This window comes from Ovis aries, chromosome 6 (genome assembly GCF_016772045.2).
Source record: "Ovis aries strain OAR_USU_Benz2616 breed Rambouillet chromosome 6, ARS-UI_Ramb_v3.0, whole genome shotgun sequence".
Classification (NCBI taxonomy): Eukaryota; Metazoa; Chordata; class Mammalia; order Artiodactyla; family Bovidae; genus Ovis; species Ovis aries.
In genome coordinates, this window is record NC_056059.1 from 21,692,506 (window position 1) to 21,836,684 (window position 144,179).

At 38.8% G+C, this 144,179-nt stretch overlaps 2 protein-coding genes and 2 pseudogenes across 2 annotated transcripts; 2 read left to right on the forward strand and 2 right to left on the reverse strand.

Moving 5' to 3' along the window:
* The first annotated feature begins 19,898 nt into the window (after nt 1–19,898).
* TACR3 (tachykinin receptor 3) lies at nt 19,899–100,968 on the forward strand. The gene is made up of 5 exons (XM_015096389.4): nt 19,899–20,783; nt 52,765–52,953; nt 54,916–55,066; nt 94,895–95,091; nt 96,708–100,968. Exons 1-5 carry the CDS (start codon nt 20,239–20,241, stop codon nt 97,018–97,020), a joined length of 1,395 nt encoding a protein of 464 aa, XP_014951875.2. The 5' UTR covers nt 19,899–20,238; the 3' UTR covers nt 97,021–100,968.
* On the reverse strand, nt 40,963–47,839 carry LOC114115255 (14-3-3 protein epsilon-like; annotated as a pseudogene).
* Nucleotides 77,995–81,098, forward strand: LOC101109843 (TAF5-like RNA polymerase II p300/CBP-associated factor-associated factor 65 kDa subunit 5L). The gene has a single exon (XM_042251182.2). It carries the CDS (start codon nt 78,202–78,204, stop codon nt 79,969–79,971), a length of 1,770 nt encoding a protein of 589 aa, XP_042107116.1. The 5' UTR covers nt 77,995–78,201; the 3' UTR covers nt 79,972–81,098.
* A 12,399-nt stretch (nt 100,969–113,367) lies between the features above and the next one.
* LOC106990504 (ADP-ribosylation factor-like protein 2-binding protein) lies at nt 113,368–113,859 on the reverse strand (annotated as a pseudogene).
* Between the last annotated feature and the right edge of the window lie 30,320 nt (nt 113,860–144,179).

A 144,179-nucleotide genomic window follows, 5' to 3' on the forward strand; every position in this document is an offset into this window, starting at 1 on the left:
TCAGCATCAGTCCTTCCAATGAATATTCAAGACTGATTTCCTTTAGGATGGACTGGTTTGATCTCCTTGCAGTCCAACGAACTCTCAAGAGTCTTCTCCAGCACCACAGTTCAAAAGCATTAATTCTTCTGTGCTCAGCTTTTTCTCTTTTCCTTCTCAACTCTCACATCTGTACATGACTACTGGAAAAACCGTAGCTTTGACTAGACAGACCTTTGTTAGCAAAGTAATGTCTCTGCTTTTTAATAGGCTATCTAGGTTGGTCATAGTTTTTCTTCCAAGGAGTAAGCATCTTTTAATTTCATGGTTGCAGTCACCATCTGCAGTGATTTTGGAACCTAAGAAAATAAAATCTGTCACTGTTTCCATTGTATCCCCATCTATTTGCCATGAAGTGATGGGACTGGATGCCATCATCTTCATTTTTTGAATGTTGAGTTTTAAGCCAACTTTTTCACTCTCCTCTTTCACTTTCATCAAGAGGCTCTTTAGTTCCTCTTCACTTTCTGCCATAAGGGTGGTGTCATCTGCATATCTGAGGTTATTGATATTTCTCCCCTCAATCTTGATTCCAGCAATTGCTAACTAGGTCTAAGAGTACATTGAGCATCAGTGTCCAGCAATACTAGTATACATTCTGCACTACCACTAAGTCATTTTATCTATACATACGCAAATGACTTGTCAACTCCTGGTGACTCAACTGCTTCTTGTCTAAGAGATTTGGATTAAGTGATTACAACAGTCCCTCTAAAAAAGAGACTTCTGGATATTTTTGAGTTAATTTTTCTCTCCCTTAATTTTATTTCTTCAGCCATCCAAGGAAATTATTTATGGAGATAACCAGTCAGTTTCTTTTAAGCCCAGGGAGAACAATTGTCTGAAGAGTTATAAATACCTGTCTGAAGAGACACTTCTATAAATACCTGCATCTTTTTATAAGTTCACTCTCTAATGTTTCAAAGCCACAGCCTTATTTATAGCTCAGCGGATATTGTTTATTGTCAAATAACAAACTGCAGCAACCAAACAATAAAGTGGTAATAATAGCAAAGGCTAAGATCACAATTTTCCCATTTTAAGAATGGTTTACTCCCTTTTCCCTCTCACTACACTTGATCTGTCCTAACACATGCTCAGTCACTTCAGTCAGGTCTGACTCTTTGTGACCCCATGGACTATAGCTTGCCAGGCTCCTCTGCCTATGGTATTCTCAAGGCAAGAATACCGCAGTGGATCACTATGGCCTCCTCCATTGGCCCTTCCCAGCCCAGGGAGGGAAGCCATATTTCCTGTATTGCAAGCGGATTCTTTACCTACTGAGCCATTGGAAAAACCCCTATCTTAACGTAATAATAAACAAGGAAAACTCTCGATAAATCTATTAGTCTAATAGTCCCAGAAAAACAATTTAAACTATCCGGATAAAGGATTAACACTTGAATAGAATGGAAAACATCAGGGTTGGATTAAACTTCTGCCAGGCAGAATAGCAATTATGAGAATAATCTGCTAAAGTTTAAAAAAAATAAAAGCTATTATATAATCCAAATTTTCATAAATTGAAGACAGTAGGGAATCACTAGACCATTCAGATATGACTGAAATCAAATCACTTATGATTATACAGTGGAACTGAGAAATAGATTCAAGGGATTAGATCTGATAGACAGAGTGCCTGAAGAACTATGAACAGAGGTTCATGACATTGTACAAGAGGCAGGGATCAACCATTCCCAAGAAAAAGAAGTGTAAAAAGGCAAAACGGTTGTCTGAGGAGGCCTTGCAAATAGATGAGAAAAAAAAGAGAAGCTAAAAAGAGACAAAAGAGAAAAGGAAAGATATACTCATCTGAACACAGAATTCCAAAGAATAGCTGAGAGATAAGGAAGACTTCCTCAGTAATCAATACAAAGAAATAGAGGAAAACAATAGAATGGGAAAGACTAGAGATCTCGTCAAGAAAGTAAGAGATACCAAGGGAACATTTCATGCAAAGATGGGCACAATAAAGGACAGAAATAGTATGGACCTAACAAAAGCAGAAGATATTAAGAAGAGGTGACAAGAATACATAAAATTATTAAAAAAAAAAAATCTTCATGACCGAGAAAATCACGATGGTGTGATCACTCACCTAGAGCCAGACATCCTCGAGTGCGAAGTCAAGTGGGCCTTAGGAAGCATCACTACGAACAAAGCTAGTGGAGGTGAAGGAATTCCAGTGGAGCTATTTCAAGTCCTAAGAGATGGTGCTGTGAAAGTGCTACACTCAATATGCCAGCAAATCTGGAAAACTCAGCAGTGGCCACAGGACTGGAAAAGGTCAGTTTTCTTTCCAATCCCCCAGAAAGGCAATGCCAAAGAATGTTCAAACTACTGCACAATTGCACTCATCTCACATGCTAGTAAAGTAATGCTCAAAATTCTCCAAGCCAGGCTTCAACAGTATGTGAACCGAGAACTTCCAGATGTTCAAACTACATTTAGAAAAGGCAGAGGAACCAGAGATCAAATTGCCAACATCCGTTGGATCATGGAAAAAGCAAGAAAGTTCCAGAAAAACATCTACTTCTGCTTTATTGACTATGCCAAAGCCTTTGACTATGTGGATCACAACAAACTATGGAAAATTCTTAAAGAGATAGGAATACCAGACAACCTGACCTGCCTCTTGAGAAATCTGTATGCAGGTCAGGAAGCAACAGTTAGAACTGGACATGGAACAACAGACTGGTTCCAAATAGGGAAAGGAACACATCAAGGCTGTATATTGTCACTCTGCTTATTTAACTTATATGCAGAATACATCATGAGAAAAGCTGTGCTGGATGAAACATAAGCTGGAATGAAATATCAATAACCTCAGATATGCAGATGACACCACCCTTATGGCAGAAAGTGAAGAAGAACTAAAGAGCCTCTTGATGAAAGTGAAAGTGGAGAGTGAAAAAGTTGGCTTAAAACTCAATATTCAGAAAACTAAGATCATGGCATCTGGCCCCATCACTTCATGGCAAATAGATGGAGAAAGAGTTGAAACAGTGATAGATTTTATTTTCTTGGGTCCAAAATCACTGCAGATGGTGACTGTAACCATGAAATTAAAAGATGCTTGCTCCTTGGAAAAAAAGGTATGACCAACTTAGACAGCATATTAAAAAGCAGAGACATTACTTTGCCAATAAAGGTCCACCTACTCAAAGCTATGGTTTTTCTAGTAGTCATGTATGGATGTGAGGGTTGGACTATAAAGAAAGCTGAGCACTGAAGAACTGATACTTCTGAACTGTGGTGTTGGAGAAGACTCTTGAGAGTTTGTTGGACTGCAATGAGATCAAACCAGTCCATCCTAAAGGAAACCAGTCCTGAATATTCATTGGAAGGACTGATGCTGAAGCTGAAACTCCAATACTTTGGCCACCTGATGGGAAGAATGCACTCATTTGAAAAGACCCTGATGCTGGGAAAGATTGAAGGTGGAAGGAGAAGGGGACAACAAAGGATGAGACGGTTGGATGGCATCACCGACTCAATGGACATGAGTTTGAGTAAACTCCAGGAGTTGGTGATTGACAAGGAGTCCTGACCTGCTGCAGTCCACAGGGTCACAAAAAGTCGGACACAACTGAGAGACTGAACTGAATTTTCACACTACCACTGAGACTCAGGAAGATGGCACAAACAAGAGGGTAGATGTGGTCTTCTGTTACCGCAGCATCCTCACAGTGCTGCTACATTAAATGAATGGAGATATCTGTCAGGGGCAGAAAGCAAGGCACCTTCTCTCTGGCTGGAGAATGAGGTGTCAGTGGGAGAAATTGGATAGGGAAGGGAAGGACAGCATAAAGATCTTTTATAAGAGATCTCCACCACACACACAGTTGTCAATGTACAATTTATATCATTGTTCTACTTACTAATATGTAAATTTTAAAATGTACCAACAACATAAAACCTTTGAAGGACAAGATCAATTATAAAATAATAAAAGTTCAAATAGTTCTTCTCATTTCCTAATGAATCATCTCTAGCACTGCATGTAGTATATACGTACCTCCCTTGGAGACCAACAATAAATGAGAGAGATTCTAGAGTTAGAACCATTCATATTTATTTAGATGGAATAATGCCTCCCATTTCATCATTTTATGAATATTGCTATTCCTAGAGATTTTTAAATGTTAATTTTCTTAGCATTTTCAGATTTTCATACTGGCTTATTTCATATAAACTTAGCACATTTTTCAAACCCTATGAGAATTTTGAATCTAGAGATTCAACCATTCTGAGAATTTTGCTTTGCCTCAGAAAGCATAAAAATAATGAGACCATGAGAGTTGTTTCAAAATTAATGTAATTTTCCTATATTTAAGTATAAATTAAAATCAATTTACTTCACAGATTAGGAAGTGTGTTTTTCTTAAAATTGACTTATAAAATTAAGATTGGTATTCCTGTTAAGAAGAAAGAGAGAGAGAAAAAAATATTTTATGCCACTAACCACAGAACTTTATAATTCCTAGATTCTACCACCATTAGATATTTGGCCTGTTTCCTAGAAATCCCTGATCTTTTTCAGTTAAGTAACTTGATTATATCAAGAATTTGATTTTTCAGATTAATAATGAAACTATCAAATAAAATATCCTCATAGGTGTTTTGTTTTTGTGGGAAATTGATAAGAACTTATTTCCATTAAAAGCATCTAATCGGCATGTGCCTATTTCAGTCTCCCAGTCGTGTCTGACTCTCTGCGACCCCATGGACCTTAGCCTGCCAGGCTCCTCTGTCCATGGAATTTTCCGGGCAAGAATACTGGAGTAGGTTGCCATTTCCCACCCAGGGATCAAACCTCTAAACTGAAATGAAGAGGTGTCACTAGTATTTCCCCTTGCCATTGTTTTTTAAAATGTAACTTTGTTTTTTTAAATGTAATTTCGGTTTTTCATACGTAGCTTTTAAGAATGCCATAATTGTTATTAACATCTCTATGAGTGGGAAAAGTGAGAGAGGTAATTTGAGACTGAACTAGCAGGACCAGGATTGAATTCCAGATGTTTCAACAGGAAAATCTATAGTCTTAATCACCTACTCTCTGGCCTCAGTTTAATTGAGAAGTCACTGGAAGAGGCTAATCTAGTTTTACATCACACAAAGGGTGGAAAATAAGGTGAGACCAAAAATAAATAAATAAATATGCACCAATATTTCTTAAAAGCTAACAGAAAATGAAAAAGAAAATAAAGGGGAACATGTTTTTAAATTACTTACAATTAATTTGCATTTAATTTATATTCCCATACCAGTTAGGTGAGGCTTTCCAGGTGCTGCACAGGTAAAGAATCTGCCTGCCAACGCAGGAGACCCAGGCTCAACCCCTCGTCTGGGAAGATACCGTATGCAGAGCAGCTAAGCCTGTATGCCACAACTGTTGAGCCTGTGCTCTAGAGCCTGGGAACCAAAATCTCTGAACCCATGTACATCGCCTACTGAAGCCCAGGAGCCCTAGATCCTGTACTCCACAATAGAAGCCACTGCAACGAGGAGCCCACACACCACAGCTAGAAAGTAGCCCCCACTCTTCTGGAACTAGAGAAAGTCCACGTAGCAACGAAGACCTAGCACAGCCAAAAATAAATAGTTTTTTTTTTTTAAATATAATTTATACCTGAGAAAATGTTATATATGAATTTTTAATCTAAACCACGTTTAGATTAAACCATGTCAAATGTTGATTCGTTTATAGATTATGTTCTTAGAAATCTTCTTAGACCACTAAGAACATTTCAGAATAAATGTGTATCCAGAAAATTTCATGCACTACTATGAGTAAATTTGACCTATTTTCTCTTTAATATACTTCCATTTTGTGGAACTTATGCAGTGATCATATTTCAAATGAAAAATTATGCCAACCATATGTGAATAAAGATATCAGTACCTCCTGTACCTAATAATTTGTGATTCTCCCTTTAAATGATAGTAAATGAATGCATGGCACAGAAATTATATACCAATCACGAAATCCTATAATTGCACTGATTAACTCTGATTCAATTACCAGATAGGAGCTCTCCAAGGAGCTCTCATCTTGAGGATTAAAAAGAAGCTGAGTTATTCCACTGAAAGCGAAAGTCACTCAGTCATGTCTCACTCTTTGCGACCCTGTGGACTATACAGTCTATGGAATTCTCCAAGCCAGAATACTAGAGTGGGTAGCCTTTCCCTTCTCCAGGGGATCTTCCCAACCCAGGTCTCCCGCATTGCAAGTGGATTCTTTACCAGCTGAGCTCAAGGGAAACCCAAGAAAACCGGAGTGGGTAACCTATCCTTTCTCCAGGGGATCTTCCTGACCCAGGAATTGAACCAGGGTCTCCTGCATTGTGGGTGGATTCTTTACTAACTGAGCAATCAGGGAAGTTCAACTAACTACTCCCCCTCAAATTCAGCAGTTCTTAAATTTAGAAAAATATGTACTTTAACGGTTTTGAAAGATTAATTTTTTTCTTAATTATGTCACCTGTATCTCTTAACTCAATACGGGAAATCCCAGTATCTGCAGATAATCAACAGATGTCTAACTTATCACCTTATACTTACTTGATAGAACACTTTCTCTCCTTACACAAAAATAAACAAATTCTAATGTTACTACAATTATTTTGTAACTCACTTGTATGAAAATGTTCTTTATTTCTTTGGGAAATCGTCTCCAAATTACTTGAGAGTAAAAATGCAGGTGGCAAAATTATTATCACTATATAACTCTATGGAATTACATTGTATATGCATTTAATTTTCTAAGACTCCAATAGATACACTTGGAAAATAAAGAATATAAAAATGGGAATAAGAGATAGGGAGAAAAGAAAGGAAACAGAGAAATAATTTGCATTATTCATATAATACATTTCTCATTTCTTTCATTTAGCATAATCCCAGGGAGAAGAGGGCCGGGAGACATGAATCTTCTATTCAGTCATTCTCAACTCTCTGTATAAAGGTTTTGTACAAATAAGTGTGACTTTAGTGTTTAAATGTGTATTTTATACCATCTGGACACTAAATGTGGAGAAGGCAATGGCACCCCACTCCAGCACTCTTGCCTGGAAAATCCCATGGACGGAGGAGCCTGGTAGGCTGCAGTCCATGGGGTCGCGAAAAGTCGGACACAACTGAGCGACTTCACTTTGACTTTTCACTTTCATGCATTGGAAAAGGAAATGGAAACCCACTCCAGTATTCTTGCCTAGAGAATCCCAGGGATGGGGGAGCCTGGTGAGCTGCCATCTATGGGGTCGCACACAGTCGGACACAACTGAAGCGACTTAGCAGCAGCAGCAGCAGCAGCAGCAGCAGGATTCTAAACACAATCTAATACTTTATCATGTGCTAAACTGAAGAAGCAACAATATATTCCAGCCTGAAGTCCATCTATATTAACCCTTAAGAAATATGGTGTGTGTACATATTATACTATAAGTGATATAGAGGATTCTCAAGGGCGACTTCAATAATATGACTTTCTCTTCAAACTGTAAGAGCTAATCCTCATGTAATCTGTGATTATGTTGTGCATGTGGATGGTTAAAAACATTGCTAATGAGGATATCAATCACTTCTGAGTCATCACTATGGCTCATATCCATATGCTCCCCTCCATGGCCCCAGTCTTTAAACCATAGGTACTCCAAAGATGAGAGTTATGCTTCCAAAATATTTTCTTATGTTGCAAAGATCTCACTATTCTTTTTACCTAAGCTATATGGGTCATTGCTTTTTATATAAAAGCAGCAGAAAAAGAAGTAATTCAATGCATGATTCATTCATTATGTTCATATTATGTGGAAATTCACTCCACATAATATGAACATAGAACTGAATCATAATACAAAATGACAAAAATAAACAAAATAAGAAAGATTAAGGTTCTTTTTTATGAAAATAGTACATTTTCAAGGAAAGTTAATTATTAAAATTAACATAGTTCTCTGATTCATGTATCATAAACTATTACTATCTCTTTTCCACAAGTGATTCATTTCTAGATTCTGGGAAACCAACTGGACTTCCAAACTTAATTTCTTACATTCCCAACCAGTATAGTGGAACTATATACTTTTTCTTTACTGAGATTTTACAAAACTTTCTCAGTTGACTTAATATGCAAAGCCAAAGTTTTCTCAAATCTATTGCCTGAAATGTAAACTATACATGTCTGTATTGCGTTTCTTTGCCTGATATTTAACAGGGTAAATATACAAAACAATTGATGATGTTACCAATAACAGTGATAAATTAAATCAGTAATTTTGGTCACATATTATTTATTTTTATTAATACACTATTAGAGGATATTTCAGTATTTGATATATAATCAAATATTTCAATGTTTCTAATGAACTTAGATAGAAGAAAATTCTCATTTTCAATATATTTTATATGAAAAGGGGACAAAAACTAAAATTTTGTGAATATGATATTTTGTTACAAGGAATGAATGTGGTATTTGAATACCCTGTGTGTGTGCATATAAACTGAATGAATTCATAAAACTATGCTATTTGATTAAGCACACATGAATATATATCTTGAGACAATTATGAACTTATTATAAAAATAAAATCTAATATGATCTTCTATAAATATAGTAATAATGGCAGACAGTATTAACCTCAAGGTCTCTGGGATAAGGAGAAAAGGCCAGTGTATCATTTCTTATGTAAAATGTCACAGTGTATCTTCCTGAATAAAACAATTATTTCTTCCTAACATCATTTACTACACAAATTCACTTCTAAAATTACCATTTTCAATGCAAAATAAATTTCACCTATAATTAACAAACCCAATAAAATAAAACTTTATTTCTGAAAGGTCACATTTTTAGAAGTCAAATGTGCTCTTAAATAATTCAATGTCCAATTTAGGGTTGTTACTTTCGTATTATATATATAAAGAACTGGCCTGTTCAGCATTGTTATTCCATTAACATACACTTGTTATAGGTTCTAAGCTACCTGCTGAACAGAGTTCATGCCTGGCTCTTGAATGTTTCATAGTTTAGTTGGGAAGATATCCAGGTAAATCAGTAATTACAGGATCCTGTGAAAAAAGGCAAGCTAATGACATAAACAAGAGTAATGTGGTGGACTGCCTCCATCACAGGAAGCCTCTTCAAAATAATCTAAATGAAATCTAAAGAATGGGTGATAAAGTACAGAAAGGGAAGAAATATTTTGGGGGAGAGGCTGGGACTGGGAAAACATGATGTGTAAAAGAATAAGATATTATCGGGTTCCTGTTTGCTTCTTCAGCTTCACCTTTCACTTCTCCCTTGCACGGCTCTTCTCTTTAACTATCTAAAGAGAGAAAGAAAGAGAAGTCATTCAGTCACGGCAAAGAGTCGGACACGACTGAGCAACTTCTCTTTCTTTCTCTCTTTAGATAGTTGAAGATAGTTGAAGCTGAAGAAGCAAACAAGACCCCAATAATAAAGAGTCTTGTTGCTTTCCACTGAAAGACTTTTTAGCAGGGAAATGGTTGATCTAATTTATGTTTAGAAAGATCTATCTAAACCGTTGTAAAAAATAGTTGACAGGGAGAGTATTAACGAAAATCAGCAGTGATCCATTCACTAGAGTTATCCATTACGAGTCTGTCACAGAATCCACAGAAGAAATAATAAGATTGAAAATAGGAATCCACCAGTGGATACTTTCAGTCTTTCAATCTCTATTATTCCATGGATGTAAGAACTCCTAAGAATGCTGAATCTATTATACTGGAGTCAGTAAGTGATTGAATTTGTGGAATAAGGGGAGAAAGAGAAATGCAAAGAAATCTAGAATAATTTCCCGGTTTCTACTTTGAAAAATTAAATTCAGCCAGATTTATTTCCTCATCAACATGGGAAAAATGGAAAGAATGGGATTAAGACCTTAAAGATGAGTTCAATTTGGGTACTGAAGAGTCTGAAGTGATTGTAGACCATCTGAAGGGACATGTCCAGTAGGTAGCTGAGCATACAAGCATGGGAAATAGGTTTGGTAGACACCATGACTAATGGCAGCACAGACTTGTATTTGCATAAGGTACATATACCAGGGAGAGTAAACAGAGAAACACAAGCAAAGGATCAGGACAGTAATCCTTGAAAACACCAAAAATAAATGGTTAGTCAGAGGAAGTAAAGCCTTTACATATTGTTTGGATGTAGAGAAGAAGGAGAAAGCAGCAGATAGTTGTTCCACAGCCTCATAGAGGGAGAGGAAGTTAAGAATGAAGAACTTAATGATAATGCTTTAGGTTACATGGTGAGAAAGTGGGGTGCAGCTGTAAAAAATGTTTTAAAATGTGAAATTGGCTTTGAAATTGGGTGATAGATAGAGGCTGGAAGAATTTTGAGGGATGTGTGTGTATGTGTGTTTGTGTGTGTGTGTGTGTGTGTGTGTGTGTGTTAGTCATTCAGTCATGTCTGCGACTTTATGAATTATAGCCCACTGGGCTCCTCTGTCCATGGAATTCTCTAGGCAAGAATACTGGAGTGGGTTGCCATTCTCTTCTTCAGGAAATTTTGAGGTACACGGTAGTAAAAACCTAGATTGCTTTGAAGAGACTGTTAGAAATATGGTTGAAGAGACTTCCTTGATGGTCCAGTAGTTACCGCTTCACCTTCAAATATAGGGGGCATTTCAATCCCTGGTCTGGAAGCTAAGATCCCACATGCCTCTTGGCCAAAAAACATAAACACAAAAATAGAAGCAATATTGTGACAAATTCAGTAAAGACTTCAAAATGGTAAAAAAAAAAAAAAAAGAAAAAGAAAGAAAGAAAGAAAAGAAATATGATTGTACAAGGCGATTCTGATGAGATCTCAGAAGAAAATAAGGAATAAGTTACTGGAAACTGGAGGAAAGTTTCCAGTTTGTTATGTTTGTTATAAACTTGGCTGAATGGAAATTTGCTTTTGAGTGGAGCATAGAACTTGTAACCGACAAACTTGGATATTTATGTGAGGAGATTTCCAAGAAAAGCATGGAAGTTCAGGCTTGGTTTCTACTTGCTACTTGTAATAAAATGCAAGTGTTAACTTGGAGAAAGCCCTGCTAAGCAACAAGGAGCTAGAAAACTTGAGAATTTTATAAAATTCTCAGCCTGTCTATATGGTAAAAAATGAGAATACTGTGCTTTGGAGAAAACACCAAGAATGTGGCTGGACAAACTTCTGGGAAGATTAGGCATGTGATGGATCCAAACAGTCATCTTAGCAGAAACATGGCCATCTTGGACTGAAGCAGAGAGAGACAAGATGAAATGAAGAAGGGCATTTGGACTTTCGAAATTCTGTTGGTAGGAAACAAGAAATAAACTAGTAGAGATACAAGACTGTAAATGTGTGTTGTCTTTCCAGAAAAGGAAAGAAACATCACTCAACCATCCTGCTGGTTGAGTGGTCAGCAAAATGGCACCTCCTCACTTCTAGAGCATAGCGCTACCCTCTCCTTGAGCCCGCAGAATGAGAAAACCTCGAGCTAAAATGGCAGGACTACCACTAAGAGCCCAAGGCAGGAACAAATAGGGCCTTGTTTGACCCAGAAGCAAGGACAGATGGAATCTGCAGACCCAGAGGACAGAGCATCAAGCAACAGAAAGTAACTTTCATGCCTTATATCTAATGGATTTTGCTTGGTTGATTGTGAATTTTCTTTAAAACTGTGATTCCTTAATTCCTTCCATTATCTCCTTTTTCGGAGGGGAATGCCTATTTCATGCCTGCCCCACCATTGTGTTTTTTAAATAATTATGTATTTGGGGCTGTAATGGTCTTCACTGCTGCACAAGTCTTTTTTTAGTGTGGTAACCAGGGACTTTATTTTGGGGGGCTCAGAAATCACTGCAAATGGTGACTGTAGCCATGAAATTAAAAGACACTTACTCCTTGGAAGAAAAGTTATGACCAACCTAGACAGCATATTCAAAAGCAGAGACATTATTTTGCCAACAAATGTCCATCTGGTCAAGGCTATGGTTTTTCCTATGCTCATGTATGGATGTGAGAGTTGGATTGTGAAGAAAGCTGAGCACCGAAGAATTGATGCTTTGGAACTGTGGTGTTGGAGAAGACTCTTGAGAGTCCCTTGGACTGCAAGGAGATCCAACCAGTCCATTCTGAAGGAGATCAGCCCTGGGATTTCTTTGGAAGGAATGATGCTAAAGCTGAAACTCCAGTACTTTGGCCACCTCATGCAAAGAGTTGACTCATTGGAAAAGACTCTGATGCTGGGAGGGATTGGGGGCAGGAGGAGAAGGGGACGACCGAGGATGAGATGGCTGGATGGCATCACGGACTCGATGGACATGAGTCTGAGTGAACTCCAGGAGTTGGTGATGGACAGGGAGGCCTGGCGTGCTGCGATTCATGGGGTCGCAAAGAGTCGGACACGACTGAGCGACTGAACTGAACTGAACTGAACTGAGCTGAACCAGGGACCAGTCTGTAGTTGCGGTGCCCAGGCTTCTCTCACTGCAGTGGCTTCTCCCTGGTTGCAGAGCACAGGCTCTGGGCACACAGGCTTCAGCAGCTGTGGCGTGTGGGCTCAGCAGTTGCAATCTTGGGCTCTACAGCACAGACTCAGTACTTGTGGCACAGTGACAGCTGATTCGTAGCTTGTGGATTCTTCCCAGACCAGAGACCAAACCCATCTCACTGGCAGGCAGACTCTTTACCACTGAGCCACTATGGAAGCCCCCACCACTGTATCTTAAAAACAGATCACTTGCTTTCTAGTTTCAAAGATCCATAAATGGAGAGGAATTTTGCTGCATGACAGACTATACACAGAATCTTATGCATTTCTGATAATGATAAAATTTGGAGCTTTTTGAGTTAATATTTAATAAGATTTTGGACTTGACATTGGAATAGGTAAAACTTTGGGGCATGTTGGGTTAAAATGAATATTTTTATACAGGTGAAGACATTGTTTGGAAATAGGGTCTTTGCAGATGTAAGCAAGTTAAGATGAGGTATGATGGCTTGGGGTTGCCCTTAGGCCAATGACTAATGTCTTTCTAAGAAAAGGATGATTTGGACACAGAACAACATATAGGGATGTGATGTAAAGACATACAAGTTTATCATGTGATGACAGGTGGAGATTGGAGTAATACATCTACAAACCCAGAAACACTGAAGGTTGACAACAACCAACAGATACTAGGAGAGAGACGTGGAACATATTCTCCCTCAGAGCTTCCGGAAGAAAAAAACAACCTTGTTCATGTCCTGATTTCAGATTTCTAACCTCTCAAACTGTGAGAAAATAAGTGTTGTTGTAGGCCATTCTGGTTGTGGTGATGTGTTACGACAGCCCTAAGAAGCTAATGCAAATGTCAAACGCTAATGCTGCAGAGAGATCAAGAAGGTTAAGGATGGAAAGTGGAAGCTTGTTTAACATGCAGTTCACAAAGAGTTAGACACGACTGAGCAACTGATCTGAACTGAACTGGCACAACAGTATTAAGTATTTTCATACCTATAGATATGGTGAGTGATGAAGTGGAAATATTAAATTTAGATATTTGTTTAAAAATTTCATCTAGAAACAAAAGAATAGAGAGAACAGTGGTAACCAAAATGGAATGTAATCAGGAAAAGGGCTATTTAATATAGATTCTTAAATATGCCTCAATCTTCAAGAAAAGTAAGTGTTTAAGAGAGAGAGAGGATAGGAATTGTTGAAAGAACACAGAGCACAGATGAAAGAAGATAAATCACTTTCACAGAGACAATAAATTCCTAAAAGATGGATGGAATGCACAGAAATGTGAAATTCTTCTGTCAGATACTTTGGAAACAACATAATTTATTAAACACAAAGAGGAATATGGAGAAGAAAGAGAACTGAAGAATGGCTGGGAACCGATCAGAGACCCACATGGAAAGGTGTCTGGTAGACAGCAAATATTGCTGAGTAGCTGTCTGCACAATTAACTGGAGATGATCTACTATTGATTAATTGGTGGGTTGCCAGCAATACTGAGACGTCTGATTTTAGGAGCCCAAAACTCAGAGGGTGGAAATGACCCAGTGTAATTGCAAAGCAGGTGCAATGAAATAATAAAGGGAAACCAATAAAACGAGTGTCAAAGAGTAGGCTTATCAGGAAATGATACTGATGAAAAAGAATATCTCAACATAATGGGGAATAATGAACATATTGAAACTAAAAGTGCTGGAGAACTGTCAAAAAGATTATTGCCAGAGACAGAAATCTGGAAATTTGACAACCTTTCCTTTCTGAAAATAACTCCTTCACTAGCCAGCAACAGTACCTGAAATTCTATCCTGAAATGTTTATTTTGGGGAGGCCTGTTAAAAATAAAAATATAAGCATGAAATACGCCATATTGTTTCCTTGAGTTGTAAGAGAGGAAAAAATAATACATGGCCAGGATCCATTCTATTAATATAAATTGTTAGCAAATTAATGGGGTACATCACCAGTAAGTATTATAAATAAAAATATGGAGAGTAAATACAATTTGGAAAAATGTAATCTATTATACACAGTAAAATAGGCAAACATTTCTTGGTTATTAGGAACAAACTATAAGTAGTCACATAAATGATCATAACTTGTATTACATTTATTCAATCAAACCAAGATTTACACACTAAATCTAAAACCTATTAATGTCTCCTACAGTACCATGGTTGGCTTACTTCCCAGGATCCTCAGATATTTCCCTAGGCACATACTCAAACATACTTCCAGGTTCTAGGTGTGGGAGAATTGGATACCTCTCTAAGTCACCTTCTAGTGTGTTAGAAGGTGTATCTTGGCCTCTTTGCCACTTTCCTTGGTAGTTCAAGGCTAAGACTTTTGGAGTTCTTCAGGTAAGGGAAAGAGGATGAGGAAGCATTAGGAAATCAGCAGAGTGGGCTCAGATAAGGGCAGGATTCAGATTCTGGAGCTATGATAGCCAGATTATTCAACAAATTCTCTTAGTTGGAAAACCTCCTCCTTAACCATTATCCCCTAAGCCTTCCTCTTTTTCAAGGCATAAGCTTCTGCTAACTCTATCTTTATTTTAGCACTTCAATTTATCCTCACAAAGAAAAGTTTTAGGCAAAGTTAAAAGAATCCAGTGGGCACAACATCCACCTCCTTGGTAACATAGTTCCATTGGTCTCTGTGCCTTTCCATTCTATTACTCAGGATTCTCACCTCAAAGTCAAAAATACTATTAGACTGCAGGTTCTGTGAAGACAGGGTTCGTATCTAGTTGTTTCACTGCTATATCCCTAGTATTTGGTATAGCTTCTGGAAAGAAGCCAAGAGAACACACTGGTCATAGCAAACACCCTTTTCCAACAACACAAGAAAAGACTCTACGTATGGACATCACCAGATGATCAACATGGAAACCAGATTGATTATATTCTTTGCAGCCAAAAATGGAGAAGCTCTATACAGTCAGCAAAAACAAGACCACGAGCTGACTGTGGCTCAGATTATGAACTCCTTATTGTCAAATTCAGACTTAAATTAAAGAAAGTAGGGAAAATCACTAGACCATTCAGGTATGACCTAAATCAAATCCCTTATGATTATACAGTGGAAGTGAGAAATAGATTTAAGGGTCTAGATCTGATGCCTGATGAACTATGGATGGAGGTTCGTGACATTGTACAGGAGACAGGGATCAAGACCATCCCCATGGAAAAGAAATGCAAACAAGCAAAATGGCTGTCTGGGGAGGCCTTACAAATAGCTGTGAAAAGAAGAGAAGCGAAAAGCAAAGGAGAAAAGGAAAGATATAAGCATCTGAATGCAGAGTTCCAAAGATGGAAAGAAGAGATAAGAAAGTCTTCCTCAGCAATCAATGCAAAGAAATAGAGGAAAACCACAGAATGGGAAAGACTAGAGATCTCTTCAAGAAAATTAGAGACACCAAGGGAACATTTCATGCAAAGATGGGCTCAATAAAGGACAGAAATGGTATGGACCTAACAGAAGCAGAAGATATTAAGAAGAGGTGGCAAGAATACACAGAAGAACTGTACAAAAAATCTTCATGACCAAAATAATCATGATGGTATGATCACTCACCTAGAGCCAGACATCCTGGAATGTGAAGTCAAGTGGGCCTTGGAAAGCATCACTACAAACAAAGCTAGGGGAGGTGACGGAATTCCAGTAGAGCTATTTCAAATCCTGAAAGATGATGCTGTGAAAGTGCTGCACTCAATATGCCAGCAAATTTGGAAACCTCAGCAGTGGCCACAGGACTGGAAAAGGTCAGTTTTCATTCCAATCCCAAAGAAAAGCAATGCCAAAGAATTCTCAAACTACCATACAACTGCACTCATCTCACACGCTAATAAATTAATGCTCAAAATTCTCCAAGACAGGCTTCAGCAATACGTGAACCATGAACTTCCAGATGTTCAAGCTGGTTTTAGAAAAGGCAGAGGAACCAGAGATCAAATTGCCAACATCCTCTGGACCATGGAAAAACCAAGAGAGTTCCAGAAAAATATCTATTTCTGCTTTATTGACTATGCCAAAGCCTTTGACTATGTGGATCACAAGAAACTGTGGAAAATTCTGAAAGAGATGGGAATATCAGACCACCTGACCTGCCTCTTGAGAAACCTGTATTCAGGTGAGGAAGCAACAGTTAGAACTGGACATGGAGCAACAGACTGGTTCCAAATTGGGAAAGGAGTAAGAAAAGACTATATATTGTCCACCCTGCTTATTTAACTTATATGTAGAGTACATCATGAGAATCACTGGGCTGGAAGAAGCACCAGCCGGAATCAAGTTTGCCGGGAGAAATATCAATAACCTCAGATATGCAGACGACACCACCCTTATGGCAGAAAGTGAAAAGGAACTAAAAAGCCTCCTGATGAAAGTGAAAAGGAGAGTGAAACAGTTGGCTTAAAGCTCAACGTTCAGAAACCAAAGATCATGGCATCTGGTCCCATCACTTCATGGGAACAAATGGGGAAACAGTGGAAACAGTGTCAGACTTTATTTTGGGGAGCTCCAAAATCATTGCAGTTGGTGATTGCAGCCATGAAATTAAAAGACGCTTACTCCTTGGAAGAAAAGTTATGACTGACCTAGATAGCATATTGAAAAGCAGAGACATTACTTTGCCAACAAAGGTCTGTCTAGTCAAGGCTATGGTTTTTCCAGTGGTCATGTATGGATGTGAGAGTTGGACTGTGAAGAAAGCTGAGTGCCGAACAATTGATGCTTTTGAACTGTGGTGTTGGAGAAGACTCAAGGAGACCCAACCAGCCCATTCTAAAGGAGATCGGTCCTGGGTGTCCTTTGGAAGGACTGATGCTAAAGCTGAAACTCCAGTACTTTGGCCACCTCATGCGAAGAGATGACTCATTGCAAAAGACCCTGATGCTGGGAGGGATTGGGGGCAGGAGGAGAAGGGGACGACAGAGGATGAGATGGCTGGATGGCATCACTGACTCGATGAACGTGAGTTTGAGCGAATTCTGAGAGTTGGTAATGGACAGGGAAGCCTGGCATGTTGCAATTCATGGGGTCACAAAGAGTCGGACACAACTGAGTGACGGAACTGAACTGAAAAGAAGTACACTCAATACACGTTGAAGGAATGATTGAAGCAATGCATGAACAATAACTACTCTACTGGGACACAAGGAAAGTCTTTCCATATAAGGCAGATCTAAAAGGAAAGCTATGACCTGGATCCCTCTCTTCTTCTGAAAGAAAACAACTTTTTAAATGCCTTTTATTGTATCTTCTCCTAATTCCATTGCCAATCATTTTCTGTCATATCACTTCTACTATTGTGTAAGTACAATGAGGACAAAATTACCGACTTATGTATGATGATCTGCATGGATAAGTAACTGGAGAAGGAAATGGTAACCCAATCCAGTATTCTTGCCTGGGAAAGCCCATGGACAGAGAAGCCTGGCAGGCTACAGTCCATGGGGTTGCAAAGAGTTGGACACGACTAAAGCAACTAACACTTACAGATAAGTAAAACAGTAGTGTAAACTGAATACATTTTTACACAAATAAGTAACTTTTACGCATATTTTAACCAAATATTTAAAGTTATAATTACCAAACCACAACATGGTCCATTTCATAATCTTGATAAATGGTGTGTGTCATATGAAAGAACTTTAAAAAAAATTCTTCCTTAATTTCATTAGGGAAGGAAGACTTTCATTTTAACTTAAGTAATTTCAAGATGGTAAATTGACAGAGAGAAGTAATTTGCCTTTCAAAAGAAAACAATTTAATTTAGAATTAATTAGCAGGAAGTGTGGAATCTGTTAACTTATGATTTATCACGTTTCTCAGGTCTTTCTGGGAAGAAATAGAAAATAATAACCTTTAATAATTATCATTTTTAGCATGCATTTATTTTGAAGCAGTGTTGTGTCCATAGAATTATTATTAGGGTGCCTCAAATTTATTTCTATAGACTAAATTTTTGTCATAAAAACTATAAGAAAGAGAATATTATTCATCACCCTAAGTCCATATATGCAATAATTAGGGTTTTTAAGGAATAGATACTTACACTAAAGAATAGTGTTCACAAATCACAAGCTATGTTCTCTTGAAGCAAATCAAACTTGCTCTCCAATACATCTTATCTGAAAATGTTTGGCTGTAATGCATACTGTAACAAGAGAGAAGGGCACTAACATTTATTGAGGTCTCTCTCATACTTGGTGTTGTTGAAAGGCTGTTGTTATCCCCCTGTTTACCCTGAAATTTAGATTTTTAAAAAAAATCTTCACTTTCAAGTGAAGAAATCAAGGCACAAGGAGTTCAAGTTGGGGGGAAAAAAGCTCAAATAGGAGGAAAAAGATTTCAAGCGTTTTGGGAAGATTGCTAAAATACATGTAACCCTAAATCCCTTCCACAAGAGACTAAGATAAAAGAGAGTCTTGGCTCTGGAACATCCTGATAAATGGCTGGTGAGATCCACCTAAGCACAGACTCCAGCTCACACTCCACAGAACACTCCAGCTCACCTGCTGTCAGTCAAAGCTCATTTGTCTCATTCTCATCAGTGTATCCACATGATCAGGCCCTAAAAGCCCAGGCTCCAAATGTTCAAAACCCTATAGCCCTGTGTACTTATGTAGATTGTTCATAGGATACATTCATCCCAGAGAAATTTAAGTCTTGTCCTTGTGTTTCAAGAAGACCTACATCTCGATATTTCTGATTTACCCTCAGTATGTCACGGCATTCCAATCAGAGAAGAATCCTCTGGGCCAAAGTCTCTCTCTGCCTGGGGGTTAGGAGAGAGGAGGGGACAAATTTCTGGTGACTGAGATTACAGGAAGAGAGGGAATGGATGGATTTGGGAAGCAGGAAAAGCAACGGGATCTGAGAAGGGAGAACAGAAACACACAAGCAGAAATTCGAGTGAAATTCCAAAAGCCAGTGGAACAAAGCGAGTGGTTCTCACAGTCCTCAGCTAACTGCACCCACAGACGATCTTGCCAGAAAATCTTCTGGGATCTTGCCTATGCCTTAGGGGTGAATGGTTTAATTGGTTTAGAAAATAAAAGTCCACAACACAGCTGAAAGCAGGGACCTCAGCAAAATATCTTGAAGTTAAAAGACGAAGAACAATCTTGTCAAGATTTTAATTACATATAAGAAAGTGCAGCCCTTCCTTGAGCCTGTCAACCCGCCAAGCTCCAGCGAGTAGCGGATGAATGAAACCCAGAGGGCGGGGGTGGAGGAAAGGAGCGCAGTCGTCTTCCAAGAAGGGGTTGTCAGCTCCGCGGCCCCCACAACGTCACCGAAGCAGAACCCTGTGAGAGACTATAAAGCTCGCAGCGGCTCCTGAGCCTCAGCGCTTCAGCTGGTGCCCGGGGAACTCCAACAGGAGTGATTCCCGGAGGGTCTCCGCTGGCGCCAGTCCCTAACATCACTTTTTTCAGACTGTCTCATCCTTCCCGCCCGATAGATGCTCTAAGTCGCTTTTGGAGAAAGCGCCTCCTTTCTCCCATCACCTGCAGGGTCAAAGCATCCCTCAACCAGCAAGGGCTGTGGTACCTTCTCCATCTCGATTCGGGGCGGGGCTGAGGTCCGCTCAGCGGCGAAGCGACAGGGAGGCAGAGAAGAACTTCGCGGGAGACGCGCCGGGCTGACGGTGGGTGAGCGAGGGGACTCGGGTTGCACACCCATCGCTATGGCCTCGCTCCCCGTAGCCGCGAACTGGACGGACAGAGGAATGGCCGGCGCGGACACCGGGAACCCGAGTGCCGCGCTCGAGACTGGGGCAGCCGCGGGAGAGGCTGAGACTGAGTGGCTGCAACTGCTCGTCCAAGCCGGCAATCTTTCCGCTTCCTTCTCCCCGCTGGGTCTGGCGGCGGCCTCCCCCGCGCCTTCGCAGTCCCGGTCTAACATCACCAACCAGTTTGTGCAGCCGTCCTGGCGCATCGCGCTCTGGTCCCTCGCCTACGGCGTGGTGGTGGCCGTGGCCGTCTTCGGGAATCTCATCGTCATCTGGATCATCCTGGCCCACAAGCGCATGAGGACCGTCACCAACTACTTCCTCGTGAACTTGGCTTTCTCCGACGCCTCCATGGCCGCCTTCAACACCTTGGTCAACTTCATCTATGCGCTGCACAGCGAGTGGTACTTCGGCGCCAACTACTGTCGCTTCCAGAACTTCTTTCCTATCACAGCGGTGTTCGCCAGCATCTACTCTATGACAGCCATTTCAGTGGACAGGTGAGGAGAACACTGGGAGGAAGGGAGGAGGAGGAGGAGGAGGAGAAGGCATTCAGAGAAGCTGGGCAGTGGGATAAGGTTAAAAGGAAATGGTGACAAAATGGATCTGATGAAAGGAAAGGGACTAGGTGAAAGTTCTCAAAGGAGGTCACTAACCTTGGTGGCTCAGAAAATAAACCATCTGCCTGCAATGCAGGAGACCCAGGTTCGATTCCTGGGTTGGGAAGATCCCCAGGAGAAGGAAATGGGAACCCATTTCAATATTCTTGCCTGGAAAATTCCATGGACAGAGGAGCCTGGAGGGCTACAGTCCTTGGGGTCACAGAGTCGGACACAATTGAGTGACTAACACTGATGATGCTGAACCCATTTATAAATGGGTCCATCAATGGCTGAACTTGTTCTGTTTCTATGGCCTCCCCACTCCTACCCTAAACCCCTAATCCCCATTGAGGTCATCTAGAGGGAATGAAGAGGGTGAATGAAAGAGATGGGAAAACCTGTCTTTCCAAGTAGGACAAACTCAACTAAAAACACTTAACACTAGTACATTTTTTCAAATGGCTTCAAACAATTGCCACAAAAATTATGTGACCTTTAACTTGTACTTTGGGGGCTTCCTCCTCTCTGTCAGTCACTATTCTGTCAGAAAAATGAATGCTACCCGCCTCCTCTCTCTGGTTTGCTGATTCTTAGTGCCAGCCATCCTGTACCCAATCCTTACCCCAAGGCCAGCACCAGTTTGGTCTCCCAGTTATGGAGGATCCAACAGAGGCAATAAGCTCCCTCCAAATGATTGCTATCAGCCAGCAGTTTCTCCAGTTCTTCAGGTTGGCTTTCACTTCCAGTAATCTGTGGAGACCATGAGCTAGGCAAACCCTGTGCCTGGAAGATGGTATCTGACTGATCCAGATGATAGGCAAGAAAAAGCCCAAAGACTAAGTGGTTAGGAAATGAGGCATACCATTTGATAACTGTTTAAAGAACATCTTTTAGAATGTTCCCCCATCTAATTTGGGAATCCTGAGATTCTTAAGCAATTATAAGAAGCTGGAGAGACATCCAATATTTGTTCTCATAATCCAGTTTATGAAATTTCAGTGTGTGTTTGCTTCCTCATATTGAATATTATGGACAATGCAGACTGTGTTAAGACAATGGTAAATATCTACCTGTTACTAGTGAAAGTGAAAGTCACTTGATCAGGTTGGACTCTTAGAGACCCCATGGACTACACAGTCTATGGAATTCTCCAGGCCAGAATACTGGAGTGGGTAGCCTTTCCCTTCTCCAGGGGATCTTCCTAACCCAGGGATTGAATCCAGGTCTCCCACATTGCAGGCAGATTCTTTACCAGCTGAGCCACAAGGGAAGCCCAAGAATACTGGGGTGGGTAGCCTATCCCCTCTCCAGCAGATCTTCCCCATCCAGGAACTGAACCGGAGTCTCCTGCGTTGCAAGCAGATTCTTTACCAACTGAGCTATCAGGGAAGCCCTGTTACTGATGTTTATACTTTAATTCAATATTATGCTAAAAATGAACCACACCAGTAGCTTTTAGTCTCCATTTTGTGATTGGCAGTTTGCATGGGGATGATGGGGGTGGGGGAGGTGAAGTGACTTTAAATTCAAGTATCAATGTTTTCATCCATGAAAAGGAAAGAATACTTTTTTCTATATTAACAAACGTGTTTGAAAATAAAATGGAGCTTAATATTAATTCTTACTACATTAAGTCACCATTATGAAAAAAAATAAGAAAAAAATGACTTTTTTCCATCAGTCCATCCTCTGTGTTTATTGTTTTGAAATTGAAGGTATTGAAGGCATAAAGCTTTAGAAACAATTTTCAAATGCCAGGCCCATGGGTTTAAATCGAAGGAGCAGTGGTTAGTCACCACTGACTAGGATATGTAAGCACAAAACCGCATTTTTTAAAGCCTCTGAAACTGCCAGTCTTCTTTTCCCCTCGATCTCTAGTTTTCAAGTATCTCACTCCTTCATTTTTGTAGGCACAAAGGTGAGTACGAAGAAGAAACAAAGTCAGTTCCAAGTTAGAAAACAAGTGAAACCACCTCTAATCTTGCTCCACTGATCTAGAAAGGAGTGTTTCTTTGGTTTGAGCATCTGTCTTTAATTTTGTTATGGTTTGATTTATTCTTTGCTCTAATCTGGAGGAGATATGCATTAGCATATCAGATTATAAGATTCTCACAATGTCCTTAAAATGTTAATGATACATTATGAAATTTGATGAAAATTTAGTGTGTGAAGGCTGTGAGGGGAAAAACATTTAGTGTTTCAAATTTGTGAGGGGAAAAAAAGGTCATTTTCCCAGTTACTTTCTGCCAATATTTATATAAAATCTGAAATAACATTGGAGTTATTCTAATTGATAATGTAATGCTATTTCATCACATTCACTAGTTTGAAATCAATGAATGTTTTACTACTTATACTTTACTATTTCCTTACTAGAAAACATTATTCAATTACCAAAACTACTCAAAATTTAGGATCATACAATTTGCAATAAAATCTGAGGGATATTCAGTGCAATATGCTTGAAGAAATTTTAGTTCCCAATATAATTAAAACTTTATTGAAATAACCATAAAATTACATAAGCCCTAATTAGATCTTAATTGGTAAAGGATTACATCGTTTAGACTGTGATAGTAACACCTGGCTTTTATTGAATTGTGAGTGTTTTCTATTCCCATTTTTTTCTTAGATTATATTCCATTATAGGTTATTACAGGATATTGAGTATAATTTCCCATGTGCTGTCTTGTGCTAATTTGCTTCAGTCATGTTGGACTCTTTGTGAACCTATGGACTGTAGCCCACCAGGCTCCTCTGTCCATGGGATTCTCCAGGCAAGAAAACTGGAGTGGGTTGCCATGCTCTCCTCCAGGGGATCTTCCCAACCTGGGGATCGAACCCATGTCTCTTATGTCTCCTGCATTGACAGATGGGTTCTTTACCACTAGTGCTACCTGGGAAGCCCCTCTATTCCCATTTAACATAAACTGAATTGTGTCTTCCCAGCCTAAATAAAAAATGTATTGAACTCACTGTATCCCTCTCCGTGTGTGTGCTCAGTAGTGTCCGACTCTTTGTGACCCCATGGACTGTAGCCTGAAAGCCTCTCTGTCCATGGGATTTTCCAGGCAAGAATACGGAAGTGGGCTTCCCTTTCCTCCTCCAAGGAATCTTCCCGACCTTGCATCTCTGTGTCTCCTGCACTGGCAGATGGGTGCTTCACAACTAGAGCCCTTGTGTCCGTCTGCCTAAAATCAAAAAGATCTTCTGAGGTTTAAAACTACTTCAGCTTTGACCCAGGCACTTATGGCTTTGCTTCAGCTGTAGCAAAATGCTTACAACCTCCTCTGACCTCAGAAATCTTAGACCGGAAAAGGATTGCAGATCCTCCCTAATGAACATTTGTATTTTACACATGGAAAACCTCAAACACATTTTGAATAAAAACTCTGTGTTTTCCTTTAAGTGTTTTTCACTCATTCTGCACTGAAAGAATTGCTTGACTTCTAACTTTACATTTTTAATGTAATTAATAATTCTACTAAAGATTTGAATGTGAGTTCACAGGTTCTGATCTTATCCTGAAACATCCTATCCATTTGCTTTGTTAGAAATTCTTGCAAATCTTATATATGTTCTATAGACCAAAACATCATCTTTAAGTTCTACACAGTTCCTTCTTGCCTATAAGGCTACTTCACCATCCTTACACACACACACACACACACACACACACACACACAGTGGAATTAGTGCCAACGAAGAGTCACTGTGTGTCTCCACTATCCTTCCGAAATTTGCCATTTTGAAACGTAACATTTGAACACAACTTTTATCTGAAAGATGTTCGGCTCTCACAGGATCACGCAGTAGTGCTTCAAACCACTGCAGTCCACTCCAGGACCCTACTGTTCTTAACTTCTACACTTTCTTACGACTCCTAACTAGTTGTGATAACTATAGGTTAATATTAAAATTTAGCACTTGTCTATGCTATATATTTTACATGTCTATATAAAATATCTCACATATGTTTACCTAAGTTCTAACTGAGAATGCTAGAATTTTAACTGAGATGTTAGAAAATTATTAATAGAACAGTTAATATAATAGAAATATCTTTTAAAGTATATGGTATATACCACTTGATAAATAGGGATATTAGAAAATATTTTCTTCCATTTTCTAAGCACATTTTTAAGTTAAGTTAGAAACTCTAGGAAAGTGTATCCGTATATGTGGTTTAGTCCCTAAGTCGTGTCCGATTCTTGTGACCCCATAGACTGTAGCTTGCTAGGCTCCTCTGTCCATGGGATTCTCCAGGCAGGAATACTGGAGTGGGTTGCCACTTCCTTCTCCAGGGCATCTTCCTGACCCAGGGATTGAACCCTGGTCTCCTGCTTTGCAGGCAGATTCTTTACCAACTGAGTTATGAGGGAAGCCCTTATTAATATACAGTAAAGGACAACTAAGGTCCGTCTAGTCAAGGCTATGGTTTTTCCAGTGGTCATGTATGGATGTGAGAGTTGGACTGTGAAGAAAGCTGAGCGCCAAAGAATTGATGCTTTTGAACTGTGGTGTTGGAGAAGACTCCTGAGAGTCCCTTGGACTGCAAGGAGATCTAACCAGTCCATTCTAGGAAGATCAGCCCTGGGTGTTCTTTTGGAAGGAATGATGCTAAAGCTGAAACTCCAGTACTTCGGGCACCTCATGTGAAGAGTTGACTCATTGGAAAAGACTCTGATGCTGGGAGGGACTGGGGGCAGGAGGAGAAGGGGACGACAGAGGATGAGATGGCTGGTTGGCATCACCGACTCGATGGACGTGAGTCTGAGTGAACTCCGGGAGTTGGTGATGGACAGGGAGGCCTGGCGTGCTGTGATTCATGGGATCACAAAGAGTAGGACACAACTGAGTGACTGAACTGAATTTCAAAGCATAGAGTCCAGTATTAATTAAAATATTTAAAGATTTTTTAAGTGACAGTCACTGTTTTTTCACCTGGAAACCTTAAGGAAGTAATTTAATGTGTTTTATTTAGTAGTCCAAAAGCCTTAATAAACACAGCAAAAAATTCTTTATATTCTTCAAACCCAGGAACACCTGACATAAATAATTATTAAAATAAATATTTAATCTAACTGAGATAATTTCTTTTTATCCAAATAAATTAAAATTTTACCTTGTATACCATACTTTTTAAAATTTGCTTTTCATAGAGCTGTTATGCAAACTGTCATAGAACCTTGATTTCTTTTGAAATTTATTAGGGACAGATGAAAATATATAATCATAAATCATGAGGCCTCAATCTGATAACAAATTATCTAAATGTACTGCAGTAAATTTTACCATTGCTTTAAATATGCTGCTGCTGCTGCTGCTGCTAAGTTGCTTTGGTCGTGTCCAGCTCTGTGCAACCCCATAGACGGCAGCCCACCAGGCTCTGCCATCCCTGGGATTCTCCAGGCAAGAACACTGGAGTGGGTTGCCATTTCCTTCTCCAATGCATGAAAGTGAAAAGTGAAAGTGAAGTCACTGAGTCGTGTCCAACTCTCAGCGACCCCATGGACTGCAGCCCACCAGGCTCCTCCATCCATGGGATTTTCCAGGCAAGAGTACTGGAGTGGGGTGCCATTGCTTTAAATATTATGGCTATAAATACTTCAGTAAATTTTTTTAAATGCCTTTATCAGTCTTTAATTCTAGTACCTGACCAATCTCTTCATTCTTCTCTACCTGGTGTCGTGCTCAGTAGATCAGTCGTGTTTGACTCTGCGATCCTATGGATTGTAGCCCTCCAGGCTCCTCTGTCCACAGGACTCTCCAGGCAAGAATGTTGGAGTGGGCTGCCCTTTCCTCCTTCAGGTTATCCTCCCGACCCAGGGACTGAACCCACATCTCCTGCATCTCCTGCACTGGCAGGTGGATTCTTTACCATTCTGTACCACTGATCCACCTGGGAAGCCCAGGCATATCCCAGAGCAAACTCAGTGAATGAAGCTGTAAAAACTCTATCTGATCACAATTTCCAGATGGTCTGATTTGTGGAATTGAAAAAACTGCCAGAAAGGATAAAATGCATTTCCTCCAAAAGTATCTTTTTACCTGAATTTTGGATATAGCTTAAGAATCAAATAATTCAAAGTTGTAACATATGGCAAAAGCTCTGTAAATCATTCTCATTCCAGTCCCCAATCTCTGATCCTGATCCATCCTCTATACCAATCTTTTATTTAAATGTATTTTCCCCTGATTAATTATAACGAGTATACAGGCGTAGTGAAAAAATTAAACATATATATTAGAAAGTTAAATTTATCCATAATTGTCCTACACCCCAAATATAGCCAATCTATGATCTTGATGTTCACATTTTAACTCTCATTTTTTGTGACATATTTATCTCACATGTATGTATTATATATATATATGTATATATATATATACAACTCTTGCATAGTACATTATACATATGCATAAATAAAGATACATTTTTAATTGGCTCAGAGGTTAAAGCGTCTGCCTGCAATGCGGGAGATCTGGGTTTGATCCCTGGGTCAGGAAGGTCCCCTGGAGAGCGAAATGGCAACCCACTCCAGTATTCTTGCCTGGAGAATCCCATGGAGGAGCTTGATGGGCTACAGTCCACGGGTTCGCAAAGAGTTGGACATGACTGAACGACTTCACTTCACTTTACTTCTTCAGACTTGCTAAAATTACATCACATTATTGTGTCCTTTTAAATTTACCATTACAGGGTTATTAAAATATATTTATTGTGCTTAGCCCTTATTGTATCCTTATGTCTATCATACTAGCTGGCACATGGTAAGCACACAATCCAGACTACTGAATAAAATAATCATAAAAGTAATCAAATAAAAATTAAAGTAATGAGATACAACCTTTTTCCATTAAAATCTACAGATATTGCTATCTTGTTGTAAATATGACATTTTTACACATGATTTTAGATTGAACCATATGTAACTAACTGCCAGTTTTTATAGCTTAAAATGTCATTATTTTTTATGATTGTATTGTCAAATTGCAGGGGTGCAATTTTCCAACAAGTTCAAAAATATTTTTCAAATCGAAATTCAAAGAACTGAAAGCAGCTAAAACCCTCAAGAAAATAAATGAGCAAATAAATGTTGAAGTATTTAAAAATCAAATTTTAGCTAGCAAATTAGAAATTACATTTCAATATAACATCAATTTTATCAAGTCTCTGAAGTGAAGTGAAGTCGCGAAGTCGTGTCTGACTCTTTGCAACCCCATGTACTGTAGCCCACCAGGCTCCTCCATCCATGGAATTTTCTAGAGTAGGAATTTTCTCTACTGGAGTAGGTTGCCATTTCCTTCTCCAGGGGATCTTCCTGACTCAGGGATCAAATCCAGGTCTCCAACGTTGTGGGTAGATGCTTTACCGTCTGAGCCACCAGGGAATCCCAATCAAGTCTCTAGGCACATATATATAAATGTGCTAACATTAACATACCCAACACTTTTTAGCCCATAACCTTTACTTATAAACCATTTCTTGCTAGTTATTTCAAAGACAACTAGTCTCCAGTTATTTCAAAGAATCCCTAGAAAGGTCTGATAACAGTTTATCAGTAGTCTTCTTTAACATTTTAATTCTCCCTACTCCGCCCTGGCCAGAGAGAGAGAGAGAGAAAAGAAAAAGCAATGTCAACACTTTGGTACAGAGCATAATAGTGTGTCTGGAATAAGCCATGCCCTTTCCCAGTGGCTGTTTCGGGCATATTGCAGCCAAACCTGCAAAAGTCTTAAGTTACAAACTGCCCTCTGCCTGGTATTTTTATGATGTCTATTTGTGTCCCATATAGAATTCAGAGAAATTATCTTATCCCTAAGCTTCGCTCCATTAACAATTTCTTAATGACCAGTGTTCCTTCATCTACTTGCAACTCTGTCTCCCCGGGGCTCAGCTCTGAACCATACATTGAGGATGAGGGATTGTTCTACTTCACTATGCTTCATTGCTCTGAGAATAAACCATTCTAATTAAGGCTTGCTCACTGGTACATTAACCAAATGCTACAAAACATACGACTGGGATTTGCAGCCCCACCACTTCATCATACAGTCAGAATCTGAAAGCCATTTTAGACTTAACAGGATCTGAGGAATTGTTAGACAATGGATTTAACAGTCTGATATAATGCTATGTGTACAATAAGGTAGATGTAGATTTGATTTGCTCTGAATGGTGAGACTTTGGGTAATTTTATTATCTTTTATACTTTTCCTTTTCTGATTATCTACAACAAAATCTGCTCCTTTTAATGAAACAAAATACAGTGTTAATTAAAGTCCTGGAGATGTATGTTGCTGATGGTTGCACAACAATGTGAATGTATCAATAAATTTTATGTTTGGTAATTTGACCACTATACAATTTTTTAAATATTAAATAAGTAAACAATGTTTAAAAACCTAATGACTCTGAAAAAGTCAAGCCAAAGAGTTTGGACTCAAGAAGATAGTGATTTGATTAAACTTTGTATAGATATTTTATTGATAAATGTTTTATGGCAACATTTTTCACATACTTTCTAGGCTAACTTAGAAATCATGAAGACACTCTTGCAAGAGTGTACTGTTAATATTACAATGGATTAATTTATAAATTGAAATTCTTTTCTCAGGAATTATGTAAAGATATCCCATCTGCGTGGAGTAATTTAGAAGACAGCCTAAAGGTACAGGGATAAGTTAGCTCACTATTTCTATTATTCAGTCTGGTATATGACAAAGGTTTTTAGATATTTGCTCAAGTCCTTGATTTTGAGCTCATATGTATTATCATCTATGAATTTCTTTACCTTCAAATCTGCCCAAGTGTCAAAGATTACTTATATTTTCCATACCTATAAGTAAGGAAAATATGTATCTGATTGTATCACTGAGCAACAAAGGGCTCAGTTTTGTTCTGGAGCTGCTTTATTACTTGTTAGAGGGAATCAACTGTGCATAATTCTTCTCAACTTCTGTCAGCGATGTTACTTCGGTAGCCTGAAATCATAGTAGGAATATTTGCACCACAGAAATCTGCAAATGCTAGAAATCATGAATTTTGCTTTGTTCTGTTTATTTTTTCTTTAGAGAGACTGTGGTTAAACATTTCAGTTCAGTTCAGTTCAGTTCAGTTCAGTCGCTCAGTCGTGTCCGACTCTTTGCGACCCCATGAATCACAGCACGCCAGGCCTCCCTGTCCATCACCAACTCCCAGAGTTCACCCAAACTCATGTCCATCGAGCTGGTGATACCATCCAGCAATTTCATCCTCTGTCGTCCCCTTCTCCTCCTGCCCCCAATCCCTCCCAGCATCAGGGTCTTTTCCAATGAGTCAACTCTTCGCATGAGGTGGCCAAAGTACTGGAGTTTCAGCTTAAGCATCATTCCTTCCAAAGAACACCCAAGGCTGATCTCCTTTAGAGTGGACTTGTTGGGTCTCCTTGCAGTCCAAGGGACTCTCAAGAGTCTTCTCCAACACCACAGTTCAAAAGCATCAGTTCTTCGGTGCTCAGCTTTCCAGCACACAAATCACTATACTTGTAGTCACTCACTCAGAAAGTATTTCTTAAGTACCTTGCAAGTATTAATGCTGTATAGAAAGAGGGCACACTGGGATAAACAAGATAGACATGCCCCCTACTCTAATGAAACTGTAATTAATATCTCCACTTGAACCCCTTGGCTGTATTCCATAGTCCTAAATCGAACAATCTATTGGACTTCATCATTTGAATGTTTAATAGTCATCTCAGAATTCACATGCTTCAAACTGAGTTTCCTACATTCCTCCAAAGCTTACTCGCCCTACAGTCTTGAGGTCAGAACTCTTGGAAGTATTCTCAGCTCATCTCTTCTTTCATACTCTGTGTCTAATCAATTAGCAAATCTAATCGCTTTTACTTTCAAAATATATATGGAATCTAATCACTCCTTAAGATGTCTACTATTGCCTCCCTACTCCAAGTCAATCTTGTTTCTCACCTAAGAGTTTTCTCAGAGGATGAGATGGTTGGATGGCATCACCGACTTGATGGTCATGAGTTTGAGCAAGCTCTGGGAATTGGTGATGAACAGGGAAGCCTGGCCTGCTACAGTCCACAGGGTCGCAAAGAGTTGGACACGACTGAGCAACTGAACTGAACTGAACAGTTTTCTCTACCCCTGCTCTTGTTTCCCTTTCTCAATGCAACTATCAAAGTGATCCTGTAATGAGTCAGATCATTTATCCCCTCTGCAAATCCTCCAATGGCTCCTCGGTTCTCTCAGGGTAGAAATCAAAGTTCTTACAATGGTCTATAAGATTTTATGATAACCGGTCCTTTGTTACTCTCTGATCTTATCTCCTACTACTCACCATGTCACAGCTCATCTCTAGACTCCTCTGTTACATCAATACACTAAACATGTTTCCGCCTCAGGATCTTACACTCTGTGCAAAACACTCTTCCTCCAGACAACCACCTGTACTACTCTGGACCTTGAGCACTCTTGTTTTAATTGCCTTAAATTTTTCTTTGCCACATGTATCTGTATCTCCTTCTAAAGTACTATATAATCAGCTCATCTCTATGCAGTAAAAAATAATAGAGTCCATGGTAACTATGAGAACACATAGCAGGGGAAAGCACTTTTATAGTGTTAGAGCAGAAAAACACAGAAATGTAGAAGCATTTTTTTTTCACATGGTGATCACCTTTATTTGGGAAACGCTGATTTTTTTTAAATTGGGATATAGTTGCTTTACAATGTTGTACAACATAGTGAATTAGCTATACGCATACATACATTGGCTACTTCTTGTTCTTTCCTTCCACCCCAACCCCATCCTGGCCATCATCAAAAAATCTACAAACAATAAATGCTGGAGAGGGTGTGGAGAAAATGAAACCTTCTTGCACTGGTGGTGGGAATGTAAATTGATACTGTCACTGTGAAGAACAGTATGGAGGTTCCTCAAAAAAATAAAAATAGAACTGTCACATGGCCCAGCAATCCCACTACTGGGAATATATCTAGAAACATTTTTTAAGTTATTTTACAAAAGTATAGAAAATTTCTGCTAGTGAATTTGCTATGAGTAGTTACTTTTTAAATAAAAATGAAACACTTAAAATAACTATACAGCTTAATACATAACGATCATATTAAACTGAATTATCTATAAAGAAAAAGATTAGATTTTCAAATGAGCAAAGGGAACAATTCTGAAGAAATTAAAATACAAATGGAATGTTTATGCTGCATAAGTACTCTTAATCACAATTCAGAATTCTTAGATGAATAAACTTAACTGAATTTAAAAGACGTCACAGTACCATATGTCACAGTACCATAGTTTTAAACCTTCAAACTAAATGGATATATGAAGGCTATTTTCTCCATTAAGTTAACTACATGGCATAAAATAAATTCAAAATTCTTAAACGTCCTTCTTGTTTCATTAACTTAAAATGTTTTACTCCAAAAATATAAATATTGTCAATATCTCTTCAACAAAAATTAACATAATCTAAATTTCATGTTGAGGGCTCTGATATTTCTGAAACAAAACTGTATAATAATATTTTTAAAATAATAGCTTACAAAGTTTTTCTATATAAGAAATTACCGACAAAAATCCCCACTGACTAGTCAGAAAACCATTGCAGAGACTATCTTTAATGAAAATGAATGAAATGGGTCTCCTTAGAAACATATAAAAGGATACCATTTTAAAGTTTTAGCAGCTCAAAAATAGAACACATATGCCAAAGAACACACACATATGCAACAGATTCTATGCACCCACAATTCTATATGTGAACTCCTTGCTTTGCACAAATTTCAATTAACCAAGATTATTTAGTTATATATTTATACATTTATTTGTAATATAGTAATATAACATGCATAATAGTTATATGTGTGTATATATATATATATAAAATAATACTGTGCCCCTCAAGAGCAAGCTCAAGTTTTTGTTACCATGTCATATTAACTGTACCTGCATAAAGAAAAGCCGTTAGCTCTTCAGTCCATGACTTGTTCCACAAATAACATACGCACTTCATAATCAGTGGTCAATCATATTCCCGCTTTTCAAAATCTGTTACTTACTGGTCACTGCTAATCTGTTAGTTGGTGCATGCACACACAGCAAAGCACACAGCTGCACTGCCGCGTTGTCTTTCAGTGATAAACTCAAATGACATCTTAGAAAAATGGCTAATCAAAAGAAAGACTTGCCAACAAAGAAGAGGGTGTCGTGAAGAAATAAAAAAGTATTAACACCAAAAGTGAAATTCAAGCTCAATATAGGTGAAGATAAAGAAGAACAGCTGCATATGTGAATGTTGACAGTCACTTAACAAGATACTCAAAGTATGCAGCCAGGGGAAATTAGTAAAGGTGAATTTATCAACATAAATGAGGAAAATGATACTGACAAATGAGGAAGATGTCTGAGAGGAAGAGACACTGGCAAACGTCGTCATATTAAAACACAAAACCAAACCTCTCAGAGATATTTCAACACTTTCCAAGTTGAAGAATAAAATGTTGAAGTCAATTCAAACTCACAAAGGTATAAAAAAATATATTGGCTCTGTATATGTTATATGAAAGAATAAGGTAAACAATATTCAAATTCAGGACCTTTTTTTTCCTAAAGAGTTTATTTTAGAGAAAGTTTTGGTTAACAGCAAAATTGAGGAGAAGGTACAGAGATTTCCTATATATCCTCTGCCCATCCCCCTTATGCACAGCCTCCCTGTTATCAGCATCTCCCACTGGACTGGTACACTTGTTAGCACTGATGAACCTATACTGACTCATCATAATCACCCAAAGCCTGTCATTTACATTAGGCTTCACTTCTGGTATTATACATTCAATGAATGTAGGCAAATGTATAATGATATGTATCTACCATTATGGTCTCCTCCAGAGTATTTTCCCGGCCCTGAAAATTCTCTGTGTTTTGCCTATTCACCCTATTCCCTTGAATCCCTAGCAAATACTGATCTTCTTATTGTGTCCATAGTTTCATCTTTTCCGTAATCATATAGTTGGAATCAGTGTGTAGCCTCTTTCAGATTGCATCTTTCACTTATCAATTATGGATTTAATGTTGTTAATGCTTTTTCATGGCTTGATATCAAATTCTTTTTAGCAGTGAACAATATTTCCTTATCTGATGAACCGTAGTTTATTTATTCATTCATCTAATGAAGGACATCTTCAGTGCTTCCAAGTTTTTGGCAATTATGAATGAAACTGTGATAAACATCCATGTGCAGGGTTTTTTGTGGGGGAGGGACTGCTGTGGGGGGAGCTGTTGGGGGGCATAAGTCTTCAACTCCATTTGGTAAATATCAAGGAGCACAAGTGTTGGATTTTATGGTAAGAGTATGTTTGGTTTTTTAAGAAGCAGCCAAACTATCTTCCAAGATGGCTGCACCATTTTGCATTCCCACTAGCAATGTATGAGAGTTTCTGTTGCTTCTCATCCTTTCCAGCATCTGGTGGTGTGGGTGTTCACCATTCTAACTGATGTGTACTGGTATCTAATTTGTATTACCTGATGGTGTATGATGTGGAGCATATTTTTGTATGCTTATTTGCCATCTGTATATCTTCTTTGGTGAGGTGTCTGTTAAGGTTTTCGGAACCTTATATGTAAGTTAGCACAGAGATTCTTTCTTCAGCCATGCTCAGCCTACCAATTTTGTTTCTTTCTTTCTTAGGATTTCTGTCTCTCCACTTGCATTGCCCAGCAATTCTTACATGCTATCTACTTTATTATTAGAGCCCTTAGAACATTAATCCAGTTGTTTTAAATTCCCAGTATGATAATTCCAACATCCCTTCTATGACTGGTTCTGAAGATTGCTTGATCTATTCAATTTTTCTGTGTGTCTTTCAGCATGCCTAGTACATTTTCTTGATAGCTAGTGTCCTTGCACTATTTATTGAAAAAAATACTTTTTACCTCATTAAATTGCCTTGGATGTATATGTGCCAAAAGTCAATTGAACACAAATGTGTTTATTTCTAGACACTTGATATTTTTGATTTATTGATCTACATGATTATTTTATGCCAATACTATACTATCTTGATTACCGTAGCCCTGTAGTAAGTTTTGAAGTACAGAAAGTATAAGTTCTTCAACTTTTTATTTCTCAATATTTTTTGACTATTCTAAAAGAACTGCACTTCCAAATTACTTTTAGGGTAAGTTTTTAAAATTCTAGAATTAGAGTAAGAATTTTTATGAGGATTGTCTTAAGCCTTTTGATGAATTTGGAAAGCATTGTCAGTTCAACAATATTGAGTCTTCCAATCCATGGACACAGACTTCTGCTTATTGAGGTCTTCTTTAATTTCTTTCAACAATGATTTATAGTTTTCAATGTACAAGTATCAGTTATTTTTTTACATTTCTTCCTATATTTATTAAATTTCACTAAGTGTTACAATTTTTTGAAGTTCATTTTCAGATTGTTCATAACTAGTATCAGTTTAGTTCAGTCGCTCAGTCATGTCTGACTCTTTTCGACCCAATGGACTGTACCACACCAGACTTCCCTGTCTGTCACCAACTCCTGGAGTTTGCTCAAACACATGTCAATCAAGTCAGTGATGCCATCCAACCATCTCATCCTATGTCACCCCCTTCTCCTCCTGCCTTCAATCTTTCCCAGAATCAGGATCTCTTCAAATAAGTCAGTTCTTCGCATCAGGTGGCTAAAGTATTGGAGCTTCAGCTCCAGCATCAGTCCTTCCAATGAATATTCAGGACTGATTTCCTTTAGGATGGACTGGTTGGAACTCCTTGAAGTCCAACGGACTCTCAAGAGTCTTCTCCAACACCACAGTTCAAAAGCATCAATTCTTTGGCATTCAGCTTTCTTTATAGTCCAACTCTAACACCCATTCATGACTACTAGAAAAATCATGGCTTTGACTAGACAGACCTATGTTGGCAAAGCAATGTCTCTGCTTTTTAATATGCTATCTTGGTTTGTCATAACTTTCCTTCTAAGGAGCAAGCGTCTTTTAATTTCATGGCTGCAGTCACCATCTGAAGTGATTTTGGAGCCCAAGAAGATAAAGTCTGTCACTGTTTCCAGTTTCCCCATCTTATACCATGAAGAGATGGGAACAGATGCCATGATCATAGTTTTTTGCATATTGAGTTTTAAGCCAGCTTTTACACTCTCCTCTTTCACTTTCATCAAAAGGCTCTTTAGTTCCTCCTCAGTTTCTGCCACAAGGGTGGTGTCATCTGCATATCTGAGGTTATTGATATTTCTCCCAGCAATCTTGATTCCAGCCTGTGCTTCATCCAGCCTGGCATTTTGCATGATGTACTCTGCGTAGAAGTTAAATAAGCAGGGTGGAAATATACAGCCCTGACATATTCCTTTCCCAATTTTGAACCAGTCCATTGTTCCATGTCCAGTTCTAACTGTTGCTTCTTGACCTGCATACAGATTTCTCAGGAGACAGGAAGGTGGTTTGGTATTCCCATCTCTTGAAAGACTTTCCAGTTTGTTGTGATCCACATAGTCAAAGGCTTTGGCGTAGTCAATAAAGCAGAAATAGATGTTTTTTCTGGAACTCTCTTGCTTTTTCCATGATCCAGCAGATGTTGGCAATTTGATTTCTGGTTTTGCTGCCTTTTCTAAATCCAGCTTGAACATCTGAAAGTTCTCGGTTCATGTACTGTTGAAACCTGGCTTGGAGAATTTTGGGCTTCCCTGGTGGCTCAGAGATTAGTGTCTGCCTGCAATGCAGGAGAGCCGGGTTCAGTCCCTGGGTCAGGAAGATCCCCTGGAGAAGGAAATGGCAACCCACTCCAGTACTCTTGCCTGGAAAATCCCATGGAGAGAGGAGCCTGGTAGGCTGCAATCCATGGGGTCGCAAAGAGTTAGACATGACTGAGTGACTTCACTTTTGCTAGTGTGTGAGATGCGTGAAATTGTGCAGTAGTTTGAGCATTCTTTGGCATTGCCATGAAAACTGACCTTTTCCAGTCCTGTGGCCACTGCTGAGTTTTCCACATTTGCTGGCATATTGAGTGCAGCACTTTCACAGCATCATCTTTTAGGATTTGAAATAGCTCAGCTGGAATTCCATCACCTCCACTAACTTTGCTCATAAAGTGATGCTTCCTAAGGCCCACTTGACTTCAGACTCCAGGATTCTGGCTCTAGGTGAGTGATCACACCATCATGGTTATCTGGGTCTTGGAGAACTTTTTTTTTTTTTGTATGGTTCTTCTGTGTTTTCTTGCCTCCTTTTCTTTATATCTTCTGCTTCTGTTAGGTCCATACCATTTCTGTCCTTTATTGTGCCCATCTTTGCCTGAAATATTCCCTTGGTATCCTTAATTTTCTTGACGAGATCTCTAGTCTTTCCCATTCTGTTGTTTTCCTCTCTTTCTTTGCATTGATCGCTGAAGAAGGCTTTCTTGTTTCTCCTTGCTATTCTTTGGAACTCTGCATTCAGATGGATATGTCTTTCCTTTTCTCCTTTGTCTCTTTTTAGCTTCTCTTCTTTTTTCAGCTACTTGTGAGGCTCCTCAGACAACCATTTTGCCTTTTTGCATTTCTTTTTCTTGCGATGGTCTTGATCACTGCCTCCCGTACAATGTCATGAGCCTCTCTCCTAAGTTCTTCAGGCACCTGGTCTATCAGATCTAATCCCTTGACTCTATTTCTCACTTCCACTGTATAGTTGTAGTGATTTAAGTCATACCTGAATGGGCCTGTGGCTTTCACTACTTTCTTCCATTTAAGTCTGCATTTGAAAATAAGGAGTTCATGATCTGAGCCAGTCAGCTCCTGGTCTTGTTTTTGCTGACTGCATAGAGCTTCTCCATCTTTGGCTGCAAAGAATATAATCAGTCTGATTTTGGTGTTGACCATCTAGTGATATCCATGTATAGAGTTATCTTTTGTGTTGTTGGAAGAGGGTGTTTGCTATGACCAGTGCATTCTCTTGCAAAACTCTATTAGTCTTTGCCCCACTTCATTTTGTACTCCAAGGCCAAACTTGCTTGTTATCCAGGTATCTCTTGACTTCCTACTTTTGCATTCCAGTCCCCTATGATGGAAAGGACATCTTTGTTTGATGTTAGTTCTAGGAGGTTTGTAGGTCATCATAGAACTGTTCAACTTCAGTTTCTTCAGGATTAGTGGTTGGGGCACAAACTTAGATTACTGTGTTACTGAATGGCTTGCCTTGGAAATGAACACAGATCATTCTGTCATTTTTGAGACTGCACCCAAGTACTGCATTTAGGACTCTTTTGTTGACTATGAGGGCTACTCCATTTCTTCTAAGGGATTCTTGCCCACAGTAATAGATGTAGTTGTGTTTCTATATACTAGTTATGTCTTGCCCATATCTACCACTAGTGGGGGCAAGACATAACTAGTATATAGACATACAGTTGATTGAACCTGTATCCTGTGACCATGCTGAGTTTATGTATTAATTTTAATAAGCGTTGAGTTTTGCGGATTCCTGAGGATTTTCAATTGGGGTAGGCAATGGAAATATGGAAGATCATTTCATCTGCTAAGAAAAGCAGTATTATTTCTGCCAGTATTACTCCTGTCAGTAATAAATACAGTATTCCTGTTGAATCTGGATGTCTTTTCTTTCTTTCTTTGTAGCTGTTATTGTTGCTATTGTTTGCTATTATTTTCATAGCTGATTTTTCTTTTTAATTATATATTCATGATACCTTATTAAGTTGAGTACAGATTTTTCAATGATATAAAAACAATTTTTTAAACTACCTCCATTCATTCATTAATTTAGTCATATAATAAACATGTTGTTTAATTGCTAAATTGTGTTGGACTCTTGTGACCCAATGGACTGTGGCCCACTAGGCTTATTCTGTCCATGGGATTTCCCAGGCAAGAATACTGGAGTGGGTTTCCATTTCCTGCTCCAGGGATTTCCCGATCCAGGGATCGAATCTACATATTCTGCATTGGCAGGTGAGTGTTTGACCACTGAGCCACCAGGGAAGCCCCAATAAATATGTTATGGGTGCCAAATATGTGCAGTGTTATCCCAGATGTTATGAATATATTTATAATCTAAGTATATATCCAAGAATGGGCTTCTCCAGTGGCTCAGAGGTAAAGAATCTGCCTGCAATGCAGTCAACACAGGAGACTTGGGTTCGACTTCTGGGTAAGGAAGATCCCCTGGAGGAGGGCATGGGAAGCCACTCCAGAAATCCTGCCTGGAGAATCCTATGGACAGAAGATCCTGGTGGGCTATAGTCCACAGGGTTGCAAGGAGTCGGACATGACTGTAGCGACTGAGCATGAGCATGATATCCAAGACTATATTATTCTTCTAGTTTCAGTTCAGTTCAGTCGCTCAGTTGTGTCCGACTCTTTGCAATGGTTATCTATTCCTCTTTTCTTCTATTTGCACAGTGAAGTAAGCACTTACATCATCACAACTTAAGTTACCTGAAGATGTAGAAGTCCTTATGCTTGATTGACAACACCATCTCTCTAATGTTAAAGATAACAGAGTGGAATTGCCACAGGCCACTTCAAAAAGGAGTTTAAGATGGTATAGATCCATATTAAACAAAATTGAGGGAAATTAATTCCCATTGCACCCAAAGAACTTACGGAGTCTCCAAGTATAACACTGAACATTTCTATTTAATCATTGAACCATTGAGCACTAGTTGCCCTGATTGAGGGTGCAAAGACCTTACTACTCTCCATACAGGAAACTGTCTAAAGGAGAGATTTGAAAGAGAAATGACCTATAATACACTACCTTGATTAAATAGTTTCTGTGAGGAGCTAGGATAATATCAAAAGAAATTTTTTTAATCCTTAGGTCAGAATTTTGGCATGAACTTATTTTTCTTTCCACTCTATTCACAACTAGCTAAGAACTACATTAGATGAGTTATCTTTGCTTGGTTTCATCTCAAGCTTACCACAGCAGCTTGGTTTTTAAGTTTCAAGTGTTAATTTAATTGTACTCAACATAGTTTTAGAGTGATTTGAGGGTCTACTGTGCCTGATATTATCTAAGTCTCCTTGTATACACTATGTAATTTAATGTCATTTTTACCACATAATTATACTCTACATTATGTTTATTATTCCCATTTAGCAAAGTAAAGAAACCTAAGTGACTTAATGACTGAACAGAAAGCTATTCCTTTTTAATTTCGGTTTGTTTTATTTGTGTAATGTTAATCCATGTTGTGTTTCAGTATGATACAGATTCTGTATCTGTGACTCCAGTCAGATATCCAGCAGTACAAATTAGCTTCAAGTTACACATATTGAACAAAAGACAGATGTTGAGCAAGCAAAGAGGGGAGGGGAGGTGCGGGGCCCAGGAGGAGAGGGAAAGAAAAGAAACAAAGAATTGAACATGCATGCAGGTTTTCCATACCACCTTCAACGCTAACCTGCATCAGAGGAAGAGGAAAAGTAGGCAAGAATGAACAGCTGTGGATTGTTGAACTGTTACCAGCACCGTGCTTTTCAGCAACATTTCAGCAGAGTTTGAAATACTTACAGCAAAACCATTACAATAAACTCCCCAAACAACCTTCTACCACCGCAAGTTGACATCCAGTTAATTTTAAACACTGGTATAAAATTCAATTAAACAATTAGAAAAAGGGGAAATGATACCACATACACCTCTATGGTGTGATTAACCTTTCTCTTAGATGCATGCATCACGTAAAATTCTAATGGCTTTTGAATGAATGTAATTTCCATTCTAATGGTGATCTTGCCGCCTCTGGCAGGAGACGATACAGTAATGCTGAAAAAGCCTCTATGCAGTCCTGTTAGTGTTCTTCACCTAAAAGCTGGGACTAGAAAAATCCACAGAAATTCACTCTTGCCTTTAAGAACTTTTGAAAACTGTGTAAAAAAAAAAAAGAAAACCAACAGGACAGGAACCTAAATTCTGAGACCAAATGTAAGAGTCAGATTTGGTGTTTCTCAGTGACAATGAGGGAATTTCCAAGAAGGGTGGGATGGGAAGGTCCAGGGTGGTCAGAGATAGTTTCTCGTGTTGACTTTTATGTCTCACAGATTTTCGTCTTCCACATCCTGCAGTGCTTCCTTATTCTGAAGTCCAGTGTCAGATTATCACGTAACAACTGCATGATAAGTGTAGAGTTTGTACAGCTTTCTTCACTCAGCATGTCCAGTTCTGCCATTGCATCATCAAAAGCTGCTTTTGCCAACCTGCAGGCACAGTCAGGGGAATTAAAAATTTCATAGTAGAATACAGAAAAATTGAGAGCAAGACCTAAGCGAATGGGATGTTTTGATGAACATTCTGTCATTGCAATATCGCTGCTGCTGCTATGTCACCTCAGTCATGTCTGACTCTGTGCGACCCCATAGATGGCAGCCCACCAGGCTCCCCTGTCCCTGGGATTCTCCAGACAAGAGTACTGGAGTGGGTTGCCATTTCCTTCTCCAATGCATGAAAGTGAAAGTAAAGTCACTTAGTCGTGTCCGACCCTCAGCGACCCTATGGACTGCAGCCTTCCCGTCCATGGGATTTTCCAGGCAAGAATACTGGAGTGGGGTGCCATTGCCTTTTCCAGTATCACTAGCAGCTTTATAAGCCACTAGGCTGTTCTCTGCAGCCTCCTTCCTGTCATTTCCTGTGGCAAATTCAGCCTGACACCTGTGGTAGTCCCCTTTCATTTTATAATAGAAAACCTTGGACTCACCAGTGTTAGCTGCTCAAATGATGTGTCCAGTACATCCAGATTGTCACAACATATTGGCTCAGTCTCAACCATTTGTTAATATTCCTGAATCATTTTTAGTTTGTCTTCTCCTCCCTTGTTTTCTTCTTTCTTCCTTTCTAAAATTGTGTACACTCTGAAGTTTTCATTTATAAACAATTATTCACTTATCTCAGATCCCACTCCAGTACTCTTGCCTGGGGAATCCCATGGACAGAGGAGCCTGGTAGCTTCAGTCCATGGGGTCGCTAAGAGTCGGACACGACTGAGCGACTTCACTTTCACTTTTCACTTTCATGCATTGGAGAAGGAAATGGCAACCCACTCCAGTGTTCTTGCTTGGAGAATCCCAGGGATGGGGGAGCCTGGTGGGCTGCCGTCTATGGAGTCACACAGAGTCGGACACAACTGAAGTGACTTAGCAGTAGTAGCAGCATTCACTTATCTATCTGTCCAAATATTTAACAACTATTTGCAGTCACTATTCAACAGTCAAGCTGACTACTATGGATAATTTTTTAGGTGCTAGAGAACACTGAAGAATAAATCACATCTCCAACGAGCTAAAATCAAAGTATGAGCATAATTCTGTTGCAGCACTGAAGACATAAAAACAAACTCTGGATAGAGAGAGGAAGAGAATCTACAGTGTCATTCTGTAATCTGAGTGGAAATTAAAGGATGGATGGAAGTTTTCCAGCCACAGAACTTTAGAATAATGTATAAGCAAGAGAAAATCACTTCAACAAGGAAACCAGCAAGTGAAAAAACCTGAAATTATATCTGAGCTGGATAATTTCCATTTTTCAATTCAGATCTACTCACTGTCTATTCCACTCTTTTTTCTGACCCTGCCCACCAGGCTGACCTCTTCTATAGACTCACTATATCAATAGCGTCTCTTGTTCTCTGGCCTCTTATTGGCTTTACATAATGTAGACCCCTGGAGGGCATGGCAGGAAGAAGATAACTTCTGAGATATATGTACCACTCTTGCCTTTCAGTTTTGCTACAAATTGGCTAAGTCTCCAGCTGTACACATATTTCTTACCAAGTACTTCTTCCTAAGGCTTCATCTCTTCACTTCAGATTAGAGGGTCCTGAATTTATGTACTAAAACAGTGTCTACTCTGGCCAGAAGCAAAGTGGAAAATAGTAAAATCTGTATTATTTCAGGTAAATAATATTTAATATAAGCAAGCAAACATTTGAAGCCTGCAGTGTCTTTATACCCAAAATTTTAAGTGTGTATAAGCATATAAAAATCCAGAAACAGAGCTTATTAAAAAGGCTAATGAAAGGAAGAATTATACCATATACCAAGAACAGTTACAAAATGGAAAAGCTTACTTACTGAGAGTAAGCAGTTATGTCAAAGAATTCTATTTTGTAAAAGACATCTTTCTGATGAAAAAAAAACCCTTGAATCATATCAGAAAAAGAAGTAAATGATAAAGGAAAGTGATCTAGTATTGCAATGAAAAGGAAAACTAATAAAAGACGGCATTAAATGTGAGCTTCTGATGGATATAGGGACTTCCCTAGTGGTCCAATGATTCAGACTTTGCCTTCCAACACAGGGGGTTCAATCCCTGGTCAGTAAACTAAGTTCCCACATGCCTTGCAGCCAAAAAAACCCAAAGCATAAAACAGAAGCAATATTGTAACAAATTCAATAAATACTTTAAAAATCATCCACATCAGAAAAATATCTTTTTAAAAAAGTGACTTTAAAACTTCCTCAGGTGATATGCTAAGCAGAAGAGTGAAGAATCCAATCATAGCTATTTTGGGGGAAACGAGTCATGCTAAGGGGGCTCTAATATATCTGAGAATCTGTTTGGTGAGGGAAGAATGGTAGTGAGCTCAAACAAACACCTAGAAGAGTCGAATGTGATCATATCAAAGATGTATATCTATTTAAAGGAGTCATAAAGTACTGACAATCATTTGAGTAAAATTATATCCTGGATTTGATCATTTCTCCTCAAGGTCCAAAGGGTCTTTATTTGCAGACCCTAAGGATCCATTTTCTTCATGTTACTGTTGAACGAATTATCATTCCTAGAGAGAGTTGCAGAATAGGAAATATCAATGCCACAGTGAATTTCTAATCACCAATTTCAATCACCAATTTCTTCAGCAGTACCTGGCACTTCCACCTATTTCTTTGGCCAACTGGCTCTCCCTTTCTGCAATATTTCAACATTTCTTTGTCTTCCTCAGTCATTAATGTAATTCAGTCTCCAGTGGTGATACTCTGTCCTAAGCAGCAATCATCTCTCACCCAAACAAAAACAGTAATGAGGTAACTTACTTCCCTGCTTCCATTCTTTCCCTCTTTCAATCCATTCTCCGGGCTAAAATCTGATTACTCTCCCTTCCTGATTGAATCACTTCAATTACTTTCGAGAGGACAAAATTCCATGACCTACACTACAACTTCATCTCAAATCACTTTCCCCCTTCACTTTCAGCATTTCAATTACTTTAGCCTTCAGGTCCTCAAGTGCACATGGTTCTCCCACCCTTACCTATCAAATTGTAACAAACCAGAACAAACTGGGTGACTTAACAGAAATTTATTTCTTACATTTCTGGAAGCTAGAAGTCTTAAATCAAGGGGTTGGCAAGGGTCATGCTCCTCTGAAGCCTATGAGGAAATTCTGCCTGCCCTTCCTAGCTTCTGGTGGATTGCTGGGGTCTTTGGCATTCCTTGGCTTGTAGACACATCACTCAATCCTCCATCTTCCTGTGGCATTCTTTCTGTGTTTCTGTTTCCAGAATTCTCCTTTATGCCTTATATTGAATTAGGGCCCATCCTGATGACCTTGTTTTAATTTGATTACCTATATAAAACTATTTCCTCACAAGGTCACCTCCTATGATACTGGGTATTAGGACTTGAATGTATCTTTTATTCAGATCAGTTCAGTTCAGTCGCTCAGTTGTGTCCAACTCTTTGCGACCCCATGAGTCACAGCACTCCAGGCCTCCCTGTCCATCACCAACTCCCGGAGTTCACTCAGACTCACGTCCATCGAGTCAGTGATGCCATCCAGCTATCTCATCCTCTGTCATCCCCTTCTCCTCCTGCCCCCAATCCCTCCCAGCATCAGAGTCTTTTCCAGTGAGTCAACTCTTCGCATGAGGTGGCCAAAGTACTGGAGTTTCAGCTTTAGCGTCATTCCTTCCAAAGAAATCCCAGGATTGATCTCCTTCAGAATGGACTGGTTGGATCTCCTTGCAGTCCAAGGGACTCTCAAGAGTCTTCTCCAACACCACAGTTCAAAAGCATCAGTTCTTTGGCACTCAGCCTTCTTCACAGTCCAGCTCTCACATCCATCCATACATGACCACAGGAAAAACCATAGCCTTGACTAGATGGACCTTAGTCAGCAAAGTAATGTCTCTGCTTTTGAATATACTATCTAGGTTGGTCATAACTTTTCTTCCAAGGAGTAAGCGTCTTTTAATTTCATGGTTGCAGTCACCATCTGCAGTGATTTTGGAGCCCCAAAATATAAAGTCTGACACTGTTTCCACTGTTTCCCCATCTATTTCCCATGAAGTGATGGGACCGGATGCCATGATCTTCATTTTCTGAACACTGAGCTTTAAGCCAACTTTTTCACTCTCCACTTTCATTAGGGGGACATAATTTGACCCATAAAATCACTGCAGATGGTGACTACAGCCATGAAATTACAAGATGCTTACTCCTTGGAAGGAAAGTTATGACCAACCTAGACAGCATATTAAAAAGCAGAGACATTACTTTGCCAACAAAGGTCCATCTAGTCAAGGCTATGGTTTTTCCAGTAGTCATGTATGAATGTGAGAGTTGAAAAAAAAAGAAAGAAAGCTGAGCACCAAAGAACTGATACTTTTGAACTGTGGTGTTGGAGAAGACTCTTGAGAGTCCCTTAGACTTCAAGGAGATCCAACCAGTCCATCCTAAAGGACATCAGTCCTGAGTGTTCATTGGAAGGACTGATGTTGAAGCTGAAACTCCAATACTTTGGCCACCTCATGTGAAGAGTTAACTCATTGGAAAAGACTCTGATGCTGGTAGGGATTGAGGGCAGGAGGAGAAGGGGACGACAGAGGATGAGATGGCTGGATGGCATCATGGACTCAATAGACATGAGTCTGAGTGAACTCCGGGAGTTGGTGATGGACAGGGAGGCCTGGCGTGCTGCGATTCATGGGGTCACAAAGAGTCGGACACGACTGAGCAACTGAACTGAACTGAACTGAACTGAGCTGAACCAGGGACCAGTCTGTAGTTGCGGTGCCCAGACTTCTCTCACTGCAGTGGCTTCTCCCTGGTTGCAGAGCACAGGCTCTGGGCACACGGGCTTCAGCAGCTGTGGCGTGTGGGCTCAGCAGTTGCGATCTTGGGCTCTACAGCACAGACTCAGTACTTGTGGCACAGTGACAGCTGATTCGTAGCTTGTGGATTCTTCCCAGACCAGAGACCAAACCCATCTCACTGGCAGGCAGACTCTTTACCACTGAGCCACTATGGAAGCCCCCACCACTGTATCTTAAAAACAGATCACTTGCTTTCTAGTTTCAAAGATCCATAAATGGAGAGGAATTTTGCTGCATGACAGACTATACACAGAATCTTATGCATTTCTGATAATGATAAAATTTGGAGCTTTTTGAGTTAGTATTTAATAAGATTTTGGACTTGACATTGGAATAGGTAAAACTTTGGGGCATGTTGGGTTAAAATGAATATTTTTATACAGGTGAAGACATTGTTTGGAAATAGGGTCTTTGCAGATGTAAGCAAGTTAAGATGAGGTATGATGGCTTGGGGTTGCCCTTAGGCCAATGACTAATGTCTTTATAAGAAAAGGATGATTTGGACACAGAACAACATATAGGGATGTGATGTAAAGACATACAAGTTTATCATGTGATGATAGGTGGAGATTGGAGTAATACATCTACAAACCCAGAAACACTGAAGGTTGACAACAACCAACAGATACTAGGAGAGAGACATGGAACATATTCTCCCTCAGAGCTTCCGGAAGAAAACAACGACCTTGTTCATGTCCTGATTTCAGATTTCTAACCTCTCAAACTGTGAGAAAATAAGTGTTGTTGTAGGCCATTCTGGTTGTGGTGATGTGTTACGACAGCCCTAAGAAGCTAATGCAAATGTCAAACGCTAATGCTGCAGAGAGATCAAGAAAGTTAAGGATGGAAAGTGGAAACTTGTTTAACATGCAGTTCACAAAGAGTTAGACACGACTGAGCAACTGATCTGAACTGAACTGACACAACAGTAAGTATTTTCATACCTATAGATATGGTGAGTGATGAAGTGGAAATATTAAATTTAGATATTAGTTTGAAAATTTCATCTAGAAACAAAAGAATAGAGAGAACAGTGGTAACCAAAATGGAATGTAATCAGGAAAAGGGCTATTTAATATAGATTCTTAAATATGCCTCAATCTTCAAGAAAAGTAAGTGTTTAAGAGAGAGAGAGGATAGGAATTGTTGAAAGAACACAGAGCACAGATGAAAGAAAATAAATCACTTTCACAGAGACAATAAATTCCTAAAAGATGGATGGAATGCACAGAAATGTGAAATTCTTCTGTCAGATACTTTGGAAACAACCTAATTTATTAAACACAAAGAGGAATATGGAGAAGAAAGAGAACTGAAGAATGGCTGGGAACCGATCAGAGACCCACATGGAAAGGTGTCTGGTAGACAGCAAATATTGCTGAGTAGCTGTCTGCACAATTAACTGGAGATGATCTACTATTGATTAATTGGTGGGTTGCCAGCAATACTGAGACGTCTGATTTTAGGAGCCCAAAACTCAGAGGGTGGAAATGACCCAGTATAATTGCAAAGCAGGTGCAATGAAATAATAAAGGGAAACCAATAAAACGAGTGTCAAAGAGTAGGCTTATCAGGAAATGATACTGATGAAAAAGAATATCTCAACATAATGGGGAATAATGAACATATTGAAACTAAAAGTGCTGGAGAACTGTCAAAAAGATTATTGCCAGAGACAGAAATCTGGAAATTTGACAACCTTTCCTTTCTGAAAATAACTCCTTCACTAGCCAGCAACAGTACCTGAAATTCTATCCTGAAATGTTTATTTTGGGAGGCCTGTTAAAAATAAAAATATAAGCATGAAATACGCCATATTGTTTCCTTGAGTTGTAAGAGAGGAAAAAATAATACATGGCCAGGATCCATTCTATTAATATAAATTGTTAGCAAATTAATGGGGTACATCACCAGTAAGTATTATAAATAAAAATATGGAGAGTAAATACAATTTGGAAAAATGTAATCTATTATACACAATAAAATAGGCAAACATTTCTTGGTTATTAGGAACAAACTATAAGTAGTCACATAAATGATCATAACTTGTATTACATTTATTCAATCAAACCAAGATTTACACACTAAATCTAAAACCTATTAATGTCTCCTACAGTACCATGCTTGGCTTACTTCCCAGGATCCTCAGATATTTCCCTAGGCACATACTCAAACATACTTCCAGGTTCTAGGTGTGGGAGAATTGGATACCTCTCTAAGTCACCTTCTAGTGTGTTAGAAGGTGTATCTTGGCCTCTTTGCCACTTTCCTTGGTAGTTCAAGGCTAAGACTTTTGGAGTTCTTCAGGTAAGGGAAAGAGGATGAGGAAGAATTAGGAAATCAGCAGAGTGGGCTCAGATAAGGGCAGGATTCAGATTCTGGAGCTATGATAGCCAGATTATTCAACAAATTCTCTTAGTTGGAAAACCTCCTCCTTAACCATTATCCCCTAAGCCTTCCTCTTTTTCAAGGCATAAGCTTCTGCTAACTCTATCTTTATTTTAGCACTTCAATTTATCCTCACAAAGAAAAGTTTTAGGCAAAGTTAAAAGAATCCAGTGGGCACAACATCCACCTCCTTGGTAACATAGTTCCATTGGTCTCTGTGCCTTTCCATTCTATTACTCAGGATTCTCACCTCAAAGTCAAAAATACTATTAGACTGCAGGTTCTGTGAAGACAGGGTTCGTATCTAGTTGTTTCACTGCTATATCCCTAGTATTTGGTATAGCTTCTGGAAAGAAGCCAAGAGAACACACTGGTCATAGCAAACACCCTTTTCCAACAACACAAGAAAAGACTCTACGTATGGACATCACCAGATGATCAACATGGAAACCAGATTGATTATATTCTTTGCAGCCAAAAATGGAGAAGCTCTATACAGTCAGCAAAAACAAGACCACGAGCTGACTGTGGCTCAGATTATGAACTCCTTATTGTCAAATTCAGACTTAAATTAAAGAAAGTAGGGAAAATCACTAGACCATTCAGGTATGACCTAAATCAAATCCCTTATGATTATACAGTGGAAGTGAGAAATAGATTTAAGGGTCTAGATCTGATGCCTGATGAACTATGGATGGAGGTTCATGACATTGTACAGGAGACAGGGATCAAGACCATCCCCATGGAAAAGAAATGCAAACAAGCAAAATGGCTGTCTGGGGAGGCCTTACAAATAGCTGTGAAAAGAAGAGAAGCGAAAAGCAAAGGAGAAAAGGAAAGATCAGAAGAGCTAACTCATTGGAAAAGACCCTGATGCTGGGAGGTATTGGGGGCAGGAGGAGAAGGGGATGACAGAGGATGAGATGGTTGAATGCCATCACCAACTCAATGTACATGAGTTTGGGTAAACTCCAGGAGTTGGTGATGGACAGGGAGGCCTGGCGTGCTGTGGTCCATAGGGTCACAAAGAGTAGGACATGACTGAGCAATTGAACTGAACTGAACTGAAAACCCTACCATTTGCACAGGAATTTTCCATGTGTTGTTTGTTCTCTCAGAAATCTTTTTTACAACCTTCACCCTTCTGCTACCTTGCCTAGTCACCTTTTCAGGTTTCAACCCAGAACTCTTTTCTTAGGGAGAACTGATTGATCATCCAAATGTTTTTTTTCCGCTAAATGCACTAAAACCGCCATAAACATTGCCTTTGTAACATTTATTATATTTGTAATTTTAAACTTATTAATGAGATTATTTGATTAATATCTACCTACTTCACTCAACTGTGAGTTCTGCAAAGGTCATTTTTTCTCACTGTTGTATTACTACAGTGTCTGGAATGTTACAGCAGGCGTCCAATAAATATTTGTTTGAATGAATGAATAATAGATCAAACCAAAAATGACAAAAATGTCAGCTTGAAGTTTCAAAATTTCTACTTTCACTTAAATGTTGGTGAGAACATAAATTGATTGCTTGCTTCCATACAGTTTAAGTGAAACAGTATTCTACCTGTAGGAAATAATTCCTCTAACACTAAACTAATAGATTGTTTTAAAAAAGATCACTGAAAACTTTGCAGTTTATTTTGAATTGTCCATGCTGAAGTGGCTGTACAGGACTTTAAACCTACTCATGTCACTCAACTTCTCATTTTAGTCTCAAAATAGCAACTGTCTAAACATTCAAACTGGATTCATAAATTTCCAGTACAAGCAAAAAAAGCAAAGATTATGATAGGATTGAGGAATATTCAGTTCAGTAAAACATTTATTGATAAGTTCTGTGTCTGACTCTGTAAACACCATAATGCAAAACTTCAGTATAATGAGAGAAATGGCATGGTGAGCTACAGTCCACAGCAGGGGGAACAGAAATAACCAAACAAAATTATTGCTTTTATATATTTGACATTTGTCTTTAATGTTACACATAAATGTGTGAATTTACAGACAAAATGTGACTTCTGATTCTTTGGAAGACATATACCTTATATATTTCTCTTTCTCTTCCATAATTCCTCATATGAATAGTTTTATTCAAAGCTATAATCTGTACCTATATAGACTTCAAGGATTGGCAGAACTGGCTTAGAATTCGAATTCTTACCATCTTGGACATTTTTAAACAATGTACTTAAACTTTAAGCCTCAAGTCTTCTTTTCTGTAAAATAGAGATAGTATTATTTGATTTATTGAACTTTTCTGATTGTTAAATACATATATGTATATACATATATATACAGTGTGTCTGTGTGTGTGGGTATGTAATAAGTTGCCTGGTTATGCTTAGCAATCAATACACATTGCTAGAATTAATTTTTACCAACATAAGCATGAGAGGTGAATTTTAAACAGTTTTCAAATTCAAACGTATGCATTTTATTTTCTTTTTTAGGCAGTGTATTTGCTTAAACCAAGGTACTGTTTTACTGTTACTTTTGTCATATCTAACATTCACTTTTGCCTAGTAGCTGTCATTGGAGAAGGAAATGGCAACCCACTCCAGTATTCCTGCCTGGAGAATCCCATGGAGAGAGGAGCCTGGTGGGCTACAGTCCATAGGGTCCTAAAGAGTCAGACACATTAGCTGTCATATATAATAAATTAATATTTTCTTTAAGTAAATTACAACTAAAGCTAATATTATGAATAGTATATAAGTACCAATATATCACTGAAGATCTAGTTCTACCTAATAGTTGCAAAGCAAATAGCAATAAGCAAATTAATGAATTACTCATGTTGAAATACTTATTCATAAAAGTAAATGGTTTTGGTTTAAGTAATATTCATTCTTTGATAAAACCGTTGCCTTTGAAAAACACAAAATGGTAAACAGTAAAAGTAGTATGATTAAATAATATGCTTTATTGAGAGAAATGCCAAGATATAATTAATTTAGCATACATTATTTTCTACTCTGACTATTGGCCATAAGTTGGCAATGAGCCATATTATCCAATTTAAAACTAGAATTTGATTCTCCCAGACATAGTGTTACTGTTTTACCAAGTGAATAAAGCTTGACTTTTGTTACCATATTCAAACAGTTTCTAATTTCCCAAAACATTGCACTCTAAAAATAATATGTGCTTAAGGTCCATCTAGTAAAGGCTGTGGTTTTTCCAGTAGTCATGTATGGATGTTAGAGTTGGACTGTGAAGAAGGCTGAGCACCGAAGAATTGATGCTTTTGAACTGTGGTGTTGGAGAAGACTCTTGAGTCCCTTGGATTCTAAGGAGATCCAACCAGTCCATTCTGAAGGAGATCAGCCCTGGGTGTTCTTTGGAAGGAATGATGCTAAAGCTGAAACTCCAGTACTTTGGCCACCTCATGCGAAGAGTTGACTCATTGGAAAAGACTCTGATGCTGGGAGGGATTGGGAGCAGGAGGAAAAGGGGACGACAGAGGATGAGATGGCTGGATGGTATCACGGACTCGATGGATGTGAGTCTGAGTGAACTCCGGGAGTTGGTGATGGACAGGGAGGCCTGGTGTGCTGCGATTCATGGGGTCACAAAGAGTCGGACATAACTGAGCGAATGAACTAAACTGAACTGAACTGAACTGATGTTTCTTAGAGCCTTAAATATATGTTCCTATAACAATTATTTTATATATAGTTACGTAGACACTATGTAGATTTGTATGATATAGTATGAACTGTTTTGGAGGTAACAGCATAACCTTAGTCAAACTTGGTTTATTCGTCCTTATCTAAATCCTGAACCATGTCTCTGGATGCTTTTCAATGGATATGTTGACAATATCTTTCCTAGGGATTCCTCATCTTTGTCAATCATGTAGACATTATCTATTAGTTCTCTAGAATTTTCTTTTTATAAAGTTAAACATACACAAGAAAAATGGAGGTCTTAGGGTACAGAACTCATATTTTTTAAGCACTTAATGCATACATTTCTGATTCCGTTCGGCAGAGTTCTGATAATGTGCTAGGCACAGCACCAAATAATTGATACCTTTCACTTGTATTATTTCTGTTGATCTTGACTTCACCATTAACAGGGGGTGTTCTTATTTCTATTTAAAAAAAAAATAAAGTTGAAATTCAAAAAAGTTAAATAAGTGACAGGATAGGATTTGAACCTTGATCTGCCTGATTGATAAGACTATGCCATAATTACTCTATGCTGTCTCTATGCAAGCGAAATTTTTACTAATTTGTTTGCTAGAAAAGAGATAACCATGGCCCTTGAAAGTCCTTTGAAACTCACTTTAAACTCTGCTAACAAGAGACCCAACAAAATGATTTTGTTTGTTTTTATACAGGTATATGGCCATCATTGACCCCTTGAAGCCCAGACTGTCTGCCACCGCAACCAAGATTGTCATTGGAGGCATTTGGATTCTAGCATTTCTACTTGCATTCCCTCAGTGTCTTTATTCCAAAACCAAAGTCATGCCAGGCCGTACTCTTTGCTACGTGCAATGGCCAGAAGGCCCCAAGCAACATTTCACGTAAGTTAATTACCTATTATAATCTTCAACTAAATGCATTGAGCACTTAAGGAACTATAGGTTCGGAGCAACAGTTAAGCAGATAAGGCATAGACAGTTCCTTTAAGGGCTCAAACATCGGAAAAAAAACACATGAAAATACTATACTATCTGTATATTGTACAGTCTGATATGATCAATTAGTTTGTATAAATTACAGTGATTTCTAATGGGAAAAATGTGATGAAAATATGGGGTAGCTCTGGAGAGTTTCCAGAGAAGATGATAAGATAACTGGAGATGAAAGCGCAAAGGAAAACCAGGTTGTTCTGGATTACGGAATGAGTGAGAAGGATGGAACTGAAACCCAAGGTGTGGATTGCTCTTGTAAGAAGCCTGGCTGAAAGGAAAGGGAGTCTTGGTATGTTCCTGGTTGTGTTCCTTTCTTTGTTTTAGCATTAAAAACTTAAACACTTAGGTCAGAAAGGAGATAAGAATGCTACATGTTAGACTTTGGTATTTCATATTTTGGACACACCTTTAAAAAAGCAAATTAGAAAAACAATTGTTTCCATTTTGTTTTTTATTCTGACCATTTAAATTTTATTTCAAATAAAATTATTATTTAGTGATCTGTTTTTTTCCTTTAAAAACTAACAAATAATGCAAATACAATGATCATCTTTTAAAGCAGATATTTTATCAAACTCTGCTCTACTCAGAGTCCAGATTTTTAAAGAAAAAGATTGAGGAGTGTTTATTAAAGGAAAAGCAGGCAGCAGTTATTAAACTGAGGACTGCATTCTTTCCATTATGTAATACTAATATATCTTATTTGTATGATAGCAAAACAAAATTATTCATAATAATAAAATCAAATTATTTGTTGACTGAATCAATTCACCACTGACTTTAACACTTAATAAGCTATCAGAAAGACAGCTTTACCAAATAAACACAGATATTGAGATTAGTATACCAAAATTTTAATTACTTTAAAGCCTTCCTAAGACAGTGGAAGTCACTCAAAAGTTTATACAAATTCTAATTTGGCTATTATATTATTGGCTCCTGTCTTAGTCCACCATAGTAATATTTTTATAATTTTTATTGAAAGCTATGAAATCCCAAAATTTAGTTTGATAATTTCTAGTATAATGACTTTGACATGACTAATACCTCCATATGTTATTTACCAAATTTAATGATATAATCAAAATGTGCCAAGACTTTGATAAAACTCTAATATGACTCAGAACATCTAGTTACATTTTTTTTCCTTTAGAGGAAGAATGATTTATTTCAAATATGACTGATGTTGCAAGATGTATGTAATAGATTTACACAGAAGAAAATGTATCAGTTGATCAGTTTACTCTGTGCCATCTCTTTTCCTCTGATTATCTGTTTAATTAGGTTAGCCTAGTGATTACCAAGCAAAGGAAAATACGCATCTTGAAGCCTCTAGGCAAGGGGAAATGTGCAGTTTAAACGAGCTCTGTATGAATGCTATAGTTTTCATATGTGAAGTAAAAATTAACAAATTTAAACTGGTAGTATGTCGATGATTATAGATGACAATAGCTGGGACTTCCCTTGGTGGCTCAGTGGTAAAGAATCCACCTCCAATGTGGGACATGCAGAAGCCATGAGTTCAATCCCTGGGTCGGGAAGATCCCTGGAGGAGGGCATGACAACCCACTCCAGTATTCTTGCCTGGAGAATCACATGGACAGAGAAGCCTGGTGGGCTACAATCCACGGGGTTGCAAAGAGCTGGACACAACTGAAGCGACTGAGCACAGCACACAGTACAGGTGACAGTAGCTAGGTGTTTTGGTGAAATTATAAAATGAGGACTTAGAAGAGAAAATGTGGGCTAGTCATTGGCATTTTCAATTATGACTTAAAATGGGATGAATTCAAAGTCTCATTATTTTACTCCAATATGCTCTTCAGCATGTACTTTTCTTATTTCTTGCAGTTACCATATTATTGTTATTATCCTGGTGTACTGTTTCCCATTGCTTGTCATGGGCATCACATACACCATCGTTGGAATCACCCTCTGGGGAGGAGAGATCCCAGGGGACACCTGTGACAAGTATCATGAGCAGCTAAAGGCTAAAAGAAAGGTACTGTTCCGTATAACTTTCCCAGCATTTGTGTAAATTGTGGTGCATCAGAGAAGGGAAAAAAAAAATCTAGTATGGCATTTTAATATATAATTTGATGCTTTACTTCTACTTTTATTTTTCCCCCTTCTTTCTTCTTTTTAAATTTTGCTTTTTTTTATCTTCTATAAGACACTAGTCATGTACAATAGCAGTTTATGATAAAAGTAGTCATTTCCTTACAGAAAAACTATTACCTTTTGCAGAATATTCTTAATTATACCACTAGAAACTTCTGAAATTTCACTGTAGGAGTCACAGTTGGTTGTATTTCTGCAGCTCTAGTTATCTTAGTCTTTTATTAAACAAAATGCCTCTGATGTACTATATAATCTTTCAGAAGTTCTATTTATCCCAGGAAAGGCATCTCTCTTAGTATGTGCTATAAAGCTATAATATCCATTTATGTATCTCATTCTTCTTCTCTTCCTTACACCTCCCCACATTCCACCCCTATCCTTTATCTGGCTTCTACACAGCCATCTGATTAACAGATGAAGTTACATTAATGCTGTTGTACAGCTTACTGGGTGACATGATAAAAATTATTTCTGAACAATTTACATTAAGCAAGAAAACCTATAAGAATTATCATAGTGACATTTTAATAGGATTATTTTTTCATTGTTTCTTTTTCTGACTACTACTATGTGACTCAGTGAGTGAGATTTTTTTAATAATAAATTTGCATAGTTAAAAGGAATCTTAGAATCTCTATTCGATCTTTCTCTCTCCAAGTGATGAGTACCTAGTGCAAATCACAGAGGTTTTTCCAAGGATAAGTGAGACACACCGATTATGTCAATTATTATTATTCCATGTATGATTCATTTATTTATGTGGAACTATTACTTACCGACACTCACTTAACAACAATCAATCAGGTTTTTAAAACCTAGTATAGAAAATAGATTCTATTTTAACATTAATAAGTTTTTTCTCTGTTGACAGACAAGATTTTATGTTTGGTTAGCATTTTGTTGTTAGGTTGAGTATTTGAAAGCAAATATTTTTTCACATCAATTTAGTTATTTCAGCCTATAGTATATAAAATTTCATTTTATTTCTCTTTGGGGAAAAGAAAACTAAAAAATGAAGTACACAATCCCACTGCTGAGCATATATATCAGAGAAAACTATAATTAAAAAAAAAAAAAACAGGCACCCTAGTGTTCCCTCCAACACTATTTACAATAGCCAAGACATGGAGAGAACTTAATTTTCCATTTACAGACAAATGGATAAAGAGAATGTGGTACATATGTATAATGGAATACTACTAAGTCACAAAGAGAAAGTAACAATGCCCTCTGCAGTAATATGGATGGACCTAGAAATGATGATACTAAGTGAAGTAAGTCAGAGAGAGAAAGGCAAATACCATAGGACATCGTTTATGGGTAGAATCCAAAATATGAATGAACTTATCTAAGGAGGGCATGGCAACCCGCTCCAGTATTCCTGCCTGGAGAATCTTATGGACAGAGGACCCTGGTGGGCTACAGTCCACAGGGCTGCATAGAGTCGGACATGACTGAAGTGACTTAGAATGCACGCAACCACACACAAAACAAAAATGGACTCACAGACGTAGAGAACAGACTGTGGTTCCCAAGGAAAAGTGGGGGAGGGAGAGAGGATTGCCTGGAAGTTTGGGGTTAGTAGATGCAAACGACTCCATTTAGAATGGATAAACAACAAGATCCTACTGTATAGCACAGGGAACTGTATTCAATAGGCTGTGATAAAACCTAATGGAAAGGAATGTATATATATATAACTGAATCACTTTGTTGTACAACAGAAATTAACAAAACTTGTAAATCAACTATACTTCAATAAAATTTAAAAATAAAGTGCACAAACAACCAAACTATGTCTTTACCACATTAAAAAAAAATAAAAGAATCGTAGAACTAGCAGAACTTCAGCAACATAATCATCTGATGTGATAGTCTACATTGCTGTTGTTGTTCAGTTGCTAAGTCCTGTCTGACTCTTTTCGACCCCAGGGACTGTAGCCCACCAGGCTCCTCTGTCCATGGGATTGCCCAGGCAAGAATACTGGAGTTGTCTGCCATTTTCTTCTCCAAGGGATCTTTCTGACCCAGGGATCAAACCCGTGACTCCTGCATCTCCTGCACTGGCAGGAGAATTCTTTACCACTGAGCCACCAGGGAAGTCCCATATTCTACGTACTATATTTCAGAATCACTTGTCTTTGTACTTCCTGCTTACTTTCTTGTCTTTTATTTCTTTCCTACTAGTTTAAGCATTTTGAAAACACTTTTCCCCTATTCAATTCTATACAACTTAAAATAAGTTCAGTAATTATAGATTATAGCTCCTTTTCCTTAATATTGATGTAATATTTTTCTAGGAAGAGATAAAAATTTAATCTGAGTGTTCCTTTTTATTTTTGAGTTGAATCCCAGAAGGAACAAAAGAAAGAAAGAATATTTTTGCATTTGCCCCTCTATAGCAGATGAGAATATGGCATACATATTTCATTTTTACTGCATTACTCTGCAATTTCAAAGTATAAATATCAATTCAAACTGAGAGATTGATTCTTTTAGAATATTTCAAAAATTAAGACATATGAAAGTTCTACTCCATATTTCTATTTCTCAGGTTGTGATCTTGGCTGAAACAATATAAAATGACATCTATGACAAGGGCTTCTCATAATAAATCACCTTGTCCTTAGGTTTCTTTCACAGTCACTTACTGATATGACCATTATTAGTATTGTGAAAGTAACACTTATTTTGCCACAAAATTTAAAGTTTCAAAATAAAAATAGCTCTTCTCTTAATTTTTTTTATTTAAAATTTAGTTAGTTCAGTTGCTCAGTCGTGTCCAACTCTTTGCGACCCCATGAATCGCAGCACACCAGGCCTCCTTGTCCATCACCAACTATATTGTCTAATGGTAACCTACTCCAGTATTCTTGCCTAGAAAATCTCATGGACGGAGAAGCCTGGTAGGCTACAGTCCACGGGGTCGCAAAGAGTCAGACACAACTGAGCGACTTCACTTCACTTACTTAGTATAGTTTGGAATACTGTTATTTCTAGTAATTATGCTCTTTTCTTATATCAGTATGACTGTTTATGTAAAAGATATGAATTTTACCCTGGATGGGCCATTTAATCATATGTTGTCTCCTAGAGATTGCATCTTTGATACTACAGATTGGACTTGAGAAATAAGAGAGTGTTGGTTACAAGAGAGCAAATTCATCATGACTGCTTGGAAAAAACAACTCTATAAACAACTCTAAGTCAATGTACTATTAATAAAAACAAAACAGCAGTTACTGATTGAGCTCCCCAGACACGTGAATAAGAATAAAAAAAAAAGTTTAAGAAATTTTAGTCAGAATACTGAAAAGATCTTTGCAACTACTAAGAAACATTGCTGCCATTTCTCTTTTTCTTAAGGTCTTCAGGAACTATATTCAGTTTTGAGTCCTGTAGATTAAATTCTATGAACAGTGAGTGGAAATAAATTCCATGTCTAAGCTATATAGAACCTAATATGTCTAAAAGTTAAACTAACGTGAAGCTGTCAGGAAAATGAGGATTAACCACCCCCACTCAACCTTTACATTTGTCCTGCCTAACAACATGCATACTTTGAAAATAATACCAGTGACACTTCAAAAATTTCCTGGCACATAGAACTGTTCTCAGTAAATGGTACCTGTTACTTAAGGCACTTTGTATATATGTGCACTTTATTATATAGGCACTTTACTTTGAATATATAAAGCACTTTATTATGAAGATCAGAAAGCATCATGCGGTAGAAAAGTAAAGAGGTATAAAACTGGTCATTTATCTATTTAAACATAATATTGACCTACATTTTAACATGAGTCACAGTTTATAAATAACTTTCACATGAATATTATTTAATTCTCACATTATCTATGTGAATTTTTCCTGTTTTACAGAAAAATGAAATTGAGCCCCAAATTCACAAAATTATAAGTGGCAGAACTTGGACTTGAATCCTAAACAAAATTTTTTGAGTTGAGTTCTTTCAGAGAGCTATCTCAAAGGAATAGGTTTCAGAATGATACTTTATGTCTGAGTACTACTTATATTACATGAAGTGCATTCTCATACATAGACTGTACTAATCTCACAGTAGTCCCAAGAGGTAGGCCTAGGTAAGTAAGTAAATAAGTTCAGTCACTCAGTCATGTCAGACTATTTGTGACTCCATGGACTGCAGCACACCAGGCTTCCCTGTCCATCACCAACTCCTGGAGCTTGCTCAAGCTTATGTCCATTAAGTCGGTAATGCCATTCAACCATCTCATCCTCTGTCACCCCCTTCTCTTCCCGCCTTCTTCAATATTTCCCAGCATCAGCGTCTTTTCCAATGAGCCATTTCTTCACATCAGGTGGCCAAAGTAGTGGAGCTTCAGCTTTAGCATTAGTCCTTCCAATGAATATTCAGGACTGATTTCCTTTAGGATAGACTGGTTGGATCTCCTTGCAGTCCAAGGGACTCCCAAGGGTCTTCTCCAGCACCACACTTCAAAAGCATCAATTCTTTGGTGCTCAGCTTTCTTAATGGTCCAACTCTCACATCTATACATGACTACTGGAAAAACCATAGCTTTGACTAGACGGACCTATGTCAGCAAATGTCTCTGCTTTTAAATATGCTGTCCAGATTGGTCATGGCTTTTCCTCCAAGAAGCAAGAATCTTTTAATTTCATGGCTGCAATCACCATCTACAGTAATTTTGGAGCCCAAGAAAATAAAATCTGTCACTGTTTCCATTGTTTCCTCATCTATTTTCCATGAATGGGACCAAATGCCATGATCTTCGTTTTTTGAATGTTGAGTTTTAAGCCAGCTTTTTCACTCTCCTCTTTCACTTTCCTCAAGAGGCTTTTTAGTTCCTTTTTACTTTCTGCCATAAGGGTGGTGTCATCTGCATATCTGAGGTTAGTGATATTTCTCATGGCAATCTTGATTCCAGCTTGTGCTTCATCCAGCCCGGCATTTCTCATGATGTACTCTGCATATAAGTTAAATAAACAGGATGACAATATACAGCCCTGACATACTCCTTTCCCAATTTGGAATCAGTCTGTTGTTCCATGTCCAGTTCTAACCGTTGCTTCTTGACCTGCATAAAGATTTCTCAAGAGGCAGGGAAGGTGGTCTGGTATTCCCATATCTTGAAGAATTTTCCACAGTTTGTTGTGATCCACACAGTCAAAGGCTTTGGCATAATCAATAAAGCAGAAGTAGATGTTTTTCTGGAACTCTCTTGCTTTTTCTATGATCCAGTGGATCGTAGGAGGTAGGCATACTGGAAATTACTTTCTTCCATTTTTAACAAATCAGGAAACTGAAGGTCTGGGAAGGTGAATGGGACCCAAATTCATACAGCTGGTAATAGTATAAGTAAGCCTTTTCAGTCCTGTGGAAAGAGTTGGCAGCTACCTTGAGCCAGTCTCCTGTCCATCTTCTCATTCACAGGATATGAAAGTATTGTTCCTTTTCTTGAACAAAAGAGATGTTATGGGGAGGGAGGTGGGAGGGGGTTTCATGTTTGGGAAAGCATGTACACCCGTGGTGGATTCATGTCAATGTATGGCAAAACCAATACAGTATTGTAAAGTAAAATAAAGTAAAAATAAAAATTTAAAAAAAATGACATGATAAAAATAAATAAATAAATACAGGTACAATTAATTAAAAAAAGGTTTTTGATGAGGGCTAATAAAGATAATGTATGTATTAATGTGTCTGGTACTTAATGTCATAAACATGTACTTCCAATCTGCATGTATCTTCATCTATTTATGAGACAAAAATAAACCTAATTATTATCACTAATATAAAGTACAATGCTTGTGATAGCTCTATATAAGCAACAAGCATTTACTGTGCTTGTTATGTCCCAGACACTTGATTTAGGTGCTTTAAATAGTTTAGCCAATTGAATTCTGACAACCACATAAGGGAAGCAGTATTGTTATTTTCAGTTGGCAGATGGAGAAACAGTCATAAGCTGGGGTAACTGCCTAGTCTATTGAATGACAGAGTCAGGATATAAACCCAGAAAGTCTAATTCTAGAAAACACGATCATAATTTCTGTATTTTAATGATCATTTCTGTACTTCGCTGTGTGGTGGTGATAAATAAGATAAAGTAATTAGTTTCTTATCTTTCTAGTTGTTTAATTACCAGGAGTACAATTGAATACATTATTATATTATTTATTGATACATTCTGAGTTTAAAAGCTCTTGTAGGTTAAACTGACTAAAATACATAATGTTGTTTTTAAGAAAAAATTATCTTCCAGTACCACCAGTCAACTTAACACTTATTTCCAGTACCAGCAATCAACAAAAATTACATTTTAAAGAAACAGTTTATCTGTACACTGGAACTTCATGCAATTACCAAAGAGAGGAGGCATCTATTTTACCTGCAAAAATATACACTAAAACCTGGTTTTGATTGTTAAAAATTATAAATCAGCTTAACTGAGTACTTTTTTTGTTTTTAGTTCAAATGAGTTTTTTAAACACTTTAAAGCTCCTCTAACATATGCTGAATAAAAACAATACACAACCTCCCTTAACAAATTCTCCTCAGTTAATATAGCACGCTAACACATAATGATATTAATGGGTTTGCTGCAACTAAAAACATTCCACAATAATTACATCGCCACTGCCAAATATAAATAGACATATATGGACGTAATTGTTTCTCATATCTGGAGAAAATTCAGGTTTGTAAAGCCAAATGAGCACAATGTCTTGTATGTGCCTGAGAGACAGAGAGAGAGACATAGCAGGAAAGAGAGTGATAGATATGATACAAAACAAAAGAGATAGAAGAGATACTACTGTAGAAGAACTGGGACTCTGGACAGCTGAGTTCCAGACATGGTGTTTTATTTCAGACTTACTTTGTTTGAGTCATCACTTTTCTCTGGGCTCATTGTCATATTTATAAAACGAGGAGAGTGAAGCAGATCAGTTTCAAGTTCTCTTCCAGCTATACATACCCATGATTGAGATCATCAAAAATTTATTTAACATATAATGTGGACCAGGCATTGTGCACAAGTGATTTTATTTAAACTTTGTAAAATCCTATAAAAGAGGATATATTTCAGGTCATAAACATTAGTGAGCAAAGCTTATAGAAAATTTTCTAATGGGTTCTGTGTAGTTGATATTAGTTGGAGGCAAAATTTTCCCTTCAAACCTTTGACCCCACATAAGTTTAAGAAACCTGTATGCAGGTCAGAAAGCAACAGTTAGAACTGGACATGGAACAACAGACTGGTTCCAAATAGGAAAAAGAGTATGTCAAGGCTGTATATTGTCACTCTGCTTATTTAACTTCTATGCAGAGTACATCATGAGAAACACTGGGCTGGATGAAGCACAAGCTGGAATCAAGATTGCTGGGAGAAATATCAATAACTTCAGATATGCAGATGACACCACTCTTATGGCAGAAAGTGAAGAAGAACGAAAAAACCTCTTGATGAAAGTAAAAGAAAGAAAGAAAGAAAAAGTTGGCTTAAAGCTCAACATTCAGAAAACTAAGGTCATGGCATCCAGTCCCAGCATTTCGTGGCAAATAGATGGGGAAACAGTGGAAACAGTGGCTGACTTTTATTTTTCTGGCCTCCAAAATCACTGCAGATGGTGATTGCAGCCATGAAATTAAAAGACACTTATTCCTTGGAAGGAAAGTTATGACCAACCTAGATAGCATATTAAAAAGCAGAGACATTACTTTGCCAACAAAGGTCCATCTAGTCAAGGCTATGGTTTTTCCAGTGGTCATGTATGGATGTGAGAGTTGGACTGTGAAGAAAGCTGAGCATCGGAGAATTGATGCTTTTGAACTGTGGTGATGGAGAAGACTCTTGAGAGTCCCTTGGACTGCAAGAAGATCCAATCAGTCCATCCTAAAGGAGACCAGTCCTGAGTGTTCATTGGAAGGACTGATGTTGAAGCTGAAACTCCAATACTTTAGCCACCTGATGCGAAGAGCTGACTCAGTGGAAAAGACCCTGATGCTGGGAAAGATTGATGGCAGGCAGAGAAGGGAACAACAGAGGATCAGATGGTTGGATGGCATCACCGACTCAATGGACATGGGTTTGGGTGGACTCCAGGAGTTGGTGATGGACAGGGAGGCCTGGCATGCTGCGGTTCATGGGGTTGCAAAGAGTCAGACATGACTGAGTGACCAAACTGAACTGACTGAAGTAACCAGTCACTCATATTATACTGTTGTTTGCAAGGATACTGTGCAGATTGGAATGGGAAGATCAACACTTAGGGTCAGTTCAGCATGAAGCATCCCCCACTCAAAAATAAAATTTGCTCTCCTTCTACTTTGTTGGACTTCAGTTCTTATACTTTTTCTCTCTGGTCTCAGCCACCCCTCCACATCCTTCTTCTCCTACCTCTAGCCCTATCTAGTTTGAGGAAAGAAAAAAATACATGCTTTGACCTATGCTTAGGTAGGTGTTTCATAGGCACACTAGTGGGACAGAAACAGGAAGGAAAATCACAGGAAATATTAATACATAGAGCATCAATTTATAGTGCAATGTTATGTTGTTTACATGTAGTAGTTCTCTATCCATTACTTCTATAAATATGTATATATGAATGCATGTAAAGTGCACATGATAAATATATGTGCCCTAGATGGCAAAGCAAGAGAGCAATCATGGAGTCCAAAACTAGCTCAGAATCTGTGAAGAAAATTCTTTCCAATTTTTTTTTCCTTTTTTTGCCAATTCTATTTTTATAGAATGCAATCTATACACATTTTTTAAACTTTACCTCATGATAATATTCTGGAATAGATGGAAAATATTTTATTTTAAAGAAAGATGAGCAGAAATGTTGAACCTAGAAAAAGTCATGGCAAAATAGAAGGGATCAGTCTGGAAAACCCTGAATATTCATTGGAAGGACTGATGCTGAAGCTGAATCTCCAGTACTTTGGCCACCTGCTGTGAAGAACCCACTCATTGGAAGACCCTGATGCTGGGAAAGACTGAAAGCAAAAGGGGAAGGAGGTGGCAGAGGATGACATGGTTGGATAGCATCACCAACTTAGTAGACATGAATTTGAGCAAATTCCGGGAAATAATGAAGGATGGGGAAGCCTGGCATGCTGCAGTCCATGGGGTGTCAAAGAGTAGGACACAACTTAGCAACTAAAAAACTATATGAAAAAAAAAACTTTTAAAATAATCATGTTTGATCAGAAGACTGAGGGAGAGGAAATTGACAAATTCTATTTAAAGACTCAATCACTGAGAAACTTAGGGCATTTTTGGCAAGAAGTATGAAGCCTGTGAGAAAATATAGCAGTTTTGGATGAAGAAAATACATTTACTTGAGGAGAATCTAGCAAGGTGGAAAGAGGCAGAGTCTTTACCACTAGCACCACCTGGGAAGCCCAGTTATTAGATTTGTACTTAAGGCTAAAACTCTCTTCTGCCTTTCTCTTATATGGGAATAGATTGGTCTTTGTACTTTAATGTATGGTTTTCTTTGTTCATGTCCTTTCTTTTTTTTAATATAAATGTATTTATTTTAATTGGAGGCTAATTACTTTACAATATTGTATTGGTTTTGCCATACATCAACATGAATCTGCCACGGGTGCAAACGCGTTCCCCATCCTGAATCCCCCTCCCACCTCCCTCCCCATACCATCCCTCTGGGTCATCCCAGTGCACTAGCACCGAGCATCCTGTATCATGCATCAAACCTGGACTGGTGATTCATTTCACATATGATATTATACATGTTTCAATGCCTTTCTCCCAAATCATCCCACCCTCACCCTCTCCCACAGAGTCCAAAAAACTGTTCTATACATCTGTGTCTCTTTTGCTGTCTCACATACAGGGTTATGGTTACCATCTTTCTAAATTCCGTATATATGCGTTAGTATACTGTATTGGTGTTTTTCTTTCTGGCTTACTTCACTCTGTATAATTGGCTCCAGTTTCATTCACCTCATTAGAACTGATTCAAATATATTCTTTTTAATGGCTGAGTAATACTCCATTGTGTATATGTACCACAGCTTTCTTCCCCATTGGTCTGCTGATAGACATCTAGGTTGCTTCCATGAACTGGCTATTATTCATATCCTTTCATCCAGCTTTTAGTGCAGGTTTTCGGTTGACAAGATTCTTGACTTAGGTCACATATCTTACGCCAATCACCCATCTCTCTTTGCCCACTGCTTCAATCTGTACATTGCCAGATGTAGGATGCCCGCCAGGACCTTAAAAATGTCCATCTGAAAATTCTTCCTTGAAACCCAGCAATGTGAAGGTCTTCTGAGTCTCTTCCTGACAAAATGCATTTCAATGTTTTCCACTTCTAATCTGATAAAGGTAAATCTCCTTGAATATGCTGTCTTTTCCCTGCTCCTAAAACTAATGCCCATTGCCAAGTGTTAATCATATTCTCCTATTTTACCTTGCTTGAGTAGTTCTTAAAGTAAATTTAAATAGTCTTAACTAGATTATGTGTGAATGATTGAAATTTCACTATGTCAACAATAATATATCATCTAATAACCATCAACACTTTTTCAGTTTATAATTAAACCTCATTTTCAAGTAAGTTCAAGTACTGTTCCAGTATACAAAAAATATAGAGGAGGAAAGAATAAGGTACTTTAAAATTAGGTTAAATTAAAATGATGCTTAGTAATACCTCTAAGAAATGTGGGGCATTTTATTACAGGTAAATTCTCAGATCTGGTGTAGACTACTAATCAAGAGATGTGCTACACTCACCATTATCTCCTTGGTGCCTAACATAATGCTTTCTGGATGGATGGATGGATAGTGAATTAATAAATAATGAAAGAATGAAGTTTTGTGAGTCAGCTACTTTTATACATGAGAAAATGTAGGCATGTAATGTGATTTGCTAAAGGTCAAAAATTATTAGGAGCAGAACTAACTCTCCTGAGTTCCAACCTGATGCTCTACCCCTAGACCCAGCACACAGAGGAAAGATTTTGGTCTGACTCTTCTGGACAAAATGCATGTCTTCAGGATTATATTAATACCCTCAGAACTAAAAATGCGGTTTACTCATCTACTGCTGAATAAATTAAACTGTTCTTGAAAGTTTTCTATATTTCATTAAATGAAACCATTTCTTAGGCCTGCCACAAGTAAAATATATAGGATCTCCCCCATTGTATACAATTTTGATATAGTATTCCAGTAAACTGAAAATTTAAGTTAGTAAAAATAATTTATACCATGCATATACCTGTCATTGTAAAATTCCGAATTCCCTTAACATCAAACTACGTTGGAGAAAAAAAAAATTGCCTCTGTCTTAAAGGGAAAAGACACTTCAGAATTCTGCGAGACTAACTTTATCAACATCAAATATAAATTGCCTAGTTGAGAAAATAATTGAGAGGTTCAGTTAACAGAATGATGGATTGCAGGGGTTATACTCTCTCTCTTAAGTGGTGAGTATCTCCAAAACAGTTTTAGTAGCCTAGCAAATATTTCCACAAGCCTCCCATTCTACTCCAGCCCCTTAGCTGGTAACATCGGGTATAAATAATTTTCCTGAAAATAAAACTCCTTTCTAAAATGTAAAGAATACGTGAGTACATTTCTTTCTTAGTGTCCCCCTGGTTGACAGCGAGGACACAGAGGTTGATAGAGTCAAGGGCTTCTGGGCACCACGGAGGAGTTCTGCTCTCTGATGAAGGTACATGATCCTGGGCCTGTGCAAGCACTCTTTAACGAGAGACCAGTGTATCACCCCTCTCCACTTCATTCTAACAGCGTATCCTTGAGCAGAAAGGAAACTGATGAAACTGCCTTTCTGTTTGTTTGACTTGAACGTTTTACTCCTTTATCTCATTCCCAGTGGGCAATTTACTTTTGAGAATGCTTCTATTTCCCTTTTCTCCTTGACCCCTCCTTCTTCATTCCTGCCTTGGAAGAGACAGTTCTTTTTGAAATTATTTTGCCTTTCCATCTTTATTTTTTGCATCAGGGGACAGTGCAATCTTTAGAAGAGCCTAGACTCACACCTGTCTACCTCCACGTAGTGCTCTATGTGATTCTTACCCTTGATTTTGTAGGATAGCTAGTTCCCAATAACCTATTTTCACTTACCATTGTTTATATGACCCAAATTTTAACTAACTTCATGTCTATCACTTTTTCTTTTTTCATTTTCAAGTAACCTGAATGAGAGATGCAAATTTTACTGAGGATTTTGTATGTTAGTCCAAAGAATTTGCCCCTCAGAACACAAAACTCCTCTGGCATTTCATCTCTAGTCAGCTCCTGAAAGTGAAAGTGAAGTCGCTCAGTCGTGTCCGACTCTTTGCGACCCGTGGACTGTAGCCCACCAAGCTCCTCTGTCCATGGGATTCTCCAGGCAAGAATACTGGAGTGGGTTGCCATTTCCTTCTCCAGGGGATCTTCCTGACCCAGGGATCGAACCCTGGTCTCCCACATTGCAGGCAGACGCTTTAACCTCTGGGAACCCTGGTCTCCCACATTGCAGGCAGACGCTTTAACCTCTGCACCACCAGGGAGGGTGACTATATTAATATGTACATGTCTCTCTTTCCCTCTTCTTCTCCTTCCCACTTTCCTTCTCCCTCTTTACACTTCCTTCTTGTAGTCTCTCCTTGATCTATTTCTATTTCTCTGTCTCAGAAAGATCATTCACCCATAATTTTTCCAAACAAATCCAGCACAGTTCCTACAATTCAAACTGTAGTACAGATCCTATGATTCAAAGGATTCCAAACTTACAATCCCCATTTATATCCACTACCCTTCTCAGCAGACAAAATAATCTTCATAGACCCACTTTCACTCTCCTTCAAGTCAGGAGAGGACTATAAATAGAAAACTAATGCTGGCGTTGCTGTTGCTGTTACTGTTTCTGTCATACCAGGTAGCACGTGAACCCTTTATGGATGTAATTCTAATTACTTGCTCCAAGTCTTTCCGTAGGTTTTTCTTCTACTGTTTTCAATTTTCATTTCACTTGTGAAAAGATTTCATAGAGACTTTCTTCTAGTACTTTGTGTAAGCCGTAGATCCCCAAAGGACTATGATTCTCTGTACTTCCGTATGCTTCGCTCAGTATATTTCCAAACTTACAGATTTTCAAATTTGTACTTTTGTACTTCTCCCAAACTTTTCTTTAATCTGTTTCTATTTGGAAATATTTAGAACTGGTGAAATAATATATTATGGATCCTTCTTAACTTTGGATTCTCAGGTATTGCCCTCATTATTCCATCATCCTCCAACATGCTCTGAAATATGAATCATACAAATTATATAAGCTTCTGAAATAAGGATTTCTAAAGCCTTTTTGCCACAGCCATCTAAGCTCAGATGAAAACAAGGATTTTCACTGATACCTTAAAGGAATATGTTTCACATATTAAATTTGTAAAGGAAAACAGCATCTGAAAAGAACTGAAAACAATGGACAGAGTAGTAGTTGCATACCAAAGGGAATAGGAACCCCAGTATTCATTAGCATAAACATCCTTCAAATGCCACCCATGCTGGTTAAAAAGCAGAAAATCAAGTGATAATAATTCCCTACATACACAGTGCATCATTTGGAAATTGAAAACTAATGATTGGTGACCATTAGTTTGTATGCCACAGTTAATCCAGCTTGAACAAGGGAGAGTATTTTATTTTAGACAAGGCTTTATGGAGAACTAGAAGATCCTTTCAGAGAAGGCAATGGCACCCCACTCCAGCACTCTTGCCTGGAAAATCCCATGGACAGAGGAGCCTTGTGGGCTACAGTCCATGGAGTCGCTAAGAGTCAGAAACGACTGAGCAACTTCACTTTCACTTTTCACTTTCATGCATTGGAGAAGGAAATGGCAACCCACTCCAGTGTTCTTGCCTGGAGAATCTCAGGGACAGGGGAGCCTCGTGGGCTGCCGTCTATGGGGTCGCACAGAGTCAGACACGACTAAAGCGACTTAGCAGCAGCAGCAGAAGAAGATCCTTTACTTGACTGAAAATACAAACCAGATCTCCATCATTACAATACCTGGAACATCACAGTCTATCTTCTTAGACATAAGATTTCATGAGGCATCTCCTGGAATATCTCATTACCAGACCGCATATTTTCACTAGGAAGTATTAAGTACAATGAGCACAAACTCTGGTGCTTTGAGTTAATAAATAAATAAAAGAGAACTTACATTCGCTTAAGGATCACCTATAATACAATGAATGAGAGACCCTATACCTCACAATTCCATTTCTTTTGCTTTTTTATCTGTTTTCTATATCTGAGAATTTAGGCAGTTTTGAGCAAATGATTCAAAGGAAAAGGTGTTCACCCTATACCTTCTTCAAGTCTCATTGGAGAAGGCAATGGCAACCCAACCCAGTACTCTCGTCTGGAAAATTCCATGGACGGAGAAGCCTGGTGGGCTGCAGTCCACGGGGTCGCTGAGTTGGACACAACTGAGCGACTTCACTTTCACTTTCCACTTTCATGCATTGGAGAAGGAAATGGCAACCCACTCCAGTGTTCTTGCCTGGAGAATCCCAGGGACGGGGGAGCCTGGTGGGCTTCCATCTATAGGGTTGCACAGAGTCAGACACGGCTGAAGCGACTTAGCAGCAGCAGCAGCAAGTCTCATAGCCTGAGATAAGAAGCATAGTTTAGGAGTTTTACTACATGATTTCATTTCTGAATACATATAAGGTATAGCAATGGCTGCTCTATTATATTCTGTGATAATAAAGCAAAAAAAAAATCATACACAAAAGGAACTATTTTCCACACATCAATTTGTTAATAACATTTTAAAGTTTTAGAGGAAAGTCACAGAGTCTGTGTCTTTGGGTGATTTAACAGCACTTATCAGATTCTCACTTCTCTGAAATGGATGGCTTCACACACAATCATTTTTTTCATCCAAACTAAAGTACCAGATTATACTAGTTGAGTAGGGAAAAGCTTATATTGATAGCTGAATTTATATTAGCTCTAAGTATTAGGAAACAATTGATCTATTCAGTTTGAATCCTTTATCCTGAGAGTTGTAGGTATTTGTTTGAGAGCAGGTAGATAGAGCAAATGAATTCACAACATTCCCATTGATCATTTTTCCTTACAGTTCATTTTGGATAAAACTATGTGCTTCATTTTATTTTTGGAAGTGTGATCCTTACAGCTAATGAATACCCTTACCCTGTTACCTTGACACTGGTCTCTTCTGGGTATGATCGCTCCTTGCAACTAAGCTCCACATCTTCACAACATAGCTCTTCCGCAGTATCATATCTGGATTCCCTTCAGTGTGGGGATGGGGGTTCAAGTGGTCATGGACTGCTGACGAGGCTCACTGTCCACAACCTCGTCAAGTGGCTGCCTTCGTCCTCCGTCACTGTCTTCTCTTCTTCATCCATGCATTAGCTGTGTTCCAGATCCTTAGCACCTCCTTCTCAAGAGCAGTCATCCCTCAATTAAACCATTTCTCTTCTGAACCATGACCTCTTTCATGTTACTTCCCTTTCAAAATGTAAGCACAGCTCTTCCATCTTGTTTTGCTCACATTTGCTCTCTCCTGTTTACCAATCTTTTACTCCTCTGGTTAATGCCTTGTGACTTACAACATACCATTCTGCTGAAACCAGTCTTGCAAAGTTAGCTTTGCCTTCTTTGTTGCTAACTTCACTGGATATATTCAGTCCTTGACCAGACTGACACTACAGAAACCTTTTGATCCCTCTCCACTTCAGAAGTCTCTCCTCCCATGTTATTTACCTCCTTTCTCCCCTCAGGCCACGCCTCTTTAGTATCCTTTGCTCACTTTCCTTCCTCTACCACGTAAATGCTGTTCTTTACCGCAGAAGCCAATTCTTCACATTTTTATAGCTTTCAAATACAGTCTTATTTGGATAAATTCATCCACTCCCAGGACATTAACACCTTTGGAAAAATACTTCCAAATTGACATTAAGATTCTGTTCATATCTAGACCTCTAAGATTCAGGCTCTGAGCTCCAGCTTTAAGTCCTATTAACCATCTCTCACACCAGGGCTATGGATAACAGACACTTCAAAATAAGCTTGTCAAAATGAAATAATCATTTTCATCAATTCTTTGAAACTCTTCACATTTCACAAAATATTACTGTGAGGAATATTACTGTGAGTAATACTCCATAGAGTAGCCAAAGACGAAAGAAACTGGAAATGATCTGTAACATCTCTCTTTCCTCAGCTGAAATCCAGTTAATTACAAAGTCCTTTAAATTAACTCTGAAAGCACTCAAATATATATTTTTCTTGCCTAAGCTCCTGCTTCACTTATGTTTAGACCTACACAGTTTCTTGCCTAGTAAAGTGGCCTTCCCAGGTGGCGCTAGTGGTAAATAATCTGCCTGTCAATGGAGGAGACACAAAAGATATGGGTTCAGTCCCTAGATCAGGAAGATCCCTTGGAGTAGGAAATGATAACCCACTACAATATTCTTGCCTGAAAAATTCCATAGGCAGAGGGGCCTGGTGGGCTACAGTCTATAGGGTTGCAAAGTATCAGACACAACTGTGCATACACCCACAGCTTCTTGCCTAGATTAATATGCTTGTCAACTAAAGATCTTCCTGCATCCATTAGATCTGATTCAAATAAAACTGATATTACACTGTCTTCAAAGTAATCTTTATGAAATCTGAATTTATTAATATGCATGTGTGTTTAGTCTCTCAGTCGTGTCAGACTTTTTGCAACCCCATGGACTGTAGAATACCAGGCTCCTCTGTCCATTGGATTCTCCAAGCAAGAATACTGGAGTGGGTTGCCGTTCCCTTCGCCAGGGGATATTCTCAACCCAGGGATCGAACCAGGATCTCCTTCGTTGCAGGTAGATTCTTTACCATCTGAGCTACCAGGAAGCCCCAAATTTATTAATACTCTCCTTAAAAGTCCTTTAGTAGCTTCTCTAGTCCTCCCTAATCTAACTTCTATCTCTCTCTCTCTCACTTTCTCCATCAGCGTATCTCATAATAATATTATGCACTAAATCACCGTCAAACTGTTTGAGTACTACAGGCAGGCCTGAGCTTTGCATATTTTATTTCGGTGACTAGGGCACTCTTCTCCCCTCGCTCCCACTCCTTTCCTGCTTCTCTCACCTGGCTATTTCCTATTTGTCTTTAAAACTGTATCACAGGCACTTCTTCCTTTAGAAAGCCTCTTTCAAACTTCCACCCCCAATCTGCATTCAGTGCTTGTCCATGTGCTCCTATTATATCACATGGCAAACTCTAGCATGCAATTTACATTATACAGGAAACATCAATTTGCTGAACTAGCTCTTCCAACAAATTTTACAAAGCTTAAGGGCTCAAGTGAATCATTACTTTAAAAAGAATTATTATTGCATGTGAAAGGTCATGCTTATTATGAAGGATGAAATATTTCAAAATGAATGAAAGTTTTCTAAGTTTCTTTGTTTGCTTGTCTTAAACCACAACTCAAATGATTCATGATCTTCTAACATCTATGACTCAAAATATTAAAAGATCATGCCTCATTTTGACTCTCCAAATCTGGTTTTCATTTTTGTTATTGTTCAGTCGCCAAGTCGTGTCCAACTCTTTACAACCCCATGGGCTGCAGCAAACCAGGCTTCCCTGTCCTTCCCCGTCTCCCAGAATTTGCCCAAGTTCATGTCCATTGAATCAGTGATGCCATCCAACCATCATCCCCTTCTCCTCCTGCCTTCAATCTCTCCCAGAATCTGGGTCTTTTCCAGTGAGTCAAAGTATTGGAGCTATTGACTGGTTTGATCTACTTGCAGTCCAAGGGACTCTCAAGAGTCTTCTCCAGTACCATAGTTCAAAAGCATCAATTCTTTGGCACTCTGCCTTAGTGTCCAAGGCCATGAGATGAACCTGCAGGCACGGTTCTACTGCGGCCACGATCACTTGAGCTTTGTTCCCACCCAACTGGGCAGTCACTCTGCACTTCTCCAAATGGGAGCAATCCAACTGCAGGCCCTGGAAATACCAATGCCTTCACTATACAGACCTTTGTTGGCAAAGTGATGTCTTTGCTTTTTATACGCTGTCTAGGTTTGTCATAGCTTTCCTGAGAAGAAGCAATCATTTTTGATTAATGTACCAATTCTTGGTACAATTAATGTACCAAGTTTTGTGACTTGCTAGAAGAGAAGGCAGTGGCACCCCACTCCAGTACTCTTGCCTGGAAAATCCCCTGGATGGACGAGCCTGGTAGGCTGCAGTCAGTCCATGGGGTCGCTAAGAGTCGGACATGACTGAGCGACTTCACTTTCACTTTTCACTTTCATGCATTGAAGAAGGAAATGGCAACCCACTCCAGTGTTCTTGCCTGTACAGTCCCAGGGACGGGGGAGCCTAATGGGCTGCCATCTATGGTGTCGCACAGAATCGGACATGACTGAAGGGACTTAGCAGCAGCAGCAGCAGCAAGAATAGACACTGGCCAGAAAGAGAAACAATTAATGTGAATTTAGCACTTCAGTGATCCTAAAAAAGTATTTTTCTCTTCTAGTAGTAGTGGAAACAAAATAAATGTCTTTTGCTGGGAGTACAATCTTGGAAAGTGATAAGAGATACTGACAAAATGAATCAAGCATTATCTAGTATGTATTATCCAATATTTACATAATCAGAATTGAAATGAAACATCTAGGACTTTATTAGATGACTTCAGATATTGTTCTAATATTTTTACATGAATTTTTTAGTTTACAATTTTCACTTATCTCCTGAAATTCTCCACTTTTTAATTCACTATAACCATCTGTTCCTGTAAATACTTCACTTAACATATTTATCATAGTTATTTAAAGGCTTTACCTATTAATTGCAAAACCTGATTTGTTTTTTCTTGATTATGATCACATTTTTAATTCCTTTGCATGTATGCCCATCTGAGGGGGTATACTGAATACTATGAGACATGATAATACACAGACTGCTGTTCATCTGAAAAATGCAGTGCTTGCTCTTAGCAGGCAGTTAAATTGCCAGTTCATCATTCAAATCTGCAGAGGTTTGATACTTTTTAAGGATGAATCAATTTTACTTTTGCCCTTGGTGTTAAGGTTAATCTCTTAATCGCTGGCACAGTATTTATTCCTAAGGCCCAGAACTTCTAGGAAAACCCAAGTTGTTTCCTGAGACTCTAGTCTGATGAGACTCAAACTCTGAATTCTATCTCCCTTATGAGGGGTAGCTGCTAAAATATCTCCACTCTTCAAAGGTTTCAACTGTTTTTCGCCTAATTAACTGCTCATAGTTTTGTCCTGCACTGTGCAGGAGCAGTCAAGGATTAAGAAGCTAATTTTCTGGAAAGTCACTCAGTCGTGTCCAACTCTTTGCAACCCTATGGACACCAGGCTCCTCCATCCATGGGATTTTCTAGGCAAGAGTACTGACGTGGGTTGCCATTTCCTTCTCCCCAATTTTCCTGTCATATCCTGAAGACTTAAATTTGATGTTTCAAAACATACTTCTGGAATTGTTAGAATATAGGACATTTCTCTTTTCCTGAAATTATTATGTATATAAAAGAATAAATATATAGACAGATTAATTTTTATTTTTGTCAGATAAACTTTGCAAACAAATTGAAATCTTAAATACCAATAAAAAGATACTGAGATTATATGCTTTGGATTAATTTTATGCTGTAAATATTATAGATAATAAATAAATGGCCAGGTGAGTCTAAGTATTTTTACCTTTTAAAAATATTTATGGTCTTTTTGTTGTTAAATTAATGTTTCATTAAATAAATTTCAATTTTCTAATTATCTAGTATAAAACAAATATATATCAGGAAGAGAATATTTATTTTTCTTTTTCCTCCTCTTGTAAAAATTTTGATCATTTTTCTTATAGAAAAGCTTTTCAAGGAATATGTTATCTTGCGCTTTTATAGAAATATGCTGTATTGAAGTGACAAAGCCGTTGTTTAACTATAAAATGAATGGGCTTAAAACATGGATTTGATGCCATCTCCATATATCTCTACTTCTAGTCACAATCATATAAACACAGAGAGCAGGAATTATGATTCTTAAAAAGAGCTGTTTTTAAAACTCCTATTGTCTGTATAACTTTTATCACAAAATTTAACAGAAAACCTGAGTTCTTCAGTACCCAATCTTCACTTTACCTCTTATCCCCCAGCCCACCACCAGAGCCCTCCTTTGCCTTTACAAAATTCATAATCATTTTAGGCCATAGTACCAATGACTTTGAAATATGCTTATAAGTTAGTCAGTTCTTGGGAATGAAGTAAAAATGAATACCTCAGCATGCCCTGAGTATTTTATGAGCCTGGCAGTCTCATTTCCACTTAATCCTCACAATCCCCTGTGTGATGAGTGTTCTTATCTCTTCTTTACTAACAAGATTATTGATGTTCAGAAAGATTTAAGTCATTTACCCAATTTTACATAGCTATTTACAATCAGGGCCTAGATTTAAATCAAAGTATTTGAGTCCAGTGCTCTTGACACTGCTGTACACCACTGTGCAACGCAGACTTCAAAGTCTGCTTCAAATTGAAGCGAAAGTTCACGCTTTCAGTAAAATCCAATTTGGTGGTTATTGCATTTGTCCAGGAGAAAGATAATGATCTTTGTCAGAGGTTATTGTAATAGAGCTAAGACAAAAAGGCTAAGATATTTTGGTGACATGGCCTACAGGATTTGCCTAGGTATTAAAAGGGGCAGTGAAAATGAGCAGATGCAAAGAAACAAGCATGACTTCTAACTCTCTAGATGGGTGGTGGGACCATTTACTAAGATAGGGAAGTTCACAGAAAGAACAGCTTTGGAGGTGGGGTGGAGGGGGAGAGGAGAATGAAGGGAGCTTTTCTAATACAGAAATCTTTGATATCTTTAATACATAAAACTTTGATGTCTTTGAGATATTCAGACAGATTATCTGTTGGGGAAGATGGTGGCCTGAATTCTACCTTCTCATCTGCCACTTACTAAATCTCCTGAGTGAAACAGAAACTGTGATAGGACAGTGGGCAGAGCTCAGAGGAGTGTGTAAAGCCAAGTGGGTTCTGCAATCAAGGGGAGAAAAGTAGAGGGTTTTATACAACAACCTCATTATTTCTGAGACTGTGAGAGGGCTAATGCACCCACTAGGGATGCATGCGGAATAGGAAAGGGGAACCCACTCCAGTGTTCTTGCCTGCAGAATCCCAGGGACGGGGGAGCCTGCTGGGCTGCCGTCTATGGGGTCGCACAGAGTCGGACACGACTGAAGTGACTTAGCAGCAGCAGCAGCAGGGACACATGGGGCAGATTGCTCCGTCTTCTGAGGACACATAGCTGTCCAACAGGAGAGAAGCCTGTGCTCCTTCTATGATGCCCAGATTTAAGAACACTTTCAGTTTATCTTTACAGGCAAAGAGTGATAGAGCCTGGACTTACAAAAAGGAAATTAAAACCAAACCTTGAGAAATCTACCTGCTAGAAACAAGACAAAGAACCAGAGTACCTAGATTAAGTTTACTTCATGGACTAAAACAGAAAAGATAAGATCTCTTAATTATGGCAGGAAAATAAGGAGATTACATGTATCATTTTTAAATTTAAAATTCCAGTTGTTGAAAGACGTTACCATGGAAAAGTGAAGAAATACATCAAAACACAAACAGATTTGCAAAGTATCTAAGCATCACAAGGCAAAAAATAACAGGTTAGAAGAGAGGTCTAGCTTAGCAATGTGGAGTCACTCACTTGAATAGAATTTCATGTGCAGAAAAATGTTCTATTTACCTTTACCTCCAGAATCAACCTCTGCAACTCTCTATTAGAAAATAAATTTGTGCCTACTAGACATTTCACAATTAAAACATGGCTAGCTAGGCACTGCTAATATATACCAATAGCATTAATTAAAATGAGCATATAATGCAAACAGTGGAAGCAGAGTACCTGGCACATAAAAGGGCCTCAACAAGTTTTAGTTTCCCTTCTGCTTCAGGAAGCAAGTGTTTGTCCCTTACTTTTACTTTTTGAAGTTTTATTTATCATTTATTTATCTATCATCCTCTTTTTTAAATAGTCTTATAAAAATGAATGTACCTACATATTGTTATTATTTTCTGAGTTACTCCTTTCAATAAAAAGCAAGTTCTAGTTTTTTGAGGAATTTCCATAATCTTCTCTGCAGATTGGCTGTAGCAGTTTACATTCCCGCCAACTGTGCAGCAGGGTTCCCTTTTCTCCACATCCTCTCCAGCATCTATTGTTTGTAGATTTTTTGATGATGGCCATTCTGACTGCTGTGAGCTGATACCTCACTGTAGTTTTGATTTGCAATCAGAAACCAACACAACATTGCAAAAATTAAAAAATTAAAAAGCAAGTTCTTCCTTTTTTACCATTGCTTCTATTAAGAGAAGAAAGTACAAGCTTCTAGAATATGTATTTTTGACTTATATTTCCCCTAGGGTATAAATAAATCTTCACTGACACAATCACACATGTTATAAAGGTAAGTTTGTGTATGGAAATAGTTTCTCTGGCCACCACTGAAATAGAATGCAATGAGCGATGCAGACAAATATCTCTCTTATGGCCACAGGACTGGAAAAGGTCAGTTTTCATTCCAATCCCAAAAGTGAAGATGAACTAAAAAGCTTCTTGATGAAAGTGAAAGAGAAGAGTGAAAAAGTTGGCTTAAAGCTCAACGTTCAGAAATCGAAGATCGATTGGCGGAGACAGCTGCGCGCCGAGGCCCGAGCGGCCCGGCCCAGCCCGCGGCGGCTCCGCGTTAGTCAGTCATGGGGCGGCCGCCCAGAGCCGCCGCGGGGGCGGCGGGGCTCGGGGCTCGGGGGTCCGGCTGAGCCGGCCGCGGATAGCGAGCCGGCCGCGGATAGCGAGCCTGCCGCGAAGGCGACTGAGGCGGACGCGGGGCGACCCCGGCGGCAGCGGCCGCGGGGGAAGCGGGAGCCGCCTGGGATGTTCAGTCATGAAACGGGTCCGCACGGAGCAGATCCAGATGGCCGTGTCCTGCTACCTCAAACGCCGGCAGTACGGGGACGCGGACGGCCCGCTGAAGCAAGGCCTGCGGCTGTCGCAGAGCACCGAGGAGATGGCTGCCAGCCTCACAGTCCAATCTGAATCTGGTTGTACCAACATAGTGTCCGCAGCCCCTTGCCAGGCAGAGCCCCAGCAATATGAAGTACAGTTCGGACAGCTGCGGAATTTTCTCACTGATTCTGACTCCCAGCACAGCCATGAAGTGATGCCTCTCCTCTACCCTCTCTTTGTCTACCTCCACCTCAACCTGATCCAGAATAGTCCGAAGAGCACAGTGGAAAGCTTTTACAGCCGCTTCCATGGAATGTTTCTGCAGAACGCCAGCCAGAAGGATGTCATCGAGCAGCTCCAGACCACTCAGACCATCCAGGACATCCTGTCTAACTTCCGGCTGCGAGCCTTCCTGGACAACAAGTACGTGGTTCGTCTGCAGGAAGACAGCTACAACTACCTTCTCCGCTACCTCCAGAGTGACAACAACGCCGCGCTGTGCAGGATCTTCGCCTGGCACATCCATCTGGATGTGCAGCCCGCCAAGAGGACGGACTACCAGCTCTACGCCAGTGGTGGCTCCTCCCGCGGCGAGGGTGGCGGCCTGGAGCCCGCCGACATGCCAGCGCCCATCCTGCAGAATGAGGCTGCGCTGGAGCTCCTGCAGGAGAGCATCAAGCGCGTCAAGGACGGTCCCCCTTCCCTCACCACCATCTACTTCTACGCCTTCTACAACACAGAGCAGCTGCTGAACACTGCAGAGGTCTCCCCAGATAGCAAGCTGCTCGCAGCAGGCTTTGACAACTCCTGTGTAAAACTGTGGAGTCTGCGTTCTAAGAAGTTAAAGTCCGAACCCCATCACGTAAATGTGTCCCGCATCCACTTGGCTTGTGATTTCCTAGAGGAGGAGGATGACGAGGACGACAACGCAGGCACGGAGATGAAGGTCCTGCGGGGACACTGCGGGCCAGTGTACAGCACCAGGTTCCTCGCGGACAGCTCGGGGCTGCTCTCCTACTCTGAGGACATGTCCATCAGGTACTGGGACCTGGGCAGCTTCACCAACACCGTGCTGTACCAGGGCCACGCCTACCCCGTGTGGGACCTGGACATCAGCCCGCAGAGCCTGTACTTCGCCAGCGGGTCCCACGACCGCACGGCCCGGCTGTGGTCATTTGATCGGACGTACCCACTGCGAATCTATGCTGGGCACCTGGCAGACGTGGACTGCGTCAAGTTCCACCCCAATTCAAACTACTTAGCCACGGGCTCAACCGACAAAACGGTGCGGCTGTGGAGCACTCAGCAGGGGAACTCGGTGAGACTCTTCACGGGCCACCGCGGCCCTGTGCTCTCCCTGGCTTTTTCCCCCAACGGTAAGTACCTGGCATCAGCGGGTGAGGACCAGAGGCTGAAGCTGTGGGACTTGGCGTCCGGGACCCTCTACAAAGAGCTGCGGGGCCACACGGACAACATCACCAGCCTGACCTTCAGCCCAGACAGCAGTCTGGTCGCATCCGCGTCCATGGACAACTCCGTGCGCGTCTGGGACATCCGAGGCGCGCACTGCAGCACACCCGCCGACGGCTCGTCCAGCGAGCTCGTGGGCGTCTACACCGGCCAGGTGAGCAATGTGCTGGGTGTGCAGTTCATGGCCTGCAACCTCCTGCTGGTGACTGGAGTCACACAGGAAAATCAGGAACATTGATTTGGATCTTTGATATGGCAGACTGGGGCATGCGAAGGGCTCCATATGGCAAGTCTTAGGACAGACGGAATCACTGACTGACTGTGAAAGACTCCCCATGTCCCCGCTTGCCCTGCAGATGTTCTGAAACCACCACTCTCCACTTAGCCCCGAAGTGTGGAAGGATAGGGGCAGGAAGGGTGGTGATGGGGAGCAAACGTGAGATAGGAATCACGGAGATCCCACTGTGTCCTCGTGTGGCCTCTCCCTATCTCTGGCGCCAAGGTGCCCTTGCCTCGCTGGGGCTGCACTTGACCTGAGGATGTTTGCCAGGCACCCTCCCCAGGAGCAGTGCCACAGGGTCACTGGGTGGGAGGGACTCTATACAGGTAGGAAAGTGGAGTGAGAATTAGGAAAGGGGGCAGGGTCATCCTGGCAAACGTCTTTCCTTTTCTGTGATTACAAAGAACCAGGATTTTTTATTATTGTTATTATAATTATTATTGAGAAGAGGAAACCTAGCACTGGCAGAGGGGGCCTTCTCTGCTCTCATCTTTCAGGTTTTACTCCTGGCACTGGCTGTGACACTTGGAATTTTGAGGTTCAGGGAATTCAGAGAACTTGGTCGCACAGTGTATTGGGAGAAAGGGAAAACTCCTGGGGGACAGTTGGGTCACTCCAGCTGACATGCTTCTAGAAGTGGGTGAGCAGATTTGACTGAGAAAGTCTTGGGCTCTTACAGCAATGGTGGGAAAGAAAGAGTCTTTTTGTGGCTGCACTTCTGTTAACAATTTTCTTCCCCGAAAGGATGGATTGTGGTAAAGAAATGAAAATAATTAGAAGTGAAAAGTCAAAAGAAAGAATTAAAAAATGTTGAATTTCCCAATGATTTCGAGGTGTGGCTTTTCCAGCATCTTTTCCTCCTGAGATCATCCCTCCCACCTGCTTTGCAATAGCAGTTTAACGAACAGTCTGTGAAACAAATCGTAAGTACAAACACACACATCGAAAACTATGCTCTGAGGATGAAGCGACTTCTAATTTGTGGGAAAAGGATTAAATATTTCTGTTTTCTGAAAAGAGTTATTTTGTATTTTGTTTTCTATTAAAATGTGTTTAGTTTAAAAAAAAAAAAAAGAAATCGAAGATCATGGCATCTGGTCCCACCACTTCATGGCTTTGGTAAATAGATGGGGAAATAGTGGAAATGGTGTCAGACTTTATTTTGGGGGGGCTCCAAAATCACTGCAGATGGTGATTGCAGCCATGAAGTTAAAAGATGCTTGCTCCTTGGAAGGAAAGTTATGACCAACCTAGATAGCATATTCAAAAGCAGAGACATTACTTTGCCAACAAAGGCCCATTTGGTCAAGGCTATGGTTTTTCCAGTGGTCATGTATGGATGTGAGAGTTGGACTGTGAAGAAAGCTGAGTGCCGAAGAATTGATGCTTTTGAAGTGTGGTGTTGGAGAAGATTCTTGAGAGTCCCTTAGACTGCAAGGAGATCCAACCAGTCCATCCTAAATGAGATCAGTCCTGTGTGTTCATTGGATGGACTGATGCTGGAGCTGAAACTCCAATACTTTGGCCACCTCATGTGAAGAGTTGACTCATTGGAAAAGACCCTGATGCTGGGAGGGATTGGGGGCAGGAGGAGAAGGGGACAACAGAGGATGAGATGGCTGGATGGTATCACCAGCTCGATGGACATGAGTTTGGGTAAACTCTGGGAGTTGGTGATGGACAGGGAGGCCTGGCGTGCTGCGATTCACGGGGTCGCAAAGAGACGGACACGACTGAGTGACTGAACTGAACTTAGTATAATGTAAGTGTTGTGAAAACAAAAAATATATTTTCTTTTTAATTTAGCACTGTAGAGCATAGGGCTTTGGTTTCTCTAGAAAAGTGGCATTATTGTAGAACAATTGTAATTTAAGGATATAATTTATTAAGTAAACAAAGATAACTGAACTTCTTTCTTAAGGTTATACCTTTACATGGTTCATTTAACTGTTCTTTCCAAGGTGAGGTGAGGTGAAGTTGCTCAGTCGTGTCTGACTCTTTGCGACCCCATGGACTGTAGCCTACCAGCCTTCTCCGTCCATGGGATTCTCCAGGCAAGAATAATGGAGTGGGTTACCATTTCCTTCTCCAGGGGATCTTCCCAACCCAGGGATCGAACCCGGGTCTCGCGCATTGGAGGCAGACGCTTTAACCTCTGAGCCACCAGGGAAGCCCCTTCTTTCTAAATATCTGGCTAAATATAAAGACCAAGAGCAATAATAATGATTTTAATTAGGTTTAAAACATTTGAAATAATTTTTGCTTTTAAGTTTACTTAAATACTGTTTTTGAATTCTTATTATGTGCATGATAGGGCAAAACACTGGTAAGAAAAAGATAACTGATATTTCTTGCAATCAAAATTTTCATAACATCGACTGTAAAGTTAAGATATCCTCAATCAAAAGGTATTTATTGAATGTCAAGAACTATGTTAAGTTTTGGAGACACAAAGATTAATAATGCATGTTATATTTCCTTCTCTCCCATATCCAGAGAGAAGAAAATAGAAACAGGCTTGACTATAATATGTATCTGTGTTATAATATGCCAGGATTAACTGTGTGTATGTGTGCTAAGTCGCTTCAGTCGTGTCCAGCTCTTTGCATCCCTATGGACCAGGTCCCTATGGACCAGGACCCACCAGGCTCCTCTGTCCCTGGGATTCTCCAGATAAGAATATTGGAGTGGGCTGCCATGTCCTCCTCAAGGGATCTTCCTGACCCAGGGATCGAACCTGCCTCTCTTACACCTCCTGCACTGGCAGCTGGGTTCTTTACCGTTAGTGCCACCTGGGAAGCCCACTAGGTCTAATTAGGAAGTATCTAACCCTACCTGCATGAAGAAATATGAGGGAAGCTACTCCAAGAGTGAGCTTGAGGTACTACTCTCCCAAAGCTTAGGGAGAAATTTTTACAGGGAAAGAAACTGGATTGGGACTTTCCAAGGGTGAGCATGTACAAATCATGCAGATTTATTTCAAGGTAACTACAAATAAGGACAGCATCATTTACAAATCATGTTTTTTAGTGTGTCATATACTGTAGAGAAAAAATTAATTTTCAGTGACTGATCTTATTTTCTACAGAAATACAGAAAAGAGTAATCTCAAATATTCCAGATTTATGCCGTTTCAAAAAAACAAAGTATGCACACCTTCAAGATAAAAAGTCAACAGCAAAAGACACTGGCTGGCTCAACATTTTGGACCACAATATATTAATAACAACATATTAATAATATATTTTAAAGGACAAGCTATGTCAACACATAACAAGACATGAACTCTGTTATTTTGCAAATGATATCAGCCTAGTCCTTTTTCTGGTCAGGCCCATTCTCAAGAAAACAGATCTCTCTTTGCAACTTCTAGAATATAGAAAGATGAGGTGACCTGGCATTTGATTTCAGTTCTTTCCTCTCCTAAACCCTCTTCTGTAGAAGGGTAATCGAGGCAGAAATTTTCTTGAGTCTCTCCCCTTCTGTATGTCAAAAGATCCTAAACCTTAACTGGAGTAGAAAATGGCAACCCACTGCAGTATTCTTGGGAAATTCTATGGACAGAGAATCATCGAAGTCTACAGTCCATGGGGCCTCAAAGAGTTGGACATGACTGAGCACACACACACTTTTAATTTCATTACATTTTTGTGTTATTTGCTAGATGTATGCCTTTAAAGTAAACCACATTTTAAACCATATTTCAACATTCTTTCCTATTCTACCATGAAAGAAGTCTCAAAAACATGACTTGGCCCCAATATTCATAATAAATGACAATTTGTTTTTTGTTAATCCCTGTTGAAATTGGTCTTGTTTAATTGAATAGCTGAAATATTGGCAAATAGATTTACTTCTATTGTTCTATAAACCATATAATTTTTAAGGCTATTTTCTATTTTAATTATTTTCCTCTAAATACTAGCAAGCCAGATCTGCTCCTTCAGGAGAGAATATTTAAGTGTATAACAAAGAAGCCTTTTGCCTTAAACAAAGGAACCACTCTTCAGTCTAAGCTCAAGTGACAGATTCAATTGGATTTTTGATTTGTATAACAACCACGAAAAACCTATCACCTTGCCCAGCAAGTAAGCTTTCTGTGTGCTTGTCATTTCTGTTGCAAAGGAATTATCATGGAAAACAGCGCTTGTGAGGAAGGCCATATATAACCTAAGAGAGGCTCAACTGATGGAAATAAAGATCCTGGTCTGTCCTTTACTTTCCTGAAAGCAATTCTCAGGCAATCAGAATCTCTCTGGAAATCTCTATTTTCACTAGGAAAATGTATAATATTTTGCCTTCTACTTTGCTGGAATGAAGCCATACACATTAAACTGTCCTCAGCATTTCAAACATAGTATTAATCTGCTCAGGTTGCCATAACAAAATAACATAGACTGCTCTTTAAACAACAGAAATATTTTCTCACAATTCAGGGGGCTAGAAGTATAAGTTCAAGTGTCATCAAGAGTGGTCTTTCAGCCATGTTTGCAGATGGCTGCAACCCTCTGTCTTCACGTGGTCTTCCTTCTGTGTGTCTGTATTCTAATTGTCTTTTCCTTTTATAACACCAGTTATATTGGTTTAGGTCCCACCCTAATGATCTTATTTTAACTTAATTATCTCTTTAAAGAAGACCTGTCTCCACATACCATCACACGCTGAGGTACTGAGGTTAGGACTTCAACATATAAATTTGGGGGAGTGACATCCGCAAGATGGCCAGATAAGATGTCCCTCATCATACCCCTTCAACAACAACAATTGGAAATCTATCCATAAACAATAGTGCCTTTCTGGTAGCTGGGGGATCCAGGTAGAAGACTAAAACCACCATGCAATACAAGAATGAGAATCACTTTGAGAAGATAGACTTGCACCCTGGAGGATGGCTTACCTACCATGGTCCCAGCTATAGACCCAGAAACAACTCCACACCTCAGAGGACTTGGCCACATCCCCATCTGGCTTTGGTTCTGTTACCAGCACCATACCTGGCAAGTCTTGCCCACTGGGAGTCAGATAATAAACATATAGACCTCAAACTCTGTTCACTCCATAAACCCTGGAGTGGCCCTTAGCTGTGAACCAGGGGTCCCTTGAAAAAACTGACTTAGATGGTCACCCATGGATCAGAGAACCTTTGTGGAAGTCTGGGATTCCAATAGAGAAATTGCAGTACAAAATTTAAAAAATAATCTGAGATTGGATGCCCTGGAAAGAGTAAGAGGAACTAACTGACTTTGTACACATCATGTCCTTCCCATGGCGATGCAACTCGGTACCAAAAGGGTCTTCTCAGCTGTGATTTCTCCCTGAGGGATAGGGTGGTGGTGGTAATGGATATGACGGATGAATTCTCAGCTTCCTCAGATGTGCGGAGCCCTGCCAAAGAGCCCATTTCTGTCTCCCTCTATCCAGAGGACCGTGGAGGTCTGCACAACTAGGGGATGGAGAGAGCTGGGAGAGCAGTAGGCAGGGCTCCAAACTGAACATGTCAAAGGCATTCAGATCCTACCAACCCATCATGGATCCCATCAGGAAGCCAGTTCACAAACCACTGGGGATGCCTCATAGATGTTACACCAGAGTAGATATTAAATGTTCTCAACAAGCACACATACACACACATACACACAAGTAACTGCGTGAGGTGGTGAAGGTGTTAATAATCATCTCACAATATGTACATATATCAAATCATCACTCTGTACACTTTAATTTGCAAAATGTTATGAGCTAATTATATCTCAATAAATCTAGAAAAAATTTGATAAAGGATAGGTAAACTTTAAAAATGTGGAGGTGAGGACATAATGCAGTCCATAGCAAGCCTCTATAAGTTCTATCTCTAGCCATGATCCCATAACATCAGTCTTTATTCCTCTTGCCTTAATGTACTTTCTTTTTTGATGTCTTCTTGCCTTCCTTTATGTGACATCCCTTTTGTTTTGGCTTCAGAACATCATAAACCTGAAATTAATAATACTTTAAAAGGCTGTTTCCATTGGAAAACTAAAATTACATTAAAAGTGAAACAACCAATGAAATGTAAAGAAGTGGAATCTAAACACAATACCACACATACACACACATACACACACACGTACACACACACATACACACACACAGAAGCATTTTACACATTTCCATGCATATACATGTATGGTTTTTTGTTTGGCCTTAACATAATTCCATACAATCACTGCTCTAAGCTAATGTTAACTGGATAGTCACATTAGCTGGATTTGGCAACAGTGTCTAATTTCTTGGATGACACTAACACAATATTCTCATTTAATTCTGAAATTATTGAGAAAATTCAACTCATCTTCTGGACTACCCTCAACTTTTTTCACAAGTGTTACTACTTAGTTTTATTTTCTCACTTGGGATTGACATTTTAAAATGTGTTCTTTGAAACTAAAGCAACAAAAAAGCCCACCTAAATAATCTAAGATGCACTACTTTATATTTTGATGTTTGTCATTAATTTTTTCCATATATTATTCTTGAGAATATTATAATTTGCTAATATGAAGCTAGAATAAAGCAGGCATATAATTTTGACCTAAAGAGATATATTTGTCATTTAAGAACATTTGTGTAGACAAAAGTTACAGAGAAGTAGTAGGCCCATGGGATGGTTCTTTAAAACATGCTCTGAGATTTTAATCAAAACAGGATGTTTCTTCTCACTACAAGTTGACCATTTCCAATCCAGACATTTACAAAGAATAAATTCTGCCTTGAAGAGTATAATTCCCAGATTTTTTTAAGGTTGGCAATATTTCATTTAATTTCCTAAGAGAAGACAATGGCACCCCACTCCAGTACTCTTGCCTGGAGAATCCCAGGGACAGGGGAGCCTGGTGGGCTGCAGTCCATGGGGTCGCTAAGAGTCGGACACGACTGAGTGACTTCACTTTCACTTTTCACTTTCATGCACTGGAAAAGGAAATGGCAACCCACTCCAGTGTTCTTGCTTGGAGAATCCCAGCGACAGGGGAGCCTGGTGGGCTGCCGTCTATGGGGTCACACAGAGTCGGACACGACTGAAGCGACTTAGCAGCAGCAGCAGCCTGATCCATTTTTCTTTTACAACTAAAAACCTCAAAATCATCTATCCTGCATTAATTCAATATGATAGATAAGAACAGCTATAGGCATTCCAGTCTAACCTGCACAAGATATGAAAATCAAAGAATATTTTTCCCTTAGTTATATGAATAAAAGGTGCCCAAAGCTTATTCTCACTAACTTTTGATATGCATTCAATCCTGCCTATGTGAGTCAAGTGGATTCTAAACTATTAAAGAGGGGCAGTGTTGTTACAAGAGCTACTTCACTTGTCCCACCTCCCTTTTTCTTCTGCTAGTAAGTGCCTGTACCAAGGGCAGGGTAGCCACAAGAGTCCATGTCACCATGGAAAATAAATCCCGTTGCCTCAGAAGCTGGATATGTCTTTCAGCTTCAAGAAATACCCAACGCCAATCCATCTTTGTATCGTCACAATAAAATTTGTTAAGACATGGTGAGAGATTTGAATAATCCTCATCCCAGTCTCTTATCTTGCCAAAAACATATCCAAGTCTACCGACTTTCCTGAGTAGCATTTAGAGCCTATCTGAGCTAGTGCCATTATCCAAGCATGAGACATGGGGGAACTGAGCAGTTACACATCTATCATTGCTCAAGGTTTGTGTCAAAGTGCTCTTTCCCTCACCTTTTTATGAGGAAGATGATTACAATTTCATGATTTCTGTATTTCATAAAGCAAAATAATTCTGTCCACCCGAGAGACTACTTTTGCATTTACATCAAACCTGGGGGCCTGAGAGTTTGATATCTGAAATCATTTCACAAAATTTTATGAGCAGAGACCCACAGTAATGATTAAAACATTATATAGCAATAAATAAACTATAGCAGTTGCTTCACTGTAAAAGATCCATTCTCTCAGATTCTTTTAGATTTTTCCTAGGAATCTTCAACTAAGCTTCTAAATGTCTTGCAACAGAATCCTTAAGGCCATATGTATGTGCATTATAAGTTATCTGATACTGTTTCTACACATGCACTTTAATTTTCCTTCTTTTTGGACTTCTACATTGATGGTTGGCAGTTACGTTAAAAGATTCTGATAGCCTTTGCAGCTCTTCAGCTATTGTTGGAAAACAATTTCATGCAAAGGGAGTTTGCGGTTAGTCTGTGTAAAAGCAATTTTATGTATATTTGCTGATACTGTATTTAACATAGTAGCTTGAACCATGTTCACACTGTCATAAATATTTTTTCTTGCCCTTAACATTTATTCAGAATGAAATGCAATGCATTCCTGCATCCAAAATAATATATTGATAATATTACTTGTGCACTCATACACATTACTTGAATTTGTTTGCCTGGAAAAGGAAATAACTCATTGTATATTACATATGCTCATCTAAAGTTGGAGGACAAATGATACGAGTAATTCATGATGGAGTAAAATCATGAGCATCACCTAATCAATTACGTGTCTTTTAGTTTCTTTTTTTTATTCACTTTAATTAACTTATTTTTTCAAAACTCTGAACACCAATTTTATGTGAAATCTAGTCTACGTGACTGAAATATGTAAGTAAATAAGACAAGCAGAAAATTCTTGCTTTTATTTTTAGTATTCTAGCATAAGGAGACACAAAGTAAAAATTACATAGGACACATAAACTGAAAATAAAGAACAGGCTAAGGGGTTTAGGGAGTGCTGGAAGGACAGATTGCAATTTTGAATAGGCTGGTCATAGAAAAAGTGATAATTGTGCAAAAGTTTGTGGGAGAAGAGGTTGTTAGTCAATGAGAATAACTGGGACAAGAGGGAGGGGAGGAGCTAGGGAGAATAATCTTGGACAGGAACTTCTGTGTACCATGTTGGAAGAATAGTATGATGTTCGCATACTCAAGAATGAAAAAAAATCAACCAAACCCATATCACTCAGCCTGATCTTCCCTGATTTACAGGTAACATGCATTGAGTCATTCCTGTTTATAATAAACGAGTAAATGGGCTTTCCTGATAGCTCAGTTGGTAAAGTATCTGCCTGCAATGCAGGAGGCCCCAGTTCAATTCCTGAGTTGGTAAGATCTGCTGGAGAAGGGATAGGCTACCCACTCCAGTAATCTTGGGCTTCCCTTGTGGCTCAGCTGATAAAGAAGCCACCTGCAATATGGGAGACCTGGGTTCAATCCCTGGATTGAATATCCCCTGGAGAACAAGAAGCTACCCACTCCAATTTTCTGGCCTGAAGAATTCCATGGACTGTATAGTCCATGAGGTCGCAAAGAATCCGACAGGACTGAGCAACTTTCACTTTCAAGGTCTCATAAATATTAATTTTTACTTTATTTACATGTTTATATTCAGATTTCTATGTACTTTAATTTATATTTCAATATTTTTCATTATATCATAATCTTTTTCAGGATAAGGAATTCATTCTCTACCTATTATCTTTCTCTATTATGTTTTTAGACCCAATAGACGTTCAGTAAGTGTTATTAATTGTAAGCAGAAAAAACAGACTTAAGAGTCTGGGTTTTAAAAAATTTAACTTAGAGTTCATGAATCACTGTGGTAAAGTCTTTTGGTCTTTGCCTTAGCTTCCTAAAGTCCAACTGAAAATCAATCAGTAAGTTGTTAGATGTGTGAAGCATTGTATAAATGTAAATTATATTTAAATATGCCCCTTAAGTTGTATTCTACAAATATATACATTAAAATGAGAGAGATAAAATGCAGAATTCTGAACACAGTTATTCAGAAAAAATGAAATTGAAAAAACATGGAAAAAAATCAAAACATTTTACATGATGTAGCTAATGATGACATTTTGTGAGCTACTGATCTGGAAAAGCAAAATGGCTGTCTCAGGAGGCCTTACAAATCAGTGTGAAAGAAGGGAAGCGAAAAGCAAAGGAGAAAAGGAAAGATATACCCATTTGAATGCAGAGTTCCAAAGAATAGCAAGGAGAGATAAGAAAGCCTTCCTCAGCAATCAATGCAAAGAAATAGAGGAAAGCAATAGTATGGGAAACACCAAAGATCTCTCCAAGAAAATTAGAGATACCAAGGGAACATTTCATGCAAAGATGGGCTCGATAAAGGACGGAAATGGTATGGACCTAACAGAAACAGAAGATATTAGGAAGAGGTGGCAAAATACACAGAAAAACTGTACAAAAAAGATCTTCATGACACAGATAATCACAACGGTGTGATCACTCACCTAGAGCCTGACATCTTGGAATGTGAAGTCAAGTGGGCCTTAGGAACCATCACTACAAACAAAGCTAGTGGAGATGATGGAATTCCAGTTGAGCTATTTCAAATCCTGAAAGATGATGCTGTGAAAGTGCTGCACTCGATATGCCAGCAAATTTGGAAAACACAGCAGTGGCCACAGGACTAGAAAAGGTCAGTTTTCATTCCAATCCCAAAGAATGCTCAAACTACCACACAATTGTACTCATTCACATGCTAGTAAGTTAATGCTCAAAATTCTCCAAGCCAGGCTTCAGCAGTACATGAACCACGAAATTCCAGATGTTCAAGCTGGTTTTAGAAAAGGCAGAGGAACCAGAGATCAAATTGCCAACATCCGCTGGATCATGGAAAAAGCAAGAGAGTTCCAGAAAAACATCTACTTCTGCTTTATTGACTATGCCAAAGCCTTGGACTGTGTGGATCACAATAAACTGTGGAAAATTCTGAAAGAGATGGGAATATCAGACCACCTGACCTGCCTCTTGAGAAACCTGTATGCAGGTCAGGAAGCAACAGTTAGAACTGGACATGGAACAACAGACTGGTTCCAAATAGGAAAAGGAGTACGTCAAGGCTGTATATTGTCACCCTGCTTATTTAACTGCTATGCAGAGTACGACATGAGAAATGCTGGGCTGGAAGAAGCACAAGCTGGAATCAAGATTGCTGGGAGAAATATCAATAACTTCAAATATGCAGATGACACCACCCTTATGGCAGAAAGTGAAAAGGAACTAAAAAGCCTCTTGATGAAAGTGAAAGAGGAGAGTGAAAAAGTTGGCTTAAAGCTCAACATTCAGAAAACGAAGATCATGGCATCTGGTCCCATCACTTCATGGGAAATAGATGGGGAAACAGTAGAAACAGTGTCAGACCTTATTTTTTGGGGCTCCAAAATCACTGCAGATGGTGATTGCAGCCATGAAATTGAAAGATGCTTACTCCTTGGAAGGAAAGTTATGACCAACCTAGATAGCATATTCAAAAGCAGAGACATTACTTTGCCAACAAAGGTCCATCTAATAAAGGCTATGGTTTTTCCTGTGGTCATGTATGGATGTGAGAGTTGGACTATAAAGAAAGCTGTGTGCCAAAGAATGGATGCTTTTGAACTGTGGTGTTGGAGAAGACTCTTGAGAGTCCCTTGGACTTCAAGGAGATCCCACCAGTCCATCCTAAAGATCAGTCCTGGATGTTCATTGGAAGGACTGATGTTGAAGCTGAAACTCCAATACTTTGGCCACCTGATGCAAAGAGCTGACTCATTTGAAAAGACCCTGATGTTAGGAAAGATTGAGGGCAGGAGGAGAACGGAATGAAGGGAGGATGAGATGGCTGGATGGCATCACCAACTCGATGGATATGGGTTTGGGTGGACTCCAGGAGTTGGTGATGGACAGGGAGGTTTGGTGTGCTGTGGTTCGTGGGGTTGTAAAGAGTCAGACACGACTGAGCGGCTGAACTGAACTGAACTGTTCTGGATTTTCAGCTCTAATGGCCAATTTGTATCACCTATTACTAGATACCTAGATGTTACCGTGATTAGACCCTTGGGAAAGCTTTGCTTTCCACTCTGATCCATTTCATGCTTTGTCTATTTCTAGAATCATGTCTCTCATGATTTTTAACCTTGTCAACTTTCATCTGAATCTCCACTTGCAATCAAACGATGAACCCAGTACTTAAATAATGTATTTCATAGTTTCAAGATGCTACATAGGTCATTTACATCAGGACGTTCTCTGTTTTGTGTTCTAATATGACTATGGGTAAACCTCAAAATTATTCTGTTTATATGCATTATTTTAAACTTTTTCCAAATTCCCAAAAAATGTATGAACAAGTTTACTCAACAGATTGGTTGAGTAAATGAGGAATATTAAATGAGGTTATTCTAGAATGTTGTTACTGATTTTTTCCCTTTCACTTAGAAAGCCAAGCCAAGCCACTTGGTTCTCTATGCACTTTAATCACTGTATCGATCACTGTGATCACAGTAATCACTGTGTTGATGACTTTGAGTCTAGCAAATTTTATCCTATTTTATCCTATTTAGAGACATACAAAACATCCTCCCACTCAACTTCCTGTTACAAATTGTACACTCATTCCTTATTCAGTTCATCTTATATCTAATTATCTATCTCTAGCAATACACTAGACACTGTGCTAGATGCTGCGAATATTAAGATAATTAAGAATTCTCTATGCTTTTTAGGCATTTAAAGACCAGTGGAGGAGAGATTGCATTCTACTTTGACAGGAGCTTTCAAACATATTGTAGTTCAAAAGTGTGGAAAGAGAGGAAATAATCCATGCTTGCCAAAATCACAGAAGTTGATATGTAGACCAGGTGTATAAGCCAACTGCCTACTTACAAATTTAAAGTTAGTGATATTTTCTCATACTAACGTGAATATCCTTTATCACTGTCGAAAGAAACATTTCCCAATATCCGACTACAAAAGAAACCAAATTAACATTCTGAAGGTTTCCCAGTGAGCATGGCATTAAAGTAAAGAAATCTGAATAGTCATATTCAGGCAATAATAAATACGGAGGAACTTGCTCAACCCCTACAGTCTGATATACCCCCACTGTCACTCAACAGTCAGTTTCTCTAGATAGAATGTCTTCACTCTTTTATAGTGCAGGCTAGCGCAGCCAAATCCTAGCTCTTTCTCCTTTCTGCTCCCAGGCTCTTTGTTGTTTTTATAAACAATTATTTTCTTCAAGCCAATTAAAGTATATTTATGCCCAGAAGTGGGATTGCTGGGTCATAAGGTAGTTCTATTTGCAATTTTTAAGGAATCTCCACACTGTTCTCCATAGTGGCTGTACTAGTTTGCATTCCCACCAACAGTGTAGGAGGGTTCCCTTTTCTCCACACCCTCTCCAGCATTTATTGCTTGCAGATTTTTGGATCGCAGCCATTCTGACTGGTGTGAAGTGGTACCTCATTGTGGTCTTGATTTGCATTTCTCTAATAATGAGTGATGTTGAGCATCTTTTCATGTGTTTGTTAGCCATTCCTATGTCTTCTTTGGAGAAATGTCTATTTAGTTCTTTGGCCCATTTTTTGATTGGGTCATTTATTTTTCTGGAGTTGAGCTGCATAAGTTGCTTGTATATTTTTGAGATTAGTTGTTTGTCAGTTGCTTCATTTGCTATTATTTTCTCCCATTCAGATGGCTGTCTTTTCACCTTGCTTATATTTTCCTTTGTTGTGCAGAAGCTTTTAATTTTAATTAGATCCCATTTGTTTATTTTTGCTTTTATTTCCAGTATTCTGGGAGGTGGATCATAGAGGATCCTGCTGTGATTTATGTCTGAGAGTGTTTTGCCTATGTTCTCCTCTAGGAGTTTTATAGTTTCTGATCTTACATTTAGATCTTTAATCCATTTTGAGTTTATTTTTGTGTGCGGTGTTAGAAAGTGATCTAGTTTCATTCTTTTACAAGTGGTTGACCAGTTTTCCCAGCACCACTTGTTAAAGAGATTGTCTTTACTCCATTGTATATTCTTGCCTCCTTTGTCAAAGATAAGGTGTCCATATGTGTGTGGATTTATCTCTGGGCTTTCTATTTTGTTCCATTGATCTATATGTCTGTCTTTGTGCCAGTACCATACTGTCTTGATGACTGTGGCTTTGTAGTAGAGCCTGAAGTCAGGCAAGTTGATTCCCACTTCTGGGCATACACACTGAGGAAACCAGAATTGAAAGAGACACATGTACCCCAATGTTCATCGCAGCACTGTTTATAATAGCCAGGACATGGAAACAACCTAGATGTCCATCAACAGATGAATGGATAAGAAAGCTGTGGTACATATACACAATGGAGTATTACTCAGCCGTTAAAAAGAATTCATTTGAATCAGTTCTGTTGAGATGGATGAAACTGGAGCCGATTATACAGAGTGAAGTAAGCCAGAAAGAAAAACACCAATACAGTATACTAACACATATATATGGAATTTAGGAAGATGGCAATGACGACCCTGTATGCAAGACAGGGAAAGAGACACAGATGTGTATAACGGACTTTTGGACTCAGAGGGAGAGGGAGAGGGTGGGATGATTTGGGAGAATGACATTCTAACATGTATACTATCATGTGAATTGAATCGCCAGTCTATGTCTGACGCAGGATGCAGCATGCTTGGGGCTGGTGCATGGGGATGACCCAGAAAGATGTTATGGGGAGGGAGGTGGGAGGGGGGTTCATGTTTGGGAATGCATGTAAGAATTAAAGATTTTAAAATTAAAAAAAATAAAATAAAATAAAATTAAAAAAATAAAATAAAATAAAATCTAAAAAAAAAAAGAAAATAAATAAAGTATATTTATATTTAAGTGAGTGCCACCCATTCACCAGGTGACAGAAGAATGCTTTCTTGAAACTTAGGTAACTCTCCCGATATTGCCTTGCCATTTTTTGACTTATTGACTATTTCTTTAGGCAAGCCATATATTTAATTGTATCGGTAGCAAAATATGATTTGCAGTAAGCTGTTAGAACTAATATAATGACTTCCATATTTGCCAAAAATGACCTCTTTCTTTCTTTCCAGGTTGTAAAAATGATGATTATTGTTGTGGTGACATTTGCTATCTGCTGGCTGCCTTATCATATTTATTTCATCCTCACTGCAATCTATCAACAACTAAACAGGTGGAAATATATTCAGCAGGTCTATCTGGCTAGCTTTTGGCTGGCAATGAGCTCAACCATGTACAACCCCATCATCTACTGCTGTCTGAATAAGAGGTAAAACTAAGATTACCAAACGCAAGTTCCTTGTCACTTCTGGCTTCACTGAAAGCATATAATATTGTTTAAGCTTCTTGGTACACAGTTAAATTTCAAAAGGAATGGAAACTTGAAAAATTCACTGAGAGGAGCACAGAGCTAGGTATTTTTCTAGTGAAAAAGTGAAAGTGGAAGTCACTCAGTCATATCTGACTCTGCGAACCCATGGACTACACAGTACATGGAATTCTCCAGGCCAGAATACTGGAGTGGGTAGCCATTCCCTTTTCCATGGGATCTTTCCAACCCAGGGATCAAACTCAAGGTCCTGCATTGCTGGCAGATTATTTACCAGCTGAGACACCAGGGAAACCCAACTCCTCCCTATTTAATGAACTATCTCACCTTAACAATTACCCCCTCAAAACAATGCTCTTGGGGGTTCTAAACAGCTGATTTCTGTATAGGCCAAATTCTCTCTCCAAATCCTTCAGAATTACTTGTCAAAGAAAAAGAAATGTCCTATCATTAAAGGAGGTGAGGTGAAGGTGTGCTCAAGTCCTCAAAGAAATGAAGACACTTTGTAAAAATGCACAGATGGAGAGATGATGGCATATGTGAGTGGACTCTATTAAGAAGGGTGTTTTGTAAATAGACTTCAAAATAGAAGGTGTCATAAGAGTAACAGAAGCAATACTAAGGAGAAGAATCCCAAACCTCCCTCCAGTATGATGAAGTCAGTGAGTAAGTCAGGGTGCAACCTCTGGAAGAGGGGAAGCTAGTTTTAAAGTGAACTTGGAAAGAAAAGGAGAAATATTCACAATTAAATTTAAGACTGGGAAAAAACGGTAAACTTTGGTTTCCAGATTAAAAACACCTTAGTTGTAAGGTTAGCACATGGAGGGGGTAGTGTTAAATTTTATAAGGTGAAAAATTTCCTCAATAAACCAATATGGTAGACAAGTAGAAATGGGACTTAGTGTAAGTAGCTACTCAACCTAAATTCTCAGCTCTATTAGACCCCTACCACACCATTCCTTAAGTTTCTTAAAAATATTATTTAATTCTTACTTTTTTTTCACTAATTGCACAAACCATATATCAATTTAAATAACCCCAAAAGCAGAGCATATGTTTTTAATCAACTTCATTTAATGGCTTACAAAGCCAAGGATTTTGCACTTTCTTATGCAAGTAGATAAAAACATCCAGCTGAGCAATTAATTTTAATATTAAATGAGTCTAATTTATAAATGTGTAATTATTACCATAAGAATCTGTTTCAAACTATGTCATTTTTCAGGGCCGTACCCAGAAAGCTTAAATCACTTATGCAAATGTATAAAATTATTGAAGAAACCTACACTGCTTCTTTGGCATATTGACTATTGATACTGCACTTTTACTCTTTGACAACTTGCTTTTAATCAATGGGAAATTAAGATTCAATTCGAACAAAAAGGACTTAGAAAACTAGTACCAATACTGTGGCATAAATGCTAAAATTTAGACTAGAAAATTAAATTCAAAAAATGAGTTGGCTTGATTGCATTAAGCAGAGCTTTCTGTAGAAGCTGAAGGAAATTTCCACTTGAAAATATGACTTTTTCTTCTTGTGGCCTGCTTCTCCTCAGATTTCGGGCAGGCTTCAAGAGAGCATTCCGCTGGTGTCCTTTCATTGAAGTTTCTAGCTATGATGAGCTGGAGCTCAAGACTACCAGGTTTCACCCGACTCGGCAAAGCAGCCTGTACACTGTGACCAGGATGGAGTCCATGACGGTGGTGTTTGACCCTAGTGATGCAGATAACACCAGATCCAGTCGGAAGAAGAGAGTGCCTCCAAGAGACCCAAGCTTCAATGGCTGTTCCCGCCAGAATTCCAAATCTGGCTCCACCACTTCAAGTTTCATAAGCTCACCCTATACTTCTGTGGATGAATATTCTTAAATCCATTTCCTGAGTGGAAAGAGTAGAGTGAGGCCATCATGGTGTCACCATAGTGTCCACACTCTCCTGATTATCAGCCCTGTCTTACATAGTCTCTGTAAAAAGAAGGGCAATTTTTAGGCAATTGTGTTTCAACTCAGAAAGGTAGCATTTGAGTTTAACAAAGACACTATTAAGGTATTTGCCCCCTCAAAAACAAAATGGGCTTTAAATATATTCTTTGAAAAATTTAATGATTGTATGTAACAGAAAAATATTTCTGAAAAGTATTTGTAAAGAGTTTCATTTTTCTCATTGAAAAATTATAATATATATTTGTGACACTAAAGTGACATATGATTTCCTCAAAAGATTAAAGAACCATAAAAATATAATGATGTGATGAATAAAAATAAAATCTGTATAAAATGAAACTTTTTCATCTATAGCTATTAAAGAAAAAAGTTATATGACTTATTTTATGACTAAAATGATGGGAAATTAACCTTTAAGAGTAAAAATTAATGAAAATTTTAGCTAAAGAGAATTAACTCTGTAGGATAAAATTTTTTTGAGATTTAAAGATATTCACCATGAAATATAATTGAAAAAGAAACCTGATCAAATTATTAGGTAGCTGCACACATTATTCTTTTTATTTTTCTGGGAAAGTTGCTTCAAAAGAAAAACATAATCATTTAGTTTTTGACTATTACATATTTTAAAGAGCCAAATTAAGAAATAGTCAAAGATAGAACTTTAAAATGACAAAGCAAATCCTGATGATCCTCCTTGTTTTATTTTTCACAAATATTTGTAGGTTTAAGAAAAAAATAGATTACATAATAGTAAAGAAGCTTTCTAATGAAGAAGGGAAGAATCTCATTTGTCTCTGAACCTGACTACCAATTTTTAGGCAAGAATTAAAGATACTAATTCATAGTTATGATAGCAGACAAGAGCATCTATTAACTCCAAAGGAAAATGTATTTTTCCTCCATAACCCGAGGAAAAAGTTTAAGGTGAGTATTAACAACTGTATAGTGCCTTTATTCTCTCCCTTTCCCCCACTGGGGGAAAAAAAAAAAAGAGAGTAAGGACTAGGAGAAGGTATCAGAAAATATATTTAAATGCAAAGCCTTAGGACAAAAATCTATGTACTACTTATATGTACTTGTTTGAGTGCATGCTAAATTGTTTCGGTTGTGTCTGACTCTTTGTGATCCTAAGGACTATAGCCTGCCATGCCCCTCTGTCCATGGGATTCTCCAGGCAAGAATACTCGAGTGGGTTGCCATGCCCTCCTCCATGGGATGCACTAGTATACATATAGGTAAACCAAGTAAGATGTAGAAAACGGAATCAACTGTTAGAATAAAAAGCTGGACAAAATGTGGATACACGTGAACTAATACTGGACAAACAGGAGTATAATATACATATTTCTACAGAAAGAATCTTCCTTTATCTGCTTAGATAATTCAGAAATTCCCCCAGAAAGAAATGAGCTAATGGTCCTAAAGAAGAATCTGTTTTACTATAAGAAAAAAATATACTGACACATTTCTGAGAGCTATAACAAATCAAGGCATACCATTAAGTGTGGAATTTATCTTCCAGACCTCAGTGCTCAAAAGCCATCTTTTCTTGAATTAGAGATGTCATCAATCCGGCTCAAGAAAGCAGTAACCTTCTGAGAATGTGGATGTGTAGTACAAACTTCCCCTTCAAAATATTCAGTTAGATTTTTAAAGCTATCCAACTACAATTACCTGTGACACTTTACTGGATTGTTATGCTTCCATAAATATAGGACCATTTTTCTTAAGAATAAGATAAAAAACAATTATTTTAAGAGATACATGGTGTTTACTGGCACAATGTTAAATTTTCCAATCTTCCTCCCCTGTTTTGGATCCAGCATCAGGAGTATCTAACTGTTACAAAGCGTTAAATGTCTAAACACCTCTATCATAAGTGTTTAAGCAAATTTATTTTAATTACACTAATAAACAAACAGATACACATATATACATAAATCTGCAAGTGTGCAGACACATACAATCGGTTTAATGTATGCAAAAACTTCAAAGAATTAAATTCAAACTTGAATGCTGAAATAGTAAGCGGCCATTACAGAGTTGCCACAAACAGCTTAATAAAGTCTGTGAAGCTTGAATGCATGCTTTAGATAAACAAATGTATTATTATTTAGTCCCTAGTCACTGAATATTGTGTTTAAGTGTTCATTCCAAAACATGTAAAAGCTTATCATACCACGTGGAAGTGTCAAGAAAAAGCCTAACATTTTAAAGCAAACATTTCTTCTTCTTAAACTTATAAATGATTGTGAGACCAGCATTAGTGATTTAGATGCGTGGGACCATATTCAGCTGGAGATTAGAATGTGAAATCTGGCCCTCAAATTCAGTGTAATCAGCCATTACCAACGCACATTAATACATCTGAAAAACATAACTCCTGCCTTCACATATTATAGAAACTCAACATAATTTCATAGAACATCTAAGGGAAAATATTGCTCCAATCAGCTGTTTTATATGTTTTCTTGTTGTTGTTGCTTTGCTTGCCAAGGATCATCCTTCTGGCATGATGGAAGTACCTGAGGTCCAGACAGTATCCTTAATACTTTTTACAGAAAACTGATATCATTAACTCAATGCCCATGACTCTTAAACTGAAACCTTATAAAGCAGAATATTGTGAGTTCAAAAATTTGAAAAGTAATAATAATAAAATAAATGAGTACAATATGAAAGAATGAAAGAGAGAAGATTTTAGTCCTTTTGTCTGAAGCTTCACACTGAGAACTGTAGAATAACACATGGAAACCAGCTTTAGTAGGTGTCATTTTAAATAAAGCTGTGCCAGCATTTTCATATTTGTCAGGGTTTGGAAGAATTGGCTTCCAAAGTTCACTCTACTCTCTGATGTTCAAGTTCACTGTGAATCTTTTTCATTGTTTGTCAGCAAACACTGACTGGAAATACCAGCAGATGGTCAAAACATTCTAGATTTTTTTGTACCTAGATCAGCAGCAGAAAAATACAAACTATTTTGAGAGCGCTCTAAAAGTTCTCAAAAAAAGAGTCAATTAAAACATTCTTCTTAAAGACAAAAATAACTAACATTGTCTTTTCATTATTTTGCATCTGGACAAAATGTTTTTTAAATACCTGCATGGGAACAAAATAAAGCAAATGTTATTACTACAGAATACAACCTAACAGCTTTCATTTTTTTTAGCAAGCTCAGTATGCTGCTGTATTATTCTGTCTTCCAAATTCATGATGATGACATTTCTGACCCAGCAGCCAAATTCATATTCTTTTCCAGATCTGACCAATCTCATAAACAGAGATCTTAGGTACTTCAAAGTGAGCTCCATCCTTACAAAGCACACAGAAGAATGCCAAGAAGCTTAGTATCAAACCTCAGAAGCAAAAATAAATGTGAAAAATCAATGCTAGCTAGCTCAGAATCTGAATTTGATTTTTGTCAATGCAGAATTCCATCAGAAAACGTCTGATTAGTGTCTGGCAAATTATTCCATCAAATATAAAGGCAGGAGAATTATAGAGATTTCTTACACTTTTAAAAGTAACAATCTGAGATACCACTTACTGTTGACAGTGTGCCAAAAGTTAAGAAAATTCAAGCATGACATTGGCCAGGTTGTGAGATTTTCCTTTGGGCCAAGCATGAATGAAGACTAATGTCCAATAGTAACTGTGTGTTGTAAATAGCTTGGCAAAAATTCTGTGTACATAAGAAATAAATGTATATAAGGTTTGTAGCTAGTGAATAAAGTATTTTCAAGTTGCTATAATTATACTGAACATTAACAGATTTAATACATTCATTACCCTTGTATGTGTGGTATATGTAACAGATTTAATTTATTTTTATTTTTCTTTAAAATCATTAAAAATAATATTAAAAATAAAAGCAGTCAATATTTTCCTACTGGTTAGCAAAACATATGTTATGGAAAGTTCTATCTTATCTAAACATACCTAACCATCCCTCAACACTATTTTGCGCTTCCTCCCTTATTTTTACTCATAGAATGTCCAGTGCTACTGCTAAGTTGCTTCACTTGTGTCTGATTCTGTGTGAGCCCATGGACTGTAGCTAGCCAGGCTCCTTTGTCCATGGAATTTTTTAGGCAAGAATACTGGAATGGGTTGCCATTTCCTGCTTCAGGGGATCTTCCCAACCCAGGGACTGAACCCATGTCTCCTGTGTTTCCTGCATTGGCAGGCAAGTTTTTGACCGTTAGTGCCAGCTAGGAAAACCCATAAAGGTCTAGCTTTCCTCAATTACTTTGGTTCAGAAAAAGCGTCTATGGGGAGCAAAGATATTAAACCGTAGAATAATATTCTGAGCAGCAAGCAGGAGCAGATTAACTGGATCATAGACTGAAAAGTGCATATAGCTAGAGGGCAGGAATAGAGGCGCAGGCACAGACAGTGCACTTGCAGACACAGCGGGGAAAGAGAGGTGGCCTGACCTGAGAGAGTAACACTGACGTAGATACACTACCACGTGCGAAACAATAGCTGGTGGGAAGCTGTTCTACAGGGAGCTCAGCTTAGTGCTCTGTGATGACCCACAGGGGTATGATGCAAGGGTGCAGGGAGGAAAGCTCAAGAGGGAGGGGATATATGTATACATACGGGTGATTCATGATGTTGTACAGCAGAAACTAACCCAACATTGTAAAGCAATTCAACTCCAATAAAACAAGTGCATGTAGCTGAGTATGGAGCAGAGCATCTTAGAGCCTGGCATCAGAGCTGTAACGAGCGACAGACTCGAGTTTATACCTAAGCCCCACCATCCGCTAGCTAGGGGCCCTGGGGCAAGTCATTGTCTGTTCTGCTGCTACTGCTGCTAAGTCGCTTCAGTCGTGTCCAACTCTGTGTGACCCCAGAGACAGCAGCCCACCAGGCTCCACCGTCCCTGGGATTCTCTAGGCAAGAACACGGGAGTGGGTTGCCATTTCCTTCTCCAATGCATGAAAGTGAAAAGTGAAAGTGAAGTCGCTCAGTCGTGTCCTACCCTCAGCGACCCCATGGACTGCAGCCCACCAGTCTCCTCCGTCCACGGGATTTTCCAGGCAAGACTACTGGAGTGGGGTGCCATTGCCTTCTCCTGAGTGAAAAAAGAAAACAGTAATTTCTTCAAAGTGCTAATGTGAGGGTTGAATGAGCTAGTGCATGAATAAGGCAGTCAAACATTAAATAAATGTTCAAAACATCATTGGTGTCATTGTGTTTATGGAGGGATTAAAGAAACCCTTGTTGCCTGTATCATTCTGCCCTCATCCAAAGATCCTTGAGGGGCATAAGTAGCCTATAGTCTCCTATCTCTGAGCTCTGGGCTGTTTCCAGAGTCTGCACAAAATCTCAGAGATTACCTGAGTGTTCTAGAAATTAGCCATCTGGCTGCGGGCCCTGAGTATGGAAAGCTATACAGGTGAAAGGTTAGGAATGGTCAATTAATAGAAGGAATAGCTTCAGACACATGGAACTAAACTCACTTCTTAGAAATGGTACAACCCTTTTAGGTTGAATAATAAAAATGTTAAACTTCAGAAGATAAGAGATGAGGGAGGAAAAGCAGAAATTTTTCTTTTCCAGTTTTCTTGGCAGCATCACTGACTGCTCCAAGGAAGAGTGCTTTGGGACAATTTCAGGTCAGGGGGCAGCAATGACCCACACTGACTCTCCATTTCCACCAGCTGCAAGGACATCTTATTTGATTCAATCTTTCAACCTCATTTAGATACAAGCAATCGCTACCTATCCCAACAATTTATCATGAAGAGGGAAGGAGAGAAAAAAGAAAGATATGTTCACCAGCCACCACATATCCAAAGCATCAGGAAAGCTGATAAAAGATATCCAACATTCTATAGAGTCACACTACATCAACCACTACGAACCCGATCCATGTCGCCATTACCTCCTGCCTGGATTATCACAACAGTCTCCATCCCATGCCCTCCTTAAAGTTTATTCTCATGAAAGCGACCTGAGTGATTCTTTTAAAACTGCATCACATCATCTCACATCTCTGCTTAAAATCCTCTCATGTCTTCCCATTCCACTCAGAATAAAAGCCAAAATCCTCACAATGGCCTAGAAGGCCCTTCATGATATGACCCTTCTTAGTTTTTCTGCTTTTCTCTCCCATATTCCATGGGATCCACTGAGCCATCTACATCAACTGCTTTCCTGGAATGTGTCAAGCATGCTACAACCTCAGGACTCTGGAACTGGCTTTTGAGTCTATGTTCCAGTTAATCTGCTCCTGCTTTCTACTCAGAATATTCCTTTGTCCAGTATGTTTTCCACCAAGATAACTGCATGACGAACTCCATCGTTTTCTATAAATCTTTGTCCAGTGAGGTTAATCCTGATCACCTCATTTAAAACAACAAATCCTCACCCCTACTCCAGTTCCTCCCAATTCTCCACCTTGCTTTTTATTTTTTCACAGAAGTGAAGTGAAAGTTGCTCAGTCGTGTCTGACTCTTTGCAACCTCATTGGCTATGAGAATGGACTATGAGATTCCATAGTCCATGGACTTCTCCAGGCCAGAATATTGGAGTGAGTAGCCGTTCCCTTCTCCAGGGGATCTTCCCAACTCAGGGATCGAACCCAGGTCTCCCACATTGCAGGGAGATTCTTTACCAGCTGAGCCACCAGGGAAGCCCAAGAATACAGGAGTGGGTAGCCTATCCCTTCTTCTCCAGGGGATCTTCCCGACCCAGGAATTGAACCGGGGTCTCCTACATTGCAGGTGGGTTCTTTACCAGCTGAGCTAACATTAGCCTGCATTCATCATTTTCTAGAATACCATGCAATTTACTTATTCATTATATTTATTACCTACCCCCAAATAGATCAATATAAACTCTACTGAGGAATGGATTCACTAAATAATTATTAAATTAATGAGTGAATATAAAAGCTTTGATACAAAGTATAGTGGGGATTGAAGCCATCATTTCTTCATATAGCCATCATTTCTCTAGTAAGAGTATGTCAGATGACATTTTCCAGCTGTCTCTCACCACCAAGCCCCCTTTTCTGTATACTGTTCACTGTGAAACCAAGACTAATATTTTGTAAAATTATACATTCTCTTATTGCCTGAATTTGTTAGGGTCTGTAATGGGAGTCAGTAGAAGGAACTCAGAATGTAGAAGGGGAAAGATTCTGGTCAGCGGCGTTCTAGCAGCAGCAAACAGTTGACACCTACCGCTACCATCTTTCAACAACTCCAGCACAAGCTTTCCATGCAGCCACCAAGATAACAGTAAAAACCTTGCTACACCCCTTTAACAATCAGATATCAACTATACCACATTCCCTCATCTGAAGACACAGTTTACAATTTTTCTTTGTTCTCTGTTAATCATATTTTCCTTAATAAGCATATGTTGTACTCTTGCCTGGAAAGTCCCATGGACGGAGGAGCCTGGTGGGCTGCAGTCCATGGGGTCACTAAGAGTTCAGCACTAATGAGCAACTTCACTTTCACTTTTCACTTTCATGTATTGGAGAAGGAAATGGCAACCCACTCCAGTGTTCTTGCCTGGAGAATCCCAGGGATGGGGGAGCCTGGTGGGCTGCCGTCTATGGGGTCGCACAGAATCGGACACGACTGAAGTGACTTAGCAGCAGCAGCAGCAGCAGCAGCAGCACAAGTAATAAAAATCTTTAGAGTATTATTCTGAGGAGAAGAGTAAAACTATTTAAATGGAATTCACAGGAAATCTCTCTATTTTTTCAAGGTTACCATGCCTTGAAAAACAATTGCTACAGGTTTTTAAAGGTCAGAATATTTGGCTATTGATAGGCAGATGATATCACGATTAGGGGAAATTAACATAATTACTCTCTAAATATAATGTCACATTCATAAAGAAATGGTATAAATTAGAAAGGAACTCCTGTGACTCTGACAAGCCAAACAAGCAGTGATGAATGGCTCAATCTCCTCCTAAAGAACTTGAACTTCTGCCTGGTCTGAGATTTCAGGAGGATGATATGAAGACTTCTTTTAATTAACTTTACATTGTATTAGCAATGAAACATTTCTTTTCGGTTTATAACAAGATGCCCACAGCCCATTCTAAAATGTATTGGAAAGGATGTAGAAAAGGATTCTAGTGTATGAATCACAAAGGCATCACACAGAGTGAAGTAAGTCAGAAAGAGGAAAACAAATTATTGTATATTAACCCGTGTATGTGGAATCTAGAAAAATCCTATAGATGAAGCTATTTGCAGGGCAGGAATAGAGATATAGATATAGAGAACAGATGTATGGATGCATGGAGCAGGGGGAAGGAAGAGTGGGATGAATTGGGAGATTGGGATTGACGTGTATACACTATCATGTGCAAAACAGATAGCCAGTGGGAACCTGCTGTATAGCACAGGGAGTCCAGCTCAGGGCCCTTTGATGACCTAGAGGGGTGGGATGGATGTGGGAGGGGTGGGAGCGAAGTCCAAGAAGAAAGGGATATATGAATACAAATAGCTGAATGACTTCATTTTACAGCAGAAACTAGCATAACATTGTAAAGCAACTAACTCCAATTTGGGGAACATGTGTACACCCGTGGAGGATTCATGTTGATGTATGGCAAAACCGATACAATATTGTAAAGTAATTAGCCTACAATTAAACTAAATAAATTTATATTTAAAAAATAAAACAAAACTTTTTGAAAAAAATAAAAGGCATCAGAATTTTGTCCTACATTCTAAATCAGAGTCATTATCTATACCAGAGGTTATAGATATTGGTAGAATTGTTAGAATCCATCTTCCTCCAACCTCCAAATACCCTGAGTCAGTTTGGGTGGGAAGTCCTAGTTAGCCTGAGAGGATAAATGAATTTTAAATGAATTTAACCGCTGAACATATGTTTATGCACTAGACTAAAGAAGCACTAAAACATGTAAAGCCTCAGCTTTGTGTTCCTAAAATTTAGGCAGAGCTTCAAAGTACAAGACTCTTCATTTGGCAGAGCACCATTAATACTTAAATACGCAAGTATAGTGGGTAGAGAGAGTTTGCAAGATGCATGGATGAATGAACTGATTAATATGCACTGATGATAGCAACAAATTCTTAGCACTCAAGAAGCCACCGAGAACCTGAATTAGGCAAGTTGGAACCTAGTGCAACAGATCAAGGGGAGTCCACTGGGGACCTTGGATCGGTGAAGAGCTGTATGAGGGTTTTAAGTAAAAGAAACAGGGCTTCCTTGGTGGCTCAGATGGTAAAGAATCTGCCTGAAATGTAGAAGACATGGGTTTGATACCTGGGTCAGGAAGATCCCATGAAGAAGGGAATGGCAACCCACTTCAGTATTCTTGCTTAGAGAATCCTATGGACAGAGGAGCCTGGCAGGCTACAGTCCATGGGGTCACAAAGAGTCAAACATGACTGAATGACTAACACACACAAAGGTAAGGAATACAGGCATCTCAAAGACAAGGTTGCATGCTTAAAAATAGTTTATATATTCAAAGAATTAATGCTAAAATGCAAATCTTGACAAATATGTCTAATTACTAAAGAATGAGGGATCTGACTGAAATTAAACTTTTTCTGCATACACAATAAAGGTATGAAAAGAAGAACATATATCTCTGGCCAATATTCTTACCTTTTCATTTCAAAGCCTTGCAAGTACAGGTACAGAATAACAGTTTATTTACTCAAGAATAGTCATCCAGGCTAATATGCTCAAAACACTTGTGCAATTTACCTCCCAACTCACCAAAGATCCTGCTGCTACACAAGAATTCCATTTCATCTTACCTTATCCTTTTATGTTGCATCTCCTCAACCCAGCCATCCTGTACCACCACTGGGCAAGTCAGTGCTCTGCTTTTATCCTACCTTTACATTATCCCAAGGTTGGGTTTGCAATACCAATAGTGGAAATAGCAAAGAGATAGCTGTCTGCAAACTCAAAAACTTTAGAAAGACTGTTAGTCCTCTAAAATGTAAAGAACAAGGTGATATTATGGAAAACACAGACCTGTGATGCATTTATTAAAGTTGATAGCTTAACCACCTCAAATTAAAAATGAACAAATAGTTTCAGAAATCAGATGTGCATTCCTTGAGAAACAAAAACTAAAAATAGTCCTCACAAACATAGCCAATTTAAAGTCACAAAATATTGTATTATTTGAAGAATTTGACTTCTGAATATGAAACACATATCGGCATTAGTACAAGTAATGATCAATTAAGTGCATGAAACAAAAAAATGCATATTATAAAATAATCATTAAATATATTAAACAGTTTATTTTTCACACAAAGTTCAAAGATAGAATTTCTGTCGTTGAGAAGGAAGATGTGGTTCTCCTCCAAGCTGAGTGAACGAACTGAGCTCTTTTCCTCTGCTGCTGCTGCTGCTGCTAAGTCACTTCAGTCGTGTCCAACTCTGTGCGACCCCATAGACGGCAGCCCACGAGGCTCCCCCATCCCTGGGATTCTCCAGGCAAGAACACTGGAGTGGGTTGCCATTTCCTTCTCCAATGCAAGAAAGTAAAAAGTGAAAGTGAAGTTGCTCAGTCGTGTCTGACTCTTCACGACCCCATGGACTGCAGCCCATCAGGCCCTCCGTCCATGGGGTTTTCCAGGCAAGAGTACTGAAGTGGGGTGCCATTGCCTTCTCCACAGCATCAGTATTTTCAAAAGCCAGCTTCCAAAGTGAGTATATTATCTTGAATCAAAACATGAAGGAAATGAGTTTAGGTATGTCTGATTCCTAATCTACATGGCACCAGCTAAATGCAAGGAAGCCAAAGAACTATCGACCTTGGCTAGGGAGCCACTCCCCAGCAACAACTTTGCACTCTGGGAGGACGGCATAACTCTTTCATGGAAATTTAGCCTCTGCCGAAGATGATCCATCTGACCACTAAATGTCTATGAGCACCATTTGTGCTCAAAACAGAATAGACTCCCCACACACCCCATTGTCCACATCACAAAGTGACACCCAGTTACTTCATCCAGTACAAAGATTAGGATATCCAGGTTGTGTGCAGCCCTCTGCATCTACCTGATTGGAGTTACTCCTGGCCCAGCAATCTAGTCTAAAAGACAAGCATCTGTCCCACCCCACATCCAATGTACAGTGGCGGGAAAGGAACAGCACAAATATAACTACAAACTTAAATTCAAAAAAGGGAAAAAATAGAAGTAAACAGCAGGCACTGGTTTTAGCAATGATAAAATTCTAGAGGAAAAGTATTGTGTCTACCTGGCAGTGGAGTATTTTAGTAGCTGATTTTAATGATTGTCATATCCAAAAATACATGCTTCACAAATACATGTATAGAATCAAATGTAAAAATGAGATGTTATCAGCTCCCTTTACTATTGACTATGGTCGTTAAGACATACTACTGCTGCTAAGTCACTTCAGTCGTGTCCGACTCTATGCAACCTCATAGACGGCAGCCCACCAGGCTCCCCTGTCCCTGGGATTCTCCAAGCAAGAACACTGGAGGGCCGTTAAGACATGAGATAAGTAAAAATACCTCTTAAGATTATAAGCATACAAAATAAATAATTATACTTATTTTCTGCTTGGCAATTCAATTGCTTATGTTAACATACTGAAAGGTACTGTATCTTCTTAGGTTATTAACGTATATTTTAAAATTCTACCTAAGTGTTGAAAATAAAACTTTTAATATAGAAGATTTAAATATTTCAGAAAATTGTGTTTTTCGGTTTTATAAGGATGAATATAGGAAGGAATTTTTTAGGCAGTTTTCCTTTTTGTTCTTGGATTATTGGAAACCTTCTTTCAGACTTGGAGCTCCAAATTCATAGTAAACAAAAATTAAACAACTGCTTTGAAAGTTCTTTCGACCCTGATATGACAGTTACAGTACTCATGCTAGCTAGCTGTTTTCCTCAAGCTGAAAAACCTATCATGCCAACTATCTCAAGTTCAAAGAGATGATTGCCTCCTCCCGATGGCTTAACTTCTCTTAGATTTCACCTCCTAATTTCTCTCAGGAATCAAAGGGCATGAATCAATCATCCCTTTTTTTTTCCCATCAGAGTCCATGAAGCTCAGGGTCAAGTTTAAAATGTAGTCTACTTACCTCACACAGTAATAGAAGAGTGGACTATTAAGGATAGCCATGTATGGATAAAGGTGAGAGCAGCTAAACATTATCTAAACATTGTATAATTGCTTTGGTACTAATATTCCTCAATGATCAAACAAAATTTCATTGTTCAGTACAGGGTTGAGACAACCGTAATTTTTAAATGTATCATTATGCTCATCCTCAGAAACATATATACAGACTATGAGGCATAGAACATTCACAGTAATCCATAATATTATGCCAAGGACATAAGTATTTCTTGCCATGTCGATGTGGAGATTGCTCAGTTTATTTTGTCTGTTTTCAACAAAAAACACTTATGTGAAGGCAAGAGAAAATCATGCCCAATTTAGTAAAACATTTTTAAAGTTCACATATTTATTTCAGTAAATAAAATTCATCTTCAATCAGCTTCACTCTCTTTATTACCAATTGAAGCACTTAGACTATATTTTTAAATCATGTATAGCTCATTAATTTTTATACAGCTTTATAAGGTAAAATATTATAATTTAGTAAATTATAATTACTAATTTAGTAAATAAATGAAAACACAAATATTTTAAGCATCTTGCCCAAATTATGCAGCTTGCTTTTGGTGAAAATAAAGCTCTGAATCCAGAGTATTTGACTCCAGAAGCTACCTATACCTTTGGCTAGTAACTTGTGAGATCCAGCTACATAAAATGAAATAAAAGTTATATATGTCTGTCTCTGACTCTGCTAATAATCTTAGGAAGCAAAGAATCCTGACACATTCTGATATTGTAATCTTTAAAGAATGGATAGTATATATTGCATTTGGTGGTTTTGAAGTCGAGGAACTGCTACCATCAAACATTTCAAAACACATAGAATTTTCAGAGAAGATTCTGACCAGTTAGATGCTGAAACATCTTATGAGGTCTGGTTACCCAGTAAATAAATGTCAGTCCTAGTTCTTAGTCTAAGCCTGCAGCATCCCAGAGTTAACTCCAAATTCAGTAGTTAAGTAATATTAGCAAATCTCACAAGCAACTGGAGAAGATATCAGAATACTAGCTAACTAGCATATTTGCTTCCTACATGGAAAAACAATTATTCAGGAAATTTATTGAGAATGGAATCAGAACAAGAGTTATAGTCATTTTCTTTTATGAGTTTTCTCTGTATGTTTTTCCTTGGACAATTCTTTAACTATGACTAAGACACTGTTGACAAATATAACATCTGTTCTTTTGAATCTCTCTTGTTGGATCCTCAAAATGCTATGTCCCAGTTTCATTTCTCAACAAATAATTTCAATACAATATAGCAAAGGATTAAAGAATATATTTATAAGGTGCCTTGAAAGAGCACCTCTGTCTGCGTGGGAAAATTGGGAAGAAAAAAAGGAGATGTATAGAGAAAAATTTTCACAGGAGAGGTGATTCTTGAGCTGAATCCTCAAGGATAAATCTCTTCTCCAAGGAAAAGAAAAATTGAAGCACAGAAAATAGAGTGTACAGGGCCAAGGAGGCCTAAATAATCTACATTTTCCCCCACTAACTTTTTTTTTTTTAATTTTTTTATTTTTTTAGTTTTTATTTTTTAATTTTAAAATCTTTAATTCTTACATGCATTCCCAAACATGAACCCCCCTCCCACCTCCCTCCCCATAACATCTCTGTGGGTCATCCCCATGCACCAGCCCCAAGCATGCTGTATCCTGCGTCAGACATAGACTGGCGATTCAATTCTTACATGATAGTATACATGTTAGAATGCCATTCTCCCAAATCATCCCACCCTCTCCCTCTCCCTCTGAGTCCAAAAGTCCGTTATACACATCTGTGTCTCTTTTGCTGTCTTGCATACAGGGTCGTCATTGCCATCTTTCTAAATTCCATATATATGTGTTAGTATACTGTATTGGTGTTTTTCTTTCTGGCTTACTTCACTCTGTATAATCGGCTCCAGTTTCATCCATCTCATCAGAACTGATTCAAATGAATTCTTTTTAACGGCTGAGTAATACTCCATTGTGTATATGTACCACTCCTTTCTTATCCATTCATCTGCTGATGGACATCTAGGTTGTTTCCATGTCCTGGCTATTATAAACAGTGCTGCGATGAACATTGGGGTACATGTGTCTCTTTCAATTCTGGTTTCCTCGGTGTGTATGCCTAGCAGTGGGATTGCTGGGTCATAAGGTATTTCTATTTGCAATTTTTTAAGGAATCTCCACACTGTTTTCCATAGTGGCTGTACTAGTTTGCATTCCCACCAACAGCGTAGGAGGGTTCCCTTTTCTCCACACCCTCTCCAGCATTTATTGCTTGCAGATTTTTGGATCGCAGCCATTCTGACTGGTGTGAAGTGGTACCTCATTGTGGTTTTGATTTGCATTTCTCTAATAATGAGTGATATTGAGCATCTTTTCATGTGTGTGTTAGCCATCCATATGTCTTCTTTGGAGAAATGTCTATTTAGTTCTTTGGCCCATTTTTTGATTGGGTCGTTTATTTTTCTGGAATTGAGCTGCATAAGTTGCTTGTATATTTTTGAGATTAGTTGTTTGTCAGTTGCTTCATTTGCTATTATTTTCTCCCATTCAGAAGGCTGTTTTTTCACTAACTTTTAAATTACTTTTAAAGTTAAAAGTAAAGAAAGCTAACAGTACATCATTAGGCAACCCTAAAATTATCTTGAGGCTTGACTATGCCAAATAATAAATCACTTCCACTAGGCAGAGACAGTTACCTTTTATAACATCAATTTAGATTCACACAAAATGCCCTCTTCACAGTCTCCTTAGGTTCTTCCAACCATGCATCAACATCATAAGAACAGATAATAATCTGATTACAAATGATCAAGGCCTTTCTCCTCTGTCACTTTCAGATCAAACTCAGAGTCCAGTGTGTTTCCTAAGTCAGTAAAGGCAATTAAAAAGAAATTTTTTTTAGAGATTCTAATTTCACTTGAAAAATAAAAACAAAAAAATATACATTGGGAATTGAACTACTATATTTTTTCTTTCATCCATGTTTTCTGGCCAGTAACGTTTTATCAAACACTGTAATAAGACAATGTACTGAACCTAAGCAGATGACCAGTAAAGCTGTTTGCTATCTCCTACTCATGCTAAGCTAGACCATGGAACACTATCTTGGTGGGGTTATTTTGACAGCCAAGAAGGAAGCACAGAGCCCCTACCCCAAACCTAAGGAGCTGATTTACATAGAAAGGGTATTAAGCAAACCTGCACAAACACGAACATGGTCTAAGAAAAGGATATCTTTTAGACTACTTCCAGCATACATTCACTGGCACCCAGTAAAATGGATAACAGCTAAAAAGCACACAGCATATAATACTTGGATCTTGAAGTGGGTAATCATGGAAGTTCCAAGACTGTTTAGCTTTCACAACACTAACAGCTAAAAAACACACAGTATATAACACTTTGATCTTGAAGTGGATAATCAGAAGTTCCAAGACTGTATCCACTAGGTTAGCCTGAGTATTCACCTACAAAAATATTTTTTCAAAAACACGTAAATGAGGGATATAGAAATAATGGGACAACATCTGGACCTGTAGAAGACAGTGATACAAAGACTGCACATGAAAGACTAGGAATTCATTTTCACATTAGCTTTTAGGTAAAGGAAATCTCTGTAAGTTGATTCCTACTAGCTGTGATGGTAGGATTTTCAGAAATCTTGAGATCGGCAGCTAACTTGAGTTAACCCCTAGGTAATTACTCCCAGTCAAAACGCCCACTGAGGCTGCAGGGCTGTGATCCATATAAAGAGCTGAGAGTACACGAAAAGCCTGAGTGGATATGTAAGGCCAGCTGGGCCAAGAGAGTTGGCGATGGTGGATTTTCCCAACACAGACACCCCGACATGAATCCTGGGGGCGGGAATCCTAGGTGGAATGCTGGACTTGGGTTTGCTGCAGGAGCCAGACTCTGAAGTCGGAGAGAGGGGTCTACTCAAGGAGGAGTACTAGGGTTACCAAAAGCAAGAACGTCTTGTCCCAGGAAGGTCAAGTAATTTTCTTCTGACCCATCAATACTTAACATTAATGAGCTGCAGAACAGAGTTAGTATGTATTCTTCTGACATCATTAGCCAAAGCCTCTCCCACTCTATTGAGTTGCCGACGTCCAGGAAGAGCCCACCGCCTAGATGTGGGGCCTAGGGCTGCAGATTGTTCTGGGAGGCTGGCACAGAAGATGATTTGCATAGTGAAGTCACCACTAAACCGCTGTTCAAGTCCAGGGCCCGGCCCTCTTTTTCTCCTCAGTAGTCCAGAAACATTTCTTTAAATGCCAGGAAATCCGTAAATGTGAGCAGCATATTGCAAAGGTCACCAGCCACTTCATCTTTATGGCGCTGTAAAGTTGTAGTGAAAGCCGGCATGTTAAATCCAGGAATCCACTCCTACAGCTGTTCTTCTATATACTTTTCTACCAAAGAAATATATTTATTTTAAAAAGGCGTGTAGGTTAGCTTATTTCCTTCTATGTCTTCAAACTCCTGGTAGTACTTGTCCATGAAATTCCTCTGTAATAACTGGAACTCATCATCCATGATAATGTCCTCTAAATATCCAACCATAGCATCAAATTCTGCATCAGAGGCGTCAGAGAAGGACAGAGCGAAGCTCTCTGCCTCTAGGGCATCCATCGCCGCTGCTGCATCCGCATCCACTGTGGGTGGCAGAGCGGACCCACTGGCCTTCTACCCCTGCCTGCGACCAGGGTGCAGCCTCTGCTTTGCCCTGCAGAGCTCCAACTGGCATTCTGGAGGCCTCGCTGCCAATGCTGCGGCCAGCTCACAGCCCAGCCAGGTAGCACCTGCGTGTACGATGCCCCAGCTTCAGTCTCCCCAGCTGTGGCTGCACGCTGGCTGGGCCTGCCTGCCCTGCAAGGCCTCACTAAGGTCCAAAAAAGATTTTTTAATTATTTTACACTATTTGTACAAGCTATTGGAGCTACTGGATACATAACATTTTATTTTAACCTAGCAACATTAATAAATTCATTTTTGCTTCAGGAAGACTTTAATGTAAAACAGATGAACTTACTGCATGTCTGAGACTAATTTCTTAAGATTAGGGATGAAATGAAGGAAGAGATGAGAGTCAGGTATGAGTAAAGAGATCAAGGACTTAAGGTGGAGGGGGGAAGAAAGATACGGAGATCAAGAATGTAATATCAAGTTCAGAATGAGGTGAAGACCACCCTATGAAGTAAAGGGAATGAATCCATGTCAGAGTGCCCTTCCTCAGAACCTTTTCTACTGCTCCTGAGTAGATTACTAATACTTATGTCCATGAGATAACAAAAAATAATAATAATTCCAAGGCACTATTCCAACACCAACAAAATTTTCCCATATTTGTCATTTACTAATATTTAACAGATATATGCAATATAAAAGTAGCTACAAAGATAGATAAAATAACTATATTAACTAGGGTAGTCTTCCTTGGAATTATTTTTTAATTCAATATTACAGTTAAAACTTTGAATAGATTTTTAAAGGATGAAGTTCAGCATGGAAATTCCACACCGCATACTAATATTTTCAATAAAATTATTCCAATAAGCTATCCTAAAATTAGGAGTTTGGAATTAACATATACACACTTATAAAAAAGATAAACAACAAGGACCTTCTTATGGCACACAGAACTATATTCAATATCTTGTAATAACTAGAAGAGAATCTGAAAAGAACAGATATATATATATATCTGAATTGCTTTGCTGTATACTTGAAACTAACACATCACTGTAAACTAACTATACTTCAGTTTTTAAAAAAGCTATCCTAAACATAAGATAAAAAATTAAAAAAAAATTAAAAAATGGGTTCTGTCCTTATCCTTCCTATTGAATGAAGCTCTTCCATTTTCACTTATGACTGGGAAGACAATACTCGAAATATTTATTGTTCATTCTCATTATACCAGCACTTGTGTTGAGCACATGAAATACCATTAAGAACAAAATAGAGTCTGAGGCATCACAGAACTTATAGTCAAGTGAAGAGGACAATACTCAAATAATTACATGGATATGCATTTAATGATTACCATGGAAGAGTTGTGAAGGAAGAATTCACAGTGAGAATGCAATTGGAGAAACATAACCTCATTTGAAAGCAAGGGGAGGATCCCTGAAAAGAGACATTTAAACAGAAACCTAAGCTGATCCCGATTTAGATTATCCTTAAGAAAATGGGAGTTTCTTTTTCCAGGCAGAGAAAAAAAGTGTATACAAATGCTCTGAATCAGGAGTTTGTCTAGCTTGTGAAACTAAAAAAAGGTTATCAAGGCTCCAGAGGTAAATACTGAGGGAGTATGACATGAGAGGAAGGCAGCACCATGAGCTGGCTGCCCTACCTCTGCCTTTGTGACTTCTCAGGTGATAAGTACTTACCCTACAAAACCCAACTCACAAATTCTTACATCAGTCTCTGAAAGAGAGATGAACTCTAAATGAGGATCAACATAGCATCTCCAATATCCTCTCCATTTCCCACAACTCCACAGAGACTCTCGTTGTTGTTATCGTGTTTTAATTCTAATGACTACTTATCTTACAAGACAACTCAGGAGCATTTGTCATATATGATCCCTTCCTTCTTGGAATGCTTCTTTTGGATCAAGAAACTTCAGCCATTTGGTTTCCTTCCAATCTCACCATCTATACTTCCTAGTCTGCTTGACACTCCTTCTCTCAGTGTACATTTTGATACCATTGAAAATGCATCCAAAGCTAAGTCCTAGGCCCCTTTCTCTTCCCTATCAATATATTCTCCCATCCAGATTCATCATTTTAAATATTCCTATCTCCTAAATCATTGCTTCCAGTTGGACAGCTCTACTTGAATAGAATCTTCACACAAGCATCTCAAACATAATATGACCAAAGAGAACTTGATTTTCCTGCTGTATTATAAGATCTAATATTTCAAGTGATGCCATGACATCTTTGGGCTTCACAGGGTCCCAAAGTTCTAGCTGTGAGTTCCCTGCTCTTGCCAGAAATGCTCCTACCCAATAGAAAATGTTTCCCATCTTACTAGTTCCCTGTCAGCTGAACCAGCTGCCCCCACCTGGTCCTCAAGCTAACAAAATCACCTGCCTACCAACTTATGAAATTATTTAAGCAAGCTAATCATATCCTACTGCAGGAACCAGAGGGCAGGAACCACGGGCAACTCACCCTCTTGTTACTATATGACCAACTTCCACGGCCCCTTCTGGTTCACTGTGGCCCAGAGTGCAACACCTGTTAGACCTGGCATGGCACATGGTATCCTCTTCCCCTGGGCTGTGAGAATACATGACTAATAAGTTGTTGTACATGACTAATAAGTTGTTGATCTCATCTGTCTAGTGTCAGGTGTTGTTATTTGACCATCTTCTATGATTTGGGACATAGGAGCTCTCCTTCAGCCATGGAATGAATAGGACATGATCATAACATCCCCAAAATGAATTCCTTCTGATCTGCATTTTAATATATAGTGCTGCCATCCAACCAACAAGTTGCTTAAGTCAATAAGCTATCTTCTACAATCTTCTTTCCCTCTTACATTTAATCTGTTTGCAAGTCCTATCAACTTTGCCTCAGAAATGTAATCCAAAACTATCTGTTTCTTTCCACCTGCATTGCCTCTCATATTTAGCTAGTGTCATCTCTCACCTAGGGCTTCCTTGGTGGTTCAAATGGTAAAGAATCCACCTGCAGTGAAGGAGACCTGGGTTCAGTCCCTGGGCTAGGAAGATCCCCTGCAGGAGGGCGTGGCAATCCACTCCAGTATTCTTACTGGGAGAATCCCTATGGACCAAGGAGCCTGGTGGGCTACAGTCCATGGAGTCATAAAGAGCCAGACATGACTGAACAACTAAGATGTTGCTCTCATCTGTCAACTGTGAGCAACTAAGCACAGCACAGCACAGCATCTCTCACCTATATCAACACAGTGATCCCCTATCTGGACTCTTAGCCTTAACTCTTCCTATGAAAAATTCATTATTCACGCAATAGCCAGTTTAAAAATTCTAGTAGTTTTCCATCCTACGTAAAACAAAATATAAATTCTTCTCCCGACTTACAAAGTCTTACATGATTTGATTCTGCTTGCCTCCTTGATTCATCTGGCTTCACATCATCCACTCTGTTTCAACAACAGAACTAAATTCTTCTTCTCTCCCTAGAATTCTTGCCTTTGGGCTTTTAAATTAGCTTCTTTCTGCCAAGCAATACCTTCCTTCTGATCTTGTCATGGCTGGTTAATTACTGTAAATCAGATCTCAGTTAAAATATTTCTTCTTAGATATGTTTCCTGATCTCTCAGTCTCCACCTTATCACCTCATACACTTTTTAATCTGATACCTTTCTTGTTTATTTATTTACTTATTTACTTGATAACTATCTCCCATATCAGACTGGGAGCTGTACCTTGACTGGCTTATGTACCAAGAGAATCTCAGTATCCAGGGCCATGTCTGACATATAAGGAAAATTAATATAAAATGGTTAAAAAAACAAATGAATGAAGCAAAGGAATGCAGCTATTAAAGCATAAAGTTTGGATTAATAAATGAAGCAAAGGAATGCAGCTGTTAAAGCATAAAGTTTGGATTAATACAGGCCATTGTTCCAATCCCACTGGCTTTGTGATCTTTCTGAATCTTAAGTTTCTTCTGTAGAATGGGGAAAATAACTGTTTCACAGGGATTTCCTGTGAAACTCATATCACGAGTTTCATGTTTCTAAACAATTTCTAAAATGCAGTACCTACATAATAATAAAAACCATTGTTAAACAGACAAGGTCAACTGCAGTCAGCCTCTAATAACTTTTGAGACAGCACACAAAAGGAAGTAAAATTGGAATTATGAAATTCTAATTTACTCAGATTTCTCAACTGTTAGACAGTTTTAAAGAGGACTGAATAGAACTCATATAACTTCCTTGTGAGCATCTAGTCAAAATCCGTTCTTAAAATTATAGCAAAATAAGCTGTAAATAAACATGTAAGAGAGACAGTTTGCCCTTTGTACATTATTAGACTGAGTTCTAATCTTGTTTATTTTTAAGTCATGTCTCCCAAACTCTGGTTAAGCATACAATTGTAGGAAATGTACAAAAGTTATAGTGCTGTAGCACCACACTGAAAATTTATATAGATGCTTGTGATCACAAGACTGAAACAAATTAAATATGCAGTTTTAAAAAGCTGAAACACAGTTTAACTTGCCTCACTCTTTTGAACTATGAATACTATATATTTTACAGTATTGAGCAATGGCTCAGAATATGTATTTAACAAAATTTGTTAACAAGAAGAAATCAATTTTATCATGAAACATGATTTTCTTTACTGATTTATGTGTAATACTAACACTGAACATTTGTTAGAAAGAGATGTTGAGCATTTTCCCCCAAATTATTCTGCTTCACACCATCTCCAACATATAACATATAATGTACTATTTGGTGATAGGAAGTTCTATTTTAGTTCTATTTTAGGTTACAGGGCTATGTCAAATCCAATAGGTCACTACCAAAAATAAAATCCAACAGTGAACTAAAGATTTAAGTAACGTTTGAAAGCAACTACTGACCTTCTTTGACTGCATGGGATTTGAAATTTGTTAATTCTGTATAGTACTCCCTTGTTCTATGTTTGAACACTGGATATTTCCAGTGTTGGGAGATTACAAAGAGTGATGCTATGAAACATTCTTATATTTGTCTCTAGGTGCCTTTGTCATAAGTTTTAGGGCATATGCAACTTCAGTTTTAGTAGGTACTGTCAAAAGTGGTTGCAGTAATTGATACTCTCATGGGCAGTCTGCAAATGTTCCATTTACTGCATGTCTTGAACCACTTTGAGACTGTTTCTCACGTTAGCTGTCCTATCCTTTATTGTTTTAATTTGTGTTTCAGTGACGACCAATGAAGCTGTTCAGTTCAGTTCAGTTGCTCAGTCGTGTCCGACTCTGCGACCCCATGAATCGCAGCATGCCAGGCCTCCCTGTCCATCACCATCTCCTGGAGTTCACTCAGACTCAAGTCCATCAAGTCAGTGATGCCATCCAGCCATCTCATCCTCTGTCATCCCCTTCTCCTCCTGCCTCCAATCCCTCCCAGCGTCAGACTCTTTTCCAATGAGTCAACTCTTCGCATGAGGTGGCCAAAGTACTGGAGTTTCAGCTTTAGCATCATTCCTGCCAAAGAAATCCCAGGGTTGATCTCCTTCAGAATGGACTGGTTGGATCTCCTTGCAGTCCAAGGGACTCTCAAGAGTCTTCTCCAACACCACAATTCAAAAGCATCAATTCTTCAGTGCTCAGCTTTCTTCACAGTCCAACTCTCACATCCATACATGACCACAGGAAAAACCATAGCCTTGACTAGACGGACCTTAGTTGGCAAAGTAATGTCTCTGCTTTTGAATATGCTATCTAGATTGGTCATAACTTTTCTTCCAAGGAGTAAGCCTCTTTTAATTTCATGGCTGCAATCACCATCTGCAGTGATTTTGGAGCCCCCAAAAATAAAGTCTGACACTGTTTCTACTGTTTCCCATCTATTTCCCATGAAGTGATGGGACCAGATGCCATGATCTTCATTTTCTGAATGTTGAGCTTTAAGCCAACTTTTTCACTCTCCATTTTCACTTTCATCAAGAAGCTTTTTAGTTCCTCTTCACTTTCTGCCATAAGGGTGGTGTCATCTGCATATCTGAGGTTATTGATATTTCTCCCGGCAATCTTGATTCCAGCTTGTGTTTCTTCCAGCCCAGAGTTTCTCATGATGTACTCTGCATATAAGTTAAACAAGCAGGGTGACAATATACAGCCCTGACGTACTCCTTTTCCTATTTGGAACCAGTCTGTTGTTCCATGTCCAGTTCTAACTGTTGCTTCCTGACCTGCATACAGATTTCTCAGGAGGCGGGTCAGGTGGTCTGGTATTCCCATCTCTTTCACAGTTTTCCACAGTTTACTGTGATCCACACAGTCAAAGGCTTTAGCATAGTCAATAAAGCAGAAATAGATGTTTTTCTGGAACTCTCTTGCTTTTTCCATGATCCAGCGGATGTTGGCAATTTGATCACTCATCTAGAGCCAGACATACTGGAATGTGAAGTCAAGTGAGCCTTAGAAAGCATCACTATGAACAAAGCTAGTGGAGGTGATGGAATTCCAGTTGAACTATTTCAAATCCTGAAAGATGATGCTGTGAAAGTGCTGCACTCAATATAATATGCCAGCAAATTTGGAAAACTCAGCAGTGGTCACAGGACTGGAAAAGGTCAGTTTTCATTCCAATCCCAAAGAAAGGCAATGCCAAAGAATGCTCAAACTACCGCACAATGAAGCTGAGTACCCTTTTAAAAACATATTGGTTGTATAGATCTATTATTCTTGTAAGTGCTGGCTTGAGTCTTTTGCTCAAAACCTATAGAGGAAAACACAGGCAGGACACACATAAATCACCACAGTTTGTTTGTTTGTTTGTTTGTTTTTGCATCTGTCTCCTAAGACAGAGGGACTTCCCTTGTAGCTCAATCAGTAAAGAATCCAACTGTAATGCAGGAGATCCAGGTTTGATCCCTGGGTTTGAAAAATCCCCTGGAGAAGTAAATGGCAACCAACTCCAGTATTCCTTCCTGGGAAATCTCATGGACAGAGGAGTCTGGCAGGTTACAGTCCATGGGGTTGCAAGAGTTGGACAGAACTTAGCGACCAAAACACCACCACCTAAGACAGATGTTGGTCCCATTACTTCATGGCAAATAGAAGGGGAGAAAGTGGAAGCAGTGACACATTTTTTTTTTCCTTGGGCTCCAAAATTACTGCAGATGGTGATTGCAGCTATGAAATTAAAAGATGCTTGCTCCTTGGAAGAAAAGTTATGACAAACATAGACAGTGTATTAAAAAGCAGAGCTATCACTGCTGACAAAGGTCCATATAGTCAAAGCTATGGTTTTTCCAGTAGTCATGTACAGATGTTAGAGGTGAACAATAAAGAAGGCTGAGAGCCGAATAATTGATGCTTTCACATTGTGGTGCTGGAAAAGATTCCTGAGAGTCCACTGGACAGTAAGAAGATCAAACCAGTCAGCTCTAAAGGAAATCAACCCTGAATATTCATTGGAAGAACTGAGACTGAAGCTGCAGCTCCAATAATTTGGCCACCTGATGCAAAGAGCTAACTCATTGGAAAAGATCCTGATGCTGGGAAAGATTGAAGACAGAAGGAGAAGAGGGCAACAGAGGATGAGATGGTTGGATGGCATCACGACTCAATGGATATGAATCTGAGCAAACTCCAGGAGATAGCCGAGGACAGGAACGCCTGGCATGCTGTAGTCCATGGGGTCGAAAAGAGTCGGACATGACTTAGCAAGTGAACAACAACAACCTGAGACAAAGGAAATGAAAGCAAAACTAAACAGGTGAAACTTCATTAAACTTAAAAGTTTGCATAGCAAAGGAAACCATGGACAATATGAAAAAAAAACAGAATGGGAGAAAATCTCACAAATAATATGACTGATAAGGAGTTAATATTCCAAAATATGTAAAAAACTCATACACCTCAATATCAAAAAACAAATTGTTTTAAAAATGGTCAGAAGACCTGAACAGACATTTTTTGAAAAAGACTTACAGATGGCCAACAGGCACATGAAAAGATGCTCAGCTTCACTGATTATCAGAGAAATGCAAATCAAAATCACAGTGAGATTGTGATTACCTATTAGAATGGCTATCATCAAGAAAAACACAAATAACAAATGTAGAGAAAAGGGAACCCTCCTACACTGTTGGTGCAGATATAAAGTGGTACAGCTGTTACAGAAAATAGTATGAAGGCTCTTCAAAAACTAAAAATAGAACTACATATGATCCAGTAATTCCACTGCTGGAAATATATCCAAAGAAAAAGAAAATACTTATTCAGAAAGATATATGTGCCCAAATATTCACAGCAGCACTATTTACAGTGGCCAAGACATGGAAGCAACCTAAATGCCTATCAGCAGATAAGTATATAAAGAAGATGTGGTGTATATGCATACAATGAATTATTAGTCATTAAAAAAGAATGAAATTCTGCTTTTTGTAACAATGTGGATGGACCTAGAGGGTATTAGGCATGCGTGCTAAGTCATTTCAGTTATGTCTGACTCTTTGCCACCCCATGGACTGTAGCCCACCAGGCTTCTCTGTCAAAGGGATTCTCCAGGCAGGAGTACTGGAGTGAGTTACCATGTCCTCCTCCAGGAGATCTTCCCAACCCAGGGACTGAACTCATGTCTCTTATGTCTCCTGCATTGGCAGGAGGGTTCTTTACCACTAGCGCCATGTGCGAAGCCCGGTAGGTATTATGTTTAGGGATAATAAGTCTGACTGAGAAAGACAAATACACCTGTGAACCAACCTCAGGACCATCTAGGTATGAGCTTCTGATTAAACAGACTTAAAATGATCCTTATGCTAAATGCATCATAACTGACTTACATACAACCATGACTGGTTTTCTTTTCTGAGAGATTTGGGCATTAAATTTTGAAAACTCTGATAGATATCTATGTCTAAAATAGGAAAAAATGATAATATCAGTCTCAGTTTTAGTGCAGAGGAACCACTTATTGGAGAAAATAATTTTCAAAGGTTATAAACATATCTATTAATTTATCCTCCAGAAAAACATCTAAAATAAAAGAGTAAGTAGCTTCAAAGAAAATAGATATTTCAAAAATCACAAAATTATTGGCATGTAAAATTCAAAGCATTAAATTCCAGAGCTCCTATCTCCAATGAACTGATACTAATTAAACAAAGTCATCTAACTGAGGATACCCCCAAACTGAATTAAGGTTTTATCATCTTTGCAGGCTAATTTATTGCATTTATCTCTGACCAGTATTATACTAAAGTTATACTAACGCAATTTCTATCGAAAATAATTATATGACAGCCTTTTAAGCAGATCCAGTCAATAATAGTTTCACTACATGGAGATTAACATTTCAAAATTAAAATTTTAGTAACTGCAGACACAAATATTTCTTTGCATTTAACCAACTTATCTCAATAATTAATTTCTTCACAGAAATTTAAAAGTTGTACTTTAATTTAGGAAATTAAAACTTTTAGTAAAGTTGCTAATAAGCTTCCATACTAATCTGAGCTGATACACATTACAATTGCTTCCTTAGATAATTTCATTCTGTAAAATTTGTAATTTTGAGATAAGAAGATAATTGCTAGGGAAAAGAGCATTTTGTCATTTTTAACGCAGTGTAAATAAAGAGATTGAAGGAAAGCTGTAGTTTACCAACAGCCTTTAGGAGAGATAAAAGCCAGGCAGCCAAGGTACCCATGGTAAACCTGAATTTGGAATAAAGATTTAAATACTGTCTCATTTCTAGTCAGCAGCTTAACCATAGATATTCACGGATACAATAAAGGTATTTATGAAATATAATGAGTCTAATTATAGAAAGCTGTTTAAAACTAAATACCCATATCTTTCATCAATGCTTGAAAGTAGGAATGACATAGATCCTACTGCCCAACCTTTCCTTTTGTTCTTGTTGTGTTTGTTTGTTTTCTTACAACTTGAAGTTGCTGCTATTCAGCAAAGGAGGAAGAGCTGAAGACTGTCTTGGGGGTGGTACTTTTTCATGAATTCTACATATAGGTAGTGGCTGGCTTTAATGTGCTCAATACTACATGGAATCTTAATCTCACCAACTGGAAATCAAAGTTAGATCACAAGATGAATCAGCATATAGTCAATCTGCAGAGGAGTTACGGCTTCACCATGAACCTTAGCTTGGATTCTGCCTTTAAATAAGGAATTAGCCAGAGAGAACAGGGAAAGGCAGCACCACAGCAAAAATAAGATGATTTGAAAACTCAAATGAAAATGGAGAATTTGAAGAAAATTGCAATAAAAACTTGTTTTCTTTGAGTAAAGGGTTTAAGCATGGGAATGGCTTGATTTTGTGCCTTAGTCCTTAATCTGATGTCTTAAATGGATGACCTTGGTTGAATCTAACAGAAATCAGCAATTGTCCTTTTTCCCTTAAAGGTCAAAGAAATGAGAGCACAATGTGAACAAATGATACCTTAGTTCTCATTTGTCAGGGCCTCCTTTTGGACCTCCTTAGATCCTGCAGCTAAAGACTTCCAAGCAGAAGCTACCTTGAGCCAAAATTTTACTTTCTTATGAGAGATAATAACAAAATGACTATTTTGAGGGGTAAAACTGTTAAGCATTATATAAACATTCATTAAATCAAGTTAAAGGAGCTCCATGCAATGGAACTCTAGTATAGATGAAGCATACTTATATAACCACATGTTGAGTACTTTGAGTTAATAAGTCCCAAGACAAACCATCACTATGGCTAAATAAATGTATATTGCAGGATCTTGAACCAGACCTCAAGACATTAAGTTGAAAAATAAAATAGTCTTCCACAGAAAAAGTTAAATGTACATAACTTTATAATTCTTGTACTACTTTTATTATGAAAGAAAATTTAGCAGAGTCCTTTTGAATGCCAAAACCAGGACCTATGTTCATGCTTGAAGTCTGAACTGATCTGAAAATCAGGAGCATATATTTTCCATTGCTATACTGTTTGCAACTTAAGGGATCCACCTCTAGAAAGCTGTTTTCCCTTCTAATTCTATCCTACAGATAGCATAATTCCCATTGTCATAATTCTTTTATTCTTCTGAAAGTGAAAGTCGCTCAGTTGTGTCTGACTCTTTGCGACCGGAATTCTCCAGGCCAGAATACTGGAGTGGGTATCCTTCCCTTCTCCAGAGGATCTTCCCAACCGAGGGATCGAACCCAGGTTTCCCGCATTGCAGGCGGATTCTTTACCAGCTGAGCCACAAAGGAAGTTCTTGTTATCAGTGTACAATTGGTATAGAGAAAAAAATCCAAATAAAGGAGAATATGCATGAGGCATACTCACTCTGGAAAACAGTTGGCAGGCTCTCATAAAGTTAAAACACACTTACTGTATGGCTCAAAAATCCCACTTTTGACTATTTATGCAAGAGAAATAAACACGTTTATACACATACACACACACACACACACACACACACACACACACACACATATATACATCAAAATCCGATTCTAAGCAGAAATTGGTTTCAAGAAGTCCTAACTTGGGTCCATTTCCCAGTGTAATCTAGCTCATAGAACACTGGAAACACTAGAATAGACATGTCATAAATTCATTGGCAGTGAAAGAAAATAAATGTGGCTTTTCTAGTTGCTTCTTAGGAGACTCAAAAAGCAGTTAATGTCCCCAGATAGATTTTAAATAAGATTTGCTTCAGAAATTGACCTAGTGAAGTGTTTCCCTGCAAAACAAACTCTCAGTTAGGACAGAATAGATCATTAATTTTCTCCAAATGATTTCCTGAGGAGATGACACCCACAGTTTGATTTTTTTAGCCTCTCTGAGTACATTAATCTCTGATTTGTAGGAGAATTCTATGAAACTCAACCCTTATGAAATAAAGATAGAAAGGATTTAAAGACAATTAAAATAATACCTGAATGCCTTTTGGAGATTATATAACCTAATCCTTGATTCTTAGACATTTATCCAGTTCCATGACGTTTTATTCAAGCAGAGCAGTAGACTTAAATTTGTTTTTCTTTTGTTTTAATGTGTTTGTCTTCTAATCTCCCTTTTATCTTTTCTGATTTTTCCCTTTGTGAGTTACTTACACTGAAATGAAACTTAAGCATGTTTGTATATTCAGAAGATAAGGAGGAACAAATTTATAATCAAATTTGCTATTGAGAAAAGAGAATAGAACTTTTTCTGTTGTCTCAAAATTTTACCTAATACTTCAAAGCTGGAGGAAATGGGTGATACATTATGAGAAACACATTGAACTTAATAAGAGCTATCAAAATGAATCCTTTGACAAATTCAAACTAGATAAAAATGAAGGAAATCCATATAGAGACCACTGTGATGGTTCCTCTCCTGAGAGAGAGTGGAAGGGGTGTTTAGCCTTCTCCCTCAAGCTGAGCTGGAAAAGGGAAAAGAAACAGAATTTACAACCACCATGGAATCCACATGCAATGCAGGGGATGCAGGAAACACAGGTTCAGTCCCTGGGTTGGGAAGATCCCCTGGAGGAGGAAATGGCAACCCACTCCAGTATTCTTGCCTGAAAAATCCTAAAAGGACAGAGGATCCTGGTGGGCTACAGTCCAAAGGGTCACAAAGAGTTGGACATGACTGAGTGACTGAGCATGCATGCATATTATGTACATAATTTAAATATCTGGTTGTTGTACAAATTAAATAATATGTGCAAAACTCTTAGCAAAAAATTATTGCTGTTTAGTCGCTTAGTCGTGTCTGACTCTTTGCGACAGATAATGCGTAGTTATTTTTCTATAAGTATTATTGCTGTTGTTGCTGTTGTTATTGTTTCTTTAAGGAGGGTTCATGTAAGTATAATAGTATCTATTCACATGTTCACAGATATTTGATTCTTATATTATTTTTTCAAACTAACACCCAGTACGTATATATATTCTTTCAATAGAAGAAAAAATATTTGGAAAAGGAATTAATATCTATTGATAAAGATTGTATTAGTAGCAGTTATGGTCTAAAATATCTAAACCACACCTTTAAGCATGTGTTCCAAGACAAGAATTTCAAGGAGACGCTTCCTAATCACCACCTCAAGTCTCACTAAGCATACTAGTAGTAAGTTTTCTAATACATGGTACCCAACATTTGCTTTTATAAACAGGGTAAAGACTGTCACCATCAAGCACTGGCTAAGCACCTGATTTGTCATTCATTGTTGCTGTTGTTCAGTGACTAAGTCATGCCCGACTCTTTACGACTTCACGGACCTTATGGACCGTGGCACATCAGCATGCCGTTGATGACAAAGCATAAAATGAGAGGGTGATTTGTGGAGGAAATAATGTATGGTCAGTGGTGCCTTTTGGAAAATACAACTGAAGTTCTCAGAGACCCACTTGGCAGAAGGTTTAATCATCCCATTGCAAGACTCATTGAAAGCCCAGATTAGAGGTCAATACTAGTAATGCAAAGGCAAACTTCTATTCCTCTTAACTTTGAAAATATTCTGTGTCATTCTTCTATCCCAGGAAAAGAAGAATAATATACACTTCCCGAGGTTTTCTGTGAAAATTGTCTCCAGAAATTTGTGCAGGCTTGGAAATTTTTTGTGAGTGGTCAAATCTCCTAAGCTATTTCAAGTTGTTATTTCCCTGCCCTTGGTTAGGAAACAGTCTACTTCTGAAAAGTCTGTCTTTAAGAAAATGACAGAAAATACTCTCAAGCTACTGTCAAAGCAAAAGTTGGAGCAAAGTTAAACAGTGTAAGTCTTCACTCAAGTCTGCTTCAATAGGAAAAAGCGACCAGAAGTCAACTACGCTCAACTCCCAGCAACAAAGGGTAAGACGTTTTCATCACTGGGGTGAGAGGAGAACGTGAGCCACTTGTGTTTGCTGATTGCCCTCATCCAGAGAAAAAGCAAACTTTCTCCTATGTTTATGACAGGAGATAGTTCTACAACTTGGGGCAACTGAAATTAGGCTCCTACCCTCTCAGAGAAACAGGGAGGTGGGACCACTATCTTTTGTGATGATTATATTTCATAGACATAGCTCCCAGGTCCTTGAAAAAGATAGTACCAGAAACTGTCAAAACTGGCCAGAGGAATTTTTAAAGATTTACATCTAAATAGAGCAGAAAAAGAATGTACAATTACACGTGTTTATCTAAATTAAATGCTCTAGGGAAACGAAGGGGAGGGACCTGGGGAGTCAGGCCATGTGGATTCCCTAAAAGGGAGAGATGAGAGAGAGAGAGGCTTATGGGCAGGAAGTGAAGTGAAAGTCACTCAGTCGTGTCCGACTCTTTGCGACCCTCCAAAGGGGGTCTCCAGGTCAGAATACTGGAGTGGGTAGCCTTTTCTTTCTCCAGGGGAATCTTCCCAACACAGGGTTCGAACCCAGGTCTCCCGCATTGCAGGTGGATTCTTTACCAGGTGAGCCACAAGAATACTGGAGTGGGTAGCCTATCTCTTCTCCAGCGGATCTTCCCAACCCAGGAATCGAACCGGAGTCTCCTGCCATTGCAGGCAGATTCTTTACCACTGAGCCACGCGTAAGTAGAAAGAAACCATCTAAAACTTGGTCAAGCTGAGGAGAACACTCGGACCACCTCGGCCACTAAAAAGTAAATGAGCAATGCAAAAGGTAAATTTTTAAATAAAGAAACTGTGTTATTTTTCTTGTTTTTCCCTCAAATTGCCATATCCTTTTAAAATGTATTCCACCTAGATCAACTTTGTTCTCTATTTTTATCCTAGCTTCTTCTCACTCTAGTAGCCCTTAATATTATTTTGCAATTCACCTCTTGTTCTTTAGCTCCCCAAGAATGCTTGGATCTGAAATTACAGCGGCAACAAAACAACTTACCATCAAAGCCCCAGCTGGAACCCTGAGGCTAGTTAGTTACTTTCAAGTATATCCCATCTTCCTCTGTATTCCTTGCCTTTCTAGTGCCCTTGATCTATAATCCACATTGCAAAGCCCTCCATCTAATTTATCTCTTCTCCCTCCCAGAGCTATCATTATCTTGCTGACTGGAACCACATTGAATCCCATTCTGTTTCAAAGAACTTCTCTATAATGCACAATATCCTAACAATTCCCTTCACCTCTTGCCCCTAACTATACCCCAGCTCTCCTCTAATGATATAAAGGTCCTGCACAGAAGTTGTTAATTCTCCTTGTACAATATTTTATAGTGAGAAGATACATTCCTCTTTCTCCTGTTTATCCACTGCAATTTCATTCTCATTACATTTGATGTTCAACCCCAAATCCCTCCTTGTTTGAACCCCTAAAGATTCAGCTAAACCCTGTGCTTCTCATTTTCATCACAGGCATTAACTGTCCTCTCCATTTCCTTATGCCGCTTTAGTCTCCTAATTATAGTCTTTTATTCCACCAACTCCTGTTATTATTCTGAAAGACAAAGCCCATGTGGACAGCCATTTAACAATCTTCACTCCCATTCCCCTCTGACAAAATATTATTAAGGACTATATTTCCAGTCTTGTCATTTTCCCAAATTCATCTTCTGATCTAAAATGTGAAAATATAATTTACATACCTACATTTACCACTGCCTGTTCCCACTAAGCATCCCTGAGGCCTTATATCTTCTTAACTCAAACTGACCCTAGGAACCAGCACTTCCAGGGCATCCTCACAGCACTGTTGTTGCTTTCCTGTGACAGTCACACCTCTGCCAGCCTGCTTTGTAAATCTCTGTCCTGGAGGTATGGCAGATATGAGTGCAATCAAAGAGCTTCTCTAATAGATAATAACATGTGCTCAGGCCTTATATTTCCTAATCCTAAGTGTCCTCATCTATAAATAAGGAAAATGTTGAAAATATTACATGAATCATTACATATAAAGTGCTAAACTCATTCTTGTATAAATAAATTGCAGCCATTATTAAGCATTATCATCGTCAAAATGCCTTATCTCTGAAACTATACAACACTGGAGAAAATCATAATGGTTAGCTACCAATGTACATTACAGTACATTGCATTACCAATGTACATTACATTTCCCAACTTCCCTTGGAATGAAGTCTGGTATGTATTGTGGTTTTCAACCACAATTAAACATTTAACATTATTGGATCTTTTTTTCTTGTACTCATTAGCCTTCCTTCATCATTTCTCTTTGTAACTACACAAATTTCACCAATCTTCTCAATTTTTCTTCCAGCAACTACCTACTTTGCTTTTGAAGTTATCATTCATAGGCAAAAAAACAAAGATGTCATATTGGAGTTGCCTCTGCTTATTTCCCATTATCCCTAAACTTACCTATGTTTGTACTGACCCGTTCACCTATTCATTCATCCATGTATGCATTCAAGAAATACTTGCCAAGCAACTGCTATCTGCCAGATACTGGGGATTTAGTGGAGAACAAGACAGAGTTTTACCCCTGAATCTTACATTCCAGCACGGCAGTCTATGAATGCGTTATTAAAGTTCTCCTAGTGTCACATAGGAAACAACAACTTTCTGCAGGTACATAAAATATTCTTAATTCTGAATAATTTTTAGCTTGTGAAGAAGAGGATGAAAGGCTTATGAAGCAGAAAGAATGGCAAAACCCACAGGAAAGAGCAATATAGCAACTCAAACTCAATGTCTCTGGAATACAGAGAATGGAGAAGGAAAGAATAAATGGAGCTGTAACTGTAGTGAAAGCTCTTCTTCACTTTTCCCCCATGGTTTCTGGATATACGAATGACCAACTGCATGACATTTCCCAACTTCCCTTGGAATGAAGTCTGGTATGTAGCTATATTCTTTCTATTGGTGTCCCACTTCCATGTATGCATGCTAAGTTGCTTTAGTCATGTCCGACTCTTTGAGACCCAGTGGAGTGCAGCCCGCCAGGCTCCCCTGCCCATTGGATCCTCCAAGCAAGAATACTGGAGTAGGTTGCCGTGCCCTCTTCCAGGGGATTTTCCCAACCCAAGTATCAAACCCGCATCTCTTGTGTCTCCCGTGTTGGCAGGTGGGTTTTTCACCCCTACCCCTTTTCAAAGGTTGAAGGAATTGCAATTCAAAAGCCCATTTGACTCGGTATCCCTCTACTTTTATCCCTTTGCCAGCAGGTATAACAGCAAAATTTCAAAGATGTATGCCTCTGGGTTAAATATGTTCCAGTATCTGAAAGTTTTCCTCTTGTCCCATAGTTTGAATAGATCTCACCAAGGTAAAATTTCACCAATGAGCCAGTGCTTCCCTATCACATGTTGTGCAGTTGCTCAGTCATGTCTGACTCGGCAACCACGTGGACTGCAACACGCCAGGATTCCCTGTCCTCCACAATCTCCCAGAGCTTGCTCAAACTCATGTCCATTGAATCAGTGATATCATTCAACCATCTCGTCTCTGGGTCAACCACCCCTTCTCCTCTTGCCTTCAACCTTTCCCAGCAACAGGGTCTTTTCCAATGAGTCGGCACTTCCCATCAGGTGACCAAAGTATTGGAGCTTCAGCCTCAGCATCACTCCCTTCAGTGCATATTCAGGATTGATTTCCATACAGTTCAGCTCAGTTCAGTCACTCAGTCATGTCTGCCTTTTGTGACCCCATGGACTGCAGCACACCAGGCCTCCCTGTCCATCGTCAACTCCCAGAGTTCACTCAAATTCAAGTCCATTGAGTCAGTGATGCCATCCAACCATCTCATCCTCTGTTGTCACCTTCTCCTCCTACCTTCAATCTTTCCCAGCATCAGAGTCTTTTCCAGTGAGTCAGTTCTTCGCATCAAGTGGCCAAAGTATTGGAGTTTCAGCTTCAGCATTAGTCCTCCCAATGAATATTCAGGACTGGTTTCCTTTAGGATTGACTGGTTGGATCTCCTTGCAGTCCAAGGGTCTCTCAAGAGTCCTCTCCAACACCACAGTTAAAAAGTATCAATTCTTTGGTGCTCAGCTTTCTTCATCATCCAAATCTCACATGCATACATGACCACAGGAAAAATCATAGCTTTGACTAGACAGACCTTTGTTGGCAAAGTAATGTCTCTGCCTTTTAATATGCTGTCTAGGTTTGTCATAACTTTTCTTGGAAAGAGCAACCTTCTTTTAATTTCATGGCTGCAGTCACCATCTGAAATGATTTTGGAGCCCCCCAAAATAAAGTCTGACACTGTTTCCACTGTCTCCTCATCTAATTGCCATGAAGTGATGGGACCAGATGCCATGATCTTAGTTTTCTGAATGTTGAGTTTTAAGCCAACTTTTTCACTCTTCTCTTTCACTTTCATCAAGAGGCTCTTTAGTTCCTCTTCACTTTCTGCCATAAGGGTGGTGTCATCTGCATATCTGAGGTTATTGATATTTGTCCCAGAAATCTTCATTCCAGCTTGTGATTCATCCAGCTTGGTATTTTGCATGATGTACTCTGCATATAAGTTAAATAAACAGGTGACAATATACAGCCTTGATGTACTCCTTTCCCAATTTGGAACCAGTCCATTGTTCCATGTTGTTTCCTAACCTGTATACAAGTTTTGCAGGAGGCAGGTAAGCATGCTATCACATACTAAGCACCAAAATAGGGCTCGGATGAGAGCCCTATTTCATACTTCATATAAGCAACAAAATGTTTGAAAGAAGAATGTTGGTACTTTGTCTCAATATACTTCAGGAAGGAGAAGAGATGGGAAGGAATGGAGTTCAAGGTCCTGGTTAAGGTATAAACCAGATTTTTGAACTTCCTAATATTAAGGATGGGCATCTGAGAATTAGACTCTTCTCTGTTCAACTTCCTACTTGACATAATTGTATGCTTGTCAAACAGGGTGATAGATGACATCACCCTTATGGCAGAAAGTGAAGAGGAGCTAAAAGCCTCTTGAGGAAAGTGAAAGTGGAGAATGAAAAAGTTGGCTTAAAGCTCAACATTCAGAAAACAAAGATCATGGCATCCGGTCCCGTCACTTCATGGGAAAAAGATGGGGAAACAGCGGAAACAGTGTCAGACTTTATTTTTTGGGGCTCCAAAATCACTGCAGATGGTGACTGCAGCCATGAAATTAAAAGAGGCTTACTCCTTGGAAGAAAAGTTATGACCAACCTAGATAGTATATTCAAAAGCAGAGACATTACTTTGCCAACAAAGGTCCGTCTAGTCAAGGCTATGGTTTTTCCTGTGGTCATGTATGGATGTGAGAGTTGGACTGTGAAGAAGGCTGAGCGCCGAAGAATTGATGCTTTTGAACTGTGGTGTTCGAAAAGACTCTTGAGAGTCCCTTGGACTGCAAGGAGATCCAACCAATCCATTCTGAAGGAGATCAACCCTGGGATTTCTTTGGCAGGAATGATGCTAAAGCTGAAACTCCAGTACTTTGGCCACCTCATGCAAAGAGTTGACTCATTGGAAAAGACTCTGATGCTGAGAGGGATTGGGGGAAGGAGGAGAAGGGGATGACAGAGGATGAAATGGCTGGATGGCATCACTGACTCGATGGAAGTGAGTCTGAGTGAACTCCGGGAGTTGGTGATGGACAGGGAGGCCTGGCATGCTGTGATTCATGGGGTCACAAAGAGTCAGACACGACTGAGCGACTGAACTGAACTAAACTGAACTGATACCTGAACTTCTTGATTCTGATCTCCAACTCCCAAACCGACTTTTCTCTCAGTCTTCCCATCTTAGTAAATCCTACCATTATATACTTAGTTGCTCAAGTAAAAAACTTACGAGTTTACACTGTATGCAAAAGTTAACCTCAAGTCAATCTTAGATTTAAATGTTCAATGCGCAATTATAAAATTTCTAGAAGAAAACATTGAAGAATATCTACATGACCCTGAGTTTGGTGATGAGTTTTGCAACTACCAAAAATATAATCCATGAAAGAAGAAATCGACATTAGATTTTATCAAGTTTAAAAGTCTGGGGACTTTCCTGGCAGTCCAGTGGTTAAGAATTCATCTTCCAATGCAGGGGATGCCGGTTTGATCCCTGGTCGAGGAACTAAGATCCGACATGCTACAAAACAACGAAACCCACCCGCTTCAACTAGAGCAGCCCACACACCACAATTAGAGAGCCTGTGCCCCGCAATGAAGAGCTTGTTCACCACGATAAAGACATAGCACAGTCAATTATTCATGTATTTACTTGTATTGAATAAATAAATAAAAGTCTGCCCTGCAAAGACACTGTGAAGAGAATAATATAAGTCACAGGCTGAGAGGAAATGTTGCGAAACACATATCTAATAAAGGACTTATACCCAAAGTTGAAAAGAACTCTTGTACCCAAAATAAAAAAATAAACTCTTAAAACTCAACAATACAGAAACAACCACATTTAAAAATAGGCAAAAGGTCTGAGCAGACACCTCAGCAAAGAAGATACATGCACAACAAACATACATATGAAAAGATGCTCACGACGACAAACTGAAACTGAACTCCAGCAGCAGATAGTACAAAATATTTATTCTTCTAAGTGGTTTCTATAACAAATCATGAATACAGTGAAACAGTCTTTTTTATTTTTCATATTTATGCTCTTATAGTTCAGAAAAAAATAAGAATCAAATTTTATTGAGAAGTTTTTAATTGACCTTCTGCCTTTTGCTTTATACAACTGAATTCAATATGGATGGTTTTTTGCTCTGAAACTGAGTTTTTTGAGAATTTCAGTTTTTCTTATGCATCCCTCAGATATTTTTACTTGCTTTATTGTTTAAAAACACTGTTTTTGAAAAGTAAAATTATTGGCTTTATCTTAATATCTTTCTTTTTCCATATTATGGTCTTATCCTGGTCTACATGCATTCATACTTAAAATAGCGGGAAAATGTCATGTTATAAATTCTCCACCTCTAGTCTTATTTCCTATTTGTTTCAGCCAGTATTTGGATATACTCTTCAGTCCAGTACAATGCCCCATATTCCAGGAGTTTTATAGCTTTAAGAAAGAACATGGAGACTGTTAGATTCTATACTCTTTGGAGTCTTCATGGCTGTCAGTCTTGCATGATGAGAAAATTTGAATGGCTAGGAGAGCAGGGCATGTCCCTCCCACTTATAAGAAAAAAGGCGGAGTTCTTAGTAATTTCCAACTTTTCTTGTTATGTTATCTCCCCTTGCAGAGTTTTTCCCTTGTGAATTCACAGTATCATTGGCTATTCTTATTTCCAGTGAAAGAAGTCAGCAAAGTGAAGAGTTCTATTCTCTCCCTGGAGAAAGCTAGACTTCAGTCCAAAAGAAGAAACTACACATAGTTAAATTCCTGGCAATATATGATCTGGGTGGTAGAGATATTTGGAGATGTCTTTCTGACACCCTTCAGTTGCCTGCCAAAATATGCAAAGCCTGGTGCAAGCACTTACACAACAGTGAATTGTCTGTAATTACAGAAATAGTAGTTCAATTAATTCTCTCTTTTTATCATTAATTGCTCCTAAGTTGATCATAAATTGGGAACTGCCACTTATTTACATATCTGTTGGTTTGATAATTAATACATGTGACCCAATAGACACGCCTATAGAGCAATAAATTTTCTTCTTTGTTCACCAAGCTCTTTCTCCTTAAATTTTGCTAAATACATTGACAGAAAATGTTTTCCTACTCTGCTTTTTATATCCTCTGCTCTGCAGTTTAGTACATATTGAAACTTAGTTTTAATAAGAATTGCAGACTTCCCAAATTGCATTCTCTTCTCCCAAGCGTGTGAAAAAAAGACTGTTTCTTAGTATTGGCCTCATCTGACGTTATTTACTTTCTGCAGTGGATGCTTTGTGTGGGCTAATCGTACCTCTCACAAACCCAGAGAAAATGTTTCTCAAATCATAAAAAAGGGCATAATTATGAAAATATAATAGAAAGTCCCAAACCTAATAATATCCTCTGCAACAAACATTCTCTTACATAGAGAAGAGGCTTGAACTTCCAGGGCTTGGTAGAGGAGCATGAAAAATGAATAACTTCCACAAATCAAAACAGATACTCTAGAATTTAGCCAGGCTTGATTGGTTTTCAAAGGATGCCCTTCTAGGGTAATAATCTGCTGTGGATAACAACCTGCAGAAGGAAGCGGCATAGCTTATGCCACCCAACAGCTGTTGAGCTAGAGCAACGAGAAGCTGGTAGAAGTCACTGCACCAGAAAGTAGAGTATGAGAGGTCCAAGCTGGGTGGATAGAGTTCTCCAAGAACCCACAGAAGGCTAACTTTAGTGCATCTGGCAGACAGGTCTAAAGACAAACAACGACAGTACCATTTCCTCTTGGGCCCCTCCCTGTCCCAATGCTGGAGGTGAAAGCAGCGGTGATGAGGGAGGAGAACAGGTGAAAAGGGGAACGGCCAGACCACATCCTCTTTCTCTGCTGGACTACACAGTCTGGCCTGAGCTGAGTTGGGGGCACAGTAGGGGTTTGAAATGGGAGACTGAGGTTTCAATTTAGATAGGACTTGTCGTTTTAATATATAAAAATGGACTATATTTAATAGCTGAGAACAAGTAGCAAAAACTGTACCCTACCCTAAAGTCTAATCTTAATACTCAAACACTGTTAATGAGATCTGCTTATAGTATTATCACTTTTTAAAACCTAGACAACAAAATCATTACCTTTAAATTTCAATGTTCCTTCTGCTTATGTACCTTCATTTTACTTTCTCTTTTACTTTTATAGATTCTATGGGAGTACTTTTCTTTCTTTTTTTTTTTAATTTTTATTTTTACTTTATTTTACTTTACAGTACTATATTGGTTTTGCCATACATTGACATGAATCCACCACGGGTGTACATGCAATCCTATTTTTCATCTTTTTTTCTTTGAATAAGGCCTGTTCCATCTAGACATCTGTTTGCCCATTTCTACAAATGTGGGATTTGGAGAAGGCAATGGTACCCTACTCCAGTCCTCTTGCCTGGAAAATCCCATGGGCAGAGGAGCCTGGTAGGCTGCAGTCCATGGGGTCGCTAAGAGTTGGACACGACTGAGCGACTTCACTTTCACGCATTGGAGAAGGCAATGGCAACCCACTCCAGTGTTCTTGCCTGGAGAATCCCAGGGATGGGGGAGCCTGGTGGGCTGCCGTCTTTGGGGTTGCACAGAGTCGGACACGACTGAAGTGACTTAGCAGCAGCAGCACAAATGTGGGATTAGGTAGGAAGGGTGAATTGTTGCCTGGAAAGGTTCACAGCTGCATTTCTCTTCTGTAGTTCTGCAGTCAGGAATGACCTAGTACTGCCACACTTCTTTCATCTTCTTCCTGGGAGTAGAACTTACCTTGACTTTCAGAATTTAGGGGGTCAGCTTCAGGGAAGTTCCTCACATGACAGTCTCCTCACATTCAATGTCGTGATGCTGCTTATCTTCCTTCAGTGCAGGCTCTGTTAAAGATGACACCAATGGTGTGCTGGGGACATGGTCCCTCCCTTTTACATCCCCAGCAATGTTGTTGTGGTTTCTGTGGTGTAGAGCTAAGTCTCTTTAGAGACATTACCAGGTTTTCAGAGCCCTTTTTATGCTTTAGATCTTGTTGATCCAAACTAGGAAAAGAAGTATTAAAGAAATCTTTCAGAACTGAAGCACTTCCTCTTAGAGACATCACCATACTTGGGATCTAAGAAGTTATGAATCCTCTTTAGTGTCTCCTTTCATATAGATCCATATTCACTAATTCTAAAAATGAGTGCATATTTAATGATGTTGGCATATTCTATCTATAACATCTTAATTATTTTCACAGCGTTCAGCAGATGGTCAATGATTTGGAGTTGAGACGATCTCTGTTGTTACTATTAATTCTTTGAATGATAAGGACAAATCCCATTTCATAAACAATGAATATTTTTGTGCGTTGCTGATTTTATTGGGAAGCCCAAAAGAATACCCAGCCTCACTGTCTGACACTAAGCCAAATGAACATTTTGTTCTTGTCATACTTAGCATTTCCTAAGTACTTGAGCACACACAGTTCGTGACCCAGGCCTTTGACCATGCTGCGGCTTCTGTATGTGTTCCTTCCTAGACCTCTCTTCCTTCATGACATTTCAAGAGCTACCTCTTTGAGACAGCTGCTCTGGTTTCTCTAGCGAGAACAAGTCAGCCAGCCCCTCCCATGTGTTCCTATAGCACTTCCTTTATGCTTTGCTCTAACATCTGACCTTTGACTGGGGAGGCTCTCTTTCCTGGCCCTGGAGACTCCAAGCTTTGGAACTTCTAGCACCTAAATCGGAGAAGGCAATGGCAGCCCACTCCAGTACTCTTGCCTGGAAAGTCCCATGGACAGAGGATCCTGGTGGGCCGCATTCCATGGGGTCTCAAAGAGTCGGACACGACTGAGCAACTTCACTTTCACTTTTCACTTTCATGCATTGGAGAAGGAAATGGCAACCCACTCCAATGTTCTTGCCTGGAGGATCCCAGGGACAAAGGAGCCTGGTGGGCTGCCATCTATGGGGTCGCACAGAGTTAGACACAACTGAAGCGACGCAGCAGCAGCAGCAGCAGCACCTAAATAGTACCTTGTACACAACAAGCACTCAATAAATTTGGGGGAATAAAATTCAAACTAATAAATATCAAATAACAAGAAAATATCTAGCATAATATATCCAATAACTTGTATTTTACACAACATGGAAAGCTAGATAAAATTACATAATAATTTCTCACAAAATTATGAGTATAAAAAATTAATATTTAAAGGAGATACAATTAATTTACATGAAAAACAATTAAGTGGAATATGAATATTGGAAAAATTAAGTATCATTACAAAAATATCCATTCATATATTTCATTTTTCATAGTTTTAATAGAATTCCCAAAGCATTTTCAAGATATATTTCTACTAAAATTTTTAAATACATCACTTTTCAGTGGAATAAATACTATTAATATATTTCTAAAACAATTGCCTTAGTATATCTATTAATAAACTGTGCAGTTAACCAAAAAAATTATTTGAAATGAACTGGAAAAGATATAGGATAATGAATGAAAACTGAAAATTATGAATTTTCTGTCTTCTATAATTATAGCAAATGTACACTACTAAATTTTTTTTCTAAGAATTCAGATTTAAAGATCTTTCTTTAGTGGATTAAGCCATCTTTGTAATGTCTACAAAAAAAAATCTTTATTTGTTATTAAATATATATGTGCTTACTTAATGAATTTCAGCTTTATTTATCTATGACATTTTAATTTATTCTATCATCTAGTCAATAGAAATTTCAATAAACATGTATTATTTGAAAGATATGATGTCACATGTTGGAATACAAAGAAAGAAGTGTGGTCACTGCTTTTAAGAAGTCACTTTTTAAGTGGTCACTATTAATTTTATTATTATTTTTTATGCAGTGTAAACCATTTATCATTTATTTATTATTACTATTTTTTCTTTGCTTTACAATATTGGTTTTGCCATACATCAACGTGAATCCGCCAGAGGTGTACACATGTTCCCAATCCTATCCTATATTTTTATTTTTTAATTGGATAGTTGTTTTACAATGTTATGTTGGTTTCTGCCATACAACAACATGATTCAGCCATAATTCTTTATATAACCCCTCCCTTTTGAGCCTCCCTTCCCTCTCCCATCCCACCCCTCTAGGCTGTAACAGAGCGCCAGGCTGGGCTCTCTGTGGTGTAGAGCAGCTTCCCACCAGCTGTCATTTTAAACATGCTATATAAGTCAACGCTACTGTCTCAATCCATCTTACCCTGTACTTCCCCCATACAGCTCGCTATTGACTGAAGATACAGTTACTTCAGCAGAGAAATCACTTTATGTGCCATAAAGAGTAAATATTGTCCCAAAAGAACTTAAAGGACATGAGCCTGTTTTTAATGCTACTGGGATAGTCAGAAAATGCTAATATGAATGGAGATATTTGAACTGAGTTTTAATAGGTAAGAAGCAATTTGATCTATAAGGAAGAAGGAATTTTCCTTCTTCTCTGACATTTTCCAAATCCAGTTCATCAATAGGTCTTGATTTTTACCTCCTAAATACAGCTGGAGTATTCCACTTCTCACCATCTCCAGTCTGACCACACTCCCCGGTTACCATAATCTCTCACCTAAACCACCACAACAGCACTCCACTGTTTCTCATTGCATTCATTCACTCCTCTGCCTTCAATCTGTTTACAAAACAGCCAAGTCCAATTACATCACACAGACTCCTGGCATGGTTAATCCCCTTTGGTGATTTTCACCGATATTAGAATGAAGACCAAAAAACTCACCCTAGACACCTGGACCCTGTATAACCTGTTCCACACCTGCCAGTCCAAGTTCAGCACCAATGATTTGCTCCCTTTCTCTCTGTTTTCCTACTACACAACTCCTCTCAGTTTCTCAAACAGATCATGTTCATTCCCATTACACAAGGTCTTTGATCACACTATTCTCTTTATCATGAATGTCCAATTACAAAGGCAAACTCTGGGATTCTGTATAAGGCCAACTTCTCCACTTGGGCACTGGATCCCACCTCTTCTCACCTACTCAAAGAACTTGCTTCTAAGATTATACCTTCTCTCTCATCATCACTTTTTTCACACTCTTTATAGCTGGTTTTAGAAAGGGCAGAGGAACCAGAGATCAAATTGCCAACATCCACTGGATCATCAAAAAAGCAAGAGAGTTCCAGAAAAACATCTATTTCTGCTTTGTTGACTATGCCAAAGCCTTTGACTGTGTGGATCACAATAAACTGTGGAAAATTCTGAGAGAGATGGGAATACAGACCACCTGACCTGCCTCTTGAGAAATCTGTATGCAGGTCAGGAAGCAACAGTTAGAACTGGACATGGAACAACAGACTGGTTCCAAATAGGGAAAGGAACACATCAAGGCTGTATATTGTCACTCTGCTTATTTAACTTATATGCAGAGTACATCATGAGAAATGCTGGGCTGGAGGAAGCACAAGCTGGAATCAAGATTGCCGGGAGAAATAGCAATAACCTCAGATATGCAGATGACACCACCCTTATGGCAGAAAGTGAAGAGGAACTAAAAAGCTTCTGATGAAAGTGAAAGAGGAGAGTGAAAAAGTTGGCTTAAAGCTCAACATTCAGAAAACCAAGATCATGGCATCTGGTCCCATCACTTCATGGGAAATAGATGGGAAACAGTGGAAATGGTGTCAGACTTTATTTTCCTGGGCTCCAAAATCACTGCAGATGGTGACTGCAGCCATGAAATTGAAAGATGCTTACTCCTTGGAAGAAAAGTTATGACCAACCTAGATAGCATATTAAAAAGCAGAGACATTACTTTGCCAACAAAGGTCCATCTAGTCAAGGCTATGGTTATTCCAGTGGTCATGTATGGATGTGAGAGTTGGACTGTGAAGAAAGCTGAGCGTCAAAAAATTGATGCTTTAGAACTGTGGTGTTGGAGAAGACTCTTGAGAGTCCCTTGGACTGCAAGGAGATCCAACCAGTCCATTCTAAAGGAGATCAGTCCTGGATGTTCATTGGAAGGACTGATGCTGAAGCTGAAACTCCAGTACTTTGGCCACCTCGTGTAAAGAGTTGACTCATTGGAAAAGACCCTGATGCTGGGAGGGATTGGGCAAGGAGGAGAAGGTGGCAACAGAGGGCAAGATGGCTGGATGGCATCACCGACTCAATGGACATGAGTTTGGGTAAACTCCGGGAGTTGGTGATGGACAGGGAGGCCTGGCATGCTGCGATTCATGGGGTCGCAAAGAGTTGGACGTGACTGAGCGACTGGACTGAACTGAACTTAACTGAATTGACTTATTTAGAAAAGACAGAGGAACCAGAGATCAAATTGCCAACATCTATTGGATCATTGAAAAAGCAAGAGAGCTGATGCTTGCTTTAGAAATCAGTTGATGCAAGAGAACTGATGCTTTTGAACTGTGGTTTTGGAGAGGACTTTTGAGAGTCCCTTGGACTGCAAGGAGATCCAGCCAGTCCATCCTAAAGGAAATCTGTCCTGAATGTTCATTGGAAGGACTGATGTTGAAGCTGAAACTCCAATACTTTGGCCATCTGATGCAAAGAACTGACTCCTTGGAAAAGATCCTGGCACTGGGCAAGACTGAAGGTGGGAAGAGAAGGGGATGACAGAGGTTGAGATGATTGGATAGCATCACTGATCTGATGGACATGAATTTGAGCAAGCTCCGGGAGTTGGTGATGGACAAGGAAGCCTGGCATGCTGCAGTCCATGGGGTTGCAAAGAGTCGGACATGACTGAGCAACTGAACTGAACTGAACTGAACTGAACTGATTTATTACAATTATCACACAAATATGCTATAATATTTCCCATTAAAAAACATCCTTCCTGAATTCTCTATGCTGTTCCAGCTGCCACTCTGTTTTCAATCCCCTTTCTAACAATATTCCTTCAGTGTTGCCCAAATTGCAAACTACTTCACCACTTTGCATATCCTCTCAAACCTGTTTCCATTGGACTGGCCCCTGTAGAGACATCCATGTTGCCAATTCTGATGATCAATCCCTTTTTATTCAACTATCCCGCAGTATATGACATAGTTGATCACTTCATTTTACTCAGAACACTGTCTTCACTTGGCATCGAGGATGCCACAAACCTCTGAGTTATTTCCTACCCAACTCATCACCCTGTTAGCCTCCTTTCTGCGTCTTCTGTTTGTTGTTTAGAGGCTAAGTCACGTCTGACTCTTCTGTCACCCCATGGACTGTAGCCCGCCAGGCTCTTCTGTCCATGGGATCTCCCAGGCATTTCTTTCTCCAGGAATCTTTCCTATCTGGGGATCGAACCCACGTCTCCTACATTGGCAGGTGGATTCTTTACTACTGAACCACCAGGGAAGCACATTTTCTATTTACATTCTAAATTTTGGTGTCCCTAAGGACTCAGTCTTTGGACTATTTTCTAGCCGTGTTTAATCCCCTCACCTGCCATTTACATTAAATAACTCAAATTTTTACCATCACTGCACATTTCCCACCCTACACTCCTTACTTCTTATCCAATTCTGCACCTTCACCTGAATTTATAGTAAGCATCTCATAGTTAACAAGTTCATGTCAGAATTCTGATCCCATTCACCTGTAGCTGGGGACCATGGATTAAAAATGAGATCAGTCAGAATAATGTTTTTTTTGTTTTTCTCCAAATTTCAGCTCAAATAATTCAGTCTTAGAGTATACAGACATTTTTATTTAATTAGAATGTGATGTTTCCAAACAATTACAAAGAAACAAAAGAGAGACCAGGCAGTTAAAAGTGCATGTGTCTGTGTGATCCTGACCTGCAAAGTGTTTGATCAACTGACTCCTGGCTGCCTCTCTGACCTAATTTCCTCCCACTTTCTCCCTGCCCATTCCCTTCCAGCCATCCAGCTTCATTGTCCATTCAAATTTCTTGAGTCTTCGGACTTGCTGCGCCTATTTACTCTCACCCTAAATATTCATGTACACCTCTACACAAAAGGAACCCCCTCAGGGGAAAAAGTCCCTCATTAATTTACCTGAAATAGCAACCATATCACTCACTATCCCATCACTCCATTCTATTTTATTTTATTTTATTTTATGTCTTGCTACTCCGGGAGATGGTGATGGACAGGGAGGCCTGGCGTGCTGCGATTAATGGGGTCGCAAAGAGTGGTACACGACTGAGCAACTGAACTGAACTGAACTGATTTATAATATTATGTACTTATTTATTTTCTGTCTTACTTTCTAGAATATATGGTACATAAGGACAGAAGTTTAGTCTCTCTTATTACCTAGAATTTAAATAGGATATCCTATATAGCTAACATTCACTAAACATTTGTTGAAAAAATATCTATTTTGTGAGACAGTTCAGATGTTATCTGTTTCATGATAATATTCTTACAGAAATAAGTATGGAAGCTTCTGCTAATAACAACAGAAATTTCAAGCAAGAAAATCTACATAGACTACTTAAAACAGCATCTGACAAGTAATGATGATTTAACACATACTAATTGTCATAACTAATGATTAATAGAAATAACACTTTAAAACTCAAAAGCACTCAAGACATATTTTTGGTTTTATGTGCCCTAATATTTTTGATTAATAACAAAAAAGGAAACTTTAAAATAATCATTTTCTGGTTTTCTTTTAGTTTATTCTAGCTTGTTTTTGAAGTTATTTTATAAGTATTATGCAGAGCTTCAAAAGAAGGACAATGATCTCTGCAATGCCTTTTGTATTATAAAGCGTAAGTACATCACGCCACCAGCTCCATCCCAATCTTGTATGTTGTTCTCAAATCATTGCCTTGCATTCTCCCCTTTATCTCTAATGGAGCTG

Excerpts from the sequence above, each read along its gene's own strand:
- LOC101109843 (XM_042251182.2), top strand. The coding sequence starts at position 78,202 with ATGAAACGGGTCCGCACGGAGCAGATCCAGATGGCCGTGTCCTGCTAC.
- TACR3 (XM_015096389.4), top strand. The coding sequence starts at position 20,239 with ATGGCCTCGCTCCCCGTAGCCGCGAACTGGACGGACAGAGGAATGGCC. Across the intron at positions 20,784-52,764 it reads ACAGCCATTTCAGTGGACAG|GTATATGGCCATCATTGACC; the intron begins GTGAGGAGAACA and ends GTTTTTATACAG. Across the intron at positions 95,092-96,707 it reads TACTGCTGTCTGAATAAGAG|ATTTCGGGCAGGCTTCAAGA; the intron begins GTAAAACTAAGA and ends GCTTCTCCTCAG.